The sequence below is a fragment of the Heptranchias perlo genome, unplaced genomic scaffold (genome assembly GCF_035084215.1).
Source record: "Heptranchias perlo isolate sHepPer1 unplaced genomic scaffold, sHepPer1.hap1 HAP1_SCAFFOLD_50, whole genome shotgun sequence".
NCBI lineage: Eukaryota > Metazoa > Chordata > Chondrichthyes > Hexanchiformes > Hexanchidae > Heptranchias > Heptranchias perlo.
This window is the reverse complement of record NW_027139516.1, coordinates 5,208,162-5,352,340: the sequence shown is the minus strand read 5'-3', so window position 1 is coordinate 5,352,340 and position 144,179 is coordinate 5,208,162. Positions and strand designations below refer to the sequence as shown.

The window sequence follows — 144,179 nt, the reverse complement described above, 5'->3', positions numbered from 1 at the left end:
CTTTTGATCTGGAGTCAGACCTTTGCACCACGCACTCTGAAGACAGGATCCAGGATGTTATTATACACATGAATGTTTCTCAAACACCGTTTCATTTATCCCACCTTGGTTGAATAGATAGGACTTATCAAATTTCTGCCAGGTCCCACCGGGTGTGGGACAGTATTGGAAGCAGCCTTCACCCCCAATATCACGGGTCTTTCATCGCCTGCTCTCAGCGGGCTGCAAGTTATGGACTTTGTTCACATTTAATCAGCAGTGTGAATCGTTAAATATTTATTCATTTTTAATGGGAACAAGGTTTCCGCCCGAAAGGAACTGGGGACCTTTCGCGTGTTAGGCGAACGTGATAACCACGACACTACGGAAACCTGAAGCTTGCAGTCCCGTGTTTGGGACATAACGCCTCAGCCAAGCTGATTTCACAGAGATACATTCACTGCGCTGGACTTCGGAAGGCTGCAGAGAAGGATCGGTGGCGATGGTCAGGCAGGGAATCCCAGAGCATCGCGCCCACACAAACATTTCACTGTTTTTCATGTGCCTGATATCCGACCGCAGTTTGAACTGTAGCGAATCAGGCATGCTCAGATGACATTGTTCACAGAGTGTTTTCTTGTCGCCAAATCACACATTCGAAAACTTGAAACGAGATTACGAGATCGGAGCCATTTAAAGTGCTCCCAGTTACTGCAGATCAGGAATTAAAACCTGGCACCGGCTTCAGGGCGATCAGAATGAGGCAATTAATCCGAAAGTGGGAAGAAAAAGGTGCAATTTTCGTCCATGGGTGGGCTCAAACCACCAAAGTTTTTGGTTAATAACCGAACGCGCTAACCGATTGCGCCACAGAGACCACCCAATGCATGTGTTTGCAAGATACACTAAAGCAGCGTGTCACCTAGCCAAAGTTACATGTTGCAGCCACAGAAATGCAATTGTCCACCATCAGTGTTACTTTTCCAGAAACAAAGGATGGGACATTGTTTGTGGAAACATGGAAACGGTCTGGTCTCGCTCACAGCATCGATATCACCGCCAACCAGCTCTCCTGCAACCGGCGCGCCCACCGGTGCTTTGTCTGTTACTCAGTCGCACTGTGGGAGAACCTTCACCACACTGACTGCAGCGGTTCAAGAAGGCGGCTCACCACCATCTTCTCAAGGGCAATTAGGGATGGGCAATGAATGCCGGCCTCGCCAGCGACGCGGCGCCCACATCCCATGAACAAATAAAGATGAAGTGTTGTGAGCGTTCTTGCGCTCATGTCAGGTTTTGATCCCTGATCTGCAGCAACTGGGAACGCTTTAAATGGCTCCGACCTCTTAATTTCAATTACAGCATCAGAGTAACTGTTCCAGGGGAACATGCCGACTCAGCTGCGTCTTGGCCGCCTGTCTGGTCAGTCCTTTATTTGTCTCCAATTCTGTTTCCCAAAGCGTATCGACAGATTCACAAAGCTTTTTGTCATTTCGGTTCCTTTCGATTTGTCCAGCTCCCGACTGGCAATAATTTGCAAACCTGGTTTCAACCCTCCGCCTTCCATCGTGTCCGGGGATGGGTTATGTGGAGAGACTGGACAAGCTGGGATTGTTCTCCTTCGAGCAAAAAGAGGTGAAGGGGAGATTTAATAGAGGTATTCAAATTATGAGGGGATTTTGATAGAATGGATGGGGAGTAGTTGTTTCCATTGGCAGGAGGGTCGATAACCAGAGGACACAACCTGCATTTATATAGCGCCTTTAACGTAGTAAAACGTCACAAGGTGCTTCACAGGAGCGTTATTAAACAAAACTTGACACTAAGCCACATAAGGAGATATTGGGACAGATGACCAAAAGCTGAGTCGGAGAGTTAGGTTTTAAGGTATGTGTTAAAGGAGAGAGAGGCGGAGAGGTTTAGGGAGGGAATTCCAGAGCTTCGGGCCTCGGCAGCTGAAGGCACGGCCGCCAATGTTGGAGCGATTAAAATCGGGGATGCGCAAGAGGCCAGAATTGGAGGAGCACAGATATTTTTTTTATTTGTTCATGGGATGTGGACGTCGTTGGCGAGGCCGGCATTTAGTGCCCATCCCGAATTGCCCTTTAGAAGGTGGTGTTGAGCCGCCTTCTTGAACCGATGCAGTCCATGTGCTGTTATGTAGTGAGTTCCAGCGACGATGAAGGAACGGCGATATATTTCCAAGTCAGGATGGTGTGTGACTTGGAGGGGAACGTGCAGGTGGTGTTGTTCCCATGTGCCTGCTGCCCTTGTCCTTCTAGGTGGTAGAGGTCGCGGGTTTGTGAGGTGCTGTCGAAGAAGCCTTGGTGAGTTGCTGCAGTGCATCCTGTGGATGGTACACACTGCAGCCACAGTGCGCCAGTGGTGAAGGGAGTCAATGTTTAGGGTGGTGGATGGGGTGCCAATCAAGCGGGCTACTTTGTCTTGGATGGTGTCGAGCTTCTTGAGTGTTGTTGGAGCTGCACTCATCCACTCCTGACTTGTGCCTTGTGAATGGTGGAAAGGCTTTGTGAAGTCAGGAGCTGAGTCACTCGACCCAGAATACCCATGCTCTGACCTGCCCTTGTCGCCACATGATCTGGGAGGGTTGTAGGTTACAGAGGTAGGGTGGGGCGAGGGCCATGGTGGGATTTCAAATCAAGAATGAGAATTTTAAAATCGAGGCGTTCCCGGACAGGAGGTTTGACTGGAACGTCACACCGTCCCCTCCCGTGTTTACTTCCACAAACGTACATTGGGACAGGGCTTGGGCGGATTTTTCTGTGGCTCAACCGGGGCCGCTGAGTCTCCTGCAGTCCCCCCGATCACCAACTCACCCAGTTTGTACATTTAAACCGGAAAAAGTGCCTTGCAAAGGGCAAGAGATGAAGGCAAGGCTGGAACCTTTGACAAAAACATTGATTATCCACCAGCGAGGTTTGTGTACCTGAATCGCTAACTCTTCTTTCAAAGCTTTGACATTCATTGGACGCCACGCGGTACCAACAGACTTGTCTCTTGCACTCACAGTGAAGAGGAGGGCCCTTTTCACTCGCACGCCAGCAATTGTGATATCAAGAAAAAGGTGGCCGAGAAATTCTCCATTTCAGCGAAAATGGAGCGCTGGGGTCCGCTCATGAGTGCAGCATAAAAGTTGAAACTAGCACCCACGATCCTGAGGTGAATGCCTCTACCGACTGAGCTAGCCAAGCCTGAGGAAACTGCTACTTTCTTGTCTGTCGGGCCCATCAATGTGTCAGAATCAAGCACCCGGACGTTTAAGCAACAACTAAGACGGTTCACTCACTTGTCCCAACACCTGCTGTGCCTTAACTTGCTCACCGCTACCAGTAGTTTATTTTGAAATGACGCTTCCCTCCCTGGCACCGCAGAACTAGTGACCAAAGTTCCGTTTATTGTTAAAAAGCATTAATTCCGAAATTATCCAGGCTCCTATGAATGGGAAGATAAATAATAACTTCGACGTGATTTGGACACGCAGCTTTCTGATTTGGCGTTAGATGCACTACCGTTTGCGCCACGAGGTTAACTGATGGCATAGATTATATATGTATCTATATTTATTACATACTTAAATATATATGATTGATGCAGTGTTCCCTTGTGGTTGGGAATAGTTCATTGCACAAAAATAATTCAAGTCTGTGAGACACTTATTGTTCTGTTTAATCACCATTCATACGTTCTGTTACACACTGAAGGAAATGCTAACTTGTTTGCTAACTGACAATTGAAACGTTAATAAATCTTTGTGCTTTGCATTTCATGAACTTTTATCCCTTCCCATTTTACATACTGTATTTTAGGAGTCTGCTTAAAAATGTTTAATGCTTATTATACCAGGAATCCGGTGCAGCCGCTGTTAAATTTAAAAAGGTTTGTATCCCCTTTCACACTTGAAGAAACTCGACCCTGGAGGTTTATGGGGAGCAAATGCCAACAAAATGCTTCCCTCCGAGATCAAATCGGGGACTTTCTGCATGTAACTGGTGAACACGATAACCGCTACACTATGAAAACGACAAACTTTTCGGTCTCAGGTCTGAAGGAAGTATCAAGGGAAAACATGAACTGCTGACTCTCTTTACACTGACTCTTTTCACGAACATTTCATCGATCGAAACTATACAAGTCACAGGGAAAAAATGTCAAAGTCATTAAACTCCCGAATTAGCCCCAAAATCTATCAATCTCAGTTTTGAAATTTTCAATTGACCCCCAACCTCAACAGCTTTTTAGGGGAGAGAGTTCCAGATTTCCACTCCCCTTTGTGTGAAGAAGTGCTTCCTGACATCACCCCTGAACGGCCAAGCTCTAATTTTAAGGTTACACCCCCTTGTTCTGGACTCTCCCCACCAGAGGAAATAGTCTCTATCTGCCCTGTCAAATCCTTAAATCATCTTAAACACCTCAATTAGATCACCCCTTAATATTCTATACTCAAGGGAATGCAAGTCTCGTCTTTGCAACCTGTCCTCAAAATTGCTTATCAAGGATAGCCACCAAAAAGTGTTTTACGATAGCTGGCTCTTGAGTGCATTGTTTTGTATCCGTGGGCTGGTTCATCCAGGGGTTGATTCTCGCTTTGTGGTTATTAATCCAAATATATAAGAGGTCCTGGTTCAAATCCCGGAGAAGCCCTTATTTTACTTTTGATCTTGAACTTCCAAAGACAGAAAAGTACCCAAATCACCCCACATGAGTGAAACAATTCCTATGTTTCATACTATTACCCAACACAACTGCCCAACTTGGTTCTGATGAAATGACATTGACCTGAAAGATTAACTCTGTTTCTCTCTACACAGATGCTGCCTGACCTGCTGAGGGTTTCCAGAATTTTCTCTGTTATCAGAGTATCACTTCCCTCATCACCTAACTTCACTCCTCCACTGGATGTCGCCTTGTGGTGCAAACAGGCTCCTTCCGCACAGCCAGGTGTTCTGCTTTAGACATTAATTATAACTATAACTTTTGAACTTGTTAGTTAAAACATATGGCCTTGCCCATTTACCAGAAAGCAGAATGGTGTTTATCTCTCACCAGTCCAGCCCTTTCCCGCTGCATCAGCTTGGAATGATACGTAGCAATCATACAGATGTCACACCTCTCCTGCTTCCCTGTGAAGCTGGTAAGATGAATCGCACACAATGCTGTCTGACACACATACACAACAGCTCTGACTGATTTAAAGGTCTTGTTATGATGGTCAGAGAATTGTTTATATCAAAATGAGAATTATACTTATGAGTATTATGATATCAGCTACAATCCAAGAGTTTCTGGATTTCAGAATCTACCGGTCTCTATATTAAACATATGCATGCATATAAAATGAAGTAAATCTGTCTTATGATTGTAGTTTCATTCTCCCAACAGAGATTTATACTTCCTTAATTAAGATGCAAAAGCAAAAGGTTAATATTACTTCAATATAAATACTAACACTTTCCTTACAATACAGGTACCCCAAACTAATAGAATACCTCAAACTGATAGAGCTTCTCAAACTAAAACAGTACCTCAAACTAATACAGTACCTCAAACTAATAAAGTACCTCAAACTAATACAGTACCTCAAACAAATACAACACATTCAACTAATACAGTATCTCAAACCGATACAGCACCTGAAACTAATACAATACCTCAAACTAATACAGCATCTCTATCTAATGCAGTACGTCAAACTAATACAGTACCTCAAACAAATACAAAACCTTAAACTATTACAGTACCTCAAGCTGATACAGCAACTGAAACTAATATAATACCTCAAACTAACACAGCATCTCAAAATAATATAGTATCTCTAACTAATACAGTCCCTCAAACTAATACAGCATCTCAAAATAATACAGTAACTCTAACTAATACAATACCTCAAACTAATACAGTACCTCAAACGAAGACAACAATTAATCTAAAATAGCACCTCAAACCGAAACAGAACCTGAAAATAATATAACACCACAAACTACTGCAACACCTCAAACTACTACAACACATCAAACTAATACAGTACCTCAAACGAACAGAGCATCTCAAACTAATAGAGCACCGCAAACTAATAGAGCACCTATAACGAATACAACACCTCAAACTAATACAGCACCTCAAACTAAGGCAGCAACTCAAACGAAGACAGCACCTCAAACTAATAGAGTTCCTCAAACAAATACAGCACCTCAAACTAATAGTGTTCCTCAAACAAATTCAGCACCTCAAACTAATAGTTTTCCTCAAACTGATACAGCACCTCAAACTAAGAGTGTTCCTCAAACTAATCCAGCACCTCAAACTAATAGTGTTCCTCAAACAAATTCAGCACCTCAAACTAATAGTGTTCCTCAAACAAATACAGCACCTCAAACTAATAGTGTTCCTCAAACAAATACAGCACCTCAAACTAATAGTGTTCCTCAAACTAATCCAGCACCTCAAACTAATAGTGTTCCTCAAACTAATCCAGCACCTCAAACGAATAGTGCTCCTCAAACAAATACAGCACCTCAAACTAATAGTGTTCCTCAAACAAATACAGCACCTCAAACTAATAGTGTTCCTCAAACTAATCCAGCATCTCAAACTAATAGTGCTCCTCAAACTAATCCAGCACCTCAAACTAATAGTGTTCCTCAAACAATACTGCACCTCAAACTAATAGTGCTCCTCAAACAAATACAGCATCTCAAACTAATAGTGTTCCTCAAACAAATACAGCACCTCAAACTAATAGTGTTCCTCAAACAAATACAGCACCTCAAACTAATAGTGTTCCTCAAACAAATACAGCACTTCAAACTAATAGTGTTCCTCAAACAAATACAGCACCTCAAACTAATAGTGTTCCTCAAACAAATACAGCACCTCAAACTAATAGTGTTCCTCAAACAAATACAGTACCTCAAACTAATACTGTACCTCAAACAAATACCGCACCTCAAACGAATAGTGTACCTCAAACAAATACAGCACCTCAAACTAATCGTGTTCCTCAAACAAATCCAGCACCTCAAACTAATAGTGTTCCTCAAACAAATACAGCACCTCAAACTAATAGTGTTCCTCAAACAAATACAGCACCTCAAACAAATAGTGTTCCTCAAACAAATACAGCACCTCAAACTAATAGTGTTCCTCAAACAAATACTGCACCTCAAACTAATTGTGTTCCTCAAACTAATACAGCACCTCAAACTAATAGTGTTCCTCAAACAAATACAGCACCTCAAACTAATAGTGTTCCTCAAACAAATACATCACCTCAAACTAATAGTGTTCCTCAAACAAATACAGCACCTCAAACTAATAGTGTTCCTCAAACAAATACAGCACCTCAAACTAATCGTGTTCCTCAAACTAATACAGCACCTCAAACTAATAGTGTTCCTCAAACAAATACAGCACTTCAAACTAATAGTGTTCCTCAAACTAATACAGCACATCAAACTAATAGTGTACCTCAAACAAATACAGCACCTCTAACTAATAGTGTTCCTGAAACAATTGCAGCACCTCAAACTAATAGTGTTCCTCAAACAAATAAAGCACTGCACTTCAAACTAATAGTGTTCCTCAAACAAATACAGCACCTCAAACAAATACTGCACCTCAAACTAATAGTGTTCCTCAAACAAATAAAGCACTTCAAACTAATAGTGTTCCTCAAACAAATACAGCACCTCAAACAAATACAGCACCTCAAACTAATAGTGTTCCTCAAACAAATACAGTACCTCAAACTAATACTGTACCTCAAACAAATACCGCACCTCAAACTAATAGTGTACCTCAAACAAATACAGCACCTCAAACTAATCGTGTTCCTCAAACAAATCCAGCACCTCAAACTAATAGTGTTCCTCAAACAAATACAGCACCTCAAACTAATAGTGTTCCTCAAACAAATACAGCACCTCAAACAAATAGTGTTCCTCAAACAAATACAGCACCTCAAACTAATAGTGTTCCTCAAACAAATACTGCACCTCAAATTAATTGTGTTCCTCAAACAAATACAGCACCTCAAACTAATAGTGTTCCTCAAACAAATACATCACCTCAAACTAATAGTGTTCCTCAAACAAATACAGCACCTCAAACTAATAGTGTTCCTCAAACTAATACAGCACATCAAACTAATTGTGTACCTCAAACAAATACAGCACCTCAAACTAATAGTGTTCCTCAAACAATTACAGCACCTCAAACTAATAGTGTTCCTCAAACAAATACAGCACCTCAAACTAATAGTGTTCCTCAAACAAATACAGCACCTCAAACTAATAGTGTTCCTAAAACAAATACAGCACCTCAAATTAGTAGTGTTCCTCAAACAAATACAGCACCTCAAACTAATAGTGTTCCTCAAACAAATACAGCACCTCAAACTAATAATCTTTCTCAAACAAATACAGCACAGCAAACTAATAGTGTTCCTCAAACAAATACAGCACCTCAAACTAATAGTGTTCCTAAAACAAATACAGCACCTCAAATTAATAGTGTTCCTCAAACAATTCCAGCACCTCAAACTAATACAGTACCCCAAAACTAACCATTAACTGAAATGTCAATGTCCGAACAGGAGAAGCAGGTTGACCTTGACAGGCGGCGGATCTGTTAAGAGGATATTAAGCTGCAGGAGAAAGTCCCGTTCAGGAACTGCAGTTGTATTCAATTAATTTCGAGTCTTTTCTCGACATTAGAGCAGAGAAACACGTGGTGCGTAATATCACCGCAGGACCTTCCATGGTCGGCCTAATTCAGTACAACATCCCCAGTACATTTCGTCTGAAGCTCATCACCAGATGCCTTTCAAGTAACCTTTGCTGATTTGTTGCAGTTCAGTTTGGGTTTGAATAGAGTTGTTTCTTTCCCAGCATAGCTTTATTGGGGCGAGGGGTATTTGAGTTTGTACCGGGCAATTTGTAGCTGTCCATTGCTAATTGATCTTCAATTGACACAATACATTTCAATTAAACTATCACAAAAAGACGGACTATTCCTGCACCCACTCGCCGCCGCCCCCCACTCCCCGCCCCCAATGTTCCAACTTACTCCATTTCTCCATCGCTGCTTCTACCAATCTCTAACTCTGTCTCTAATTATAAATCTGTCCATCGTGCTCTCTTTCTACTAATTTTATGTTTCTTTATCTCTTTCAACTTTATCCATTGTTATTTTGAACTTATTAAAAATCAATATCAATCTCCTTCGACCGATTCGAATGTATCGTTGTCTCTCCACTGCTTTAAATGTATTTTTTCTGTCTATCTATCTTTCTATCCATCTACCTCTCCATTCATCTATCTCTCTATCTATATATCTCTCTATCCATCTATCTCTCTATCCATCTGCCTATCTATCTATCTTTCTATCTATATATCTCTCTATCCATCTATCTCTCTATCCATCTGCCTATCTATCTATCTCTCTATCTATATATCTCTCTATCCATCTATCTATCCATCCATCTATTTAACTACCTACCTATCTATCTCTCTATCAATCTATCTATCCATCTATCTATCTATCCATCCATCAATCTATTCATCTATCTCACTGTCTATCTATCTTTCTATCTATATATCTCTCTGTCTATCCATCCATCTATTTAACTATCTATCTATCTATCTATCTATCTATCTATCTATCTATCTATCTATCTATCTATCTATCTCACTATCCATCTATCTATCCATCTATCTATCTATCTATATATCTCTCTATCCATCTATCTATCCATCCATCTATCTATCTATATATCTCTCTATCCATCTATCTATCCATCCGTCTATCTATATATCTCTCTATCCAACTCTCTCTATCTATACATCTCTCTAGCCATCTATCTATATATCTTCTTACCTATCTATCTATCTCTATCTGTCCATCTATCTATCTATATAGCTATCTATCTGTTTACCTTTATCTCCCTATGTCTCTATATCTGTTTCTCCCTCCACCTGTTTATTGCTCTGTTGTTGTTTCTCTATCGCTTTCTGTCTCTCCTTCTTCATTACTCAAGTTTATCAAATAGCTTTCTAATCTTTATCAAAAAAATGCAATATTAAAGCATGAGCATGAGGTAAATTAGCAAATTACAAGGTGGGGTGGACTCAGTATGTTGGTCTGTGAAGACGTCACCGAGCCCTCTTCCTTCTTCAGGCTGCTGATCACAGAAGTCTCCCTGAGCAGCTTCTGGAAGAAGAAGCGCGATCACTTCTCGTCCTGCTCCACGGAGCGGACTCTGGAACGAAAGATAATCTTTGAGGTCCCTTTAACTGGATGGATCACACCGTGAGATCACAAGGTGAGGCCCCTTTAACTGGACGGTTCACAGCATGAGATCACAGGATGAGGCCCCCTGAACTGGACGTTTCACACCGTGAGATCACAGCATGAGGCCCCTTTAACTGGACGGTTCTTCCCGTGAGATACGGTCTGTATTGCACTGTATTGCTTCGAAATTGTGAAATTTAGTTTTAACTCTGTGTATTCTTAAATTTTATGCAGTAATGTATGTTTTGTAATAAAAAAAATTCGCAGAAACTTTCGAATCAAACGGGAATCAAACCTCCACACGTTATCCATTGCTCCGTTGGCCCAGTTTTCAAAAAGCATGCAGTAACTCACACTCCCACAGCGCTGGAGAATGAGCAGTTACCGAGTCAGTCTCGGTCATGCCCACGCGATTCCACGAGTCCGGAAGTGTCAAAAGGTGCACGGTGAACAATCACCAAAGAGAGAGACATGAGCTGCTTCCTTTCGATCGCTCAGCTTGTCGAGCGGAGAACTATAGTACAATTAACAGATCAAAGTTTGCTGGTTCGAAGTAATAAACGTGCTTTTGGAGTAAGTAGCTCTAGGCCATTCTCTTAACTTTACAGGCAGCCGACAGCTTAACATGTTGGCGCTGAGGCACAGGAGACCACTTTTCCTTTGTCAAACCTTAAAGCTTTCTGTGTCTTTCAGAACACGGCTGTTTTGCTCGAGCATTTGCCTCTGCTCACCAGCAGGGAGTGCCTTTGAGCAACAACACGTCAAACCGCTTTCAGGCAAAAACGTCTTCGATCAGTCAGACAGACAGGGCTCTCGCTGCTCCCTCAAGCTCGGGGCCGCTGTTCCTTTCCTGAGATCTCGTCTACCTTCCGCAGGCTCGGGCTCTTCTCAGCATCATTCACGATTACTGTGGCTTTCCGTTCTGCTGTTGCTCACTTGCTGATGTCCGATACTTCCGATTGGAGCAAAGTATTGATTGTCGTCAGGGAGGGGGCCAACCCAAGGCGAGATTTCTCTGCTGATCGTGGAACTGCTTGGAGGCGAGTGCGAAACAACGACTGAGAAGGGCATTGAATAAAGGGGGCAGTAGCAACATGGATACAGAATCGGCTAAGGGTCAGGAAACAGAGTAGTGGTGAACGGTTGTTTTTCGGACTGGAGGGAGATGGACAGTGGTGTTCCCCAGTGGTCGGTGCTGGGACCACTGTTTATCTTGGTATATATTAATGACTTGAACTTGGGTGTACAGGGCACAACTTCAAAATTTGCAGATGACACCAAACTTGTAAGGGTAATGAACAGTGAGGAGGATAGTGATAGACTTCAGGAGAATATATACAGACTGGTTGCATGGGCGGACACATGGCAAATGGCACTTAACGAAGAAAAATGAGAATTGATGCATTTCGGTAGGAAGAACGAGGAGAGGCAATATAAAGAAGAGGCCACAACTCTAACAGTGATACAGGAACAGAGAAATCTAGGGGTACATGTGCAAATATCATTGAAAGAGGCAGGCCAGGTTGAGAAAGCGGTTAAAAAAGCATACGGGATCCTGGGCTTTATAAATAGAGGCAGAGAGTACTAAAGTATGGAAGTCATGATGAAGCTTTAGAAAACATTGGTTCAGCCACAACTGAAATATTGTGTCCACTTCTGGGCGCCGCACTTTCGGAAGGATATGAAGGCGTTAAAGAGGGTGCAGAAGAGATTTACTCAAATAATTCTAGGGATGAGGGACTTTAGTTACGTGGATAGACTGGAGAAGCTGGAGATTTGAGAGATATTTTCAAAACCATGAAGGGTTTAGACAGAGTATATAGAGAGAAATCGTTCCCATTTGCAGAAGGGTGAAGGACCAGAGTACATAGATTTAAGGTGATTGTGAAAAGCACCAAAGATGACATCAGGAAAACCGATGTGGCGGTGGAGTGGGACCAGCTGGATTGCTCTTGCATAGAGCTGGTGTGGTCTCGATGGGCAGAATGGCCTCCTTCCGTGATGTAATCTTTCTATGATTCAAGTCGAGTGCTCGTTGAACATGTGAAAGATAGCAGGATAGATTATTGCATTCTCCACTCACCTTTTGACTTGGGTCAATTGTCCAGAAACAAAAGTGGCGTCAGTTTTCAGCGAGCCCATGGTCCATGTACTTCTTAAGCTTCACTGCTTGCTATGGTACAGAGAGGTCAAGGGGCAGCAAATCTTTTTGTGTGCTGCAGGAAGCAAAAATTCTTGATTTTGGTCTTGAGCAAAGATGGGAAAAAAAAAGCATAAAGATGCCTTCTCTGAGGATTGAACTCAGGACCTTCAGATTATGAGACTGACGCGCTGCCTGCTGCGCTAAGAAGGCACTTGATGCATAAATCTCCAGGCAGCTCTATCAAGTAGGACAGTTTGCAAGGTGTAAAATCATAAACTAATCGGCAGTTTGCAAAAACTCTCATTCCAGGTGGAAATCGAACCAACAATCTTCTGAATTTTGGTCAGACACGTTCCCCATTGCTCGACTGGCCAAAGGTGTGTTGAGTAAATCGGAGCTCACACTCTCACAGCGCTGCGGTATGAGCAGGTACCGAGTCAGTCTCGGTCATGCCCACGCGACTCCCCGAGTCCGGGAGTGTCAAAAGGCACACGGTGAACAATCACCAAAGAGAGGGACCTTTGCTGCTTCCCTTCGACAGCTCAGCTGGTCGTGTGGAAAACTTGTAGAGATTAAAACTTGAAAGCAAAATCACTCTTAAATCGTTGGTTTAATTCTGGCTCAAAATAACGAACGTGCTTTCTGAGTAAGCGGTATTGAGCTCAAGGCCGCTTTCTTAACTTTACGGACTGCTCACTGCTTGAAATGTTGGCGCTTTTCCTTTCTCAAACCTTCAAGCTGTTTTGATCGAGCATTTGCCAATGCTCACCAGCAGGGAGCGCGTTTGAGCAACAACACGTCAAACCGGACTCACTTTCAGGCAAAAAATACTTTTGTCAGTCTTTCGGACAGGTCTCTCGCTGATCAAAGGAGTGCCGTTGAGCAGCATTTTTTTAATTTTCAAAATATACATTATTTCATAAAATTTAATGATACGTAAAGTTCAGGGTTAAAGTTCGCAATTTCAATTCAAAACAATACAAAACAGATCGCACACACTATGATCCCATTATTTCAATACAATACACAGTGTATGTCTTACAATACATTCTGTATAATAAAAGGTGCGATGGGTTTACACGGTGCTCTTTCCCCATAGAGCCCTTGTATAGGCCGCACCGTGCCTCAGTGCATCCCGCAGCACATTTCCCTGGACCTTGGAGTGTGTCAGTCGGCAACACTCGCTCGTGGACCGCTCCTTCAGCTGGGAGACCAGAAGGTTTCGGGAGGCCCAAAGGGCCTCCTTCACCGAGTTGATGGCCTTCCAGCAGCTGTTGATATCTGTCTCGGTGTCGGTCCCGGGGAACAGCCCGTAGAGCACAGCGTCTTGTGTTACCGAGGTGTTGGGGATGAATGGGGACAGAGGCCAATGCATCTCTCTCCACTTATTCTGCGTGAAGGACCAGTCCATCAGGAGACGGGCGATGGTCTCATCCCCGTTGCAGCCTTGAAGGCAGCTCGAGGTGGTGCTGAGAATTTGTCCATGTTGGAATGACCGCACTGGGAGCGCGGATCTCACCACCATCCAGACCACATCCTGGTGCCTGTCGGTCAGTTCCGGCGACGAGATGTTCTGCCAAATCGCATCGACCGTCTGGTCGGGGATCTGCCCGATCGGATTCACCCTCTCCTTTTCCTGCAGGACCCCCAGAACGTTCCTCGTCGACCACTGTCTGATGGCCTTGTGGTCGAAGTGGTTCCTCCTCAGGAAATTCTCCAGCTGGGACAGGTTATGGGGGCAGTCCAGCTGGACGGGACGTCCTCCGTCTCCTCAGACAGCATGACCAGACCCAGTTTTCTCAATGTTTTGGACAGGTAGAAACTCAGCACGTAGAGACACTTGGTGTTTGTGTACCGGGGCTCTGCACACATTCTGAGGCAGCCACACACAAAGGTGGCCATCATTATCAGGGCAGCATTGGAGACACTTCTGCCCCCTTTGTCTGGAGGTTTGTACATGGTGTCCCTGTGGGCGCGTTCTACCTTGGACCTCCAGAAAAAGTGGAAGATAGCTCGGGTGACTGTGGTGACGGAGTTGGGGGGAATGGGCCAGACCTGGGCCACGGAGAGCAAAACCGCGAGTACCTCACACCTTATCAACAGATTCCTGCCCGTTATTGAGAGAGACAGCGTCCCCCCAACATACCAAGCTTCTGTTTCGCCTTGGCGAACCGCTCCTCCCATTTCTTGGTGGAGGCCTGGGGCCCCCTGAACCAGCTCGCAAGTACCATCAGTTAGTCGGACCTGACGGTGAAGGGGACAAAGGATCGGGTCTCCCACCTGCCATAGAACATGGCCTCACCCTTACGATAGTTCACTCTGGACACCGAGGCCAGTTCGAAACGATCGCAGATGCCCATCAATCTGTGGACCGACTGCTGATCGGAGCAAAAGACAGTGACGTCATCCATGTACAGGGAGGCCGTAATCTGAGAGCCTCCGCTGCCTGGGATCGTCATCCCCCTGATACTTGTGTCCTTCCTGACGGACGGGGCAAACGGCTCGATACCACATATGAACAAGACCATGGAGAGAGGACAGCCCTGCCTGACTCCAAATCTGATCAGAAAACTCTCCGACTCCAGCCCATTGATTAGGACTGCGCTATGAATGTCCACATAGAGCAGTCAGGTCCAATTGGACATTTCCTCCCCAAAGCCCATTTTGGACAGCACATTCATCATGTATGTGTGGGATATTCTGTCAAAGGCCTTGTCCTAGTCCGGGCTGATGAGGCAGGTGTTCACCCCCCTTTCCTACATGTAGACGATCGTATACCTGGACAGTACCAGGCTATCAGAGACTTTCTGCCGGGTACAGTACAGGTCTGATCCGGGTGGATCACCTGCTCCAGAGCGGACTCGAGCCTGTTGGCGATGGCCTTCGACAGAATCTTGTAGTTGACATTTAGCAAGGAAATGGGTCGCCAATTTCTGATTTCCCCCTCTCCCTCTTCTGCTTGTAGATGACAGTGATGATGCCTTTCCTCATGGACTCTGAAATGCTGCCTGCCAGAAGCATACCCCCGTACACATCCAGTAGCTCTTGGCCAGTCCAATCACACAGAGCCGAGCACAACTCAACCGGTAAGCCATCGCTCCCCGGAGTTCTACTCTTCTCCAAAGACCGGACGGCCTTTGTCAGCTTCTCCAAGGTCAATTGCCGATCCAGGCGCTCCTGTTCGCTGTCCTCTAAGACCTCCGTAATAGACGACAGGAAGGATTGAGAGGCCTTGCTGTCTCTGGGCTTTGCGTCATACAGCCCGGCATATAAAGATTTGTTGATCCTCAGTATGTCGGTCTGTAAAGGCGTCACCGAGCCGTCTTCCTCCTTCAGGCTGCTGATCACCAGAGGTCTCTCTGTGCAGCTTCTGGACGAAGAAACGCGAACACTTCTCGCCCTGCTGCACGGAGTGGACTCTGGACCGAAAGGTGATCTTCGAGGCCTCGGAGGTGAAGATCGAGACTTGCTGGCCCTTCAACTCCCTGAGTCCTTTCCCGACATCGATCCCCATCGACTGCAGCTGGAGCAGATCCTGCATGCTTTTCTGGATCTGGGACAATTTCCTCTGTCTCTCTCTCGTCCCTTTAACTGGACGGGTCAAACCGTGAGATCAGAGGGTGAGGCCCCTTTAACTGGACATGTCAAACCGTGAGATCAGAGGGTGAGGCTCATTTAACTGGACGGGTCAAACCGTGAGATCAGAGGGTGAAGCCTCTTTAACTGGACGGCTCACACCGTGAGATCATAGCGTGCGGCCCCTTAAACTGGAGGTGTCACACCGTGAGATCACAGGGTGAAGCCTCTGGAACCGGACGGGTCACATGGTGAGATCTCAGGGTGAGACTGCTTTAACTGGACGAGTCACAACGTCAGATCTCAGGGTGAGGTCCATTAAACTGGACGAGTCACAACGTTAGATCTCAGGGTGAGGCCCCTTTAACTGAATGGGTCACACCGTGAGATCTCAGGGTGAGACCGCTTGAACTGGATGTGTCACACCGTGAGATCATGAGGTGAAGTCCCTTTAGCTGGATGTGTCACAACGTTAGATCTCAGGATGAGGCCCCTTTAACCGGACGGGTCACACCGTGAGATGACAGGGTGATGCCCCTTTAAATGGACAGGTCACACCGAGCGATATTAGGGAAAGGCTCTTTGATTCCAGGTGGCATTTCCTAGCTCGGCTAATTTAAATATGTGAGGTGGTGAGAGTGTTGGAGAAATGAAGGCTTGAGATGGCAGAATCACAGGGTCTCAGCAGCAGTGGGACCAGGAGTGTGCTTTTTAACTGGTGCAGGGAAACAGCAGTGGGAACGGAAATCACAAAATCACAAGAGACTTAGAGGTCCGTGTGTGTGGATCATCAACATATCATGGACAGGTACAGAAAAGAATCAATAAAGGCGAATGGAATGCTGGCCTTTATATCTAGAGGACCAGAGTACGATGGGGTCGAAGTTATGCTGCAACTATACAAAGCCCTCGTTAGACCACACCTGGAGTACTGTGTTCAGTTGTGGGTACCACACTTCAGGAAGGACATATTGCCTTTGCGAGTGCAACGCAGATTTCCTCGAATGTTACCTGGACACTGAGGGGGAAAATTGGATAGGAACTGTTTTTGGGCGGGTGCAGCACGATCCGCTATTACCCCGCGCCCAATGGTCCCTGCGCAGGCAGGACGAGATTTTCGTCAGCCCTGAGGACTCACCTGCAATCTGCGTTGGCAATCAGCGGTGAACGAGGATTCCATGCAATTCGCACTTTCCACCAGCAGGGGGAAGCTCCTATCTTTTAAAGGCAGGCTGTCTGTTGGAAATCTCTTAAAGGTAGCTGGTACCTTTTACTTGCTGAATATAACAGCCTGCTGTCTGCAAGGAGTATGAACGGAGATCAGACATCGCACACATAAAGCACAGATGCGGATCCCATCCCTATTTTTAAGTACTGATGAGTTAATTAAAAATAGTAAATAAAGGTTGCCCACCAGTAAATCCCACATCCTCCAATCTGCAGGCCAGACCTCACCAATCTGCCGACCTGAGACTCCGTGCACCAAGGTTCTCTGCTGATGCACCAGAGGCCTTGGTGTAAGAGGTGGACTGAAGGAGGGACATCCTATATCCGCAGTGGGCAAGAGGTCCTCCAGACATACACCCAAAAGGTAGTGGGAGGCAGTAGGGGATGAGGTCAATGCCAGGTGCACAGTATCATGAACATGGATGCAGTACAGGAAGAAGTTCAATACTTTGACATGAGTGGTCAAGATGAGTGAGGTCAACTGTCAAGTGGCGCCTCCTACCAACAACACCACGAGCCGCATCCATTGCTCCACGCACTACACCTCCCATCACCCACATACCAACTAACTCTTTCCTTCAGTACTCAACCATCTCACCCTTACACATTACCACCGTTGCAAGCAGCACACCCACAACTCACAGGCCACACACACTGGTAGCTATTCAACCATGATATGAACATCACCCAGGCACACGTCCCGCTTTCTTGCAGGAGAAGCTTTCACACATGAGGAGGCAGCAAGTGGCGGTGGCATTTTGCCCCTCAAGCCTTTTCCACCATTCGATCAGATCAGTGTGGACCTGTGACCTAATTCCATATCCCCGCGTTAGCCTCATATCCCTTAATACCCTTGGTTCACAGAAATCTATCAATCTCAGATTTAGAATTCTCGATTGAGCTCGCATCAACTGCCATTTACAAAAGAGCGTTGCAAACTTCTCCCACCCTTTGTGCGTAGAAGCATTTCCTAACTTCATTCCTGCAAGTCCTGGCTCTAAATGTTAGGCCAAGTCCCCGCGTCCTAGCTGAGGTACTAAATGAGTACTTTGCACCTGTCGTTACCAAGGAAGAAGAAAACTCACAGAAAAAAAGAGGTCGTTGTGATACTGGATAGACTAAAAATTGATAGAGGAACGACTAGAAAGGCTGGCTGTACTTAAATAAATATGTCACCCGGTCCGGCTGGGATGCATCCAAGATTGCTGAGGGAAGTAAGGGTGGAAATTGCAGAGGTTCTGGCCATAATCTTCCAATCATCCTTAGATATGGGGGTGGTGCCCGAGGGCCGGAGAATTGCAAATGTTACACCCTTATTCAAAAAAGGGTGGAAGGATACACCCGTCAACTACAGGCCAGTCAGTTTAACCTCGGTTGTGGGGAAGCTTTTAGAAACGATAATCCGGGACAAAATTAATAGTCCCTTACACAATTGTTGATTAATAAAGGAAAGCCAGCACGAATTTGTTAATGGCAAATCGAGTTTAACTAACTTGACTGAGTTTTTTGATGAGGTAACAGAGGGTTGATGAGCGCAATGCAGTTGATGTGTATATGGACTTTCAAAATTTGTTTGATAATGTTCCACATAATAGGCTTGTCAGCAGAATTGAAGCCCAAGGAATTAAAGGGGCAGTGGGAGCATGGATACGAAATTGGCTAAGTGACAGTAAACAGACAATTGTAGTGAACGGTTGTTTTTCTGACTGGAGGAATTGTTCCCCAGGGGTCAGTATTAAGACCATTGCATTTCTTGATATACATTAATGACTTGGACTTGAGTGTGCAGTGCACAATTTCAAAATTTGCAGATGGTTCAAAAATTGGAATTGTAGTGAACAGTGAGGAGGATAGTGGTGGACTTCAAGAGGACATAGACAGGCTGGTGGAATGGGCGGACACATGGCAGATTTAGATTACAGCTTAATTGTACGCGAACATCTATCCAATAGCGATCATAGCATGGTCGAGTTCAATGTAGTGTTTGAAAGGACAAAAAGTGAGTCAGCTGCTAAGATTCTTGACTTGGGTAAGGCCGACTTCAATGAGATGAGACAGAGACTGTCCACAGTAAACTGGGCAAATCTGCTAATGGGTAAAACGCCTGATGATCAGTGGGAAATGTTTAAAGAAACATTTAACGTGATTCAGAATCGGTTTATACCCCTGAACTCTACTTGCGAAAAAAAAACAGCCATGGACAAATAAAGAGGTAAGGGATAGTATTATACATAATGAAAGGGCATACAAAAAGGCAAAACATGGCACAGATCCTGGCGAATGGGAAAGATACAAAGATCAACAAAGGGTCACAAAACAGATAGTAAGAGCTACAAAAAGAGAGCATGAAAATAAACTTGCAAGGGACATCAAAACCAATACGAAGAACTTTTATCGTTATATTAGGAAAAAGAGGGTGGTCAGGAGCAGTGTTGACCCCTTAAAAACTGAAAGTGGGGATATCATCATTGACAATGGGGAAATGGCGGCATGTTGAACGATTACTTTGCGTCAGTATTTACAGTAGAAAAAGAGGATAGCATGCTGGAAATCCCAAGAAAACTAATATTGAATCGGGGACAGGGACTCGATAAAATTAACATAAGTAAAGCAACAGTAATGAAGAATATAATAGCACTAAAGAGTGACAAATCCCCAGGACCAGATGGTTTGCATCCCAGGGTTTTAAAGGAAGTAGGTGAGCACATTGCAGATGCCCTAAATATAATCTTTCAAAATTCTCTAGATTCAGAAACGGTCCCTCTAGATTGGAAAATTGCACATGTCACTCCGCTTTATAAGAAAGGAAAGAGAGGGAAACCGAGGAATTATAGACCAGTTAGCCTAACATCTGTTGTGGGGAAAATGCTGGAGTTTATAATTAAGGGTTAGGGTGACTGAACACCTCGATAATTTTCAGTTAATCAGCGAGAGCCAGCATGGATTTGTGAAAGGTAGTTCATGCCTGATAAACCTGTTTGAATTTTTTGAAGAGGTGACTAAAGTAGTGGACAGGGGAATGTCAATGGATGTTATGTATATGGACTTCCAGAAGGCATTTGATAAGGTCCCACATAAGAGACTGTTAGCTAAGATAGAAGACCATGGAATAGAGGGAAAAGTAGGGACTTGGTTAGAAAGTTGGCTGAGCTAAAGGCGACAGAGAGTAGGGATAATGGGAAGGTACTCACATTGGCAGGATGTGACTCGTGGAGTCCCGCAGGGATCTGTCTTGGGGCCTCAGTCATTCACAATATTTATTAACGACTTAGATCAAGGCATAGAAAGTCTCATATCTAAGTTTGCCGATGACACAAAGATTGGTGGCATTGTAAGCAGTGTAGATGAAAACATAAAATTACAAAGGGATATAGATAGATTAGGTGAATGGGCAAAACTGTGGAAAATGGAATTCAATGCTGACAAATGTGAGGTAATCCACTTTGGATCAAAAAAGGATAGAACAGAGTACATTCTAAATGGAAAACAGTTAAAAAGAGTGGACGTCCAAAGGGACCAAGGGGTTCAGATGAATAGCTCATTGAAGTGTCATGAACAGGTGCAGAAAATAATCAAGAAGGCTAATGGAATGCTGGCCTTAAAATCTAGAGGACGAGAGTACAAGGGGGCAGAAGTTATGCTGCAGCTATACAAAACCCTGGTTAGACTGCACGTGGAGTACAATGAGCAATTGTGGGCACCGCACCTTCAGAAGGACATATAGGCCTTGGAGGGAGTGCAGCGTAGGTTTACTAGAATGATACCCGGACTTGAAGGGTTAATTTACGAGGAGAACTTACACAAATTGGGGTTGTATTCTCTGGAGTTTCGAAGGTTAAGGGGTGATCTGATCGAAGATGACAAGATATTAAGGGGAACAGATAGGGTGGATAAAGAGAAACTATTTCCGCTGGTTGGGGATTGGAGGAGTAGGGGGCACAGTCTAAAAATTAGAGCCAGACCTTTCAGGAGAGAGATTATAAAACATTTCTGCACACAAAGCGTGTTAGAAATTTGAAACTCTCTTCCACAAACAACAATTGATACGAGCTCAATTGCTACATTTAAATCTGAGATAGATCGATTTTTGGCAACCAAAGGTATTAAGGGATATGGGCCAAAGGCAGGTACATGGAGTTAGATCACAGATCAGCCATGATCTTATCAAATGGCGGAGCAGGCAAGAGGGGCTGAATGTCCTACTCCTGTTCCTATGTTCCCATGAAATTAGCGCAGAGAAGTGCATTGTCGAATGGGCAGTATCGAGGAAGTTCTGCACTGTCGGAGTGTCAGGAGTGAAGGAGCGATGTACTGTCGAAGGCTTTATAAATACAGACATGGAGTACAAAAGAAAGGGATTTATGTGGAACCTTTATAAAACACTGGTTCGACAACAACTGGAGTATTGTGTCCAATTCTGGGCACCACACTTTAGGAAGGATGTGAAGAAGATGGAGAGGGTGCAGAAAAGATTTACTATAATGGTTCCAGGATGCGGGACTTCAGTTACGTGGAGAGTCTGGAGAAGCTGAGGTTGTTCTCCTTAGAGCAGAGAAGATTAAGAGGTGATTTGATAGAAGCGTTCAAAATCATTTCAGGTGATTGACAAAATAACAAAAGGTGACATGAGGAAAATCTTTTTTACGCAGCGAGTGGTTATGATCTGGAATGCGCTGATTGAAAGGGTGGTGGAAGCAGATTCAATCATGGCTTTCAAAAAGGAATTGGATATAAACTTGAAGTGAAAATCTTTACAGCGCTATGGGGTAAAGCGGGGGATTGGGACTATCTGGATTGCTCTTACAAAGAGCAGGCACGGGCTCGAGAGGCCGAATTGCCTCCTCCTGTGTTGTAACAATTCTATGATTCTCTGATTTTGAAGTGTAGTCATTGTGGTAATGTTGGAAATGCTGCAGCCAATGTGTACACAGCAAGATCCCACATACTGCAATGAGATGAATGACTAGAAAATCGGTTTTCGGATGTTCTTTGAGGGATACATATTTCCCAGTACAACGGGAAGAACTCGCCTGCACTTTATCGAATTGTGCCGTGGGAACTTTTACATCTACCTGGGAAGGCAAATGGGGCTTCGGTTTAACGTCTCGTCTGCAAGGTGGCATCCACAACAGTGCAGCACTTCCTCAATACTACCCGTTCGACAGTACAGCGCTCCTTCACTACTGACCCTCCGACAGTGCAGAACTTCCTCGATACTGCCCATTCGACAATGCAGCGCTGCCTCACTACTGACCATCTGACAGTGCTGCGTTGCCTCATTACTGCCCCTCCGACAGCGCAGCACACCCTCCGTACTGCCCCTCCGACAGCGCAGCACACCCTCCGTACTGCCCCTCTGACAGTGCAGCACTCCCTCCGTACTGCCCCTCTGACAGTGCAGCACTCCCTCCGTACTGCCCCTCTGACAGTGCAGCACACCCTCCGTACTGCCCCTCTGACAGTGCAGCACTCCCTCCGTACTGTCCCTCTGACAGTGCAGCACTCCCTCCGTACTGCCCCTTCGACAGTGCAGCACTCCCTCCGTACTGCCCCTCTGACAGTGAAGCACACCCTCCGTACTGCCCCTCCGGCAGTGCAGCACTCCCTCACTACTGACCCTACGACAGTGTAGCATTCCTGCAGTACTGACCCTCTGACAGTGCAGCACTCCATCCATACAGCCCCTCCGACAATGCACCTCCCTTAGTACTGACCCTGCGACAGTGCAACACTCCCACAGTCCTGACACTCCGAGAGCACTGCGCTCCCTCAGTACTAATCTTCCACCAGTACTGTGTTCCCTTAGTCCAGCACTCCATCAATACTGCCCCTCCGACAGTGCAGCACTCCCTCAGTACTGACACTCCGACAGTACAGTACTCCCTCACTACTGGCCCCCCGACAGTGCAGCACTCCCTCATTACTGACCCTCCGACAGTACAGAGCTCCCTCAGAATGGCACTGTAGTGTCTGCCCGGATTATGTGTTCAAGTCTCTGGAGTTGGACTTGAATTCATAACCTTCTAACTCAGAGGCGAGACTGCGACCACTGAGCCACGTCTGACACCTGAAAGGGGGAGAGGCAGATGGAGGTGCTCAGGTTGTGTTTTCTGAAATGTGGATATGGCTGAAGGCACGGCTGTCAAAAGTTTGGCAATAGACTGCGGATGCACAAGCGACCACAGGTTGAGGAGCAGAGTGTTTGGGAGGGGCTGTCAGACTAGAGGGGTTACAGAGATAGGGAGGGGTGAAGCCCTGATGAATTTAAATGACGGTGTGCGGATATATCACAGTGTGCTGAGAGTTCGGTAAGTGTGGGAGTTTAAGGGTTAATCTCTTTAAATCTAGTGCATATTGCTTCAACTGTTTAAGGTCAATTTAAAAGTTTAAATTTCTAAGTTTCTGTCAGGCTTCAGCAGAGAGCTGCTGTAGCAAGTTAATTGGTTAGCTAGATTCAACTGGTACCTGTAGGTGGGGCAGGCCTGACTCATCTGAGTCTCAACTGTAGAAATACAGGGGCCTGTCAGTGCGGACAGCACGGTGTGCGGATATATCACAGTGTGCTGAGAGTTCGGTAAGTGTGGGAGTTTGGTGAAGTGGGGGAAGGAGGTGCTGCTTTGCCTTGCTTTTCCAAACTATTCCTGCAGAGCGGTAGTGGACCTGAGAGTAGAAGACTGAGATTGTGGAATAAAAGCAGCAGCAGACCTGCACCAAGAGACAACTACTGTGCGACATCACAGGGACTTAACTCCTGGACCTAAGATAAATAAGAAGCAAAAATTAATCCAAGTGGGACGTCACCAAGGAAGAGGTAAGTGATTGGCTGGTGAGTATTTTCCTGCTGAATTTGTCTCAGGTTAGAGTTTGTGGATTCTCGGGTCTCTGTTGTGTAGTGGGGGACTGCTGTTCAGCAAGGGCCCTTGAGTATACATTTTAATTGAAGTGAAATTGGTGGGATTCATTTAATTTGAATTAATTAGTTAAAGGGTAAGTCATGTCAGGACAGCCCAGCCCCGTGTTATGCTCTTCCTGCTCTATGTGGGAAATCAGGGACCCTTCCGGTGTCCCTGACGACCATGTGTGCGGGAAATGAGTCCAGCTGCAGCTACTGACAAACCGCATTGCGGCACTGGAGCTGCGGATGGATTCATTATGGAGCATTCGCGATGCTGAGAACGTCGTGGATAGCACGTTTAGTGAGATGGTCACACCGCAGGTAAAGGTTGTACAGGCAGGAAGTAATTGGGTGACCACCAGGCAGAGTAAGAGGAGCAGGCAGGCAGTGCAGGGGTCCCTGTGGCCGTCCCCCTCTCAAACAAATATACCGCTTCGGGTATTGTTGAGTGGGATGACTTATCAGGGGAAGGCAGCAGCAGCCAACTTCCTGGCACCAGGGGTAGCTCTGCTGCACAGGCTGGGAGGAAAAAGAGTGGAAGAGCGATATTGGTAGGGGATTCTATCGTAAGGGGAACAGACAGGCGTTTCTGTGGCCGTAAACGTGACTCCAGGATGGTTTGTTGCCTCCCTGGTGCCAGGATCATGGATGTCACTGAGCGGCTACAGGGCATTCTCAAGGGGGAGGGTGAGCAGGCAGAGGTCGTGGTCCACATTGGGACCAACGACATAGGTAGGAAGGGAGATGAGGTCCTGCATCAAGAATTTAGGGAGCTAGGTAGCAGATTAAAGAGCAGGACCTCAAAGGTTGTAATCTCTGGATTACTCCCAGTGCCACGGGCTAGTGAGTATAGAAATAAGAGGATAGAACAGATGAATGCGTGGCTAAAGAGTAAGTGCAGGAGGGAGGGTTTCAGTTTCCTTGATCACTGGGCCTGCTTCTGGGGAAGGTTGGACTTGTACAAGTCGGACGGGTTGCACCTGAACCAGAGCGGGACAAGTATCCTTGCGGGGAGGTTTGCTAGCACTGTTGGGGGTTTAAACTAACTTGGCAGCGGGATGGGATACAGAGTGGAGCTACAATAGGGGGTGATGTGCAGCCAAATATAGAGAAAAAAACAAGTCAGCTTGGAAGACAGGGCAAATATGTGAGGGCAAGGCTGGATGGCATCTATTTTAATGCAAGGAGTCTTGCGAATAAGGTGGATGAACTGAAGGTGTTGATAAACACATGGTAGTATGATATTGTTGCTGTCACAGAGACATGGTTGAGGGAGGGGCAAGACTGGAAGCTCAATGTTCCGGGGTACAGAATCTTCAGGCGAGACAGAGGGGGAGGTATAAGAGGAGGGGGGGGTTTGCAATATTAATTAAAGAATCAATTACTGCCATAAGGAGGGATGATATATTAGCAGGTTCCTCTAATGAGGCCATATGGGTGGAGCTTAAAAACAAAAAGTGGGCAAGCACTTTGATGGGAGTGTACTTTAGGCCCCCAAACAGTCAGGGGGAGATAGAGGAACAGATATGTAGGCAAATCTCAGAAAATTGTGCAAATAATAGGGTAATAATAGTGGGGGATTTCAACTTCCCCAATATTAACTGGGATACGCAGAGTGTAAAAGGCTTAGAGGGTATAAAATTCTTAACGTGCATCCAGGAGAGCTTTTTGAGCCAGCATGTAGAAAGTCCTACAAGAGAGGGGGCGGCACTGGACCTAATTCTGGGGAATGTGGCCGGCCAAGTGGAAGAAGTGCTAGTAGGTGAGCACTTTGGTGACAGTGACCATAATTCGGTGAGATTTAAGGTGGTCATGGAAAAAGATAGGGAGGGGCCGGAAATAAAGGTTCTAAATTGGGGGAAGGCCGATTTTAATAGGATAAGGCAGGATCTGGCCAAAATGGACTGGGATCAGCTGCTTGTAGGAAAATCCGCATCGGAGCAATGGGAGTCATTCAGAAGTGAGATTGAGACCATACAATAGCAACATGTTCCCGTAAAGGTCAAGGGTGGTTCCAAGAACTCCAGGGAACCTTGGATGTCAGGGGATATACGAGAATGGATTTGGAAAAAAAAGGAGGGCTTTTGGCAGATACAAAAGGCTAAAGACGGAGGAAGCCCCAGAGGAGTACAAAAAGTGCAGGGGGATACTTAAAAAGGAAATTAGGAGATCAAGGAGGGGCCATGAAATAACACTGGCGAGCAAAATAAAGGAAAATCCTAAGATGTTTTATAAGTATATTAAGGGTAAGAGGATGACTAGGGAAAAAATAGGGCCCATTAGGGACAAAAATGGCAATCTGTGTGTGGAGCCGGCAGATGTAGGAGGGGTTCTAAATGAATTTTTTGCATCTGTTTTCACTATGGAGAAGGACGATGTAGACATAGAAATACGGCAGGGGGACTGTGATATACTCGAACATATTAACATCGATCGGGAGGAGGTATTGGCGGTTTTAGCAGGCCTATAAATGGATAAATCCCCAGGCCCGGACGAAATGTATCCCATGCTACTGTGTGAGGCAAAGGAGGAGATTGCGGGGGCTCTAACACATATATTCAGAACCTCTCTGGCCACAGGGGATGTGCCAGAGGACTGGAGAACCGCTACTGTAGTACCATTATTCAAGAAGGGGAGTAGGGAAAAACCGGGGAACTACAGGCCAGTGAGCCTAACATCAGTGGTAGGAAAATTATTGGAAAAAATTCTGAAGGACAAAATTAGTCTCCACTTGGAGAAGCAAGGATTAATCAGGGATAGTCAACATGGCTTTGTCAAGGGAAGATCATGTCTGACTAATTTGATTGAAATTTTTGAGGGGGTGACGAGGCGTGTGGATGAGGGTAACGCAGTGGATGTGGTATACATGGATTTCAGTAAGGCCTTCGATAAAGTCCCGCACAGGAGACTGGTCAAGAAGGTACGAGCCCATGGAATCCAAGGTGCCTTGGCACTTTGGATACAAAACTGGCTTAGTGGCAGAAGGCAGAGGGTGATGGTCGAAGGTTGTTTTTGTGACTGGAAGCCTGTGGCCAGTGGGGTACCACAGGGATCGGTGCTGGGTCCCTTGCTGTTTGTGGTCCACATTAATGACTTGGATATGAATGTAAAAGGTATGATCAGTAAGTTCACTGATGATACAAAAATTGGTAAGGTGGTAAATAGCGAGGAGGATAGCCTCAGTCTGCAGGACGATATGGATGGGTTGGTCAGATGCGCGGAACAGTGGCAAATGGAATTTAACCCGGAAAAGTGCGAGGTGATGCACTTTGGAGGGACTAACAAGGCAAGGGAATACACAATGAATGGGAGGATCCTAGGCAAAACAGAGGTTCAGAGGGATCTTGGTGTGCAAGTTCACAGATCCCTGAAGGCGGCGGAACAGGTAGATAACGTGGTAAAGAAGGCATATGGGATACTTGCCTTTATTAGCCGAGGCATAGAATATAAGAGCAAGGAGGTTATGATGGAGCTGTACAAAACACTGGTTAGGCCACAGCTGGAGTACTGTGTGCAGTTCTGGTCACCACACTACAGGAAGGATGTGATCACTTTGGAGAGGGTGCAGAGGAGATTCACCAGGATGTTACCAGGGCTTGAGCGCTTCAGCTATGAAGAGAGACTGGGAAGATTGGGTTTGTTTTCCTTGGAGCAGAGGAGGCTGAGGGGGGACATGATTGAGGTGTACAAAATTATGAGGGGCACAGATAGGATGGATACTAAGGAGCTTTTTCCCTTCGTTGAGGGTTCTATAACAAGGGGACATAGATTCAAGGTAAAAGGCGGGAGGTTTTGAGCGGATTTGAGAAAGAACTTTTTCACCCAGAGGGTGGTTGGAGTCTGGAACTCACTGTCTGAAAGGGTTGTGGAGGCAGGAACCCTCACAACATTCAAGAAGCATTTGGATGAGCACTTGAAATGCCATAGCATACAAGGCTACGGACCAAATGCTGGAATATGGGATTAGAGTAGACAGGGCTTGATGGCCGGCGCGGACACGATGGGCCGAAGGGCCTCTATCCGTGCTGTATAACTCTATGACAAATAAAAATAAACTACAGGCTTCGGAGATTGGAATCCAATGCAGGTCAGTAAGGGCTTTGGTGATTGGTTAGCCGCTCACCAATCAAAAAGCCAGGGGTAGGGATGGAATCCGTGGCTAGGATGTGGAGATTTTGGGGCCAAAGATCATGAGTTCCCAATTTTTACCTGGAGGAAATTGTGGCTCATCAAAAACAGAAAGTGGGTCTGACAACACAAAGACATTGGAAGGGTCAAGAGAGGCGGTGGTTCAGTCAGCGTCCATCTGAAAGCTGGTCCATGTCGGCGGACTGTGTCACCAAAGGGCAGCATGTCGATGAGGAAGAGGAGGGAGCCAGGGATTGAACCTTCAGAGACATCAGAGATAACTGTGATAGGGTGGGAAGAGAAGCTTCTCCTGGCTCTGATCAGATAGGTGAGTGGAACCAAGTGAGGGGAGTCCCAGCAAAAGAGGCCAGTGTCCGATGAATGAGGAGGTGGTGGGTGGGTTGTCTGTAGATATGGAGATGGTGAGGCGTGGGCCATGGGGTTTTTTAACCCAAGGATGAGAACTTTAAATTTAAGGGATATGGAACTGGGAGCCAGTGAGGGTCAGTGAGGCCGATCAGGACCTGGTGCTGGTTGGACACGGACAACACAGTTTTGGACGAGCTTGCGTTTATGGAAGATGGAGGTTGGGTGGCCAGCTTAGAGTGCATTGGAGGAATGGAGTCTGGAGGGGACAGATGCATTGATGAGGGTTTCAATGGCAATGGGCTGAGGAAGGAATGGAGGCGGGTGAGGGAATCACGGGGCCTTTGTGATGGAGGTCAAATCGGGTCATGAGCTCAGCTCGGTTTTACACGGGACCAATTTTACTGGAGCCGTTTACCAATGTAGAATAAACGGGTAAACATCTGCAGTAATATAGCGGAGAGAGGAATGTCAATGGGACACGTTCAGTGCCCGTCCCCTAATATCACCCACAGTCATTTCTTGGCTGCAATCCTCAACCTGCCCTTTAACTGTCCTCGTGTCAGAGACTCACAATTCATATTTTAACTGGGAAACTGCAGGAACAGAGTGAAACGGGTCTGCTCGTGTCCCTGGGTTCAGTGCACACTGCGGAGACAGCTGTCTAAATTATAAATGAATCACCAGGTGTGAACATGGTCAATATAGTTATATAAAAGCTGTAAATGAAGCCGTTTATTATTGTTGGATCAGTCCTGTATGAGAACAGATTTAAACTTTATTCCTGAGAGAGGTCTGATTAAGTAATATCGTGGACTTTGAGATGTTTGTGTTTTATTCACCACATTATTTACTTCGGAGTCAAAGCTGCAGATATAATGTGTTTGTTAAACTGACTGTTACTAATAGCAATGGTCAGGAGTATAACCGTGTCAGTGGAGACTTATCCCCTGTATAAATCAGGGCTTGTTGGAATGGATCAGCTCAGAGTGTCTGCCGAAGCTTTGTTTTCCTGGTCAACTGAAGTCAGTGCTTCTCACAGAAATGGGATATCCAGTAATATTTCTGGTACAAGACCTTTATTTTCCTGTTCTTGCAGCGGTTGGAGTTCCAGGTAAGCCGTTATCCCAGCTGTTAATGACGTAAATCAGTGTTGACTCTGCTGCTGTACTTGGCATATGATTTTTTCTCCTACCATGTTTAACACAGTCACCTGTTCTGTTCTATCGGTTGAATGATCGAATATGTTAAGCTTCTGCTCTTTCGGTCTTGTAGGAGCTGCATTATATCCATTATTACCCTTTTATATCCAACCCTGGCATTGTTACTGGATTATTCTCTGTCCTGAATGTTGTGTTCAATAATGGTATGTCCTTAGCTTCCAAATGTTCGATATTGTAGGAGTTACATTATATCTGTAATGACTTTATATATACAAAGCTGACATTGTAACTGGATTATTCTCTGTACTGAATGTATTGGAATCACGTGTCTGGGCTAAGAGCTGGTATCAGACCATCAGGAGCTCTTAACAGTTTCATGTTGTGGAACTAATCTGTCCTGGAATATGTTTTCATCAATGTGTTTTCAGTAATTGATAATGAGACAGCTCACGGTCTCAGTGTTACAAGGAGGCAGTGCAGTGTCCTCCCTCCCCAATAATATGCTTCAGTTTAACTGGGACTTCAATGTATTTATTGGTGATCACTGTTATGAAATATTATTTCATTATGTGTGTATCTGACGCCGCTTCAGATGTCTGGTTACTGAACTGAGTTTGCTGCTGACTCTTTCACAGCTCCTTCTCTGCTTCACTGTGGATGAATTCATTGACTGTCACTGGACTTCATTGTAAAATGAAATGTTTGGTTCTTATGTTGTCTCAATTTGTTGGAATCAGGAGCCCTTCTATGTATCTGTAGAATATAAGTGTGATTTTGGCGTTTTGTTAATGGAACAATCCCGCCATCTATCCCTTTACTTCACAATTATAGGAAAAGGAATCTCAATTATTGTGAGGTCTCCCTGGGAGAGGCATTCGATTCTGTTTATTCCATGATTTGTAGATGAAGTGAACAGTGTAGGTGAACAAGTGGAGAATTGAATGAGCTGTCGAAATATTAAACTATTCCACAGAGGCTTCACTATTTAACAAACTAACACTGAGAATAGGATCGGTGGAACACGGGGCTGGTGAACAGAATGCAGGCACAGGATGATAGGATTTAATTGGATATGAAAATCTACTTGAGAAAGAGAGTAGAGTGAGTGATAGAGAGGGCGACTGAGAGGGAAAGCGAGAGGCTGTGGTGTGAATAATTCATCAGAATGAACTGCTGAAACTTCCAGTACAATTAAAAATAGAAAATGTGATTTGAAGGTGTTATTATGATGTGGTGAGATTGGGTGAGTTTTTATTGTTGGACTCGCTCCTCATGTTTATATCCCTGTCAGGTCCGCAGTCTCTTTTTGTGAATGTTCCTTGTTTTCCAAATTAGCACTAAATATAATTGAAATTTACTTCAAGAGTAGAATCAGTAATTTATTTATCGTGATGAATTATGAGGATGCTGTGTTTTCAAAGCGAGGCTGAATTCAATAAACAACAAGTTTGATATAATTAATACCCAACAAAGGTTGCCTGACATCAATAACCACAGAAATGAACAGCTGATTGTAATAGTTGGATTGTGTTAGTAGGACCTATAGATTAGATTTCCTCTAACAATCTGCTGCAGTCTCTCCCTGTGAATCCCAGCCTCTCTCACTGCATTGAATCCTCTGTCTCCTCATCCCTTACTTCAGTTCGTGCAAGTTCCCAAATTATCTGCTCCTGACTCCGCACCAGCTCCGACATGTCCTTTTCCTTGTCGACCTCCCACTCTGACTCACTGGGACGGTCCTCAGCCGCCTTTCCCGTTTAGTGCCAGCTCCTGTCAGCTCTCTTAAACCAGAGCAACAAACTAGATGTACCTCCATATGTCCACTCACCTTCCCGACCCTTCCCTCTCTTTCCCGTCAGTCTGGAGCCCAAATCCGGCTTTAATCCGCTGGATTCCTGGTGTGTAAAACCCCTTCTCCCTTCCCCACCGGCACTGCGCCCTCACTTAGCCCTTCCAGTGGATCCGCTGCTCACTTTATTCACTTTCTGTATCCATCTTCCAATTCATTATTGGTCATTGTGTTTAAAAACATCTCTCTGCCCGAAAGCGCTGCCCAGGTCAATCAATCACTTTCCACCCTTCGATGCAGCAACAAAGCTGGAAATTTCACCCCAGATCCTCTCAAACTGCTGCTTTGGCTCCAGGTCTGATCAGTAATTTCTCTGCTTCCTTTTCTCTCTCTTACAGTTAACTTGGTGGCGATTGTGATCCTGTCCCGTGGAAAGTGCGGTCTCTCCAAATGTATCAGCGTCTACCTGGTGTGAATGGCAGTGGCCGATCTCCTGGTCGTTATCATTGGTGTGATATTGAATTGGATTGGTATGATTTATTTCACAAGTTCATTCCTGGACATTACTCCCGTGTGTAGTTTTCTTGCCTCCTTGGGTGGTGCAGCCACGAATGTTTCTGTTTGGTTCACAGTCACGTTCACCTTTGATCGATTTGTGGCCATTTGTTGTGAGAAGCTGAAAACTAAATATTGCACTGAGAAATCAGCGGCTGTGGTTCTGGGAACAGTGAGTGTGCTGGGCTGTTTCGTGAATATCCCCTGGTATTTTACATTTGAACCTTATCATATAATTGATAATGTTCCCTGGGGTTGTGAGGTTAAACCGAGCTTCCGTACTTCCCCCGCATGGTCCGCATTTGACATGTTTCACCTCATTTTAGCTCCTTGTGTCCCAGTCTGTCTGATTTTACTGCTCAATGTTCTGACGGTCAGGTGTATTTTAGCGTCCAGTCGAGTCCGCAGGGGACTCCGGGGCCGCAGCAATGGAGAGCATCAGAGTGATCCAGAGATGGAGAACCGAAAGAAATACATCATTTTACTCTTCAGTATATCGTTATACTGTTGTGGCTGACATTGGTTGTATTTTACATTTATGTGCGAATTGCAGACATTCGGTCTTATTACTCCACCGCTGACCCTGTTTATCTCACAGATCACACAGCAAAGATGCTGCAGCTTCTCAGTTCCTGCACAAACACATGTATTTATGTCCTGACACAGACTAAATTCAGAGAGGAGCTGAGGAACGCGGTGAAATACCCATTCAATCTAATTGTTAAATTAATGAAATCATAGAAAGAGCTGAAGGGTTTCAAGCACTTGAACTAAATCCCATTTCATACTCCATCTCCTACACTTCCCGGGGGATGGAAAGTACATTTTATATTAACAGCACAGAAATATGAAATGATCTTAAATCTGATTCTGAGATTATATTTTATTGATAATCTGACCTATTGAGGCAGCATTTGCTTTGCAGATGATCCGTGAATTGTTGCTCAAAATGGCATCACTAAAGAGCTCAGCTGGACTTTAATTAACTGACCACAAGGCAAAATGGGCAAAGCTGGAAACCAAATTCACTTCTGTGGACCTGATCAGGATGTGTGTACTTCACATAAATGGTGAGAGAGTCGGAGAGAGGAAGGGAGAGAGGGGAGACGGAGAGAGGGACAGAGAGAGAGAGAGAGGAGGGGGAGAACGGGAAACAGAGAGAGAGAGTGAGAAAGAGGGAGTGAGGGAGCGAGAAAGAGGGAGAGAAAGGGAGAGACAGAGACAGAGAGGGCGAGACAGAGAGAATGAGAGAGGGAGAGGCAGAGACAGAGAGTTGGAGAGAGACAGAGAGAGAGACAGAGAAAGAGAGACAAGGGGGAAGAGAGAGGGAGAGGGCGAGAGAGGGAGAGAAAGTGGGAGAGAGAGAGGGAGAGAAAGAAGGAGAGGCAGAGATACAGAGAGGGAGATATAGAGAGAGGATAGCGAGGGAAAGAGAGAGACAGAGAGAGAGAGAGAGAGAGTGACACAGAGAGAGGCCGAGAGAGAGACAGAGGGAGAGACCAGGAGAAAGCAAAGAGAGAGGCATGGAGAGAGGGACACAGAGAGATTGAGAGACGGAGAGGGCAGAGAAAGGGAGATAAACAGATAGATAGAGAGGCAGAGGGAGAGAGACGAGAGACAGAGAGAGGGACAGACAGAGAGAGAACACAAGGAGAACATAAATGTGCCAATTCGAAAAGTGCAGAAATAAAGAGAGGCAGAGACAGAGTTATTCAGAGACGGAGAGATATTAAGACGAGAGAGAAAAATAAATACTTTCTTTCTCCATATATAATGAGAGAGAGAGACACTGACAAATAATTACAAAGGAGAGGAGAGGTTAATAGACAGAAGAAATCAATTCAAAATAACTAGAGACTGAGGGAGATTCAGAGCAGGAGAGTGTCAGACATAAAACGACAAAGAGAAAGAGGAAAAGAGGTACAGAACGCAGGGAGAAAATAGAAAACAGGAGAGAGGAGGAGAAATACAAATATTAAAACAGAGACTGAGAGAGATGGAATGAAATACAGAAACAGATGCAAAGAGTTCGAGAATTCAAATAGAAACAGAGAGAAAGAAGTAAACAGAAGCAGTGCTGGAGAGAGTGAGAAGCAAACAGAATGAAATAAAGACAGATGGAAAGGGATTGAGGAAGAGACTGATAGAGAGAAGGAAAAGGGAAAAGGAGATCCACAGAGAGAAACAAAGAGAGAGGTGATGCCAGGAGGCTGCACAATAAAGTCACTCAGTCTTGTGTACCTGACCCTGACCATTACTTACTGCAGGAGTTTCCCAGCTGCTCTGTGTCGTAAACATTAATCTGATAAACGAAAGCCTGAGGCTAAATCGGCTTCAGCATGTCTGAAGGAAAGGGACGATTAAAAGGAGGAAGGGCTGTTAGAAGGATTGTTAATGACACGTTGTGAAAGACCACACAGCAGAGGATATATCACCCGAGCAATAATAACGATTCCAGGAGGGCGAGAGGTGGTTTGAACTCCTGCTGGCTTGACTTGGTTACGTTGTGGACACTGAGAGAAAACAAGTGAAGTGTCAATCAATCGTGGGTTGTATTTGTAGGCACCTATTTTTGATAAGGTACTGTCCCCAGAGGTGTGGTTCTATGTTACAAAGAAGCTGGGCAGAAGTTGAGTGGGGAGAGACACAGATCCACCACTGCCGCTCAAAACTCACCTTCCGCTTCCTGGCAGCACCACCTCACCTGGAATCTTCCTGACTGCTCGCTACCTCCCAGCTTGATGCCTCGGTGCTGGTTTACAGATTGCCTGTGAAGCAGATGACCTGGATACAAGAGAAAGACAGGCTACACTACAACGGTATCCATCAAAACGCCTGGAATCCAGGCAAGTTTGAGTCAACCATGAGGATATAACTTTCCTTATCAGCTTAGTCGAAGATTTCCAACCGGTTATTCATTTTGGGAATTCAGAATGTGTTGTTTTACTGGTGTTTAAGCAATTCTAAGTCGGGTATATTCCCAAAATGTTGATAAAATTCTAATGTAAATTTTTCCAGTGTATTAAGAATAATAAATGATTGTTTTGTTCATAAAGCCATGTTTTGTGCCTAAAGTTTCTTTAGGATAAAGAGCCCATTATTTAAACATAAATTTTAACCTTTTGGAGATAAAAATGCACTGTCCCAAATTAAAGTGTGAAATCACTTTGCAACTTTTGGCTCCTCCATCTGTCCCATGTGTATCCTTCCCAGTGAGCTGCTGGATTCTGTAATAAATCACAATGTACTCATCCCCCTTCTGCTGTGTTACTAAACTGGACAGGGTCCTGCAGCACTCTCCTGCTCTGTTACTGTTACAAATACTGTTATTGTTTCAGATTAAAGAAAAATATGATTAATGGAGAAATGAACCAAATCCGAGTTCAGAATTGCATTCAGATTGAATCCAATTTTACTCTGATTTATTTAATAGAAGCTGGAATTGCAATCTCCACAAAAAATGGCTCATTTGACCTTTCCTCTGAATGTCTGGTCTTTCCTTCTCCAGAAGCATTACGTCCAAATAATCAAATATTAATCCATTTTTTTGCAGAAGTTCACATTTTGGTCCATGATTTCCTCACTGCTCCGCTGTCTTTGTGTTCAACACCAGCTAGTGCCAGTCTCACTCCGTTTGTATCTTTAACTATAGTTCAACGGTGATTTAACAGGAACAGCAAATGAACCCTCTCCGTATCTCACACCACAATAAGCTTCATCTTGCCCCTCAGTAAGATGGCTGCCTCATTGGTGGCCATTGGGTTTCAGGATCAAGGCGGCCATTTTGTTTAAGCTTCATGGCGGCCAATTTGTCCAACATGACCATCTTGTCCCCCAGTAAGTTGGCCGCCTTGCCCCTCAGTTAAATGGCAGCCTTGCCCCTCAGTTAAATGGTAGCCTTGCCCCTCAGTATGATGTCCAGCTTGCCCCTCAGTTAAATGGCTGCCTTGCCACTCAATAAGATGACTGCCTTACTGGTGTCCATTTTGTTTCAGGTTCATGACATTGAAGTTGCTTTTCATAGATTTAAGGTTTCATGGTAAATACGGCACAAGAGGAGGCCTTTCGCCCCACTGTGCCTGTGCCAGCTCTTTGAAAGCGCTGTCGAATTAGTCCCATTTCCCCCTTTGCTTTTTCCTCACATCTTTATGGAGGCTTTGTAACAGTAGTTGTATTATGCAAATACATATACATGTAATAATGCAAATTGATGTTGTAGTAGTTGCTGTAAGATATAAATACAAGTTGTTGTCGATAAAGATTGTCTCTCAATCTTTTACTACTTAGATTCTTCTCCTTTATAAACTGGGCTTTGTTTCTGTGTAATTGAATGTTGCTGAGAGATTGTCCCTGTAACTGAGTGAGGGATCATGCTGTGTGTTAGGTTTTTTAAAAAACGTTTTGCTTTGGCTCTTTTAAATGTCATGAATTTGTTTGAAATCTTTCGCTGATTGGATAAAACCACAAACTGTAAGTTGACCACAAACTACAGGCTTTCTCTCCACAGGGCACTGACCGAGGCCTTCACCACAGGCTGCACCCAATGAGACTCACGTGAGATTTGTCTGGGTCACTGTGGGATCAATGGGAGCACTGTGGGGTCACAGGTTGCTGTGGGTTCACTGGGACACTGCAGGTTCACTGGGGTATTTTAGGACCACTGGGACACTGTGGGATCACTGGGGTATTTTGGGATCACTGGGACACTGTGGGATCACTGGGGTATTTTGGGATCACTGGGACACTGTGGGATAAGTGGGACACTGTGGATCAATGGGGCACTATCACTGGGTGCACTGTGGGATCACTTGGTCACTGTGCGAACACTGTGGGATATTTAATTACCGAGATGGGCCGAATGGCCTGTTTCTGTGACGTGCTGAATTCTATGTAATATTTATATAAAGATATCTTGTATTGTATTTTATATAAAAGAAGTAGCTGTGGTAAAACAGAAAGAGTAGTCGGGCCGAATGGACACTGTACTGTGCTGTACTGTACATTCGATGTTAAATATATATACATATAATATTTGATTATATATTGTATTATATTTTCTACTCCAGAAGTTGTTGTCAAATAAGAAATTCAGGGGAACTTCTTTACCCAGATGGGCCGAATGGCCTGCTTCTGTGCCGTGCTGTATTCTATGTAAAATATATATAAAGAAATGTACGGGGTTAAATTCGATATCCCCCGAATCCGGGCGCGGGGGTCGGTTAACCCCTACGTGATTAACCTGCACCCGGTCGTTGAGATGCAGACAGTCCGTGAGATTGGTGCTGCCTGGTGATTTTCCTGATTCCTGTGAGCAGTCAGGCCTGGCTGCGCTGTTGAGCGGCTTCTCACCAGCAGGGGGGCCCCCGATATTTCGTCAGTGGTGAGCACCTCTTCAAGGCAGCCTTCACCTCTTAAAGGCAGGTTGCACCTCGCAAAGTCAAACATTTGATTCAGATACAAACCTTCGGGGTCATTTCGTCTCGTACAGTTTTGATTGGTAGCTTCTTTTGAATTAAACAGGCCATTGCTTAAAATGACTGGATCCCAGTCACTGTTTTGCAGCCATTTTCCAGCCTGTCTTTTTCAAACTGGTGAGTCTGTTTGGAATCTCTGAGAATGTTAATCAAGTCGACAGTTTCCATAGTTTGTGAGAAAAAGACAACACAGAACCAGGATGTTCGAAAGTTCGGTCACAGTTTCGTATAGTATTTGTGAATTATTTATTATTTTCTTTTCCAGTAAGGATCTGGTTGAGCTTTACAGTAAAACTGTTGCCTTGCTGCTACTATTTGTTTGTCCTCTTAGTGTTTCATCAATTTTTTTGTCAGTTAAAGTCGAAAACAAGGTCCAGTGTAGTGTGAATCTGTCACCCTCTGAAGAGCAGGCACTATCAGGCACTGGATAGAACGAGTGGGCTGATATAATCTGAAGGGGTTTCACTGTTCATTACCTGGAGCCCTTCAAATGTTACATTGATATCAGGACAAGCAGAAACACTGAGACATTGGGAGTGAAGCCTCACCTAACAGAGGAGCTGCTTTTTCAAGCTTACAAATACAGCTGATTTTAAATCAGCAAAATGAAATTTCATTAACGGAGGCAAAAAGGCAACTATCTCTGAACTGTCACCACTATCTGAAAAACACGGACATTATACTGATTGGGGAATAATGATTTTGTTCAAAACATACAAATTACAAATCAATACTATTTTTAAAAAAAATAACGATCTGATATAAAGCATTCTCCAACCAAACAAAAGCACCAAGCATTCCCAGGACGTTGAGAGATTATGTGAGTGGGCAAAACTGTGGCAAATGGAGTTCAATGTGGGAAAATGCGAGGTCATCCACTTCGGATCTAAGAAAGATAGATCAGAGAGTTTTCTAAATGGTGAGGAGCTCGGAACTGTGGAGGAGCAGAGAGATTTAGGCGTCCAAGTACAAAAATCATTAAAAGCTAGTGGACAGTTATAAAAATAATTTAAAAGGCTAATGGAATGTCGGCCTTTATTTCAAGAGGGCTGGAATATAAAGGGGTGGAAGTTATGTTCCAGCTGTACAGAGCTCTGGTTAGAGCCCACCTGGAAGACTGCATTCAGTTCTGGGCACTGCACCTCAGGAAGGATATATTGCCCTTGGAAGGGCTGCAGCGCAGATTCACCAGAATGATATCGGGGCTAAAAGGGTTAAATTATGAGGCCAGGTTGAATGGACTAGGCTTGTATTCCCCCGAATATAGAAGATTAAGGCGTGATTTAATTGAGGTGTTTAAGATGATGAAAGGAGTTGATAGGGTAGATAGAGAGAAACTACTTCCTCTGTTGGGGCAGTCTAGAACAAAGGGGCACAACCTTAAAATTAGAGCTAGGCCGTCCAGGGGTGATGTCAGGAAGCACTTCTTCATAAAAAGGTAGTGGAAATCTGGAACTCTCTCCCACAAAAGTCTGTTGAGGCTTGGGGTCAATCCGAATTTTCAAAACGGAGATTGATAGACTTTTGTTAGGCAAGGGTATAAAGGATTCTGGAACCAAGGCGGGTAGATGGAGTTAAGGTACAGATCAGCCATGATCTACGTGAATGGCGTAACAGGTTGAGGAGCTGAATTGTCAACTCCTGTTCCTATGTAACAGGCTCGTGTGGCTGAATGGACTTCTCTTGTTCCCATGTAACATGCTCGAGGGGCTGAATGGACTCCTCTTGTTCCTATGTAACATGCGCGAACGGCTGAATGCCGTCCAGATCCTGTATAACAGTCTCGAAGGGCTGAATGGCCTCCTCCTGTTCCAGTTCAACAAGCTCGAGGGGCTTAATGGCCGAGTCCTATTCCAGTGTAATAGGATCGAGGTGTTGAATGGCCTTCAGTTCCAGTATAACGCGCTCAAGGGGCTGAGTGGCCTCCCCCTGTTCCTATGTAACAGGCTTGAGGGGCTGATTGGCCACCAGATCTGGTGTAGAGGGCTCGAGGGGTTGAATGGCCTCCTCCTGTTGCTATCTGACAGGCTTTAAGGGTTGATTGGCGTCTAGTTCCTGTATAACAGGCTCGAAGGGCTCAATGGCCTTCAGTTCCCAGATAACAGGCTCGAGGGGTTGAATGGCCTCCTCATTTTGATATTTGACAGGCTTGAGGGGTTGATTGGCCTCAAGTTCCTGTATAATAGGCTCGAAGGGCTGAATGGCCTCCTCCTGATTCTATGTAACAGGCTTGAGGGGATGATCGGCCTCCAGTAACGATGTCACGGGCTTGAGGGGCTGAATGACCACCTCCTTTTCCTGTGTAACAGCATTCAGAGGCTGAATGGCCTTCAGTTCCCATACCAGAGGCTTGAGGATCTCAATGGCCTCCTTCTGTTCCCGTCGAACATCCGTGAAGGACTTGCCGCCATTTTGTCCAAGATGGCCGGCGAACTTTCCACCGTGTTGTCTAAAAATTAGAGCCGGACCATTCAGGAGCGAGATTAGAAAACATTTCTGCACACAAAGGGTGGTAGAAATTTGGAACTCTCTTCCACAAACGGCAATTGATACTAGCTCAATTGCTAAATTTAGATCTGAGATAGATAGCTTTTTGGCAATCAAACGTATTAAGGGATATGGGCCAAAGGCGGGTATGTGGAGTTAGATCACAGATCAGCCATGATCTTATCAAATGGCGGAGCAGGAAGGAGGGGCTGAATGGCTTACTCCTGTTCCTATGTTCCTATGATATTATTTATATGGAATTCCGACAGGCATTTGATAAGGTTCCACACAAGAGACTGTTGACAAAAATGAAAGCGCATGGAACTTGAGGCAATGTATTGACATGGGGAGAGAATTGGTTCGGAGATAGGAGGCCGAGAGTCGGGATCATGGGTACATACTCCAATTGGCAGGATGCGACTAGTGGTGTCCCCCAGGGATCTGTAACTGGGGTCTCAGCTTGTCATCATATTTATCAATGACTCAGATGAAGGAACAGAGAGTCGTATATCCAAGTTTGCTGATGACACTAAGTTAGGTGGTACAGTAAGTAGTGTGGAATGAGATTGGAAAGTTGCAAAGGGACATTAATAGATTAAGTGAGTGGGCAAAACTATGGCAGATGGAGTTCAATGTGAGGTAATCCACTTTGGGCCTATGGTCAGGGTATTTTCCAAATGGTAAGAAACTAGGAACTGTGGAGAAGCAGAGAGAATTAACGGTTCATTTACATAAATCAGTAAAAGCTAACGGACGGGTCAAAAATAATTTAAAAGGCTAACGGAATGTTAGCCTTTATCTCAGGGGGCTGGAATATAAAGTAGTGGAAGTTATGTTCCAGTTATATAAAGCTCTGGTGAGACTGCGTCTGGAGTAACTGCGTTCAGTTTTGGACACTGCACCTCAGGAAGGATAGATTGGCCTTGGAGGGGGTGCAGAGCAGATTCACCAGAATGTTATCGGGGCTAAAAAGGTTAAATTATGAGGACAGGCTGCATAGACTAGGCTCGTATTCCCTCGAGTATTGAAGATTGAGGGGCGATCTGAGCGAGCTGTTTAACATGTTTAAATGATTCGATAGAATAGAGAGAGAGAATCAATTTCCTCTGGGGAATCAAGAACGAGGGGGACAGAACCTTAAAATTAGAACCATGCAACTCAGGTTCGAAACCAGGAAGCACTATTTTACACAATGGGCAGTAGAAGTCTGGAACTCTGTCCCCCAAAAGGCTGTGGATGCTGGGGGTCAATTGAAGCTTTCAAGACTGAGATCGATAGATTTTTGTTGGGTAAGGGTATCGAGGGATCGGGAGTAAAGGCGGGGAAATGGATTTGAGGTACAGATCATCTATGATCTAATTGAAGGGCGGAACAGGTTCAAGGGGCTAAATGGCCTCCTCCTGTTCCCAATGGAAATGTTGACAATTTGCTTTGTTGAGTCTGTGACGTCAGGGTCAACCCCTGACCAAACAAGGCAGGTCACATTTGGGAGTTTAATAACTTTGAAATGAACATTTTTCTTTTGTGACTTGTGCAACTTCGATCAATTCAATAGTTGTGAAAGAGAGTCAATGCAGTCATTCGAACTTCTGGCTGATGATCAAAGCAGAGGTTTGTGTAGCGTCGCGTTTATCACGTTCACTTTATCTGCAGAAAGGTTCCCGGGCAGGAAGACAAATTTATTTTTTCTCTGTGAAATAGCCGGTCCTGTCAAATTTAACACAAATTCGTGGTCTCACGAGCATTGAACATTTTAAACTAAGCCCTTAAAAATACAGTGTGTAAAATGAGAAGGGATAAAAAGTTCATCGCACAAAAGAAATTATTAAAGTTTTCCAACTTCCTTCAGTAGCCTTTCATTCTGCAAAATAACGTTATCGTTTAATTAATGGTGATGAAAACAATGATTGTTTTTTTTTTCTTCCCACAGACTTTGAGTCAGTTCATGCGATGAATATAACAAGTGTTCAAAAGTTGCTTCTCTGACCGGGAATCGAACCCGGGCCGCGACGTGAAAGCGCCGAATCCTAACGTGCTGGATCACCAGGGAGCTCTGTTCGCTGCCTTATCAGATGGAATATGGATTTCCCTTTCTCTGTGATTCAGCTTTTAATTATTTTTAGCTCCTGATTGCGGATATTCCGGTGATTAAATAGGAATAAAGTACAATAGGCTCAGGAAAACCCGGGGAGGTGGCATCCCGCTCACCGAGCCTTTCCAGCAGCATTTATCTCACCAAGCACTAGAGTGAATGAATCTTTCTCCGGTGTGGTCTCAATGTGGAAAGGGTGGCGAGTGCATGAGTCATTTGTCAGTCAGGATGGCCGAGCGGTTTCCTTTGGAGGTGTGGGTTCGAATCCGACTTCTGACATCGATTATTTTGACTCCAATTTTATTTGTAGCTTGAGCTGCAGTTGATTTTTCGGCCCAGTTGATTTGCTGTTCCCGCAGTCAGCAACCCGGTCTCGATCCACGGCACGTTTTGACGCCCAGCGGCTCATCCCAAAACCGAGCTTTAAACGAAAATATGCTCGAAGCACAAGGCGGTCATTCAACAACTATGGAGAGTTCGCACACTTGGGGAAATGTAACAAAGGAACAGGAGTGGGCCATTCAGCCCCTCGAGCCCACTCCGCCATTTGATGAGATCATGGCTGATCTGTGATCTAACTCAATATACCTGCCTTTGGCCCATACCCCTTAATACCTTTGGTTGGCAAAAAGCTATCTATCTCAGATTTAAAATTAGCAATTAAGCTAGCATCATTTGCCGTTTGCGGAAGCGAGTTCCAAACTTCTACCCCCCGTTGTGTCTCGAAGTGTTTTCTAATCTCACTCCTGAAAGTTCTGGCTCTAATTTTTTGACTGTTTCCCGAGTCCTAGAATCCCCAACCAGCGGAAATAGTTTCTCTATATCCAGAAAATGTCAATGACACAGTCAATGAAAGGTGCAGTTCACGACGGCGATTCACCAGCACCTTCTCAAGAGCAATTAGGGATGGGCAATAAATGCTGACCTTGCCATTGACACCCACATCCCATGAATGAAGACAAAAAAAAGTCGCCTGCATGGCCGAGTAATTTCCTGCTGATAAACGACGGGAATAATGAAACCATCGGCTTCAGTCCTTTGAACGAACTGTATACACTTGCCGTCGAGCTCAAACCCCACTTGGTCCTCTGCCCCGAATATCCACTGCATCAGAAAATCCTCCATAGCATCGAATCACAGCATGGAAACATCACAGAAGGAGGCCATTTGGCCCATCGTGCCTGTGCCAACTCTTTGAAAGAGCTACCCAATTAGACCCACTCCCCCTCCATTACCCCATAGCCCTGCAAAACTTTCCCCTTCAAGTATTTATCCAGTTCCCCTTTGAATGTTATTATTGAATCTGTTTCCATCACCCTTTCAGGCAGCGCATTCCAGATCATGACAACTCGCTGCGTAAAAAAAATCTCCTCATCTCACCTCTGTTGCCAATTACCTTAAATCCGGGTCCTCTGGTTACCATCCTTTCTGGCACTGGAAATAGTTTCTCCTGATTTATTCTATCAAAACCGTTCATGATTTTAAACACCTCTGTTAAATCTCCCCTTAACCTTCTCTGCTCTAAGGAGAACAACCACAGCTTCTCCAGTCTCTCCACCTCACTGAAGTCCCTTATCCCTGGTACCATTCTAGTAAATCACCTCTGCACCCTCTCCAAGGCCTTGACCTCCTTCCGAAATTGTGGTGGGCAGAATTGTGTGATGGCCAGCTGGGGCCTAACCAGTGATTTATAAAGGTTTAACACAAGTTCCTTGCTTCTGTGCTCTATGCCTCTATTAATAAAGTCAACGATTCCGAATACTTATTTTTAACAATCTATTCAATTTGTCCTACCACCTTCAAAGATTTGTGTCCGTATACCCCCAGGTCTCTCTTTTCCTGCAGCCGCTTTAAAATTGCACCATTTAGTTCAAAGAGCTGGCACAGGCACGATGGGCCGAATGGCCTCCTGTGTTTCTGTGATTCTATGTTTTTGATGACACCTCGATGAAGCTCTTTGGGATATCCCCCACAAGTGTGAGTCGGCAGTTCACTTTCTCCATTAACACTTCCATCTGACCTGGACTGGATTCAATAGACATTTTCACGGTGTAATAGTTATCATGTTGGCCTCACACGCGAAAAACTCCCGCTTTAATCCCGGGTCAGAAACAATTTGCTGAAACTTTCTCCTCACAAACTTCCAGGCGAGAGCTTTCTCTCGTGTAAATTGGGCTGCAATCTTTCACATTCAACAACGGCTGCACCAGATTCCTGGTCTCATAAACACTGAACAGTTTCAAGCAGACTCCTAAAATAATGTGCGTAAAATGTGAAGGGGTGAAAGTCAGAAAAGTGAGCGCAGTTTCGACAATCACTCGGCAAACTTGTTCGCATTTCGTTCAGTGAGAAACAGAAAGTTGTGGGTTTATTATTGGTAATTAAAAGAATCATCTCAGAGACTTGAATTATTTTTTGTAATTAAGTGTACTGTTTCGTAAAAACAAGTTCGTTGATAGGTAATCGAACCCGGCCCGCGGCGTTAAGAGCGCCGAAACGGAACCACAAGATAACCAGGAAGCAGGATAGCACATTTTTGCCATAGTTATAAATATATTGGGCTGCAGCCGTGTTATGTTAAAAATATATTTCTGATTTGTTGGATGTAAATGCATTTCATTACTGCTGCTTACAAATTTATTTACGTGCATCTGTATTATTTTTTCATTTATTGGAGTGCACCTTTTAAAAGTTTTGACATTCACTGTCCAGGACGCGGCACCGAGAGACTCGTCTCTTCCACTCACAGTGATGCGAAGGACCGTTTTCACTCGTAAAACAGCGATTGTGATATTGTCTTAGACTCCCTCACCAGCGGAAAGGGTTTGTCTATCCACCTTTCAAAACACTCAAAGGCCTTTTATATTCCAGGGAATACAAGTATGTAACCGCTCCTCATAATTCAACCCTTCGAGCCCTGCTAACATTCTGGTAAATCTGGGCTGCGCTCTTTCCAAGACCAATATACCCTTTTAGAGTAAAAGGGAATAAAACCTGAAATGAGCGTCACGAAGGATCAGATTTCTCTCACTCAAAGTTATCTGTTTAGTTAAGTAAACAATGCAGCTTTTCAAGAATAAGGGGGCAGCCACTGTCGCCCTTTTTAGCAGGAGAAAAAATTCCTTCCTGGATGTTTATCTAACTGCAAATCACGTCGGGGTCACAGTTTTTTCCCTGAGAGCTGGTTTGTCTAATTCTGCAATTAATGATTTCTTTGCGTCTTCACAATGAACAGAACCCTGCTCTTAAGTATGCCTCGAGTTCCCCAGTGTCAGGGAGGGAAACACCTGATGACCTCATTTATTGAATGTAACGAACAGAAGACAAACACACGTCTTCGTTCAAAAACCACCCTGCAGGTGGACACATAGTGAGATAAACACAGGGCAGAGATGCAGACAGTATCCGGAAACATAGGGAAATAGACAAGAGAATTAGATTGAGCGCTTTGTTATCAGAAAATTGTCTGAACCTCCACGGTCAATGAAAGGGCTTTTGTTGGTCGGTTTCCCATTGAACCGGAGAATTCGGGAGAACTTGGTAGATGGTTGGTTCGGTTCCCTTGTCCCCCACCAGCAGAAAAGGTTTGTCGATCCCACCCAACGAACTCCTTTCAAAAGCCACTCTGTCCAAAGCCAATACATCCTTCCAGATTAAAAGGGAATAAAACTTGAAAAGAGCATCACTGTGGATCAGTTTTCTCTCACTCAAAAATATCTGTTCAATGAAGTAAAAGATGCAGCTTACAAAGAATAAGGGAACAGCCACTGTCTCCCCTTTTGGCAGGAAAAGAAAACCGATCTGGATGTTTATTGAGACCAAGTTCCAGCATAACTTTTCTGCCTGGGATTGAACCGGGGCCGTTTCGCGGATAAAGCAAACGTGACAACCGCTACACTGCGGCAACCGTTGGCATTTTATTCAACACAACGGGCAACTGAATGGTGTCCTCTCTCTGCTCGTACTTGGAATGTGTTGTTTCAAGTGCAGCAAGAGATACAGACGGTGGCTGCTCCCCCTTTTCTTTAAAAACACTCAGGGTAGTGGGGTTGAGACCAACGTTGTGCGAGTACCGTTTCAAAATTTATGCTTTTTCCACCGGTGAGCCCCAGCTCTGACACTTCCCCCACTCCCCGTTCCGTTTCACCGCGCACGATGGAGCCATGCCAGGGCTGAATATCTCCAATTAGGTTTCCGCCCCTGTCGCAGCATGAAATGGTCCTTATCAAAGTCACAATTGATATCCTATGTGACTACCACCATGATAAACTATCCCTCCTCATCCTTCTCAAATACAATATCTCACCGTGTTGTTATGCTGTTCGACGAGTTTCCTCTCTCTGCTCTTATTTGGAATGTGTTGCTTTTCCGTCTGACAACACTTAGTATCATGGTATTATGTTAGTCCACAAGAGGAGATCATTCAGCCCATCGTGCCTGTTCTGGGTCAAACACACTTATTCGTTCACAATAACTTCAGAGATAGATTGAGTGTTTTTTTATCAGAAAATTGACTCAACCCCGACAGTCTACAGCTTTCCTCATCGTTATCAACCACACGGCCTATTTTTGTGTCAACCGCAAATTTCTTCATCATGCCCCCTACGTTAAAATCCAAATCGTTAATGTATACCACAAAAAGCAAAGGACCAAGTACCGAGCCCTGGGGCACCCCACTGGAAACAGCCATCCAGCTGCAAAAACACCCTTCGACCATTACCCTTTGCTTCCTGCCACTGAGCCAATTTTGCATCCAACAAGTCACATTCCCTTGGATCCCATGGGCCTTCACTTTTTTGACCAATCTGCCATGTGGGAACTTTTCAAAAGCCTTGCTAAAATCCATGCAGATGACATCAATTGCGCTACCCTCATCGATCCTTCTTGTCACCTCCTCGAAAAATTCAATCAGGTCAGTCAGACACGACCTTCCCTGAACGCTCAGAATACTTTTTTGTTTTTCGTTCATGGGATTTGGGCTTCGCTGGCGAGGCCAGCATTTATTGCCCATCCCGAATTGTCCTTGAGAAGGTGATGGTGAGCCGCCTTCTTGAACAGCTGCAGTCCGTGTGGTGAAGGTTCTCCCACAGTGCAACTCAGGAACAGACAAAGCACCGGTGGGCGCGCCGGTTGCAGGAGAGCTGGTTGGCGGTGATATCGATGCTGTGAGCGAGACCAGACCGTTTCCATGTTTCCACAAACAATGTCCCATTCTTTATTTCTGGAAAAGTATCACTGATAGTGGTCAATTGCATTCCTGTGGCTGCAACATGTAACTTTGGCTCGGTGACACGCTGCTTTATTGTATCTTGCAAGAAAAAGCACCGGACGGGCTCTGTGACGCAATCAGTTATCGCGTTCGGCTATTAATCGAAAAGTTGGTGATTTGAGCCCACCCAGAGACGAAAATTACTTTCGGATTCATTGCCTCATTCTGATAGCACTGAAGCCGGTGCCAGGTTTTAATTCCTGATCTGCAGTAACTGGGAGCACTTTAAATGACTCCGATCTCTTACTCTCATTTCAAGTTTTCGAATGTGCGATTTGGCTGCAAGAAAACACTCTGTGAACAATGTCATCTGAGTATTCCTGATTCGCCATAATTTACACTGCGGTCGGATATCAGGCACATGAAAAAAAACAGTGAAATGTCTGTGTGAGCGCGATGCTCTGGGATTCCCTGCCTGACCATCGCCACCTGTCCTTCTCTGCAGCCTTCCGAAATACAGCGCAGGAAATGTATCCCTGGGAAATGAGCTCCTGGACAGTAATACGGAAATTAGTTTGGCTGAGGGGTTATATCCCTATCACGAGGTTGGAGGTGTCAGGTTTCCGTAGTATAGTGGTTATCACGTTCGCCTAACATGCGAAAGATCTCCGGTTCGAAACCGGGCGGAAACATTTTGAAACCTTGTCCCCATTAAAAATGATTAAATATTGAACGATTCACATTGCTGAAGAATGTGAAAAAAGTCCATTTCTCCCAGCCCTGTTGTTGCAGTCCGCTGAGAGCAGGCGATGAAAGCCAGCGTGATATTGGGGGTGAAGGCTGCTTACAATACTGTCTCATTACCGGTGGGATCTGGCGGAGATTTGATAAGCCCGATCTATTCAACCAATATAAGAAAAGGTGTTTGAGAAACATTCATATCTCTAATAACATCGAGGATCCTGTCTTCAGAGTGCGTGGTGCAAAGGTCTGACTCAAAAGGCTGCGTGTTCACATCACATCGGGGTCATTATTTCTTTCACCGCTCACATGAGACTGGATAATTCCCGAATGAAGGTTTTCATTGCTTTTTCACAAAAAAAACAGATGTTTGGTCGAAATCCTGACTCAGTACCTACCCAGTGGCAGGGAGCGGAGCGCCTGATACCCTCATTCATTTCATGCAACAAACTGACACGAATACTGGTATTGATTCAAAATCGACCTGCAGATGGACACACACAGAAAAAAGACAACCACAGAAACAGACAGCAACTACTAACATATATATATATATATATATATATATATAGCGCCTTTAACGTGGTCAGACGATTAAAGCTCGGTGAACTTGCTTCAGTTTTCTGTAATGTACTTGTCCATCCTTCAGAGGTCACGGGAAATATATTCTTTGACTTTCGAAAAAAGACACGAAAAGCAGAGACATGTTTTGTTTTCAACACGGCTGGTGAAATGACAATACTATCATAAATTAGGGGTCGCCTTTCAAACATTTAAGGCGACTATCTACAAATCACTGAGTGCAAATTTGAAATCACGGTTCCTATTTATTTCGGTCTGAAAGAAATAACAATAAACGTGTCAGTCAGCGCCCGCGGTGAGACGGTGATGAACTTGTTTGCTGCGAAGTTCACCGCTGGGCGAAAGTTGACGCCGTTTCAAGGACGCGAACACACTCAATGCAAAGGATGAGCTCATAACCAACAGGTCCCGTCAACGTCCAACACCTCCTTTCTTGTTTAATAGAGGGGGCAGAGGCGTGTACATCATCAGACACCAGCAACTTTAAGAAATGGAACAGATAAAGGCATAGATGCAAGTTCCAAATCTTTTCAATGCAAAGTTATTTCACTTTATTTGAAGTGCCGTGAGGCTAAAAACGGGTCCGAGATGATTTGCGTTCACTCGTGACTTGTTTTCCAGTGTTTGTCCGTCAGGTTTGCAATTCAATTTGTATTGGATATTGAAGATATTTCAGGATGATTGCACAACATACCATGTGTAAAGCAACCATCTTGATAACTTCAATCATCACACTCTCTACATCGACGCTGCAGAGGCCCCAGCACCCCTTTCAATATTGTTTTTTCTTAACACACAGTTTTCAAAAGGGAATTGGATCAACGCTTGGATGGAAACATTTTCAGGGCTATGGGGAAACAGCAGGCGAGTGGGACAAACTGGACAGCTCTTTCAGAGAGCTGGCACAGGCACGATGGGCCGAATGGCATCCGAATGGCGCTGTCCTATTCTATGATTCTATTAATAGGTCAATTTCCACCTGTCACTAAGCCTCTCTAAATGGAGCGCACTAATCGTGTCCCTGTGAACTGAGCTCCTAAACAGTAATACGGAAATTAGCGTGGCTGAGCGGTTTGAAACTCTGGTTAGGCTCCTAACAGGAAATTTCCTCTCTAAGTTTGATCAGTTTATCAATTATCTCCCCCCTTTCCATCTTAAATGTCTTTACATATTTTTTTGATCTCTTCTTCTACTGTCATGCCCACAATACTAGTCTCCCTGGGAAATACTGAAGCAAAGTGATTATTTAATATTTCTGCCATTTCGCTGTCATTGCCTGTGAGTTTGTCGTGTGTATCCCTTCGTGGCCCTATTCCTATCCTAAACTTTCTTTGGCTGTTGATGTGTCTTGAATACTTTGCTTTTTTGATATTCCTTTTTGCCTTTCTAATAGTTCTTTGGACTTCTTTCCCAGTCTTTTCACATTCCCCTCTCTCCTTTATTGTCCAGTGTGGGCCTTTTTCTTCAGTTTCAATTTTGCCCTTGTTTCTTTATTCATCCCTGGTGTGTCATTTCTAGCTGGTTTGTTCTTGCTTTTTAGTGGGATATATTTCTCCTGGACTCTATTGATCACCGTTTTAAATGTTTCCCGCTGCTGTTCTATTTCTTTGCCCAGGTCATTAATATGTCAAACATTTCACGGTTTGAAACTTCTCAAGTCACATTTCCATCACAAAGCCAGTTGCTTTTGTGGGAGGAGCAAATCAACTTGGTCGAAAAATCAGCTGCAGGCCAATCCACAAATAATATACTCCCACGTCTTAGTAAAAAATAAGCAATGTCAGAAGTGGGATACGAACCCACGCCTCCAGAAGAGACTGCGACCTGAACGCAGCGCCTCAGACCGCTCGGCCATCCTGACTACAAATTTAACGTTTCATTCTGCATCAATTCTGCATCGTTGGCCAGTGAACGCATCATAAAACTTTAAAATGATACTCGCCCAACGTGGGGCTCGAACCCACGACCCTGAGACTAAGAGTCTCATGCGCTACCGACTGAGCTAGCCCGGCCTGAATACACATAACCGCCTTATCTTTAATTGCAGCAAGCAGGCGAAAGACTCCATTTCAAATTATTGGAATCAGTTCTGAGGGACAGGATGAACTGTCACTTCGAAAGGCACGGACTAATCAAGAACAGTCAGCATGGATTTGTTAAGGGGAAGTTGTGTCTGACGAACCTGATTGAATTTTTCGAGGAGGTGATAAGAAGGATCGATGAGGGTAGCGCAATTGATGTCGTCTCCATGGATTTTAGCAAGGCTTTTGAAAAGTTCCCACATGGTAGATTGGTCAAAAAAGGAAAGGACCATGGGATCCAAGGGAATGTGGCTTATTGGATCCAAAATTAGCTCGGTGGCAGGAAGGAAAGTGTCATGGTCGACGGGTGTTTTTGTGGCTGGAAGGCTATTTCCAGTAGGGTGCCGCAGGGCTCGGTACTTGGTCTTTTGCTTTTTGTGCTCCACATTAACGATTTGGACCGAAACTTAGGGGACATGATTAAGAAATTTGCGGGTGACACAAAAATAGGCCATGTGGTTGACAGCGAGGAGGAAAGCTGCAGACTGTGGGGGTACAGGCAATTTTCTGATAACAAGGCACTCAATCCATCTCTGAACGAATTTTGAACGAATACGTGTGTTTGACCCAGCACAGGCACGATGGGCCGAATGATCTCCTCTTGTGGACTAACATAATACGATGATACTAAGTATTATCATTCGGAAAAGCAACACATTGCAAATAAGAGCAGAGAGGGGAAACTCGTCTAACAGCATAACAGCACGGTGAGATATTGTATTTGAGAAGGATGAGGAGGGATAGTTTGTCATGGTGGTAGTCACATGGAGTATCATTTGTGACATTGATAAGGACCATTTCATGCTGCGACTGGGGCGGAAACCTAATTGGAGATATTCATCCCGCGCGCGGCCCCATCGTGCGCGGTGAGACGGAGGAGGTGGGGGAAGTGTCAGAGCTGGGGCTCACCGGTGGAAGCAGCACAAAAGTTTAAAACGGTACTCGCCCAACGTGGGGCTCAAACCCACTACCCTGAGAGTTTTTAAAGAAAAGGTGGAGCAGCCACTGTCTGAATCTCTTGCTGTACTTGAAAGAACACATTCCAAGTACGAGCAGAGAGAGGACACCATTCAGTTGCCCATTTTGTTGAGCAAAATGCCATCGGTTTTTGTAGTGTTGTGGTTATCAGATTTGCTTTGCACGCGAAAGTTCCCCGGTTCGATCCCGGGCGGAAACATTATGTTGGAACTTGGTCTCCATAAACATCCAGGTTGATTTTCTTCTCCTGCCAAAAAGGGAGACAGTGGCTGCTCCCTTATTCTTTGTAAGCTGCATCTTTTACTTCATTAAGCAGATAACTTTGAGTGATAGAAAACTGATCCTCAGTGACGCTCATTTAAAATTTTATTCCCTTTTACTCCAAAAGGGTATATTGGCCTTGGAAGGAGCGCAGCCCAGAATTACCAGAATGTTAGCAGGGCTCGAAGGGTTAAATTATGAGTAGCGGTTACATGCTTGTATTCCCTGGAATATCGAAGGCTTTTTAGGATTTTGAAAGGGAGATAGGCAAACCCTTTCCGCTGGTGAGGGAGTCAAAGACAATATCACAATATCACAAAAGCTGTTTTACGAGTGAAAACAGCCCAACGCATCACTGTGAGTGTCAGAGACGAGTCTCAAGTTGCCGCGTCCTGTGCAGTGAATGTCAAAACTTATAAAAGTTGCAGAAAGTGTTTAGGATTCAATTTCACAAACCTTTAATGGGAATGAGATTTTGTCAGAGGTTGCAGCCTTCCCTACTTCTCTTGCCCTTTGCGAGACACCTGTTCCGGTTTAAATTCACAAACTGGGTGAGTTGGTGATCACGGTACATCAGACTCAGCGGTCCCGGGTGAGAGAGAGAAATCAGCCCGGGCGCGGCAACAATGTGCGCGGTGACACTGCACGGGAGGTCGGGTGGAGTCAGAGCTTGGGTTCACCCCTGAAAGCAACATAAAAAGTTTAAATCAGAATACGCCAACATGAGGCTTGAGCCCACGCCCCTGAAATTTGCCGTTTCACACTCTAACGACTGAGCTAACCGGGCCGGAAAAGCTCAGCCGCTCTTGTCTATCATTGCAGTAAACTCGCCCCTGGGTATGCATGTGCAGCAATCCCAACATAACGACCATATCATTGGCTGTGTTTATCTCTGTGTGTGTGTCCACCTTCAGGTTGATTTTGAACGAATACGATTGTTTGTCTTCTGTTTGTAACATCAAATAAAAGAGGGCATCAGACACTTCCCTCCCTGACACTGGGGAACCAGTGAGACAGACCTGTTATTGTCAAAACGCAAATGAAACATTAATTGCGGAATTATATGGACTCTTATCAGCGCCAGAAGTAGATTTACAGTATATACACCCCAATAAATAAATAAATAATACAGATTCATGTAAATACATTTGCAACTAACAGAGTCACTAAACCATAAATATTATTTGTACCTAATCGCAATTTTCAACGTTTTCCCTGGTGGTCCAGTGGTTCGGATTCGGCGCTCTCACCGCCACGGCCCGGGTTCGATTCCCGGTTAGGGAATTTGCTCTTGCAAAAAACACGAGCCACTTTTGCAGAATCATCGCAAATTGACGGCACAGAAGGAGGCCATTCGGCCCATCGCGTCCGGGCCGGCCGAAAATGAGCCACCCAGCCTCATCCCACTTTCCAGCAATCGGTCCGTCGGCTTGCAGGTTACACCACTTCAGGTGCAAATCCAAGTATTTTAAAAAAAAATGTAACGAGGGATTCTGCCTATACCACCCTTTCAGGCAGTGAGTTCCAGACCCCAAACACCCTCTGGGTGAAAAAATTCTCCTCAGCTCCCCTCTAATCCTTCTACCAATCACTTTAAATCTATGCCCCCTGGTTATTGACCTCCCTGCTATGGTAAATAGGTCCTTCCCATCCACTCTATCTAGGCCCTTCATAATTTTGTACACCTCAATTAAATCACTCCTCAGATTCCTCTGTTCCAAAGAAAACAACCCCATCCTCTCCAATCTTTCCTCACAGCCAAAAATCTCCAGCCCTGGCAACCTCCACGTAAATCTCCTCTGTACCCTCTCTAGTGCAATCACATCTTTTTTGACCAGTCTGCCAATTGGGACCTTGTCAAAAGCCTTGCTAAAATCCAAGTGGACTACATCAAAGGACTCCAGGTGTGTTCTCACCAAAGCCCTATTTAATTGCAGCAAGACTTCCTTACTCTTATACTCCAACCTCCTTTCAAAAAGGCCAACATACCATTTTTCTTCCTAATAGCTTACTGTACCTGCATGTTAACTTTCTGTGATTTGTTTACAAGTACACCCAACTCCCTCTGAATATCAACATTTATTGGACTCTCACCTCATAAAAACTATTCTGCTTTTCTATTCTTCCTACCAAAGTGGACAATTTCACATTTTCCCACCTTATACTCCAACTGCCACCTTCTTACCCAATCAATTAACCTGTCCACCTCCCTTTGCGTCCTCCTCACGGCTTACTTTCCCACCTACCTTTGTATCATCAGCAAACTTGGATACATTACACTCGGTCCCCTCATCCATGTCATTAATATAGAATGTAAACAGCAATTGCAACATAAATTGTCCGCCCAGGATCGAAAGCAGGGCCGTTCGCGTGTCAAACGAACTGGTAACCACTACAACACAAAAAACCGCTGGTGACTTATACTGGGCAGAGGGGAACCGACCAGTCACCTCTGTCTGCTCTGATTGGGACAGTTTTACCTCTCTTTAAACAACATCTCTCCTGTCCCACACTTAAATCATGGAATTGCATCATAGAATATTACAGCACAGAAGGAGGCCATTCGGCCGTGTTGCCCTGCCTACTCTTTGAAAGAGCTGTCCAATTTAGTCCAAAAAACCCAGCCTTTTCCCCGTAACCTTGCAAATCAGTCCTCTTCAAGTACCTGTCCAATTGCCTTTTGAAAGTTCCTATGAAAGCTGCTTCCACCACCCTTTCAGGGAGTGGCCACCAGATCGGAACAACCCTCTGTATGAAAAAAATCTCCTCATTTCCCCTCTAGTCCTAAAAGCTCTCAATCCTTCTCCAAGGATGCCTTTTTACAAACATTTCATTCATCAAAAACCACACGAGTTACACCGGAGAAAGTCTTCATTTTCAAGTAATGAACGTTCCGAAGGAGCTCCCTAATTTCCCTCCCCTAACATTATGAATCAGATCATTCTCGTCCGGATCCTTTTCCACTTGAACCGGCCACGCCCACCCCCGTCAGGAAATAGCCATTCTGATTCTGTGACTGTGGCCAGCTTTGTTCGGGCAGTTGGTTTGACAGGGACCTCACACCATACCCTCCTCCCGTGTTTTCTTCCACATCCGCAGATTGGGGCCGGGCCTGGACTAATTTTTTTTCTCTATCTCACCCGGGGCCGCTGAGTTTCCTGCTCAGATCACAAACCAGCTCTCCTACACCCGATCAACAATTCACCCAGTTTGTAAATTGAAACCGGAGCAAGTCCCTCGTCAGAGGGCAAGAGATGTAGGGGAGGCAGCAACCTCTGACTAAATCTCAGGCTCATCAGAGAGGTTTGTGTCTCTGAACCCCGAATAACCTTCTGCTCCTTTTATAGTTTTGATCATTGCGCACGAGGCGGCACTGACAGAATCGTCTCTTGCACTGACAGTCAAGCAAGCAGAGGGTTCACTTGCAAAAGCAGCGTCAAAGTTTAAAACAGAATTTGCCCAACGTGGAGCTCGAACCGACGACCACAAGATTAAGAGTCTTATGCTCCACCGACTGAGCTAGCCGGGCCCACTAAAATCTCTCCATTTGATCTGTTATTGCAGTGAGGCATCTGGTGGCTCCCCCCGAGGGGCTGAGTTTCGAATCGGAGAAGGAGACAGCTCAGAAGCAGACCATTCGGGCCATCGCGCCCGTGCCTTGTCCTACAAACCATGTACCAGATTCTCCTGAATTCCAAGGTGTGGAACGAAAGCGAACAACAAAAGCCCTTACATTCGACCGTGGAGGGACAGGCAATTCTCTGAGAAACCGTTTTTTCTATTTCCCGGTGTTTGCCTGTCTCTCTGGCTGTGTTTATCTCTGTGCGTGTGGAGCTGCAGGCTGATTTTGAATTAATAAGTGCGTTTGTGTATGTTTCTTGCAATAAATAAATGAGGGAATCAGAAGCTTCTCTCCCTGACACTGGGGAACTAGTGAGGCAGAATTCAGAGCAGGGTTCTGTTTATTGTGAAAAAGGGATCTCAATATGTATTATTCAGTCTCTTACCAGCGCGAAGAACAAGTGCGACCCAGACGTGATTTAAACACTGAGCTATCTCATCTGGAGTCAGTACGCGCTACCATTGCGCCACGAAGTGAGATAGTAGAGAGTTGGGTTTTACCTTTATGAACGTTTCTCATTTACTGTTTCATTTATTTCAGATTCCCAAATCCCCGCCAACTCCCACCGGGTGTCAGGCAGCCTCAGAAGCAGCTTTCACCTGTCCGCGGCAGCTTGTCTGCAGCAAACCCAATGGCACACACCCGGCACCCAGAATCATCACATCACAGGAAAGGAACTGCTCAAAATGCAGAAGAGGACGGGCAGCATCTGAAAAAACGCGGAGACTTTCGGTGTGTGGAATTTGTTCAAGACTGCTCAGAAGACGGTGTTAAAATGTAAACTATGGATTTGTATAAATGGATGTCATGCTTCTTTATAAAGTGAGTGTTTATGTTCTGTGCGCCATTGAAAAATTTATTTTGATTATTTTTAAAATATGATATATCTTGTCATAAATATGTATGATTGCATCTGTGACATTTATAAATACATTTGGGTGTAACTGTGTGGTGGTTATCATTATATCTCTGTGTATCTGTGTTATGTATTTGTGTGCAATGACAAATAAGACAAAGAGGACTGAAGCCGATGGTTTTATTCTTCCCGTCGTTTAGCAGCAGGAAATTACTCGGCCATGCAGGCGACTTTTTTGTCTTCATTCATGGGATGTGGGTGTCAATGGCAAGGTCAGCATTTATTGCCCATCCCAAATAGCTCTTGAGAAGGTGCTGGGGAGCCTCCTTCGTGAACTGCAGCTTTCATTGACTGTGTTATTGACATTTTCTGGATTTGCAGAAACTATTTCCGCTGGTTGCGAATTCTAGGACGAGGGGGCACAGTCCAAAAATTAAATCTGAGATAGATAGCTTTTTGCCAGCCGAAGGTATTAAGGGATATGGGCCAAAGGCAGGTATATGCAGTTGGATCACAGATCAGCCATGATCTTATCAAATGGCGGAGTGGGCTCGAGGGGCTGAATGACATCCTCCTGTTCCTATGTTACATTTCCCCATGTTGCATTTCCCCAAGTGTCTGTTTTCTCCATAGTTTTCACAGAGGAAAAAAAAACCTGCCCCAACATAATGCTCCCGCCCATGATCGAAACGGGGACTTTCTGCATATCAGGACAAGGTGATAACCGCTACACTGCAGAAACCTCTGTTCTGATTAATAGCCAGAAGTTCGAATGACTGCATTGATTCTCTTTCATAACTATTCAATTGATCGAAGTTGCACAAGTCACAAAAGAAAAATGTTCATTTCAAAGTTATTAAACTCCCAAATGTGACCTGCCTTGTTTGGACAGGGGTTGACCCGGACGTCACAGCCTCAACAAAGCATATTCTCAACATTTCCATTGGGAACAGGAGGAGGCCATTGAGCCCCTTGAACCTGTTCCGCCCTTCAATTAGATCATTGATGATCTGCACCTCAAATCTATTTACCCTCCTTTGCTCCCGATCCCTCGATACCCTCACCCAACAAAACTCTCTCGATCTCAGTCTTGAAAGCTTCAATTGCCCCCCAGCATCCACAGCCTTTTGGGGGACAGAGCTCCAGATTTCTATTGCCCTTTGTGTAAAAAAGTGCTTCCTGATTTCGAACCTGAGTTGCATGGTTCTAATTTTAAGCTTATGTCCCCCTCGTTCTTGATTCCCCAGAGGAAATTGATTCTCTCTCTCTCTCGATTCTATCGAATCATTTAAACATGTTAAACATCTCGCTCAGACCGCCCCTCAATCTTCTATACTCGAGGGTATACGCAGCCTGTCGTCATAATTTAACCTTTTTAGCCCCGATAACATTCTGGTCAATCTGCTCTGCACCCCCTCAAAGGTCAATCTATCCTTCCTGAGGTGCAGTGTCCAAAACTGAACGCAGTTACTCCAGACGCAGGCTAACCAGAGCTTTATATAACTGCAACATACATTCCACTTCTTTATATTCCAGCCCCCTGAGACAAAGGTTAACACTCCGTTAGTCATTTAAATTATTTTTGGACCCGTCCGTTAGCTTTTACTGATTTATGTAAATGAACCGTTAATTCTCTCTGCTTCTCCACAGTTCCGAGCTTCTTACCATTTGGAAAATACCCTGACCATAGGTCCAAAGTGGATTACCCCACATTGAACTCCATCTGCCATAGTTTTGCCCACTCACTTAATCTATCAATGTCCCTTTGTAACTTTCAACTCGCATTCCACACTACTTACTGTACCACCTAACTTAGTGTCATCAGCAAACTTGGATATACGACTCTCTGTTCCTTCATCTCAGTCATTGATAAATATAATGACAAGCTGAGACCCCAGTTACAGATCCCTGGGGGACACCACAAGTCGCATCCTGCCAATTGGAGTATGTACCCATTATCCCTACTCTCTGTCTCCTATCTGCGAACCAATTCTCTCCCCATGTCAATAATTTGACTCAAGTTTCATGCGCTTTCATTTTTGCGAACAGTCTCTTGTGTGGAATCTTATCAAATGCCTGTCGGAATTCTATATTAATAATATCATAGGAACATAGGAACATGGGAACATACCCTTTGTGTATAGAAGTGTTTTCTAATCTCACTCCTGAAAGGTCTGGCCCCTCGTCCGAGAATCCCCAACCAGCGGAAATAGTTTCTCTCCATCCAGAAAATGTCAATGACACAGTCAATGAAAGGCGCAGTTCACGAAGGCGACTCACCAGCACCTTCTCAAGAGCAATTAGGGATGGGCAATAAATGCTGATCTTGCCATTGACACCCACATCCCATGAATGAAGACAAAAAAAGTCGCCTGCATGGCCGAGTAATTTCCTGCTGCTAAACGACGGAAAGAATGAAACCATCGGCTTCAGTCCTTTGAACGAACTGTATACACTTGCCGTCGAGCTCAATCCCCACTTGGTCCTCTGCCCCGAATATCCACTGCATCAGAAAATCCTCCATAACATAGAATCTCAGCATGGAAACATCATAGAAGGAGGCCATTCGGCACATCGTGCATGTGCCAACTCTTTGAATGAGCTATCCAATTAGACCCACTCCCCTTCCCTTTCTCCATAGCCCTGCAAAATTTTCCCCATCAAGTTTTTACCCAGTTCCTCTTTGAATGTTATTATTGAATCTGTTTCCACCACCCTTTCAGGCAGTGCATTCCAGATCATGACAACTCGCTGCGTAAAAACATTCTCCTCATCTCACCTCTGTTGCCAATTACCTTAAATCTATGTCCTCTGGTTACCATCCTTTCTGGCACTGGAAATAGTTTCTCCTGATTTATTCTATCAAAACCTTTCATGATTTTGAACACCTCTGTTAAATCTCCCCTTAACCTTCTCTGCTCAAAGGAGAACAACCCCAGCTTCTGCAGTCTCTCCACCTCACTGAAGTCCCTCATCCCTGGCACCATTCTAGTAAAACACCTCTGCACCCTCTCCAAGGCCTTGACATCCTTCCTAAAGTGTGGTGGGCAGAATTGTGTGGTAGCCAGCTGGGGCCTAAACAGTGCTTTATAAAGGTTTAGCATAAGTTCCTTGCTTTTGTACTCTAGGCCTCTATTAATAAAGTCACCGATTCTGAATACTTTTTTTTTACAATCTATTCAACTTGTCCTGCCACCTTCAAAGATTTGTGTACGTATACCCCCAGGTCTCTCTGTTCCTGCACCCCCTTTAAAATTGCACCATTTAGTTTAAAGAGCTGGCACAGACACGATGGGCCGAATGGCCTCCTGTGATTCTATGATTCTATGTTTTTGATTACACCTCTTTGAAGCGCTTTGGGATATCCCCCAGAAGTGGGAGTCAGCAGTTCACTTTCTCCCTTAACTCTTCCATCTGACCTGGGCTGAACTAAATAGATGTTTTCGTGGTGTAATGGTTATCATGTTGGCCTCACACGAAAAACTCCCGGTTTAATCCCGGGTCAGAAACAATTTGCTGGAACTTGCTCCTCACAAACTTCCAGCCGCGAGCTTTGTCTCGTGTAAATTGGGCTGCAATCCTTTCAAATTCAACAACGGCTGCATCAGATTCCTGGTCTCATAACCACTGAAAACTTCGAAGCAGTCTCCTAAAATAAAGTGAGTAAAATGAGAAGGGAAGAAAGTCAGAAAAGTTAGCGTAGTTTCGACAGTCATTCATCAAACTTGTTAGCATTTCGTTGAGTGCGAAACAGAAAGTTGTGTGTGTATTAATGGTAATTAAGAGAATCATCTCAGAGACTTGAAACAGTTTCTCCTTATTTGCTCTATCAAAACCTTTCATAATTTTGAACACCTCTATCAAATCTCCCCTTAACCTTCTCTGCTCTAAGGGGATAATCCCAGCTTCTCCAATCTCGCCACATAACTGAAGTCCCTCCTCCCTGTTACCATTCTAGTAAATCTCCTCTGCACCCTCTCCAAGGCCTTGACATCTTTCGTACAGTGTGGTGCCCAGAATTGAACACAATACTCCAGCTGTAGCCTAACCAGTGTTTTATAAACGTTTTGCATAACTTTGTTGCTTTTGTACTCTATGCCTCTATTAATAAAGCCCATTTCAAAAGGCTGTCTATGTCCTCCTGAAGTCTGATACTATCCACCACATCGTTTACGACATTCTCGAGTTTCGTGTCATCTGCAAACTTTGAAATTATACCCTGTATACCCAAGCCCAGGTCATTAAAGTATGTATCAAAAATGAAAAGTTCTTGCAGTTTGACTTGTGTGATTTTAAGCCTAGTTTATATAACATCTTGTCATAATTTAACGCATTGCACCCTGGTAACAATCTGGTGAATCTGTGCAGCACTCCTTCCAAGGGCAATATATCCTTTCAGATTAAAAGGTATAAACTTGAAATCAGCGTCACTGTGGATCAGTTTTCGCTCACTCAAAGTTATCTGTTGAGTGAAATAAAAGAAAGCGCTTTTAAAAAATAAGGAAGCAGCCACTATCGCCCCTTTTGACAAGTCTATTTTGTGGCACTTTATCAAACGCCTTTTGAAAGGCCACAAACACAAAATCAACCACATTGCCCTCATCAGCCCTCTTGGTTAACTCATCACAAAACTCAATCACGATTTGCCTTTAACAAATCCACAGTGGCGTTCTATTATCAATCCACACTTGTCCAAGTGACTATTAATTTTGTCCCAGATTATCGTTTCTAAAAGCTTCCCACCACCGTGGTTAAACTGACTGGCCTGTAATTGCTGGGTTTATCCTTACACCCTTTTTTGATCAAGGGTGTAACATCTGCAATTCTCCAGTTCTCTGGCACCAAACCCTGTATCTAAGGAGGATTGAAAGATTATGGTCGGGACCTCTGCAATTTACACCCTTACTTCCCTCAGCAACCTAGGATGCATCCCATTCGGACCAGGTAACTTGAAGTACAGCCAGCCTTTCTAGTATCTCCTCTTTAGCAATTTTCACCCCATTCAGTATCTCAACTACCTCCCCATTTACTGTGATTTCGGCAGCATTTTCTTCCTCGGTGAAGACAGATGCAAAATACTCATTTCGTACCTCGGCCATGCTCTATGCCTTCATGCGTCGATCTCCTTTTTGGTCCCTATTCGGTCTTACCCCTCCTCTTACTACCCGTTTACTATTTATATGCCTATGGACGACTTTTAATCACTTGATGAAGGGATCGAGTGTAATGTATCCAAGTTTGCTGATGATACAATGTTAGGTGGGAAAGTAAGCTGTGAGGAGGACACAAAGATTCTGCAAAGGGATATGGACAGTTTAAGTGTGTGGGCAAGAAGGTGGCAGATGGAGTATAATGTGGGGAAATGTGAGGTTATTCACTTTGGTCGGAAGAAAAGAAAAACAGAATATTTCTTAAATGGTGAGAAATTATGAAATGTTGATGTCCAGAGAATCTTGAGTGTCCTGGACACCTGAACTCCAGGTTGTGGTAACCTGGTATAAGCATCCAAAACCTGATGACGGAGAAAGGCTAAATAAACACGAAGACACGAAACAATCCTTGGTGGTTTCTGAGAGTCAGCAAAGTGGGATGGTTTACGACCATGAGTTAAGATCAGTGGTGCTTACGTACAGAACAATGCAGCCGAATCGTCTAAAGATAGGGCATGCTCCCTTCTCAAATGTTAGAGCTCTCAATAGGGGACAGTCAGAAGTCCATTGCCACAGGCAGTCCGCAAACGTCAGGTCCGATATACCTGGATTCGAAGACAGGTCAGGTTGTGTTGATTGCTTGTCATTAATGTAACCTGTAGACAGTAATATTAAAATAATAATACTGTTGAATGTAATGTTGAAGACTGCTGTCGTGCAACTCTGTTGTAAGTCAACCTATTAAACTTGCTATTTTGTAACCACTCGGGCTAAAATCAAGCGGAAGTTATTGTTGATGGATTAACAACCCATAGCTGCGAGAGTAACGGGAAAAATCCGCCAAGAAACATTCAATTTACATATAAACATCACACCCATAGTTTATATTTTCACACGTTCTTTTTTGTAGTTCTAACCAAAGTACAAACATTCGGAAGTCCACGTGTTTTTCAGAAGTTTCCCCTCCTGTTATGTATTTTGAGCAGTTTCCAACATATATAAACATCACACCCATAGTTTATATTTTCACACGTTCTTTTTTGCAGTTCGAATCGAAGTCGAAACACCGAAAGTCTCAGTGTTTTTCAGAAGTTTCCCCTCCTGTTATGTATCTTGAGCAGTTTCCCACATCCTTTTCCTGTGATGTGACAATTCTGGGTGCAGGATGAATGTAATTGGATTTGCTGCAGTCCGCTGACAGCAGGCGATGGAAGCGAGCGCCATGCTGCCGCTGACAGGTGAAGGAGACTTCTGATGCTGCCTGACATCCGGTGGGGGTGGGCGGGGATTTGAAAGCCAACCCATTCCACCAATCTCGGATCTCTAAAGCGGTGCTTGACAAACATTGATAGAAACAAACACGCAGTGTTGCATCCAGGCCTCGTGGCGCAACGGTAGCGCGTCTGACTCCAGATCAGAAGGTTGCGTGTTCAAATCACGTCAGGGTCACAGTTTTTTCCCTTAAGGCTGGTTTGTATAATTCTGCAATTCATGTTTTCTTTGCGTCTTCACAATTAACAGAACCCAACTCTGAAGTCTGCCACTGGCTCCCCAATGTCAGGGAGTGAAGCACCTGATGCCCTCATTTATTTCATGCAACGAACAGAAGACAAACACACGTCTTCGTTCAAAAACCAACCTGCAGGTGGACACATCGTGAGATGAACACAGGGCAGAGATGCAGACAGTATCGCGAAACAGACAAGAGAAATAGATTGAGCGCTTCGTCATCAGAAATTTGTCTGAACCTCCACGGGCAATGAAAGGGCTTTTGTTGGTCGGTTTCCCATTGCACTGGAGAATTCAGGAGAACTTGGTCGATGATTGGTTCGGTTCCCTTGTCCACCACTGGCGGAAAAGGTTTGTCGATCCTACGCTACGAACTCCTTTCCAAAGCCAATATATCTTTCCAGATTAAAAGGGAATAAAACTTGAAGTGAGCGTCACTGTCGATCAGTTTTCTATCACTCAAAGTTATCTGTTTAATGAAGTAAAAGATACAGCTTACAAAGAATAAGGGAGCAGCCACTGTCTCCCTTTTTGGCAAGAGAAGAAAATCGATCGGGATGTATTTGGAGACCAAATTCCAACATAACGTTTCTGCCCAGGATCGAGCCGGGAACTTCCCCCTTTTAAAACAAACCTGATAACCGCTACACTACGGAAACCAACAGCATTTTATTCAACACAACGGACAACTGAATGGTGTCCTCTCTCTGCTCGGACTTGGAATGTGTTGTTTCAAGTGCAGCGAGAGACACAGACAGTGGCTGCTCCCCCTTTTCTTTAAAAACTCTCAGAGTAGTGGGTTTGAGCCCCACGTTGGGCGAGGACCGTTTTAAACTTTTATACGGCTTCCACCGGTGAGCCCCAGCTCTGACATTTACACGCACCCCCCCTCCCCCCCGCCTCTTCCCTCTTTCCGCGCACGATGGGGCCGCACTCGGGCTGAATCTCTCCAATTAGGTTTCCGCCCCTGTCGCAGCATGAAATGGTCCTTATCAAAGTCACAAATGATACCCTATGTGACTACCACCATGATAAACAATCCCTCCTCTTCTTCACAAATACAATATCTCACCGTGTTGTTATGCTGTTAGACTGCTTTCCTCTCTCTGCTCTTATTTGGAATGTGTTGCTTTTCCGTCAGACAACACTTAGTATCATCGTATTATGTTAGTCCACAAAAGGAGATCATTCGGCCCATCGTGCCTGTGCCAGATCAAACCCACGTATTCGTTCGAAATTTTATCAGAGATAGATTGAGTGCTTTGTTATCAGAAAATTACGTGAACCCCCACAGTCTACAGCTTTCCTCCTCGCTATCAACCACACGGCCTATTTTTGGGTCACCCGCAAATTTCTTAATCAGACACCCTATGTTTAAGTCCAAATCGTTAATGTATACCAGAAAAAGCAAAGGACCAAGTACCGTGGCCTGCGGCACCTCACTGGAAACAGCCTTCCAGCCACAAATACACCCGTCGACCATTACCCTTTGCTGCCTGCCACTGAGCCAATTTTGGATCCAACAAGCCACATTCCCTTGGATCCCATGGGCCTTTACTTTTTTGACCAATCTGCCATGTGGGAATTTTTCAAAAGCCTTGCTAAAATCCATGTAGACGACATCAATTGCGCTACCCTCATCGATCCTCCTTGTCACCTCCTCGAAAAATTCAATCAGGCTAGTCAGATACGATCTCCCCATAACAAATCCATGCTGACTGTCCTTGATGAGTCCGTGCCTTTCTAAGTGACAGTTTATCCTGTCCCTCAGAATTAATTCCAATAATTTGAAATGGAGTCTTTCTCCGGCTTGCTGCAATAACAGATAAGGCGGTTAGGAAAGCTTAGGCCCGGCTAGCTCAGTCGGTCGAGCATGAGACTCTTAATCTCAGGGTCTCTCCAAGGCGCTGATTTCTGCGACCGGCGGCCCTTGACGCGCATGCCCGCTGCGCCCCTTCGAATGGAGATAGACCGTATTCTACCTCGCGCGGCATTCTGGGTAATGTCATCCGCCATTGTAAGCCCCTCTTGCTGATTATTCTGTGATGGGGTTTAGAAGGGCGAGGTTTATCCAATCAAAAGCAAAATAATGCGAATGCTGGAAATGTGAATTATAAAGAGAAAATGCTGGAAATCATCAGCAAGTGAGGCAGCATCCGTGGAGAAAGTCATCCTTAGGTTTCTGGTTGGAACTAGCGAGCGTGCTTTTGGAGGAAGCAGCAATGAGCTCAAGGCCGTTCTCTTAACTTTACAGGCAGCCGACTGATTAACATGTTGGTGCTGAGGGAGAGAAGGCCTCTTTTCATTTCGCAAACCTAAAAGCTTTTTGTGTCTGCCCGAACACTGCTGATTTGCTCGAGCATTTGCCTCTGCTCACCAGCAGGGAGTGCCTTTGAGTAACAACACGTCAAACCGCACTCAAGGGCAATTAGGGATGGGCAATAAAGGCCGGCCTCGCCAGCGACGCCCACATCCCACGAACGAATAAATAAAAAAAAAACGCTTTCAGGACAAAAAGTCTTCTATCAGTCAAACAGGGCTCTGGCTGCTCCCTCAAGCGGGGAGCGGCTGTTCCTTCCCGGTAACCTCGTCTGCCTTCCGCAGGCTCGGGCTCTTCTCAGCATCATTCACCATTACTGTGGCTTCCCGTTCTGCTGTTGCTCACTTGCTGATGTACGATATCGCCGATTGGAGCAAAGTATTGATTGTATTCAGGGAGGGGCTAACCCAAGGCAAGATTTCTCTGCTGGTCATGGAGCTGCTTGGAGGCGAGTTCAAAGCAGCGACTGTGAAGGGCAGGGACCGAGTAAATCTCCGTCAGGCCCACGTGACTGCACGAGTCGGGGTGATTAAAACGGTGAACAATCAAGAAACATAAGGATCTTTGCTGCTTCCCTTCGATCGCTCAGCTGGTAGAACAGAGGACTATAGTGGAAAACAATGGAGAATCACCCTTAGGTTGCTGGTTGATTTCCGTCTCCAAGTAGCGAATGTGATTTTGGAATAAGCAGCATTTTGATCAAGGCCGCTTCCTGTGGCTTCCCGTTCTGCTGTTGCTCAATACCGTGGATTGGAGCAAAGTATTGAATATATTCAGGGAGGGGGCAATTCGTGGCGCTGCCTGGAGGCGAGTGTGAAGTGATTATTGTGAAGCGTAATTTAGCGCCCGGAGTTAGCTGAAATGGTAGAACGCTCACTTAGCATGTGAGAAGCAATGGAATCGATTATCGTATTCTCCACTCAATTATTTACCTCAGGTAATTGTCCCGAAACAAAAATGGTGCCAGTTTTCAGCAAATCCAGAACCCACATGAATCCTCAGCTTCGATAAAGAGAGGTCAATAGCCAGGAAAACTTTTGGTGTGCTGCAGTGAGCAAAAGTTTTTGATTTTGTTGTTTCGCAAAGATGGAAAGATGAAGTGAGACATGGAAAAAAGCTTCACAGGTCCTGATATCTTTTCTGTGGATTGAACTCAGGATTTACAAAGTTAATAAATCTAATGCACTCCATGCTGTGTGAAGAGCGCACGAATGGTGGAGACTGCCAAGCAGCACTGCCAATTAGTTCAGTTTGCAAGCTATCTTAAGTCATAAAGTAATGGACTCGCTAAGTAGGGGAATTAGCTCAAATGGTAGAGCGCTCGCTTTGCATGCGAGAAGTAGCGGGATCGATGCCCGCATTCTCCACTCACTTTTTTACCTCAGGTAATTGTCCCGAAACAAAAATGGTGTCAGTTTTCAGCAAATCCAGAACGCACGTCAATCCTCAGCTTCGATAAATCGAGATCAATGAGCAGCAAATCTTTAGGTGTGCTGCAGTCAGCAAAAGATTTTGATTTTGGTGTTTAGCAAAGATGGAAAGATGAAGTGAGACATGGAAAAAAGCTTCACAAGTCCTGATATCTTTTCTGTGGATTGAACTCAGGATTTACAAAGTTAATAAAACTAATGCACTCCTTCCTGTGTGAAAAGCGCACGAACGGTGGAGACTGCCAGGCAGCATTACCAATAAGGTAAGTTGGCAAGCTATCTATAGTCATAAAGTAATGGACAGTTGGCAAAAACAATCCAGTCAGGGAGGAGTTGTCCACACAATCTTCTGATTTGTCATTAGACACGAAATCCACTGCTCCACTGGTCTCGGGTGTGCAGAGAAAGTAGCAGCTCATACTGCCACAGCGCTGCGGTCTGAGCAGGAAATGAGTCAGTCTCGGTCATGCACACGTGACTCCACGAGTCCGGGAGTGTCAAAAGGCGCACAGTGAATATTTACCAAAGAGAGCAATCCTGGCTGCTTCCCTTCGTACAGCGGAGGACTGCAATACAATTATCAGGTAAAAGTCATCCTTAGGTTTTTGGTTGGAACTAGCGAACGTGCTTTTGGAGTAAGCAGAAATTAGCTCAAGGCCGTTTTCTTTACTTTACAGACAGCCGACAGCTTAACATGTTGGCGCTGAAGCACAGGAGACCTCCTTTCCTTTCTTAAACCTGAAAGCTTTTTGTGTCTGCCCGAAAACGGCTGTTTTGCTCTAGCATTTGCCTCTGCTCACCAGCAAGGAGTGCCTTTGAGTAACAACACGTCAAACCGCACTCACTTTCAGGCAAATCAGCCTTCGATCGGTCAGTCAGACAGACAGACAGACAGAGCTCTCGCTGTTTCCTCAAGCTCGGGCTGCTGTTCTTTTCCGATGACCTCGTCTCCCTTCCGCAGGCTCGGGCTCTTCTCGGCATCATTCACGATTACTGTGCTTTCCCGTTCTGCGGTTGCTCACTTGCGAATACTCGATACCGCGGATTGGAACAAAGTATTGAAAAAATTCAGGGAGGTGGCAATTCGTGGCGCTGTTTGGAGGCGAGTGTTAAGCGACTATTGTGAAGGGCAAGTGGACTCGTTAAGCAGGGGAATTAGCTCAAATAGTAGAGCGCTCGCTTTGCATGCGAGAAGTAGCGGGATCGATGCCCGCATTCTCCACTCACTTCTTTTCCTTGGGGAATTGTCCCGAAACAAAAATGGTGTCAGTTTTCAGCAAATCCAGAACCCACGTCAATCCTCAGCTTCGATAAATCGAGATCAATGAGCAGCAAATCTTTAGGTGTGCTGCAGTCAGCAAAAGGTTTTGATTTTGGTGTTTAGCAAAGATGGAAAGATGAAGTGTGACATGGAAAAAAGCTTCACAGGTCCTGATATCTTTTCTGTGGATTGAACTCAGGATTTACAAAGTTAATAAAACTAATGCACTCCCTGCTGTGTGAAAAGCGCACGAACGGTGGAGACTGCCAGGCAGCATTACCAATAAGGTAAGTTTGCAAGCTATCTATAGTCATAAAGTAATGGACAGTTGGCAAAAACAATCCAGTCAGGTAGGAGTTGTCCAGACAATCTTCTGATTTGTCATTAGACACGAAATCCAATGCTCCACTGGTCTCGGGTGTGCAGAGAAAGTAGCAGCTCATACTGCCACAGCGCTGCGGTCTGAGCAGGAAATGAGTCAGTCTCGGTCATGCACACGTGACCCCACGAGTCCGGGAGTGTCAAAAGGCGCACAGTGAATATTGACCAAAGAGAGCAATCTTGGCTGCTTCCCTTCGATCGTTCAGCAATTACAGCGGAGGACTGCAATACAATTAACAGAGAAAAGTCATCCTTAGGTTTCTGGTTGGAACTAGCGAACGTGCTTTTGGAGTAAGCAGAAATTAGCTCAAGGCCGTTTTCTTTACTTTACAGACAGCCAAAAGCTTAACATGTTGGCGCTGAGGCACAGGAGACCTCCTTTCCTTTCTTAAACCTGAAAGCTTTTTGTGTCTGCCCGAAAACGGCTGTTTTGCTCGAGCACTTGCCTCTGCTCACCAGCAGGGCGTACCTTTGAATAACAACACGTCAAACCGCACTCACTTTCAGGCAAATCAGCCTTCCATCAGTCAGACAGACCGACAGACAGACAGAGCTCTCGCTGTTTCCTCAAGCTCGGGCTGCTGTTCTTTTCCGATGACCTCGTCTGCTTTCCGCAGGCTCGGGCTCTTCTCGGCATCATTCACGATTACTGTGCCTTCCCGTTTTGCGGTTGCTCACTTGCGAATACTCGATACCACGGATTGGAACAAAGCATTGAAAAATTTCAGGGAGGTGGCAATTCGTGGCGCTGTTTGGAGGCGGGTGTGAAGCGACTATTGTGAAGGGCAATTGGTCTCGCTAAGCAGCGGAATTAGCTCAAATGGTAGAGCGCTCGCTTAGCATGCGAGAAGTAGCGGGATCGATGCCCGCATTCTCCACTCAATTTTTTACCTTGGGGAATTGTCCAGCAACAAAAATGGTGTCAGTTTTCAGCAAATCCAGAACCCACGTCAATCCTCAGCTTCGATGAATAGAGGTCAAGGAGCAGTAAATCTTTTGGTGTGCTGCAGTCAGCAAAAGTTTTTGATTTTAGTGTTTAGCAAAGATGGAAAGCTGAAGTGAGACATGGAAAAAAGCTTCACAGGTCCTGCTATCTTTTCTGTGGATTGAACTCAGGATTTACAAAGTTAATAAAACTAATATACTCCCTGCTGTGTGAAAAGCGCACGAACGGTGGAAACTGCCAGGCAGCACTGCCAATTAGGTTAGTTTGCAAGCTATCTAAAGTCATAAAGTGATGGACAGTTGGCAAAAAAAGAATCCAGTCAGCTCGGAGTTGTCCAGACAATCTTCTGATTTGTCATTAGACACGATATCCACTGCTGCACGGTGTGCAGAGAAAGTAGCAGCTCACACTGCCACAGCGCTGCGGTCTGAGCAGGAAATGAGTCAGTCTCGGTCATGCACACGTGAATCCACGAGTCCGGGAGTGTCAAAAGGCGCACAGTGAATATTTACCAAAGAGAGCAATCCTGGCTGCTTCCCTTCGTACAGCGGAGGACTGCAATACAATTATCAGATAAAAGTCATCCTTAGGTTTTTGGTTGGAACTAGCGAACGTGCTTTTGGAGTAAGCAGAAATTAGCTCAAGGCCGTTTGCTTTACTTTACAGACAGCCTACAGCTTAACATGTTGGCGCTGAGGCACAGGAGACCTCCTTTCCTTTCTTAAACCTGAAAGCTTTTTGTGTCTGCCCGAAAACGGCTGTTTTGCTCTAGCATTTGCCTCTGCTCACCAGCAGGGAGTGCCTTTGAGTAACAACACGTCAAACCGCACTCACTTTCAGGCAAATCAGCCTTCGATCGGTCAGTCAGACCAACAGACAGACAGAGGTCTCGCTGTTTCCTCAAGCTCGGGCTGCTGTTCTTTTCCGATGACCTCGTCTGCCTTCCGCAGGCTCGGGCTCTTCTCGGCATCATTCACGATTAATGTGCCTTCCCGTTCTGCGGTTGCTCACTTGCGAATACTCGATACCGCGGATTGGAACAAAGTATTGAAAAAATTCAGGGAGGTGGCAATTCGCGGCGCTGTTTGTAGGCGAGTGTTCAGCGACTATTGTGAAGGGCAAGTTGACTCGCTAAGTAGGCGAATTAGCTCAAATGGTAGAGCGTTCGCTTTGCATGCGAGAAATAGCGGGATCGATGCCCGCATTTTCCACTCACTTTTTTACCTTGGGGAATTGTCCCGAAACAAAAATGGTTGTCAGTTTTCAGCAAATCCAGAACCCACGTCAATCCTCAGCTTCGATAAATCGAGATCAATGAGCAGCAAATCTTTAGTTGTGCTGCAGTCAGCAAAAGTTTTTTATTTTGGTGTTTAGCAAAGATGGAAAGATGAAGTGTGACATGGAAAAAAGCTTCACAGGTCCTGATATCTTTTCTGTGGATTGAACTCAGGATTTACAAAGTTAATAAAACTAATGCACTCCCTGCTGTGTGAAAAGCGCACGAACGGTGGAGACTGCCAGGCAGCATTACCAATAAGGTAAGTTTGCAAGCTATCTATAGTCATAAAGTAATGGACAGTTGGCAAAAACAATCCAGTCAGGTAGGAGTTGTCCAGACAATCTTCTGATTTGTCATTAGACACGAAATCCACTGCTCCACTGGTCTCGGGTGTGCAGAGAAAGTAGCAGCTCATACTGCCACAGCGCTGCGGTCTGAGCAGGAAATGAGTCAGTCTCGGTCATGCACACGTGACTCCACGAGTCCGGGAGTGTCAAAAGGCGCACAGTGAATATTGACCAAAGAGAGCAATCTTGGCTGCTTCCCTTCGATCGTTCAGCTAGTACAGCGGAGGACTGCAATACAATTAACAGAGAAAAGTCATCCTTAGGTTTCTGGTTGGAACTAGCGAACATGCTTTTGGAGTAAGCAGAAATTAGCTCAAGGCCGTTTTCTTTACTTTACATACAGCCAAAAGCTTAACATGTTGGCGCTGAGGCACAGGAGACCTCCTTTCCTTTCTCAAACCTGAAAGCTTTTTGTGTCTGCCCGAAAACGGCTGTTTTGCTCGAGCACTTGCCTCTGCTCACCAGCAGGGCGTACCTTTGAATAACAACACGTCAAACCGCACTCATTTTCAGGCAAATCAGCCTTCCATCAGTCAGTCAGACCGACAGACAGACAGAGCTCTCGCTGTTTCCTCAAGCTCCGGCTGCTGTTCTTTTCCGATGACCTCGTCTGCGTTCCGCAGGCTCGGGCTTTTCTCGGCATCATTCACGATTACTGTGCCTTCCCGTTCTGCGGTTGCTCACTTGCGAATACTCGATACCGCAGATTGGAAGAAAGCATTGAAAAAATTCAGGGAGGTGGCAATTCGTGGCGCTGTTTGGAGGCGAGTGTGAAGCGACTATTGTGAAGGGCAATTGGTCTCGCTAAGCAGGGGAATTAGCTCAAATGGTAGAGCGCTCGCTTAGCATGCAAGAAGTCGCGGGATCGATGCCCGCGTTCTCCACTCACTTATTTACCTTGGGGAATTGTCCCGCAACAAAAATGGTGTCAGTTTTCAGCAAATCCATAACCCACGTCAATCCTCAGCTTCGATGAATAGAGGTCAAGGAGCAGTAAATCTTTTGGTGTGCTGCAGTCAGCAAAAGTTTTTTATTTTAGTGTTTAGCAAAGATGGAATGATGAAGTGAGACATGGAAAAAAGCTTCACAGGCCCTGATATCTTTTCTGTGGATTGAACTCAGGATTTACAAAGTTAATAAAGCTAATATACTCCCTGCTGTGTGAAAAGCGCACGAACGGTGGAGACTGCCAGGCAGCATTGCCAATTAAGTTAGTTTGCAAGCTTTCTAAAGTCATAAAGTGATGGACAGTTGGCAAAAAACAATCCAGTCAGCTCGGAGTTGTCCAGACAATCTTCTGATTTGTCATTAGACACGATATCCACTGCTCCACGGTGTGCAGAGAAAGTAGCAGCTCACACTGCCACAGCGCTGCGGTCTGAGCAGGAAATGAGTCAGTCTCGGTCATGCACACGTGACTCCACGAGTCCGGGAGTGTCAAAAGGCGCACAGTGAATATTTACCAAAGAGAGCAATCTTGGCTGCTTCCCTTCGTACAGCGGAGGACTGCAATACAATTATCAGATAAAAGTCATCCTTAGGTTTTTGGTTGGAACTAGCGAACGTGCTTTTGGAGTAAGCAGAAATTAGCTCAAGGCCGTTTTCTTTACTTTACAGACAGCCTACAGCTTAACATGTTGGCGCTGAGGCACAGGAGACCTCCTTTCCTTTCTTCAACCTGAAAGCTTTTTGTGTCTGCCCGAAAACGGCTGTTTTGCTCTAGCATTTGCCTCTGCTCACCAGCAGGGAGTGCCTTTGAGTAACAACACGTCAAACCGCACTCACTTTCAGGCAAATCAGCCTTCGATCGGTCAGTCAGACCAACAGACAGACAGAGGTCTCGCTGTTTCCTCAAGCTCGGGCTGCTGTTCTTTTCCGATGACCTCGTCTGCCTTCCGCAGGCTCGGGCTCTTCTCGGCATCAATCACGATTAATGTGCCTTCCCGTTCTGCGGTTGCTCACTTGCGAATACTCGATACCGCGGATTGGAACAAAGTATTGAAAAAATTCAGGGAGGTGGCAATTCGCGGCGCTGTTTGTAGGCGAGTGTTCAGCGACTATTGTGAAGGGCAAGTTGACTCGCTAAGTAGGCGAATTAGCTCAAATGGTAGAGCGTTCGCTTTGCATGCGAGAAATAGCGGGATCGATTCCCGCATTTTCCACTCACTTTTTTACCTTGGGGAATTGTCCCGAAACAAAAATGGTTGTCAGTTTTCAGCAAATCCAGAACCCACGTCAATCCTCAGCTTCGATAAATCGAGATCAATGAGCAGCAAATCTTTCGGTGTGCTGCAGTCAGCAAAAGTTTTTGATTTTGGTGTTTAGCAAAGATGGAAAGATGAAGTGAGACATGGAAAAAAGCTTCACAAGTCCTGATATCTTTTCTGTGGATTGAACTCAGGATTTACAAAGTTAATAAAACTAATGCACTCCCTGCTGTGTGAAAAGCGCACGAACGGCGGAGACTGCCAGGCAGCATTACCAATAAGGTAAGTTTGCAAGCTATCTATAGTCATAAAGTAATTGACAGTTGGCAAAAACAATCCAGTCAGGTAGGAGTTGTCCAGACAATCTTCTGATTTGTCATTAGACACGAAATCCACTGCTCCACTGGTCTCGGGTGTGCAGAGAAAGTAGCAGCTCATACTGCCACAGCGCTGCGGTCTGAGCAGGAAATGAGTCAGTCTCGGTCATGCACACGTGACTCCACGAGTCCGGGAGTGTCAAAAGGCGCACAGTGAACATTTACCAAAGAGAGCAATCCTGGCTGCTTCCCTTCGTAAAGCGGAGGACTGCAATACAATTAACAGATAAAAGTCATCCTTAGGTTTCTGGTTGGAACTAGCGAACGTGCTTTTGGAGCAAGCAGAAATTAGCTCAAGGCCGTTTTCTTTACTTTACAGACAGCCGACAGCTTAACATGTTGGCGCTGAGGCACAGGAGACCTCCTTTCGTTTCTTGAACCAGAAAGCTTTTTGTGTCTGCCCGAAAACGGCTGTTTTGCTCGAGCACTTGCCTCTGCTCACCAGCAGGGCGTACCTTTGAGTAACAACACGTCAAACCGCACTCACTTTCAGGCAAATAAGCCTTCCATCAGTCAGTCAGACCGACAGGCAGACAGAGCTCTCGCTGTTCCCTCAAGCTCGGGCGGCTGTTCTTTTCAGATGACCTCGTCTGCGTTCCGCAGGCTCGGGCTCTTCTCGACATCATTCACGATTACTGTGCCTTCCCGTTCAGAGGTTGCTCACTTGCGAATACTCGATACCGCGGATTGGAGCACAGTCGTGAAAAAATTCAGGGAGGTGGCAATCCGTGGCGCTGCTTGCAGGCGAGTGTCAAGTGACTATTGTGAAGGGAAATTGAGCCCACCAAGCAGGGGAATTAGCTCAAATGGTAGAGCGCTCGCTTAGCATGCGAGAAGTAGCGGGATCGATGCCCGCATTCTCCACCCAATTTTTACCTTGGGGAATTGTCCCGAAACAAAAATGGTGTCAGTTTTCAGCAAATCCAGAACCCACGTCAATCCTCAGCTTCGACAAAGAGAGATCAAGGAGCAACAAATCTTTTGGTGTGCTGCAGTAAGCAAAAGTTTTTGATTTTGGTGTTTAGCAAAGATGGAAAGATGAAGTGAGACATGGAAAAAAGCTTCATGGGTCCTGGTCTCTTTTTTGTGGATTGAACTCAGGATTTACAAAGTGAATAAACCTTATGCATTTCCTGCTGTGTTAAAAGCGCACGAACGGTGGAGACTGCCAGGCAGCACTTCCAATTAGGTCAGTTTGCAAGCTATCAAAAGTCATCAGGTCATGGACAGTTCGCAAAAACAATGCAGTCAGGTTGGAGTTGACCAGACAATGTTCTGAATTGTCATTAGACACTGTATCCACTGCTGCATTCGCCTCGGGTGTGCAGAGAAAGTAACAGCTCACACTGCCACAACGATGCGCTGTGAGCAGGAACCGAGTCAGTCTCGGTCATGCACACGTGACTCCACGAGTCCTGGAGTGTCAAAAGGCGCACAGTGAACATTTACCAAAGAGAGCAATCTTTGCTGCTTCCCTTCGATCGTTCAGCTGGTGCAGCGTAGGACTGTAATAGTATTAACAGATAAAAGTCATCCTTAGCTTTCTGGTTGGAACGAGCGAACGTGCTTTTGGAGTAAGCAGAAATTAGCTCAAGGCCGTTTTCTTTATTTTACAGACAGCCAAAAGCTTAACATGTTGGCGCTGAGGCACAGGAGACCTCCTTTCCTTTCTGAAACCAAAAGCTTTTTGTGCCTGCCCGAAAACGGCTGTGTTGCTCGAGCACTTGCCTCTGCTCATCAGCAGGGCGTACCTTTGAATAACAACACGTCAAACCGCACTCACTTGCAGGCAAATTAGCCTTCCATCAGTCAGTCAGACCGACAGACAGACAGAGCTCTCGCTGTTTCCTCAAGCTCGGGTTGCTGTTCCGCAGGCTCGGGCTCTTCTCTGCATCATTCACGATTACTGTGCCTTCCCGTTCTGCTGTTGCTCACTTGCTAATACTCGATGCCGCGGATTGGAGCAAAGTGTTGAAAAAATTCAGGGAGGTGGCAATTCGTGGCGCTGTCTGGAGGCGAGTGTGAAGCGACTATTGTGAAGGGCAATTGGACTCGTCAAGCAGTGGAATTAGCTCAAATGGTAGAGCGCTCGCTTAGCATGCGAGAAGTAGCGGGATCGATGCCCGCGTTCTCCACTCACTTTTTTACCTTGGGGAATTGTCCCGAAACAAAAATGGTGTCAGTTTTCAGCAAATCCAGAACCCACGTCAATCCTCAGCTTCGATAAAGAGAGGTCAAGGAGCAGCAAATCTTATGGCGTGCTGCAGTCAGCAAAAGTTTTTGATTTTCGTGTTTCGCAAAGATGGAAAGATGAAGTGAGACATGGAAAAAAGCTTCACAGGTCCTCGTCTCTTTTTTGTGGATTGAACTCAGGATTTACAAAGTTAATAAAACTAATGCACTCCCTGCTGTGTGAAAAGCACACGAACGGTGGAGACTGCCAGGCAGCACTGCTAATTAGGTTAGTTTGCAAGCTATCTAAAGTCATAAAGTAATGGACAGTTGGCAAAAACAATCCAGTCAGGTCGGAGTTGTCCAGACAATCTTCTGATTTGTCATTAGACACGATATCCACTGCTCCACGGTGTGCAGAGAAAGTAGCAGCTCACACTGCCACAGCGCTGCGGTCTGAGCAGTGAATGAGTCAATCTCGGTCATGCACACGTGACTCCACGAGTCCGGGAGTGTCAAAAGGCGCACAGTGAATATTGACCAAAGAGAGCAATCCTGGCTGCTTCCCTTCGATCGTTCATCTGGTACAGCGGAGGACTGCAATACAATTAACAGATAAAAGTCATCCTTAGGTTTCTGGTTGGAACTAGCGAACGTGCTTTTGGAGTAAGCAGAAATTAGCTCAAGGCCGTTTTCTTTATTTTACAGACAGCCAAATGCTTAACATGTTGGCGCTGAGGCACAGGAGGCCTCCTTTCCTTTCTTCAACCTGAAAGTTTTTTGTGTCTGTCCGAAAACGGCTGTTTTGCTCGAGCACTTGCTTCTGCTCACCAGCAGGGCGTACCTTTGAATAACAACACGTCAAACCGCACTCACTTTCAGGCAAATAAGCCTTCCATCAGTCAGTCAGACCGACAAACAGAGCTATCTCTGTTTCCTCAAGCTCGGGCTGCTGTTCTTGTCCGATGATCTCGTCTGCGTTCCGCAGGCTCGGGATCTTCTCGGCATCATTCACGATTACTGTGCCTTTCCATTCTGCGGTTGCTCACTTGCGAATACTCGATGCCGCGGATTGGAGCAAAGTGTTGAGAAAATTCAGGAAGGTGGCAATTCGTGGCGCTGTTTGGAGGCGAGTGTGAAGCGACTATTGTGAAGGACAATTGATTTCGCTAAGCAGGGGAATTAGCTCAAATGGTAGAGCGCGCGCTTAGCATGCGAGAAGTAGCGGGATCGATGCCCGCATTCTCCACTCAATTTTTACCTTGGGGAATTGTCCCGAAACAAAAATGGTGTCAGTTTTCAGCAAATCCAGAACCCACGTCAATCCTCAGCTTCGATAATGAGAGATCAAAGAGCAGCAAATCTTTTGGTGTGCTGCAGTAAGCAAAAGTTTTTGATTCTGGCATTTAGCAAAGATGGAAAGATGAAGTGAGACATGGAAAAAAGCTTCACAGGTCCTGATATCTTTTCTATGGATTGAACTCAGGATTTACAAAGTTAATAAAACTAATGCACTCCCTGCTGTATGAAAAGCACACGAACGGTGGAGACTGCCAGGCAGCACCAACAATTTGGTAAGTTTTCAAGCTATCTAAAGTCATAAAGTAATGGACAGTTGGCAAAAACAATCCAGTCAGGTAGGAGTTGTCCAGACAATCTTCTGATTTGTCATTAGACACTATATCCACTGCTCCTCGGTGTGCAGAGAAAGTAGCAGCTCACACTGCCACAGCGCTGCGGTCTGAGCAGGAAATTAGTCAGTCTCGGTCATGCACACGTGACTCCACGAGTCCGGGAGTGTCAAAAGGCGCACAGTGAATATTGACCAAAGAGAGCAATCTTGGCTGCTTCCCTTCGATCGTTCAGCTAGCGCAGCGGAGGACTGCAATACAATTAACAGAGAAAAGTCATCCTTAGGTTTCTGGTTGGAACTAGCGAACGTGCTTTTGGAGTAAGCAGAAATTAGCTCAAGGCCGTTTTCTTTACTTTACAGACAGCCAAAAGCTTAACATGTTGGCGCTGAGGCACAGGAGACCTTCTTTCCTTTCTCAAACCTGAAAGCTTTTTGTGTCTGTCCGAAAACGGCTGTTTTGATCGAGCACTTGCCTCTGCTCACCAGCAGGGCGTACCTTTGAATAACAACACGTCAAACCGCACTGACTTTCAGGCAAATCAGCCTTCCATCAGTCAGTCAGACCAACAGACAGACAGAGCTCACGCTGTTTCCTCAAGCTCGGGCTGTTGTTCTTTTCCGATGACCTCGTCTGCGTTCCGCAGTCTCGGGCTCTTCTCGGCATCATTCACGATTACTGTGCCTTCCCGTTCAAAGGCTGCTCACTTGCGAATACTCGATCCCGCGGATTGGAGCACAGTCGTGAAAAAATTCAGGGAGGTGGCAATCCGTGGCGCTGATTGCAGGCGAGTGTGCGGATATTACACAGTGTGCTGAGAGTTCGGTACGTGTGGGAGTTGAAGGGTTGATCTCTTTAAATCTAGTGCATATTGCTTCAACTGTTTAAGGTCAATTTAAAAGTTTAAATTTCTAAGTTTCTGTCAGGTGTGGGAGTTGAAGGGTTAATCTCTTTAAATCTAGTGCATATTGCTTCAACTGTTTGAGGTCAATTTAAAAGTTTAAATTTCTAAGTTTCTGTCAGGCTTCAGCAGAGAGCTGCTGTAGCAAGTTAATTGGTTAGCTAGATTCAATTGGTCCCTGAAGGTGGGGCAGGCCTGACTCATCTGAGTCTCAACTGTCGAAATACAGGGGCTTGTCAGTGCGGACTGCACGGTGTGCGGATATTACACAGTGTGCTGAGAGTTCGGTACGTGTGGGAGTTAGGTGAAGTGGGGGAAGGAGGTGCTGCTTTGCCTTGCTTTTCTTGCAGAGCGGTAGTGGACCTGAGAGCGGTGAGCGGCGGGAGAGAGCGAGACCAGAGCGGAGATATAAACAGCGCGGAGAGAGCGAGACCAGAGCGGGGATATAAACAGCGCGGAGAGAGCGAGACCAGAGCGGGGATATAAACAGTGCGGAGAGAGCGAGACCAGAGCGGGGATATAAACAGTGCGGAGAGAGCGAGACCAGAGCGGGGATATAAACAGCGCGGAGAGAGCGAGACCAGAGCGGGGATATAAACAGCGCGGAGAGAGCGAGAGTCCAGTCGGTGAGCGGCGGGAGAGAGTGAGACCAGAGCGGGGATATAAACAGTGCGGAGAGAGCGAGACCAGAGCGGGGATATAAACAGCGCGGAGAGAGTGAGACCAGAGCGGGGATATAAACAGCGCGGAGGGAGTGAGACCAGAGCGGGGATATAAACAGTGCGGAGAGAGCGAGACCAGAGCGGGGATATAAACAGCGCGGAGAGAGCGAGACCAGAGCGGAGATATAAACAGTGCGGAGAGAGCGAGACCAGAGCGGAGATATAAACAGCGCGGAGAGAGCGAGACCAGAGCGGAGATATAAACAGTGCGGAGAGAGCGAGACCAGAGCGGGGATATAAACAGCGCGGAGAGAGCGAGACCAGATCTTACTCTGAGAGCGAGACTCTGAGACCAGCGGCAGTTCGGGGTGACGTCACCAGTCAGAAAGTGACGCGGCACAGGGGAGGCAGCTGATTGGTGAGTAGGTTCAGGTGAGTATTTCTACCATTTTACTGTAAGTAAAGTAATAAGAAAGGGAAGATCTGCAGGTTTTATAGCAGATAGTGTTTTTTTTTAGTGAACCTAGGTCCCTAGTATAGTTAACATTTTCTAATTTCAACGTAATTTAAAAGGGGTAACTCAGCTAAGGCAAGTCATGGCAGCAGACCTCGCACCCGTGATATGCTCCTCCTGCAAGATGTGGGAAGTCATGGACACTACCAGTGTCCCTGCCGACCATGTGTGCGGGAAGTGTGTCCACCTGCAGCTACTGACCGATCGTATCTCGGAGCTGGAGCTGCGGGTGGACTCACTGTGGAGCATCCGCGATGCAGAGAAACTCGTGGATAGCACGTTTAGCGAGTTGGTCACACCGCAGGTAAAGGGTATACAGGCAGGAAGTGAATGGGTTACCACCAGGAAGAGTAAGAGATGCAGGCAGGTAGTGCAGGGGTCCCCTGTGTCCATCCCCCTCTCAAACAGATATGCCACTTTGGATGCTGTTGGGGGGGATGACTTATCAGGGGAAGGCAGCAGCAGCCAACTTCCTGGCACCACGGGTAGCTCTGCTGCACAGGCTGGGAGGAAAAAGAGTGGCAGATCTATAGTGATAGGGGACTCAATTGTAAGGGGAATAGACAGGCGTTTCTGCGGCCGCAACCGAGACTCCTGGATGGTGTGTTGCCTCCCTGGTGCAAGGATCAAGGATGTCTCGGAGCGGCTACAGAACATTTTGGACGGGGAGGGCGAACAGCCAGCTGTCGTGGTGCACATAGGCACCAACGATATCGGTAAAAAAGGGGATGAGGTCCTAAAAGCAGAATATAGGGAGTTAGGAGGTAAATTAAAAAATAGGACCTCAAAGGTAGTAATCTCAGGATTGCTGCCAGTGCCACGTGCTAGTCAGAGTAGAAATAGGAGGATATTTCAAATGAATACGTGGCTAGAGGAATGGTGCAAGGGGGAGGGATTCAAATTCCTGGAACACTGGAAACGGTTCTGGGGGAGGTGGGACCAGTACAAACCGGACGGTCTGCACCTGGGCAGGGCCGGGACCGCTGTCCTAGGAGGAGTGTTTGCTAGTGCTGTTGGGGAGGGTTTAAACTAAAGTGGCAGGGGGTTGGGAACCTGAGCAGGGAGAGAGAGGAAAGCGTAACAGGAAGGGACAGAAGGTATGGAGTAATAGGTAAAGTGTTAAAAAAGGAAAAAGCAGGAACTAAGCGTCACAAAACAGATTTGAAAGTTCTTTATCTGAATGCACGTAGCATTCGTAATAAAATGGACGAGTTAACGGCACAAATAACTACGTATGGGTATGATCTTGTGGCCATTACAGAAACATGGCTGCAGGGTGACAACGACTGGGAATTAAATATGCCAGGTTATTTAACAATCAGGAAGGACAGGCAGGAAGGAAGGGGAGGTGGGGTGGCTATGTTAATAAAGGAAGGAATCACTGTAATACAGAGAAATGATATTGGGACAAAGCATCAAGATAATGAAACAGTTTGGGTGGAGATAAGGAATAATAAGGGAAAAAAAACATTAGTGGGCGTAGTATATAGGCCTCCTAATAGTTGCAACTCTGCTGGAAGAAGTATTAATCAGGAGATAGTCGGGGCATGTAATAAGGGAACAGCCATAATTATGGGGGATTTTAATTATCATATTAACTGGACAAATCAAATTGGGCAGAGCAGCCTTGAGGACGAGTTCATTGAGTGCATCAGGGATGGATTTCTTGAGCAGTATGTAACTGATCCTACAAGGGGGCAGGCAACCTTGGACCTGGTCCTGTGTAATGAGTCAGGATTAATTAATAATGTCCTAGTTAAGGATCCCCTTGGAACGAGCGACCACAACATGGTTGAATTCCATATCCAATTAGAGGGTGAGAAGGTTGATTCTCAAACAAGCGTACTGAGCTTGAATAAAGGAGACTATGATGGTATGAGAGCGGAATTGATTAAAGTGGACTGGGAAAATAGATTAAAGGGTAAGACGGTACATAGCAGTGGTGTTCATTTAGGGAGTTATTTTACAACTTTAAAAATAAATATATTCCACTGAGGAAAAAAGGGTGTAAAAGAAATGACAGCCACCCGTGGCTAAGTAAAGAAATCAAGGATAGTATCCGACTAAAAACAAGGACATATAAGGTAGCCAAACTTAGTGGGAGGATAGAAGATTGGGAATTCTTCAAAAGACAGCAAAAAGTAACTAAAGGATTGATTAAGAAAGGGAAGTTAGATTATGAAAAGAAATTAGCAAAAAATATAAAAACAGATAGCAAGAGTTTCTATAGTTATATAAAAAGAAAAAGGGTGGCTAAGGCAAACATAGGTCCCTTAGAGGATGAGACCGGGAAATTAATGGTGGGAAACATGGAGATGGCAAAAATGCTGAACAAATATTTTGTTTCAGTCTTTACAGTAGAGGACACTAAGAATATCCCAACACTGGACAAACAGGGGACTCTCGGGGGGGAGGAGCTAAATACGATTAAAATCACTCAGGAGATGGTACTCAGTAAAATAATGGGACTCAAGGCGGATAAATCCCCTGGACCTGATGGCTTCCATCCTCGGGTCTTGAGGGAAGTGGCAGTAGGGATTGTGGATGCTTTGGTGATAGTTTTCCAAAATTCCCTGGACTCAGGAGAGGTCCCGGCAGATTGGAAAACTGCTAATGTAACACCGTTATTTAAAAAGGGTAGTAGGCAGAAGGCTGGAAATTATAGGCCAGTTAGCTTAACATCTGTGGTGGGTAAAATTTTGGAGTCTATTATTAAGGAGACAGTAACGGAACATTTAGATAAGCATAATTTAATAGGACAAAGTCAGCATGGCTTCATGAAGGGGAAGTCATGTCTGACAAATTTGCTTGAGTTCTTCGAGGATATAACGTATAGGGTGGATAAAGGGGAACCAGTGGACGTAGTGTATTTAGACTTCCAGAAGGCATTCGACAAGGTGCCACATAAAAGATTATTACTTAAGATAAAAAATCACGGGATTGGGGGTAATATTCTGGCATGGGTGGAGGATTGGTTATCAAACAGGAAGCAGAAAGTTGGGATAAATGGTTCATTTTCGGACTGGCAACCAGTAACCATTGGTGTTCCACAGGGGTCGGTGCTGGGTCCCCAACTCTTTACAATCTATATTAACGATTTGGAGGAGGGGACCGAGTGCAACATATCAAAATTTGCAGATGATACAAAGATGGGAGGGAAAGTAGAGAGTGAGGAGGACATAAAAAACCTGCAAGGGGATATAGACAGGCTGGGTGAGTGGGCGGAGATTTGGCAGATGCAATATAATATTGGAAAATGTGAGGTTATGCACTTTGGCAGGAAAAATCAGAGAGCAAGTTATTTTCTTAATGGCGAGAGACTGGAAAGTACTGCAGTACAAAGGGATCTGGGGGTCCTGGTGCAAGAAAATCAAAAAGTTGGTATGCAGGTGCAGCAGGTGATCAAGAAAGCCAACGGAATGTTGGCTTTTATTGCTAGGGGGATAGAATATAAAAACAAGGAGGTATTGCTGCAGTTATATAAGGTATTGGTGAGACCGCACCTGGAATACTGCATACAGTTTTGGTCTCCATACTTAAGAAAAGACATACTTGCTCTCGAGGCAGTACAAAGAAGGTTCACTCGGTTAATCCCGGGGATGAGGGGGCGGACATATGAGGAGAGGTTGAGTAGATTGGGACTCTACTCATTGGAGTTCAGAAGAATGAGAGGCGATCTTATTGAAACATATAAGATTGTGAAGGGTCTTGATCGGGTGGATGCAGTAAGGATGTTCCCAAAGATGGGTGAAACTAGAACTAGGGGGCATAATCTTAGAATAAGGGGCTGCTCTTTCAAAACTGAGATGAGGAGAAACTTCTTCACTCAGAGGGTGGTAGGTCTGTGGAATATGCTGCCCCAGGAAGCTGTGGAAGCTACATCATTAGATAAATTTAAAACAGAAATAGACAGTTTCCTAGAAGTAAAGGGAATTAGGGGTTATGGGGAGCGGGCAGGAAATTGGACATGAAGCTGAGTTCGGATCGGTCAATGCCCTGTGGGTGGCGGAGAGGGCCCAGGGGCTATGTGGCCGGGTCCTGCTCCGACTTCTTGTGTTCTTTAGATTTGTGGTTGGGATCAGATCAGCCATGATCTTATTGAATGGCGGAGCAGGCTCGAGGGGCCGATTGGCCTACTCCTGCTCCAATTTCTTATGTTCTTATGTTCTTATGACAGAGAATCGGCCAAAAATGTTCATATAATAAGACCAGGAATGGTTATAAATTGAAATGTTCACACTTTCACACTCAGTCCGGGTCTGGATTCCCTCAGCGACTTCAGGAGTCTCTTTCCGTTTGAACTGAACTGATTACACCTGAGCCTGTAACAGATTAAAGATTATGTAGGAAATAAACAGATTGAACAACAGTGTAAATAACAGGGAGACTGGGGTTAATATTTCAATAATAATTACAGACAAATATTACCCGTAAAAGGGACTGAATCCCATTGATATTGTATTTATTACATTAAACATTAACACAAACACTCACCAGATCGACTCCAGACTCCTGCAGGTCAGTATGAGGGAGCAGAGAGCGGGGACAGATCGGTCTGTGAAGGAGTTTGATCCCAGGGACAGATCCGTCAGTGACCGGTTTGTACTGAGAGCGGAGACGAGATCCTCGGTACAAGAATCTGTGAGACCGACACCATCCAGACTGGGGATCAGAGAGAGAGAAATAACAGGAATCAGAGAAAATCCCCAGTGTTTATTATTAACACTATTGCTGATACTAATAATAATTCACAGTGTTTATTATTAACATTATTTCTGATACTATTAATAATGTACAATGCTTATTAATAACACTATTACTGATACTAATAATAATGTACATTGTTTATTAATAACACTATTACTGATAATAATAATGTACAATTTTTATTAATAGCATTACTGATACTAATAGTAATGTACAGTATTTATCAATAACACTATTACTTATACTAATGTAGGTTGATTCGGGTAAGCCACCCCGAATTTGTTCAAGGCAAATCGTGTTTATCTAACCTGATAGCGTTTTTTGATGAGGCAACAGAGAGGGTAGATGAGGGCAATGCTGTTGCTGTGGTGTATGTGGATTTTCAAAAGGCGTTTGATAAAGTGCCACCTGGTAGGCTTGTCATCAAGATTGTGGCCCATGGAATAAATGGGGCAGTAGCAGCATGGATACTAAATTGGCTAAATGACAGGAAACATAGAGTAGTGGTGGACGGTTGTTTTTTGGACTGGAGGGAGGTGTACAGTGGTGTTCCCCACGGGTCGGTGCTGGGCCCACTGCTTTTCTTGATATATATTAATGACTTGGACTTGGGTTTTCAGGGCACAATTTCAAAATTGCAGATGACACAAAACTTGGCAGGGTAATGATCAGTGAGGAGGGTAGTGATAGACTTCACGAGGATATAGACAGGCTGGTGGCACGGGCGGACACGTGGCAGATGAAATTTAACGCAGAAAATAAAGAGGTGCTGCATTTCGGTAGGAAAAATGAGGAAACGCAATATAAACTAAAGGGCAAAATTCTAAAAGGTGTAAAGGAACAGAGATATCTGGGGGTATATGTCCACAAATCGTTGAAGGTAGCAGGGCAGGTTGAGAAAGCGGTTGAAAAAGCATATGGGATCCTGGGCTTTAGAAATCGAGGCATGGAGTACAAAAGTATGGAAGTCATGATGAACCTTTATAAAATACTGGTTCGGCCACAGCTGGAATATTGTGTCCAGTTCTGGGCACCACACGTTACAAACGATGTGAATGTTAGAAAGGAGGAATTTCTCATTCAGTATGTGGATGGCCCGACTGGAGAGGGGGCAAAACTTGACCTCCTCTTGGGAAATAAGGAAGGGCAGGTGACAGAAGTGTTAGTGAGGGATCACTTTGGGACCAGTGATCATAATTCCATTAGTTTTAAGATAGCTATGGAGAAGGATAGGTCTGGCCCAAAAGTTAAAATTCTAAATTGGGGAAAGGCCAATTTTCATGGTATTGGACAGGAACTTTCAGAAGTTGATTGGGAGAGTCTGTTGGCAGGCAAAGGGACGTCTGGTAAGTGGGAGGCTTTCAAAAGTGTGTTAACCAGGGTTCAGGGTAAGCACATTCCTTATAAAGTGATGGGCAAGGCTGGTAGAAGTAGGGAACCTTGGATGACTCGGGAGATTGAGGCACTAGTCAAAAGGAAGAAGGAGGCATATGACATGCATAGGCAGCTGGGATCAAGTGGATCCCTTGAAGAGTATAGAGATTGCCGGAGTAGAGTTAAGAGAGAAATCAGGAGGGCAAAAAGGGGATATGAGATAGCTTTGGCAGATCAGGCAAAGGTGAATCCAAAGAGCTTCTACAAATACATAAAGGGCAAAAGGGTAACTAGGGAGAGAGTAGGGCCTCTTAAGGATCAACAAGGTCATCTATGTGCGGAACCACAAGAGATGGGTGAGATCCTGAATGAATATTTCACATCGGTATTTACGGTTGAGAAAGGCATGGATGTTAGGGAACTTGGGGAAATAAATAGTGATGTCTTGAGGAGTGTACATATTACAGAGAGGGAGGTGCTGGAAGTCTTAACGCGCATCAAGGTAGATAAATCTCCGGGACCTGATGAAATGTATCCCAGGACGTTATGGGAGGTTAGGGAGGAAATTGCGGGTCCCCTAGCAGAGATATTTGAATCATCCACCGCTACAGGTGAGGTGCCTGAAGATTGGAGGGTAGCAAATGTTGTGCCTTTGTTTAAGAAGGGCGACAAGGAAAAGCCTGGGAATTACAGACCAGTGAGCCTGACATCTGTAGTGGGTAAGTTGTTAGACGGTATTCTGAGAGACAGGATCTACAGACATTTGGAGAGGCAGGGACTAATTAGGAACAGTCAGCATGGTTTTGTGAGAGGAAAATCATGTCTCACGAATTTGATTGAGTTTTTTGAAGGGGTAACCAAGAAGATAGATGAGGGCTGTGCAGTAGACGTGGTCTACATGGACTTCAGCAAAGCATTTGACAAGGTACCGCATGGTAGGTTGTTACATAAGGTTAAATCTCATGGGATCCAAGGTGAGGTAGCCAATTGGATACAAAATTGGCTTGACGACAGAAGACAGAGGGTGGTTGTCGAGGGTTGTTTTTCAAACTGGATGCCTGTGTCCAGCGGTGTGCCTCAGGGATCGGTGCTGGGTCCGCTGTTATTTGTTATTTATATTAATGATTTGGATGAGAATTTAGGAGGCATGGTTAGTAAGTTTGCAGATGACACCAAGATTGGTGGCATTGTGGACAGTGAAGAAGGTTATCTAGGATTGCAACGGGATCTTGATAAATTGGGCCAGTGGGCCGATGAATGGCAGATGGAGTTTAATTTAGATAAATGTGAGGTGATGCATTTTGGTAGATCGAATCGGGCCAGGACCTACTCCGTTAATGGTAGGGCGTTGGGGAGAGTTATATAACAAAGAGATCTGGGAGTACAGATTCATAGCTCCTTGAAAGTGGAGTCACAGGTGGATAGGGTAGTGAAGAAGGCATTCAGCATGCTTGGTTTCATTGGTCAGAACATTGAATGCAGGAGTTGGGATGTCTTGTTGAAGTTGTACAGGGCATTGGTGAGGCCACACTTGGAGTACTGTGTACAGTTCTGGTCACCCTATTATAGAAAGGATATTATTAAACTAGAAAGAGTGCAGAAAAGATTTACTAGGATGCTACCGGGACTTGATGGTTTGACTTACAGGGAGAGGTTAGACAGACTGGGACTTTTTTCCCTGGAGAGCAGGAGGTTAAGGGGTGATCTTATCGAAGTCTATAAAATAATGAGGGGCATAGATAAGGTCGATAGTCAAAATCTTTTCCCAAAGGTAGGGGAGTCTATAACGAGGGGGCATAGATTTAAGGTGAGAGGGGAGAGATACAAAAGGGTCCAGAGGGGCAATTTTTTCACTCAAAGGGCCGTGAGTGTCTGGAACGAGCTGCCAGAGGCAGTAGTAGAGGCGGGTACAATTTTGTCTTTTAAAAAGCATTTGGACAGTTACATGGGTAAGATGGGTATGGAGGGATATGGGCCAAGTGCAGGCAATTGGGACTAGCTTAGTGGTATGAACTGGGCGACATGGACTTGTTGGGCCGAAGGGCCTGTTTCCATGTTGTAACTTCTATGATTCTATGATTCTATAAGAGATTTATTCGAATGATTCCAGGGATGAGGGACTTTAGTTACGTGGATAGACTGGAGGAGCTGTGGTTGTTCTCCTTGGTACTGGTCAAGGTTGCGAGGCGATTTGATAGGGGTATTAAAAATCATGAAGGGTCTGCACAGGGTAGATAGAGAGAAAATGTTCCCATTGGCGGAAAGGTCAAGAACCAGAGGGCATAGATTTAAGGTGATTGGCAAAAGAACCAAAGGTGATATGAGAAAAATCTCTTTTACACAGCGAGCGGTTAGGATCTTGCAAAGATCCGGCATGGACTCGATGGGCTGAATGGCTTCCTTCCATGCTGTACCTTTCTTTGATTCTCTGATTCTAATGGTAATCTACAATGTTTATTAATAATACTGTTATCGACATTAACAATAATTTACACTGCTCATTAATAACACTATTACTGATACTAATAATAATGTAGAGTGTTTATTAATAACACTATTACTGTTACTAATAATAATGTACAGTGTTTATTAATATCACTTCTACTGACACTAATAATAAGTGTGTATCAATAACACTATTACTGTTACTAATAATAATGTACAGTGTTTATTAATAACACTATTACTGTTACTAATAATAATGTACAGTGTTTATTAATAACACCATTACTGACGCTAATAATAATGTACAGTGTTTATTAATAACACTATTACTGATACTTATAATAATGTACAGTGTTTATTAATAACACTATTATTGACAGTAATAATAATGTACAGTGTTTATTAATAACACTATTACTGACACTAATAATAATGTACAGTATTTATTAATAACACTATTACTGATATTAATAATCCACAGTGTTTATTAATAATACTATTTCTGTTACTAATAACAATGTACAGTGTTTATTAATAACACTATTACTAATACTAATAATAATGTACAGTGTTTATTAATAACACTATTACTGTTACTAATAATAATGTACAGTGTTTATTAATAACACCATTACTGACGCTAATAATAATGTACAGTGTTTATTAATAACACTATTACTGATACTTATAATAATGTACAGTGTTTATTAATAACACTATTATTGACAGTAATAATAATGTACAGTGTTTATTAATAACACTATTACTGACACTAATAATAATGTAGTGTTTATTAATAACACTATTACTGATACTAATAATAATGTACAGTGTTTATTAATAACACTATTACTGATATTAATAATTCAGTATTTATTAATAACACTATTACTGATACTTATAATAATGCACAGTGTATATTAATAACACTATTATTGACAGTAATATAATGTACACTGTTTATTAATAACACTATTACTGACACTAATAATAATGTAGTGTTTATTAATAACACTATTACTGATACTAATAATAGTGGGCAGTGTTTATTAATAACACTACTACTGACACTACGAAGACGATACAGTGTGAAACATTCAGGAACGACAACAGCTTGTAATTATACAACGTGTTTAAAGCTGTCAAACATCCCCAGGTACGTAACAGGAGAGTTATCAGGCAAAATTTGTCACCGAGCCACAGAAGCAGATTTTAGGACAAGTGGTGGGTTTAAAGTAGCGTCTTAAAGAAGGAGAGAGAGGTAGAGAGGTTTAGGGAGAGAATTCCAGAGTTTATGGTCGGGACTGCTGAAGGCACGGCCTCCAATGGTGGAGGTGAGGTAATTAGGGATGCATAAGTGGCAAGAACTGGAGGAACGCAGAGATCTCGGAGGATTCTACAATACAGAGATAGGGAGGGGCGAGATCATGCAATGGTGGACGCAGCAGGAAGTGTGGTTTGGGAGAGGGGAGGGGATGTGAGTGATGAGGCAAACAAGGAGGTGATCAGAGATGGCTAAATCTTTATAAAACACTGGTAGGCCTCAGCTGGAGTATTGTGTTCAATTCTGGGCACCACACATTAGGAAGGATGTGAAAGCCTTAGCGATGGTGCAGAAGAGTGACACTAGAATGGTACCAGGTGTGAGGAACTTCAGCTATGTGGAGATATTGGAGAAGCTGGGGTTGTTCTTCTTAGAACAGAAAAGGTTAAGGGGAGATCATGAACGGGTTTGACAGAGTGAATAAGGAGAAACTTTATCCAGTGGTCGAAGGGTCGGTAAGCAGAGGACACAGATTTAATGGGATCGGCAAAAGAGCCAAAAGCGACATGAGGAAAGATATTTTATGTAGCGAGTTGTAATAATATGCAATGCACTGTCTGAAAGAGAGGTGGAAGCAGATTGAATATTAAATTTAAAAGGGAATTGGGCAAATACTTGAAGGGAAACAATTACAGGGCTAGGGGGAAAGAGCGAGAGAATGGGTCGAATTGCATAGCTCTTTCAAAGAGCTGGCACAGGCATGATGGGCCGAATGGACTCCTCCCGTGCTGTCCCTACTATGACACTATAGCCTTCTCTGTGATTGAGGCGATGGGAATAGAGAGGCCACGTGAGATGGGAAGGTCAAGGGGGTGGCTATGAATAGGGGTATAAAACTTTATATGAAGGGAGAGGTTACATCAGACAGGAAGGCAGAGAACTCAGATGAGATCCATTTATTATAAAGAGAATCTGATATAGTCTGGCACTTACCGCAGTTTCTGTATTTTACAGTCCGGGTTCCTCAGAGCCGCAGACAGTAGTTTCACTCCTGAATCTCCCAGTTTATTATTACCCAGATTCAAACCCGTCAGTGACCGGTTTGTACTGAGAGTCGAAACGAGATCCTCGGTACAAGAATCTGTGAGATCGGCACGATCCAGACTGGGGATCAGAGAGAAAGAAGTAGCAGGAATCAGTCTATTAATAACATTATTACCGACACTAATAATATACAATGTTTATTAAAAACTCTGTTGCTGATACTGATAATCTACAGTGTTAATTAATAGCACTATTACTGATACTAATAATAATCTACAGTGTTTATTAATAACATTACTGATAATGTAGTGTTTATTAATAACACTATTACTGATACTAATAATAATGTACAGTGTTTATTAATAACATTACTAATACTGATAATGTCTTGTTTATTAATAACACTACTACTGACACTAAATATTATGTACAGAGTTTATAATAACACTATTAATGACACAAATAATGTATAGTGATAATTAATAACATTGTTACTGACACTAATAATATACCGTGTTTATTCATAACACTATTACCGATGCTATTAATGAACAGTGTTTATTAATAACACGACTACTGTTACTAACAATAATTTACAGTGTTTATTAATAACACTCTTACTAATACTGATAATCATGTAGTGTTGATTAATAACACTAATAATAATGCGCAGTGTTTATCAATAACACTACTACTGACAATACTAATAATGCACAGGGTGAAACATTCAGGAACGACGCAGCTTGTAATTATGCAACGCGTTTAAAGTAGTGAAACATCCCCAGGTGCGTCACAGGAGAGTTATCAGGCAAAAGTTGTCACAGAGCCACTTAAGACGATATTATGAGAAGCGGTAAGTTTTAAGAAGCATCTTTAAGGAGGAGAGAGAGGTAGCGAGGGTTCGGCAGGGAATCCAGAGCTTAGGACCTGGACTACTGAACGCACGGCCGCTGATGGTGTAGGTGAGGTAATTGGGGATGCACAAGAGGCAAGAATTGGAGGAATGCAGAGATCTCTGAGAATTCTACACTTGGAGGAGGTTACAGAGATAGGGAGGGACGAGATCATGCAATGGTGGACGCAGCAGGAAGTGTGGTTTGGGAGAGGGGAGGGGATGTGAGTGATGAGGCAAACAACGAGGTGATCAAAGATGGCTAAACCTTTATAAAATACTGGTAGGCCTCAGCTGGAGTATTTTGTTCAATTCTTGGCACCACACTTCAGGAAGGATTTGAAGGCCTTAGATAGGGTGCAGAAGAGATTTAATAGGGTGGTACCAGAGATGAGGGACTTCAGTCATGTGGAGAGATTGGAGAAGCTGGGGTTGTTTTCCTTAGAACAGAGAAGGTTAAGGGGAGATTTGCTACAGGTGTTCAAAATCATGAACGGGTGTGACACAGAAAATAGGGATAAACCCTTTCCAGTGGGAGAAGGATCGTTAACCAAACGTCACAGGTTTAGAGTGATCAGCAAAAGAACCAGAGGGTACATGAGGAACCTTTTTTTTAAGCAGCGAGTAGTGATGATCTGGAATGCACTGTCTGAAAGGGTGGTGGAAGTAGATTCAATAGTGACTTTCAAAAGGGAATTGGACAAATACTTGAATGGAAACAATCACAGGGCTATGGGAAAGAGCAGTGGAATGGGTCTAATTGGAGAGCGCTTTCAAAGAGGCACGGGCACAGGCACGATGCGGCGAATGCTCCTCCTGTACCTCCTATGATACAATGACCTTAATTGCGATTGAGGCGATGGGAATAGAGAAGCCACGCATAATGGGAAGGTAGAGGGGTTGGCCGTGAATTGGGGTAGGAGGGTTTATATGGAGTCAGACAGGAGGGCAGAGAACTCAGATGATATCCAGTTATTATAAACACAATCTCACAGTCTGGTACTTACCGCAGTTCCTGTATTTTACAGTCCGGGTTCCTCAGAGCCGCAAACAGTAGTTTCACTCCTGAATCTCCCAGTTTATTATTACCCAGGTTCAGATCCGTCAATGACCGGTTTGTACTGAGAGCGGAGACGAGATCATCGATGCAAGAAGCTGTGAGATCGTTAAAATCCAGCCTCGGGATTCGAGAGAGAGAAATAACAGGAATATGGGTAAATCCCAAATGTTTACTAATAACACTATTACTGATACTAATAATAAAGTAGTGTTTATTTATAACACTATTACTGATATTAATACACATTGTACATTATTAATAACACTGTTACTGATACTAATAATGTACAGTGTATATTAATAACATTATTAATGATACTAATAATAATGATACTGATAATATTCTGCAGTGTTTAATAATATCAGTATTACTGATAATAACGTAGATTTTTTAAAATCACACTATTGCTGATATTGATAATCATGTACAGCGTTTATTAAGAACACTATTACTGACACTAATAATTTTGTGCAATGTTCATTAATAACACTATTACTGACACTAATAATTGTGTACAATATTTATTAATAACACTGTTACTGACACTGGTACTGTACAGTGTTTATTAATAAAATTATAACAGATACTGATAATAATGTACAGTGTTTATTCATAACAATATTACTGATTCTAATAATATACAGATTTGATTAATAACACTATTACTGAAGCTGATAATAATGTACAATGTTTTAATAACTGTTACTGACACTAATAATTATGTACAGTATATATTAGTAACACTATTAATGACACTGGTAGTAATGTACAGTGTTCATTAATAACACTATTTGTGATACTAATAATGTACAGTGTTTATTAGTAACACGATCACTGATACTGATAATGTACAGTGTTTATCAATAACACTATTACTGATGCCGATAATACAGTGTTTATTAATAACACTTACTGACACTAATAATGATGTACAGTGTTTAATAATAACACTATTGCTGATAATATTCTGCAGTGTTTAATAATATCAGTGTTACTGATAATAATATAGAATTTTTTTTAATAACACTATTGCTGATATTGATAATAATGTGAAGTGTTTATAAATAACACTATTACTGATACTGGTAGTAATGTACAGTGTTTATTAATAACACTATTACTGACACTGGTAATAATGTACAGTGTTTATTAATAAAACTAGAACAGATACTGATAATAATGTACAGTGCTTATTAATAACACTATTACTGACACTAATAATAAAGAGAAGTGTTACATATCCGGTTATTATAAACCCAATCTCACAGAGTCTGATACTTACCACAGTTCCTGTATTTTACAGTTTGGGTTCCTCAGAGCCGCAGACAGTCGTTTCACTCCGGAATCTCGCAATTTATTATTACTCAGGTTCAGAACCGTCAGTGACCGATTTGTACTGAGAGCGGAGACGAGATCCTCGGTACAAGAATCTGTGAGACCGACATTATTCAGCCTGAGGATCAGAGAGAGAGAAATAACAGGAATCAGGCAAATCCCCAGTGATTATTGATAACTTTATTACTGAAACTAACAAGAGTGTACATTGTTTTTAATAACACTATTACTAATACTAATCATGTACAGTGTTTATTAATAACACTATTACTGAAAGTGATAATGATGTACAGTGTTTATTAATAGCACTATTACTGATACTAATAATAATGTACATTGTTTACTAATTACTCTATTACTGCTACTGATAATGTACAGTATGTATTAATAATACTATTACGGACAGTAATAATAATGTACAATATTCATTGACAACAATATTACTGATGATAATATGCAGTGTTTATTAATAACTCTATTATTGATTCTAATAATAATGTACAGATTATTTGATAACACTATTAGTGATAATAATATACTCTGTTTATTAATAACACCGTTACTGACACTAATGATGATGTGCACTGTTTAATAATAACACTATTACTGAAGCTGATAATAATGCAGTGTTTTTAATATCTATTACTGACACTAATAATTATGTACAGTGTTTATTAGTAACACTATTAATGACAGTGATAGTAATGTACAGTGTTCATTAATAACATCATTACTGATACTAATAAGGTACAGTGTTTATCAATAACACGATTACTGATGCCAATAATGCAGTGTTTATTAATAACACTTATTGACACTAAAAATGATGTTCAGTGTTTAATAATAACACCATTACTGATAATATTCTGCAATGTTTAATAATATCAGTATTACTGATAATAATGTAGAATTTGTTAAATAACACTACTGCTGATATTGATAATGTACAGCGTTTATTAATAACACTATTACTGACACTAAGAATTGTGTGCAGTGTTTATTAATAACACTATTTCTGATAGCTGATAGTGGTAGCAATGTACAGTGTTTATTAGTAACACTATTACCAATACTGATAATGTACAGTGATTATTAATATGACTCTTGCTGATACTGATGTACAGTGTTTATTGGTAACACTATTACTGGCACTAGTAATAATATACAGTGTTAGACATCCCATTATTCTAAAGACAATCTCACACAGTCTGATACTTACCGCATTTTCTGTATTTTACAGTATGGGTTCCTCAGAGCCGCAGACAGTGGTTTCATTCCTGAGTCTCCCAGGTTATTGTACCCCAGTCTAAACACAAAGAAATAAAGTGAGAAACAAATTGGGGTAAATTTTAATTAGGAGCCGTGGAAGGAGGTGCGTAGGCGGGGGGGGGGGGGGGGGGGCGTGGGGGATGGTGGCGCGGAGGAGAATTCCTGATGGGGAACCCGGAATTACGGTTTCCCCAGATGCCCGTACGATTTTGACGTCAGGACATCTTTCATTTTTGGCAGCAACATCCTTGAACTGCGAGATCAAATAACATCAGTGTTCTTTTCCGGGCTGTGTGAGCGGGTAAAAGATCTCTACGGCCCATCAACCAATCAGTTTGAAGCAAGCCAGGCTGTGAGATCCCTGAAGTGCAGTTCATTCCCAAACAGCGCAAACTAAAAACCAGGAAGTCCCCGATAAGGTTTTATAAAATGAAGGAGAGAGCGAAATAAAGAGAGGATAAGATTAAAAGACTGAGAGAAAGGAGACAGAAGGAAAAAGTAACAACAAAAATTCATTACATTTTTTTAAATGTCCAAAACTAGTAAATTCAGGAGTAACGGGATTCCACGTTTTGAAAAGTTAATATTGAGTGCCAGAGATATTATTTGGCAGTCATTAAGACTTACCACGCTGTTAAAAATGATTTTGTCCTTTAAAAACCGAGCGTATCTGTTGTATGGCGATATTTGTTAGTTTCCTGCTGGGCAGAAGAGCAATTTGCCGCTGATCTATTGATTACAGCCGGCAATATCCCTTTAATGTGAAGGTCACATTCCCGGCGAACCAGGAAGAGTAAATTCTGGATATCCGCCTTTAACTGCGCATGAGCGGTCGCTGCAACTTGCTCTTCGATTTCACCACTAATAACGGTGAGCGCTGTTAGGATCACGGTGACTTTAAAACGAATTTCCAGACCAATGGCGAAATACATCAGGCGAAATACATTAGGCTAAGAGTTGGCTAACATTACCTATTGTTCCAGCTCCTACAATTTGCAGTCCAGCACAAAATTAACCATAGTCTCCGAACGAGGATGCAAGATAACAGATGTTACCAGAACAGAGAACTCTGCAAGGACGACTCATAACCTGGTTAACCTTCATACCTCGCAAAAAGGGCCCTCGTGATACCCTCGGCAACTAAGATATATAAGGGTCAGTAGAGCTATGGGTAGAAGGACAGCTTGGAGCTACCAGACCACTCACCAGGAACACCCAGGGACCCTGGATCTGATCAACACATGACCTATGATAGAAGCGCATTAATCATCTGTCCCATTCTGTAACGTACAATTAGCTACTGATTTGTGCCATGTTGGAGTATCAATAAACTCTCATACCTCAAAAGGAAGCTCGTTGTCCGAATCAGTAAATCTGCTGCAGATGTAAACTGGCTGGGAGTGAAATTGGACATTGACGATGACGCAAAATAAGCGGAATCGCATTGATGGCCTATTAAAGCACACGTCTGGTAATCGGTTCTATTGGAGTGAACGAGACTGAATATTGAACAGAGTGTATCACAAGTGACTAAAGGGATATCGTCTGTTCTGCTCCACGTTCCACCCATTTACAATGTTATCCCCGCAAACAATTCACTATCACTGGTGCCACGCCTGGAGTGAAGACCAATCTCACCCCTCTCGCTATTTATTAAATAAAGTGCTTTCTGTGTGAAACCTTTAAATGTCCCTCAGTTCGGTCTCATTCCCTAATGATCAGAATTACCCTCCTGCAGATCAGTGACCAGTCCCATGATATTTGGTCCTCGCACACGGATTACCGGGAAATCCCTTGTCCATTACCGGCGGTTTTACCGGAACCCGTCTACTGTATGCGAAATCCAACTGGTGATGCAGATTGTAAGAAAAAGTCCGCTGTGAGTCTGTGTCCTGTGATACAATTGGGCAACGGGGGAGTTTTGGAGCCTTTAAAACAGCAGGTTTCGTTATTTAAAGAACAGAATTGGGAAAAATTTTAAACAATTATCAGCCGAAAACGTCCATTTACCTCATTTTCTCAATCTAACACATTTTTGGCCCCTCTGCAGAAGCCATTTTATTATATATCATGATATGGGAAATTATTGGTACATTTTAAATTATTTTGATTTGCATTGGTGTTAGGGAATTACTAACCAATCCTCTTATCATTTGTCATATTTGTGTTGAATCTGCTTCTCTCTGGTTTAATTGAACTGTTTACTTCCCTTCATTACGGAGCAACAACACAATCCGTGACTGTTCTATAATTGACCTAACAGTTAGAGACAAATAAACAGTTACCTCAACACCTGACATTTGTGTAGTGCGGGTCCCAGCCGCTGGAGTCCTTCACACTGAATGGAGCAGTTCCACAGATCGAGGTGTTTTATTGTATCACAGAGTCCAATGACATGAGACAGAACTGCACAGTCTATGGGGGTCAGTCGCAATGCTTCCCCTGAGTTCAAGTGTCCAAATGCAAGTGTTTCCAGAGATCCCAATGTGGTCCGAGCTAGTGTTTTATTCTGAGACTCAAACAGGTAGTGAAATGTATTCAGGAGGTCCCTTTTACCAGTTTGACTCTCTGTTTTTCCAATCTGTCCTTCAACCTTCTCCTTCACCCAGTCAAGCACTCCGCAGATTGTGCGATGAAGAAATGGACCCAGAAACTCCTCCAGGGGTCTAGCTGACTGTGAGGAGGAGAGACCAACAACAAAACGGAGAAATATCTCAAATCGCCCATCTTCCTTGCTGTGGGCTTCACTGAGGAGTTTCCTGATGTCCCCTGGATCTGGAGTCAGGAATTGTGCGAGTGCGGCTACAAACTCTTGGATGGTGAGGTGCGGGAATGTGTAAACCACACTCTGGGCAGAATCATCTCTCTCCAAAAGTTCCATCATGAACCCAGACAGGAACTGGGAAGGTTGCAGATTGTACTTGATCAAATCTCCATTTCTAAACACAATCTTCTTCTCGGAGACTCCTGTGAAGGCCATCTCACCGATCTTCAGTAACACATCACGGGGGGATTCAATCTCTCGGCCATGGTTTTTCAGAATGTTGTAAATATAGTAGGAATATAGTTGGGTGATGGTCTTGGGAACTCGCTTTTGTTTCCTGTCTCTTTGTGTGAAGAAGGGACCCAGTGACAGACCGAGGATCCAGCAGTAGGAAGGGTTGTAACACATGGTGTACAGGAGCTCGTTCTCGTCCACATGTTTGAAAACAGCTGCTGCCACCACCTGATCTTCAAAAAACTTGTTGAAATATTCCTTCCGTTCTTCACCAACAAATCCCAGGATTTCAGCCCAGACACTGATCTCAGCCTTTTCCAATAAATGTAATGCAGTGGGTCGGCTGGTCACGAGCACTGAACATCCTGGGAGCAGCTTGTGCTGTATTAAACTGTACACAATGTCAGACAATTTACACCGCCATTCGGGATCTGTGCACATGTACTGAGGTTCTGTATTTCTCCGATTCTCAGTAAAATCGATACTGTCCTTGAATTCATCTAAACCATCGAATATAAACAGTAATCTCTCTGGGTTCTTCCAGAGCTCTCCCAGAATATTCCTCAAATAAGGATAGAAAATAAGTATCAGATTCCACAGGTTTATGCTGCAGTTAACAGCGTTTAACTCACGGAATTTAAAACTGAAAACAAATTGAAAGTGTGGGTATATTTTCCCAGTGGCCCAGTCAGAAACAATCTTTTGTACCATTGTTGTTTTTCCAATCCCCGCGACTCCACTCACTGCTGCTGAACTCCCAGATTTAGATTTTCTCTGGGAAAAACTGCTCTGGAACAATTGATCAGTTCGGATTTTTTCCAGTTCTCTCCGGAGATGTTTCTCTCTCCACTCCTCATGGTCTCGGCCTCTTGCCAGCAGTTCATGTTCTACAAGTGTCCGATCTCGAACAGTAGAAATGACCGTTAACTCAGTGTATAGAGTGACCAGCTGGAAAATCTTAACCTTCTCCCTTATTAGGATCGTGTTCACTCTCAGTGTTTCAGTTTGGACCCGGAGTGTTTCCTTGTGTTTCTGTTGAACATCTTCAATTAGAACAGACAAAATGTGGTTCTCAATGTTAGTTGTATTGATATAAAAACAAATTGTCAATCTCACTTTACTATTCAGTAAAATGTTCCGAGATTGAATTCACAGCTTCAATAGAGGTGCGAGCAGGAAATTAAACTCAGTTACTGAGAACATCTCTTGAAAGTGAATAATGGCGGAGAAAAGTTTCAAATCCTCACTTGATTCTTATACTTAATGAACATGGAGATTTCTATGAAGGTGATATTTTCCCTCTGATGTTTAATACTATCAGCCTTGCCCTGTACCATGGACATCTCATTTCAAATCCACACATGATCATGGTTATGCGACAGAAGTTCTCGTGGATCAGTCTATGAAATTGTCAGTGGTGCTGACCTTCAGCGGAAATGTGAAATCGGGTATTGGGTATCAGTGGAAGAGGGACAGACTGTGAATGGACAGAAATTCCACTCGGTGTCCTAATTGACCGTGATAAGATTCCGACCCCTTACCCTCTCCATCACATAGGCCACCTTCTTCCACCTCCGTGATATTACCCGTCTCCTCTACTCCCTCAGCTCATTTGCTGCTGAAACCCCCATCAATGCCTTTATTACATCCAGACTCGCCTATTCAAATGCTCCCCTGGCCAGCCTCCCACCTTCTGTAAACTTGAGCTCATCCGAAACTCTGCTGCCCGTGTCTGAACTCACGCCAAGTCCCGTTCACCCATCACCCCTGTGCTCACTGACTTACATTGACTCCCGGTGTGGAAAAGCCTCGATTTTTAAATTTTCATTCTTATTTCTACATCCCTCCGTGGTCCTCGCCCTTCCCTGTCTCTGTAACCTCCGCCAGCACTACGCTTCTCCAATTGTTGTGCATCACCCGAATTCCATCACTCGATTGGCGGCCTTGCCTTCAAATGCATAGGCACTAAATTCTGGAATTCCCTCCCTTAACCTCTCCACCTCTTAACAGAAGCCCCACTGTTATTGTATCAGACCTCGGGCAGGTTATCTGGGATATTGTGGGCACTGGGAGAGGGACAGACTGGGAATGAACAGAAGTTCCACTGTTATTGTATCAGACCTCGGGCAGGTTATCTGGGATATTGTGGGCACTCGGAGAGGGACAGACTGTGAATGGACAGAAGTTCCACTGTCATTGTATCAGACCTCGGGCAGGTTATCTGGGATATTGTGTGCACTGGGAGAGGGACAGACTGTGAATGGACAGAGGTTCCACTGTTATTGTATCAGACCTCGGGCAGGTTATCTGGGATATTGTGGGCACTGGGAGAGGGACAGACTGTGAATGGACAGAGGTTCCACTGTTATTGTATCAGACCTCGGGCAGGTTATCTAGGATATTGTGGGCACTGGGAGAGGGACAGACTGTGAATGGACAGAAGTCCCACTGATATTATATCAGGCCTCGGGCAGGTTATCTGGGATATTGTGGGCACTGGGAGAGGGACAGACTGTGAATGGACAGAAGTTCCACTGTTCAACCTCGGCGGTGAGGAAGCTTATAGAAACGGGACTCGGATATTTTATCTGGGGTATTACTTGTACTTTTATAGTCACCTGATCACAGGTAAAGATTATTGCCATTCTTAAGGTACAGAGAGGAATAAGAAAGATGATTTAAGGTATTGGAGTATTGGTCGAGGGAAGGGTTTGATGTATTTTGTTTGGGCAAGAGACTTCGGTATTGAAATGTTTTAATGGAATTCAGAACATTCGTGCAGGAAACAGGCTCACAATCATCAAAATAATTCATAACGGGGAAAATTGAAAGCCAGAAATACGAAGGGAAATCAGGGTAATTTTCTCACCCAAAGGATAAGAGAGCGTGGACCAGTTACCAGGGAAGGACACTAAAGGGGCAGAGTAAGTGGGGTGAAGAGACAATCGGACGTGTTTTTGTGGATACACTGACAGGAGGGGTAGTGGGGTCATTTCTCTAACAGGGACAGACTTATTTGGGCCAAATGGCCTTTTCCTGTCTCGAATCATTCTCCTGCTAGATTGTGTTTCAGAAATTGTGAACAATTTTTCAGCAGTTTTTCACTTACATTGAACGTGTTTTCCGAACAGTCCTGTCATATCACCGATTGGTATTAGAATTTGAACTACTGCCCACATCACTCGGTGTAATGTTAGAGCAGAAAACATTCACAGTTCATTTCAACTGTTCTCCCAATAATTATACTCCGTTTCATTTTGGTCTGAATTTCCTATAATGCAGGTTTGGGAATTTACAAATCTGCTTCCATCAGTCATTCCATTGGGTCTAAAAAGACCCTGAGTTAAAGGACTATTCTTTCAGTCGAATAAGTTCTCTCTTTCACTGCCATTAGGAAGCCAGCCCAAAACTTCCCAATAACCCTGAGCATTGTCTTTCCCTCACAATTCGCCATTGGACTGCTCTTTACTTGTGAGCGCAGAAAATCTGGGCAGCACGTAGGAGGTGTGTTTGAAGGCTCGAAGTGTCGGGATCCTGCCAGGTGTGTATGGGGACTCACAGTTTATCAGGATCCTGCCAGGTGTGTGTGGGGATTCACAGTGTATCAGGATCCTGGCAGGTGTGTGTGGGGATTTAGAGTGTATCAGGATCCTGCCAGGTGTGTATGGGGACTCACAGTGTATCAGGATCCTGCCAGGTGTGTGTGGGGATTTACAGTGTATCAGGATCCTGCCAGGTGTGTATGGGGACTCACAGTGTATCAGGATCCTGCCAGGTGTGTGTGGGGATTCACAGTGTATCAGGATCCTGCCAGGTGTGTGTGGGGATTCACAGTGTATCAGGATCCTGTCAGGTGTGTATGGGGATTCACAATGTATCAGGATCCTGCCAGGTGTGTATGGGGATTCGCAGTGTATCAGGATCCTGCCAGGTGTGTATGGGGACTCACAGTGTATCAGGATCCTGCCAGGTGTGTGTGGGGATTCACAGTGTATCAGGATCCTGCCAGGTGTGTGTGGGGATTCACAGTGTATCAGGATCCTGCCAGGTGTGTATGGGGATTCACAGTGTATCAGGATCCTGCCAGGTGTGTGTGGGGATTCACAGTGTATCAGGATCCTGCCAGGTGTGTGTGGGGATTCACAGTGTATCAGGATCCTGTCAGGTGTGTATGGGGATTCACAATGTATCAGGATCCTGCCAGGTGTGTATGGGGATTCGCAGTGTATCAGGATCCTGCCAGGTGTGTATGGGGACTCACAGTGTATCAGGATCCTGCCAGGTGTGTATGGGGACTCACAGTGTATCAGGATCCTGCCAGGTGTGTATGGGGACTCACAGTGTATCAGGATCCTGTCAGGTGTGTATGGGGATTCACAGTGTATCAGGATCCTGTCAGGTGTGTTTGGGGATTCACAGTGTATCAGGATCCTGCCAGGTCTGAATGGGATTCACAGTGTATCAGGATCCTGCCAGGTGAATATGGGGATTCACAGTGTATCAGGATCCTGCCAGGTATGAACGTTTTTTCACAACTTTTAGCGCCTGGATTAGCTGGAGCAATAAAACATCTGCAAATTTAGAAATAATTGAGAACCACGAATGGTAACGGATCGCGCAAACGATTTAAAGATTATTAACAAATTAAAATCTAAATTTATTCTGTTTCCTCCACCCTTTGAACTTGATTCCCAAATTGTGACAATCTCTAAATAAACGGCTACAGTAAAACATTCTGATTTTCAGAAGTGAAATAAACGGTTTGAAATCTCCAGGTCATCACTTACCTTTCAGGTGACTGGGTATTTCAGATAAACCTCGTCCGATGTTCATATAATCAAATGGATCAGGACCTGTTTAAATCAATGAGCTTTCATGAAATCTGATCTGTGTAATATTAAAGTAAATTCTGCAGTGTTTCAATCTGAAATTGAATTCAGTGTGAGATTTTACTGTACCAAGTTCCTGAATCTCTTTCAGTATTTTGACCAACTTTGGTATTCTGTGCATTTTCACAAAGGATTCCCACATCACCCTTCGGGCCCGAGAGCCTTTCTCCATCACCAGATTTAGGAGAAGTTTGGAACTGTCCGCCCGGTTTCCCTTCTCCGCGAGCTCAGTGACTATCTGTAAAGAATAATAATTAATATATTGAGGAGTGGAGTGAATGACAAAGATTGAGAATGAGAAGGAAAGGAGCTGCTCCGTGATGGGATCTCCCAGTTTATATTGAGGAGTGGAGTGAAAGACAAAGACTGAGAATGAGAAGGAAAGGAGCTGCTCCGTGATGGGATCTCCCAGTTTATATTGAGGAGCGGAGTGAAATACAAAGACTGAGAATGAGAAGGAAAGGAGCTGCTCCGTGATGGGATCTCCCAGTTTATATTGAGTGGAGTGAAAGACAAAGACTGAGAATGAGAAGGAAAGGAGCTGCTCCGTGATGTGATCTCCCAGTTTATATTGAGGAGTGGAGTGAAAGACAAAGACTGAGAATGAGAAGGAAAGGAGCTGCTCCGTGATGTGATCTCCCAGTTTATTTTGAGTGGAGTGGAGTGAAAGACAAAGACTGAGAATGAGAAGGAAAGGAGCTGCTCCGTGATGGTATCTCCCAGTTTATATTGAGGAGTGGAGTGAAAGACAAAGACTGAGAATGAGAAGGAAAGGAGCTGCTCCGCGATGGGATCTCCCAGTTTATATTGAGGAGTGGAGTGAAAGACAAAGACTGAGAATGAGAAGGAAAGGAGCTGCTCCGTGATGTGATCTCCCAGTTTATATTGAGGAGTGGAGTGAAAGACAAAGACTGAGAATGAGAAGGAAAGGAGCTGCTCCGTGATGGGATCTCCCAGTTTATATTGAGGAGTGGAGTGAAAGACAAAGACTGAGAATGAGAAGGAAAGAAGCTGCTCCGTGATGGGATCTCCCAATTTGTATTGAGGAGTGGAGTGAAAGACAGACTGAGAATGAGAAGGAAAGGAGCTGCTCCGTGATGGGATCGCCCAGTTTATATTGAACACAGAAAGTAATCACTGGGCTGGGTATTGATCCATTCTGAACATGGGCAGAATATTCTGTTAATACTTTGATTCAGTCATTAACGGGAATGAAATGTGATGAAACTATAATGGAAACGAGAAATATCGTTCCAGGAGAGTGAGGGATCACTGAGAATCTGCAGTAATTTTAATGGGACTAGTTTTCTCCCTCCTTCAGTGTCCAACATGACATCAGATTACTGATTGACAATATGATACTTTTGTTTCTCACACTTACTTCCTGCTCTCACAATTTGTTGATTTGTCTAAAAATTAAACAGTAGCGAATCAGAACTGAAGTTAAAGGGAAGGGACGATTCTCAAGTTAGGGAATCAGCTGGGAAACTGGCTGAGGAATTACCACTCCTGCTTCATCACTGAGGAGAGCCGACCAATAATAATAACCGTGCTAAATATCCATCACTTTTCAGTTCGTAATTAAATGTCTGACATCCAGGTTTCTGCACATCTGCTATTGGTATGAAACCTCGGGAACCGGGAGCACTTATCCAGCAATGGGGCTCATGTAGTCAGGACTGTCATCAGCAACAACGTACATTTATATAATGCCTTTAATGCAGAAAAACGTCCCAACACTGGACCACTACTGCTAGGGTGATGATGAGATGTACAAGATGCTAGAGCCAGAGCAATAGAGAACTCTTGGGACGCAGGAAGGTCGTATGACTGGAGGAGGTTACAGAGATAGGGAGGGGCGAGGCCATGGTGTGGCTTAAACAGGAGGATGGGAATTGAAAAGTGAAGGCATTCGAAAACTGTGAGGCAATAGGTGAGTGAGCACTGGAGTGAGAGGTGAGTGGGACCTTGAGAGGGGTAGGGTACAGACAGCAACGTTTTGGATGAGCTGAAGTTTACCGAAGGCAGAGGATGGGAAGCCGGCCAGGAGAGCATTGGAATAGTTGAGTCCAGAGTAAATTTCCTCCAATGAATTATTGGAAAGACCAAACCCATCCCTTTGTCACCTACAGACTCCACTGTTCCAATGCTTCCCTGGCCGGCATCCCATCTTTCACCCTCCATAAACTTGAGCTCACCCAAAACTCTGTTGCCTGTATCCTAACTCGCACCAAGCCCCATCACCCATCACCCTCTGTGCTTGCTGACCTGCATTGGCTCCCGGTCCGACAAAGCCTCGATTTTAAAATGCTCACCGTTGTTTTCAAATCCCTCCTTGGCCCTCGCTGCTCCCTATCTCTGGAACCTCCTCCAGCCCTACAACCCTCTGAAATCTCTCCACTCCTCTAATTTTTGCCTTTTGCGCATCTCCGACGGCAATCGCTCCACCATTGGCCGCCGTGCCTTCAGCTCCCTCGGCCCTGAACTCTGGAATTCCCTCGCTAAATCTCTCCACCTCGATACCTCTCCTTTCCTTTAAAGACACTCCTTATAACCTACCTCTTTGACCAAGCTCTCCTAATATCTCTTCATCTGGCTCAGTGTCAAAATGTGTTTGATAATCGCTCATGTGAAGGGCCAAAGGACGTTTTACTATGTAAAAGGCGCTATATCAATGCAAGTTGATGTTACCCTGTCTTTTCTCCGGATAGATAATGAACGATCCGCTGGATATTTCCATCTCATCGTATCATTGTTTCAGATTCAGAATATTTGTAGTTTCATCCATTTCTCCTCTATTTGGCCTGTTTCTGTTCTGTAACATTCTATGATTCTAAGATGTGATAGTCTGTCAGTTCTGTTTTGTTATGTTTAAATAATCCAAACTCATTCTGTATCCAACGCACTTACGTGGTACTCCTGTCCACTGAAATGTTTCTCATGCGTTAATACGAAACTAACGCCCTCCACCCCCTCTTCAATCGCCTGTTCTAGTCTGTCCCGGTAGAATTTCGTCAACTGGAACAGTTGGTAATCGTCGCACTTTGTCAGGAACTCACTGATTGCAGTGTTCGGATCTGTGAACAAAAATGGAGAAAACTAAACACATTATCGACTTTCTATCCGGGCGGTTACATTTCCTCTTATACCAAGCGGCTGAAGCCTCCTGTCACATCATCAAACACCTTCTGAAAACCCATATACACCGCATGTGCTACATTCCATTGATCTGCAAAGTCAATTCCTAAAAAATAATGTTAAAAAATGTCAAACACGACTTGAATACAGGTAATCAGTTCCAGCCTCCCCTGACCATCCCCTGTATCTCGAAATGTTCACTAATTCGACCTGGAATTACAGATTCGAGGAGTTTGCCCACTACTGACGGAGACTAATTGGTTTCCAGTTACCCGGTTTATCTTCTCTCTCTCTTGAAAAGAGACATTACTTTGGCTCTTTCTATTCCATCAGCACAGTTTTTTTTATCCAGAGCCTCCTCCCTGACCTCATTAAACCGCATTAGTTGTTGGTCCAGAGGCTTCTCCAATTTGGCTATTTTTGTCAGATCCAAATCCTTCACTAGTTATCTCTAACTCTGGTCCCACATGCTCTTCCAATGCACCTATATTCCCACTAACAACATCAATGTTAGAATATTCATTAATCGCCCATCAAAATGTTATAAACAGGAAGATTTTGTTCTGAGTCCATCGTAAACCTAAACCATATGGTCTCATAGATCCGGAACCATATGTCTTAAGCTTCTGAATTTCCAAATGTGTTTGGAATTATTTGCACATTCTCAGACACAACATTTAATCCCACCTCCGATTTTGTCCGAATTTTAAACATTATTCTCGTTCATTTCGACAACCAATTACGATCACTCACTACTTCAAAATAATAACTTTCTCTTTCACGACTTCAAAATAATAACTTTATCTCTCACTACTTCAAAACAATAAATTTTTCTCTCACTACTTCAAAGCAATAACTTCATCTCACACAACTTCAAAAAAATAACTTTATGGCTCACGACTTCAAAACAATAACTTTAACTCTCAATACTTCAAAACAATAACTTTATCTCTCAATACTTCAAAACAATAACTTTATCTCTCAATACTTCAAAACAATAACTTTATCTCTCAATACTTCAAAACAACAACTTTATCTTTCAATACTTCAAAACAATAACTTTATCTCTCAATACTTCGAAACAATAACTTTATCTCTCAATACTTCAAAATAATAACTTTATCTCTCACTACTTCAAAACAATAACTTAATCTTTCAATAATTCAAAACAACAACTATATCTCGCAATACTTCAAAAAAATAACGTCATCACACAATACTTCAAAACAATAACTTTAACTATCAATAATTCAAAACAATAACTTTATCTATCAGTACTTCAAAACAATAACTTTAACTCTCAGTACTTCAAAACAATAACTTTATCTCTCACTGTGTCAAAACTTTTATTTTATTTTTCAATACTTCAAATCAATAACTTTATCTCTCACTACTTCAAAACAATAACATCATCACTCACGACTTCGAAACAAAGCTTTATCTCTCAATACTTCAAAACAATAACTTTATCTCTCAATACTTCAAAACAATAACTTTATCTCTCAATACTTAAAACAATAACTTTATCTCTCAACACTTCAAAACAATAACTTTATCTCTCAATACTTCGAAACAATAACTTTATTTCACACAACTTCAAAACAAAAACTTTATCTCTCACTACTTCAAAACAATAACTTTATTTCACACAACTTCAAAACAATAACTCTATCTCTCACTACTTTAAAACAATAACTTTATCTCTCAATACTTCAAAACAATAACTTTATCTCTCAATACTTCAAAACAATAACTTTATCTCTCAATTATTCAAAATAATAACTTTAGCTCTCAATACTTCAAAACAATAACCTTATCTCTCACTACTTCAAAACAATAACTTTATGTCTCAATACTTCCAGACAATAACTTTATCTCTCACTGCTTCAAATCAATAACTTTATCTCTCACTACTTCAAAACAATAACTTTATCTCTCAATACTTCAAAACAATAACTTTATCTCTCACTACTTCAAAACAATAACTTTATCTCTCAACACTTCAAATCAATAACTTTATCGCTCACTGCTTCAAATCAATAACTTTATTTCTCACTACTTCAAATCAATAACTTTATCTCTCACTGCTTCAAATCAAGAACTTTATCTCTCACTACTTCAAAACAATAACTTTATCTCTGAATACTTCAAATCAATAACTCTATCTCTCACTACTGTGAAACAATAACTTTATCTCTCACTATTTCAAAACAATAACTTTATCTCTCACTATTTCAAAACATTAACTTTATCTCTCACTATTTCAAAACAACAACTTTATCTCTGACTACTTCAAAACAATAACTTTATCTCTGACTACTTCAAAACAACAACTTTATCTCTGACTACTTCAAAACAATAACTTTATCTCTCACTATTTCAAAACAAGAACTTTATCTCTCACTATTTCAAAACTATAACTTTATCTCTCAATACTTCAAAACAAAGCTTTAACTCTCACGACTTCAAAACAATAAAATTATCTCTCAATTCTTCAAAACAATAACTTTATCTCTCACTACTTCGAAACACAGCTTTATCTCTCACTATTTCAAAACAATAACTTTATCTCTCACTACTTCAAAACAATCACTTTATCTCTCACTATTCCAAAGCAATAACTCAATCTCTCACTGCTTCAAAACAATAACCTTATCTCTCAATGCTTCAAAACAATAACTTTATCTCTCACTACTTCAAAACAATAACTTTATCTCTCAATACTTCAAAACAATAACTTTATCTCTCAATACTTCAAAACAATAACTTTATCTCTCACTACTTCAAAACAATCACTTTATCTCTCACTATTCCAAAGCAATAACTCAATCTCTCACTACTTCACAACAATAACCTTATCTCTCAATGCTTCAAAACAATAACTTTATCTCTCAATACTTCAAAACAATCACTTTATCTCTCACTACTTCAAAACAATCACTTTATCTCTCACTATTCCAAAGCAATAACTCAATCTCTCACTGCTTCAAAACAATAACCTTATCTCTCAATGCTTCAAAACAATAACTTTATCTCTCACTACTTCAAAACAATAACTTTATCTCTCCATACTTCAAAACAATAACTTTATCTCTCAATACTTCAAAACCATAAGTTTATCTCTCAATACTTCAAAACAATAACTTTATCTCTCAATACTTCAAAACATTAACTTTATCTCTCACTATTTCAAAACAATATCTCGATCTCTCACTACTCCAAAACAATAACTCTATCTCTCACCACTTCAAAACAATAACTTTATCTCTCAATACTTCAAAACAATAACTTTATCTCTCAATACTTCAAAACAATAACTTTATCTCTCAGTACTTCAAAACAATAACTTTATCTCTCAATACGTCAAAACATTAACTTTATCTCTCACTATTTCAAAACAATATCTCGATCTCTCACTACTCCAAAACAATAACTCTATCTCTCACCACGTCAAAACAATAACTTTATCTCTCAATACTTCAAAACAATAACTTTATCTCTCAATTCTTCAAAACAATAACTTTATCTCTCACTACTTCGAAACACAGCTTTATCTCTCACTATTTCAAAACAATAACTTCATCTCTCAATACTTCGAAACAATAATTTTATCTCTCAATACTTCAAAACAATCACTTTACCTCTCACGACTTCAAAACAATCACTTTATCTCTCACTATTCCAAAGCAATAACTCAATCTCTCACTGCTTCAAAACAATAACCTTATCTCTCAATGCTTCAAAACAATAACTTTATCTCTCAATACTACAAAACAATAACTTTATCTCTCAATACTTCGAAACAACAACTTTATCTCTCAATACTTCAAAACAATAACTTTATCTCTCACAACTTCAAAACAATAACTCTATCTCTCACTACTTCAAAACAATAACTTTAACTCTCAGTACTTCAAAACAATAACTTTATCTCTCCCTGTGTCAAAACTTTTATTTCATTTTTCAATACTTCAAAACAATGACTTTATCTCTCAATACGTCAAAACAATCACTTTATCTCTCACTATTTCAAAACAATAACTGTATCTCTCAATACTTCAAAACAATAACTCTATCTCTCACTACTTGAAATCAATAACTTTATCTCTCAATACTTCAAAACAATAACTTCATCTCTCAATCCTTCAAAACAATAACTTTATTACTCAATACTTCAAAACAATAACTTTATCTCTCACTGTTTCAAAACAATAACTGTATCTCTCAATAATTCAAAACAATCACTTTATCTCTCACTCTTTCAAAACAATAACTTTATCTCTCAATACTTCAAAATAATAACTTTATCTCTCACTACTTCCAAACAATAACTTTATCTCTCACTACTTCAAAACAATAACTTTATCTCTCAATACTTCAAAACAATCACTTTATCTCTCAATACTTCAAAACAATAACTTTATCTCTCAATACTTCAAAACAATGACTTTATCTCTCAATACTTCAAAACAATGACTTTATCTCTCAATACTTCAAAACAATAACTTTATCTCTCAATACTTCAAAACAATAAATTTATCTCTCAGTGCTTCAAAACAATAACTTTATCTCTCAACACTTTAAAACAATAACTTTATCTCTCACTACTTCCAAACAATAACTTTATCTCTCACTACTTCAAAACAATAACTTTATCTCTCAATACTTCAAAACAATAACTTTATCTCTCACTACTTCAAAACAATAACTTTATCTCTCAATACTTCAAAACAATAACTTTAACTCTCACTACTTCAAAACAATAACTTTATCTCTCAATACTTCAAAACAATAACTTAATCTCTCACTACTTGAAATCAATAACTTTATCTCTCACAACTTGAAATCAATAACTTAATCTCTCAATACTTCAAAACAATCACTTTATCTCTCACTATTTCAATACAATAACTTTATCACTCAATTCATCAAAACAATAATTTATCTCTCACTACTTCAAAACAATAACTTTATCTCTCACGACTTCGAAACAATGAATTTATCTCCCAATACTACAAAATAATAACTTTATCTCTCAATACTTCAAAACAATAACTTTATCTCTCAATCCTTCAAAACAATAACTTTATCTCTCAACACTTCAAAACAATAACTTTATCTCTCACTATTTCAAAACAATATCTTTATCTCTCAATACTTCAAAATAATAACTTTATCTCTCAATACTTCAAAACAATAACTTTATCTCTCAACACTTCAAAACAATAACTTTATGTCTCACTACTTCCAAACAATAACTTTATCTCTCAACACTTCAAAACAATAACTTTATGTCTCACTACTTCCAAACAATAACTTTATCTCTCAATACTTCAAAATAATAACTTTATCTCTCAATACTTCAAAACAATAACTTTATCTCTCAACACTTCAAAACAATAACTTTATGTCTCACTACTTCCAAACAATAACTTTATCTCTCAATACTTCAAAACAATAACTTTATCTCTCAATACTTCAAAACAACAACTTTATCTCTCAATACTTCCAAACAATAACTTTATCTCTCAATACTTCAAAACAACAACTTTATCTCTCAATACTTCAAAACAATAACTTTATCTCTCAATACTTCAAAACAACAACTTTATCTCTCAATACTTCAAAACAATAACTTTATCTCTCAATACTTCAAAACAATAACTTTATCTCTCAATACTTCAAAACATTAACTTTATCTCTCACTATTTCAAAACAATAACTTTATCTCTCAATACTTCAAAACAATAACTTTATCTCTCACTACTTCAAAACAATAACTTTATCTCTCAATACTTCAAAACAATAACTTTAACTCTCACTACTTCAAAACAATAACATTATCTCTCAATACTTCAAAACAATAACTTAATCTCTCACTACTTGAAATCAATAACTTTATCTCTCAATACTTCAAAACAATCACTTTTTTTCTCACTATTTCAAAACAATAACTTCATCTCTCAATACTTCAATACAATAACTTTATCACTCAATTCATCAAAACAATAACTTTATCTCTCACTATTTCAAAACAATAACTTTATCTCTCAATACTTCGAAACAATAACTTTATCTCTCAATACTTCAAAACAATAACTTTATCTCTCACTATTTCAAAACAATAACTTTATCTCTCAATACTTCAAAATAATAACTTTATCTCTCAATACTTCAAAACAATAACTTTATCTCTCAACACTTCAAAACAATAACTTTATCTCTCACTACTTCCAAACAATAACTTTATCTCTCACTGCTTCAAAACAATAAATTTATCTCTCAGTGCTTCAAAACAATCACTTTATCTCTCAATACTTCAAAACAATAACTTTATCTCTCACAACTTGAAATCAATAACTTTATCACTCAATTCATCAAAACAATAAATTTATCTCTCACTACTTCGAAACAATAACTTTATCTCTCACGACTTCGAAACAACAACTTTATCTCTCACTACTTCAAAACAATAACTTTATCTCTCAACACTTCAAAACAATAACTTTATCTCTCACTACTTCAAAACAATAACTTTATCTCTCAATACTTCGAAACAATAACTTTATCTCTCAATACTTCAAAACAATAACTTTATCTCTCAATTCTTCAAAACAATAACTTTATCTCTCACTACTTCGAAACACAGCTTTATCTCTCACTATTTCAAAACAATAACTTCATCTCTCAATACTTCGAAACAATAATTTTATCTCTCAATACTTCAAAACAATCACTTTATCTCTCACGACTTCAAAACAATCACTTTATCTCTCACTATTCCAAAGCAATAACTCAATCTCTCACTGCTTCAAAACAATAACCTTATCTCTCAATGCTTCAAAACAATAACTTTATCTCTCAATACTTCAAAACAATAACTTTATCTCTCAATACTTCGAAACAACAACTTTATCTCTCAATACTTCAAAACAATAACTTTATCTCTCACAACTTCAAAACAATAACTCTATCTCTCACTACTTCAAAACAATAACTTTAACTCTCAGTACTTCAAAACAATAACTTTATCTCTCCCTGTGTCAAAACTTTTATTTCATTTTTCAATACTTCAAAACAATGACTTTATCTCTCAATACGTCAAAACAATCACTTTATCTCTCACTATTTCAAAACAATAACTGTATCTCTCAATACTTCAAAACAATAACTCTATCTCTCACTACTTGAAATCAATAACTTTATCTCTCAATACTTCAAAACAATAACTTCATCTCTCAATCCTTCAAAACAATAACTTTATTACTCAATACTTCAAAACAATAACTTTATCTCTCACTGTTTCAAAACAATAACTGTATCTCTCAATAATTCAAAACAATCACTTTATCTCTCACTCTTTCAAAACAATAACTTTATCTCTCAATACTTCAAAATAATAACTTTATCTCTCACTACTTCCAAACAATAACTTTATCTCTCACTACTTCAAAACAATAACTTTATCTCTCAATACTTCAAAACAATCACTTTATCTCTCAATACTTCAAAACAATAACTTTATCTCTCAATACTTCAAAACAATGACTTTATCTCTCAATACTTCAAAACAATGACTTTATCTCTCAATACTTCAAAACAATAACTTTATCTCTCAATACTTCAAAACAATAAATTTATCTCTCAGTGCTTCAAAACAATAACTTTATCTCTCAACACTTTAAAACAATAACTTTATCTCTCACTACTTCCAAACAATAACTTTATCTCTCACTACTTCAAAACAATAACTTTATCTCTCAATACTTCAAAACAATAACTTTATCTCTCACTACTTCAAAACAATAACTTTATCTCTCAATACTTCAAAACAATAACTTTAACTCTCACTACTTCAAAACAATAACTTTATCTCTCAATACTTCAAAACAATCACTTTATCTCTCACTATTTCAATACAATAACTTTATCACTCAATTCATCAAAACAATAATTTATCTCTCACTACTTCAAAACAATAACTTTATCTCTCACGACTTCGAAACAATGAATTTATCTCCCAATACTACAAAATAATAACTTTATCTCTCAATACTTCAAAACAATAACTTTATCTCTCAATCCTTCAAAACAATAACTTTATCTCTCAACACTTCAAAACAATAACTTTATCTCTCACTATTTCAAAACAATATCTTTATCTCTCAATACTTCAAAATAATAACTTTATCTCTCAATACTTCAAAACAATAACTTTATCTCTCAACACTTCAAAACAATAACTTTATGTCTCACTACTTCCAAACAATAACTTTATCTCTCAACACTTCAAAACAATAACTTTATGTCTCACTACTTCCAAACAATAACTTTATCTCTCAATACTTCAAAATAATAACTTTATCTCTCAATACTTCAAAACAATAACTTTATCTCTCAACACTTCAAAACAATAACTTTATGTCTCACTACTTCCAAACAATAACTTTATCTCTCAATACTTCAAAACAATAACTTTATCTCTCAATACTTCAAAACAACAACTTTATCTCTCAATACTTCAAAACAATAACTTTATCTCTCAATACTTCAAAACAATAACTTTATCTCTCAATACTTCAAAACAATAACTTTATCTCTCACTACTTCCAAACAATAACTTTATCTCTCAATACTTCAAAACAACAACTTTATCTCTCAATACTTCAAAACAATAACTTTATCTCTCAATACTTCAAAACAACAACTTTATCTCTCAATACTTCAAAACAATAACTTTATCTCTCAATACTTCAAAACAATAACTTTATCTCTCAATACTTCAAAACATTAACTTTATCTCTCACTATTTCAAAACAATAACTTTATCTCTCAATACTTCAAAACAATAACTTTATCTCTCACTACTTCAAAACAATAACTTTATCTCTCAATACTTCAAAACAATAACTTTAGCTCTCACTACTTCAAAACAATAACTTTATCTCTCAATACTTCAAAACAATAACTTAATCTCTCACTACTTGAAATCAATAACTTTATCTCTCAATACTTCAAAACAATCACTTTTTTTCTCACTATTTCAAAACAATAACTTCATCTCTCAATATTTCAATACAATAACTTTATCACTCAATTCATCAAAACAATAACTTTATCTCTCACTATTTCAAAACAATAACTTTATCTCTCAATACTTCGAAACAATAACTTTATCTCTCAATACTTCAAAACAATAACTTTATCTCTCACTATTTCAAAACAATAACTTTATCTCTCAATACTTCAAAATAATAACTTTATCTCTCAATACTTCAAAACAATAACTTTATCTCTCAACACTTCAAAACAATAACTTTATCTCTCACTACTTCCAAACAATAACTTTATCTCTCACTGCTTCAAAACAATAAATTTATCTCTCAGTGCTTCAAAACAATCACTTTATCTCTCAATACTTCAAAACAATAACTTTATCTCTCACAACTTGAAATCAATAACTTCATCACTCAATTCATCAAAACAATAAATTTATCTCTCACTACTTCGAAACAATAACTTTATCTCTCACGACTTCGAAACAACAACTTTATCTCTCACTACTTCAAAACAATAACTTTATCTCTCAACACTTCAAAACAATAACTTTATCTCTCACTACTTCAAAACAATAACTTTATCTCTCAATACTTCGAAACAATAACTTTATCTCTCACTACTTCAAAACAATAACTTTATCTCTCAATACTTCAAAACAATAACTTTATCTCTCAATACTTCAATACAATGACTTTATCTCTCAATACTTCAAAACAATAAATTTATCTCTCAGTGCTTCAAAACAATAACTTTATCTCTCAACACTTCAAAACATTAACTTTATCTCTCACTATTTCAAATCAATAACTTTAACTCTCACTACTTCAAAACAATAACTTTATCTCTCAATACTTCAAAACAATCACTTTATCTCTCACTACTTCAAAACAATAACTTTATCTCTCACAACTTGAAATAAATAACTCTATCTCTCAATACTTCAAAACAATAACTTTATCTCTCAATACTTCGAAAAAATAACTTTATCTCTCACAACTTCAAAACAATAACTCTATCTCTCACTACTTCAAAACAATAACTTTAACTCTCAGTACTTCAAAACAATAACTTTATCTCTCACTGTGTCAAAACTTTTATTTCATTTTTCAATACTTCAAAACAATGACTTTATCTCTCAATACTTCAAAACAATAACTTTATCTCTCACTATTTCAAAACAATAACTGTATCTCTCAATACTTCAAAACAATAACTTTATCTCTCACTACTTCAAAACAATAACTTTAACTCTCAGTACTTCAAAACAATAACTTTATCTCTCACTGTGTCAAAACTTTTATTTCATTTTTCAATACTTCAAAACAATGACTTTATCTCTCAATACTTGAAATCAATAACTTTATCTCTCAATACTTCAAAACAATAACTTTATCTCTCAATCCTTCAAAACAATAACTTCATCTCTCAATACTTCAAAATAATAAATATATCTCTCAATACTTCAAAACAATAACTTTATCTCTAAACACTTCAAAACAATAACTTTATCTCTCACTACAACCAAACAATAACTTTATCTCTCACTACTTCAAAACAATAACTTTATCTCTCAATACTTCAAAACAATAACTTTATCTCTCAATACTTCAAAACAATAACTTTATCTCTCAATACTTCAAAACAATGACTTTATCTCTCAATACTTCAAAACAATAACTTTATCTCTCAATACTTCAAAACAATTAATTTATCTCTCAGTGCTTCAAAACAATAACTTTATCTCTCAATACTTCAAAACAATAACTTAGTCTCTCACTACTTGAAATCAATAACTTTATCTCTCAATACTTCAAAACAATCACTTTATCTCTCACAACTTGAAATCAATAACTTTATCTCTCAATACTTCAAAACAATCACTTTATCTCTCACTATTTCAATACATTAACTTTATTACTCAATTCTTCAAAACAATAACTTTATCTCTCAATACTTCAAAACAATAACTTTATCTCTCACTATTTCAAAACAATAACTTTATCTCTCAATACTTCGAAACAATAACTTTATCACTCACTACTTCAAAACAATAACTTTATCTCTCACGACTTCGAAACAATAACTTTATCTCTCAATACTTCAAAACAATAACTTTATCTCTCAACACTTCAAAACAATAACTTTATCTCTCACTACTTCCAAACAATAACTTTATCTCTCACTACTTCAAAACAATAACTTTATCTCTCAATACTTCAAAACAATAACTTTATCTCTCAATACTTCAAAACAATAACTTTATCTCTCAATACTTCAAAACAATAACTTTATCTCTCAATACTTCAAAACAATAACTTTATCTCTCAATACTTCAAAACAATCAATTTATCTCTCAGTGCTTCTACACAATAACTTTATCTCTCAATACTTCAAAACATTAACTTTATCTCTCACTATTTCAAAACAATAACTTTATCTCTCAATACTTCAAAACAATAACTTTATCTCTCACTACTTCAAAACAATAACTTTATCTCTCACTACTTCAAAACAATAACTTTATCTCTCAATACTTCAAAACAATTACTTTATCGCTCACTGCTTCAAATCAAGAACTTTATTTCTCACTACTTCAAATCAATAACTTTATCTCTCACTGCTTCAAATCAAGAACTTTATCTCTCACTACTTCAAAACAATAACTTTATCTCTGAATACTTCAAATCAATAACTCTATCTCTCACTACTGTGAAACAATAACTTTATCTCTCACTATTTCAAAACAATAACTTTATCTCTCACTATTTCAAAACAACAACTTTATCTCTCACTACTTCAAAACAATAACTTTATCTCTCACTATTTCAAAACTATAACTTTATCTCTCAATACTTCAAAACAATAACTTTATCTCTCACTACTTCAAAACAATAACTTTATCTCTCAATTCTTCAAAACAATAAATTTAACTCTCACGACTTCAAAACAATAACTTTATCTCTCAATTCTTCAAAACAATAACTTTATCTCTCACTACTTCGAAACACAGCTTTATCTCTCACTGCTTCACAACAATAAATTTATCTCTCAATACTTCAAAACAATCACTTTATCTCTCACTGCTTCAAAACAATAACCTTATCTCTCAATGCTTCAAAACAATAACTTTATCTCTCACTACTTCAAAACAATAACTTTATCTCTCCATACTTCAAAACAATAACTTTATCTCTCAAGACTTCAAAACAATCACTTTACCTCTCACTATTCCAAAGCAATAACTCAATCTCTCACTGCTTCAAAACAATAACCTTATCTCTCAATGCTTCAAAACAATAACTTTATCTCTCAATACTTCAAAACAGTAACTTTATCTCTCAATACTTCAAAACAATAACTTTATCTCTCACAACTTCAAAACAATAACTCTAACTCTCACTACTTCAAAACAATAACATTAACTCTCAGTACTTCAAAACAATAACTTTATCTCTCACTGTGTCAAAACTTTTATTTCATTTTTCAATACTTCAAAACAATAAATTTATCTCTCAGTGCTTCAAAACAATAACTTTATCTCTCAATACTTCAAAACATTAACTTTATCTCTCACTATTTCAAAACAATATCTCGATCTCTCACTACTTCAAAACAATAACTTTATCTTTCAATACTTCAAAACAATAACTTTAACTCTCACTACTTCAAAACAATAACTTTATCTCTCAATACTTCAAAACAATAACTTAATCTCTCACTACTTGAAATCAATAACTTTATCTCTCAATACTTCAAAACAATCACTTTATCTCTCACTACTTCAAAACAATAACTTTATCTCTCACTACTTGACATCAATAACTTTATCTCTCAATACTTCAAAACAATAACTTTATCTCTCAATACTTCAAAACAATAACCTTATCTCTCAATGCTTCAAAACAATAACTTTATCTCTCAGTACTTTAAAACAATAACTTTATCCCTCACTGTGTCAAAACTTTTATTTCATTTTTCAATCCTTCAAAACAATAACTTTATCTCTCAATACTTCAAAACAATAACTTTATCTCTCACGACCTGAAATCAATAACTTTATTTCTCAATATTTCAAAACAATCACTTTATCTCACTATTTCAAAACAATAACTTAATCTCTCAATACTTCAAAACAATCACTTTATCTCTCACTATTTCAATACAATAACTTTATCTCTCAATACTTCAAAACAATAACTTTATCTCTCAATACTTCAAAACAATAACTTTAACTCTCAGTACTTTAAAACAATAACTTTATCTCTCACTGTGTCAAAATTTTTATTTCATTTTTCAATACTTCAATACAATAACTTTATCTCTCAATACTTCCAAACAATAACTTTATCTCTCAGTCCTTCAAAACAATAACTTTATCTCTCAATACATCAAAACATTAACTCTATCTCTCACTATTTCAAAACAATATCTCTATCACTCACTACTTCAAAACAATAACTTTATCTCTCACGACTTCAAAACAATAACTTTATTTCTCAATCCTTCAAAACAATAACTTTATCTCTCACTACTTGAAATCAATAACTTTATCTCTCAATACTTCGAAACAATCACTTTATCTCTCACTATTTCAAAACAATAACTTTATCTCTCAATACTTCAAATCAATAACTTTATCTCTCAATACTTCGAAACAATCACTTTATCTCTCACTATTTCAAAACAATAACTTTATCTCTCAATACTTCAAAACAATCACTTTACCTCTCACTATTTCAAAACAATAACTTTATCTCTCACTACTTCAAAACAATAACTTTATCTCTCACTACTTCAAATCAATAACTTTATCTCTCAATACTTCAAAACAATAACTTTATCTCTCACTACTTCAAAACAATAACTTTATCTCTCACTGCTTCAAAACAATAACTTTATCTCTCACGACTTGAAATCAATAACTTTATTTCTCAATACTTCAAAACAATCACTTTATCTCACTATTTCAAAACAATAACTTAATCTCTCAATACTTCAAAACAATCACTTTATCTCTCACTATTTCAAAACAATAACTTTATCTCTCAATACTTCAAAACAATAACTTTATCTCTCACTACTTCAAAACAATAACTTTCTCTCTCAATACTTCAAAACAATAACTTTATCTCTCACTACTTCAAAACAATAACTTTATCTCTCAATACTTCAAAACAATAACTTTATCTCTCAATACTTCAAAACCTCCTTCCTTTCTTGCTGCCCATAACTTTTCATTGTTTCATAAATCTTCTGTTTCTGCTCCAACAATTTTATTAATTCCACTCTCGCGGATATTTCCCACCCTCCAGTCATATCAGCTGAAACCCTCCCACTGCTCCATTCACCCAGTCTGTAAAACAATTGTTGGTCGGTTCAGATTGTTACCATCCCTTCCTTTCTTCCTGAACTGACTGGAGTGTCCCAAGACCGTGAACCCTTTCCTCCTGCTCCATTCACCCAGTCTGTAAAACCATTGTTGGTCAGTTCAGAACGTGACCGTCCCTTCCCTTCTCACTGACCTCACTCAAGTGCCCCAAGACCGTGAACCCTTCCCTCCTGCTCCAGCCCTGCAGCCACACATTGACCTGTCTCATATTTCCCTCCTTAAGCGGCCCAGTGTAAATCAATCCAAAGATCACAACCTGGAGGCCTTGTTTTTTAATCTACTGCCTCAGTCTTAATATTCACTCGAAAATCGTATTTCTATCCGTGTTATTGGTTCCGACCATGGCTATTCTCTGTTTTCCTTTCCTTCCCAGAGATGGTCCCACCCGTTCCTGGAAATTCTTCCCTCTGGCACAAGGGATGCAACTTGGCATTCGGGACCTGCTCAGGGCTGCAGAAGTGTCTCTCTATTTCCCTGACTGTGGAATCTCCCACAACTATCGCTCTCCTATTCCTGTGTCCCAACTGCCTCTCACCCCCGCCCCACTCGGGGTGTCCCCCTGCTCCCCGGTCTCACACTGTTACTCAGGAAGACCATCCTCTGAGTCACTGTCTCTATCCTGCTTATAGTCCCCAACACCAGGTATCTATTGGACAGTTCCAGTACTCAGGAGATCCCGCTACCTGTGACTGCACTGTCACTCCAGATGTTCACTCACTTCCCTCTATGAACACAGTATCTGTGCTGTTACCTCTTCCTGTGTGAGCTGAAGGTTCCTGTTCGTAATCTGGACCATTTGTCAGGACAGAAAGTCAATTTTGAAGAATTTTCTGAACCTACCTGACACCATTATCATTCTTGTTGAAGATGTTGGATCTTCTCCCCTGTTTGAACCTTCAGCCATGGCGGTGACAGACGTTCCCAGATTCTGATGCTCTGTAATAAATATAATATTAATAGGAGGGTTAGACAGAAATATTAAAATGAGCAGGAGAACGTTGCCTTGTTAAACATGATACCAAGTCCATCCTCTCCCATCAGGACAACAGCTGTTAGTTCTGGGATCGAGCATTTCCCGAGTGTTATGATCAACACTCGACATCAGGTGTGAGACAGAGAGCTGCCCAGTGAAACCCAGTGAGTCCCGGTGATCTCCACAATCCAGTTCCAGTCGGGCTCCCGTCGGTCGAGACTCCGCACTGGGAGTGCCCATTGGTAAGATTTACTCACACAGTACAGGCCAGAACCAGCCTTATTCTTGAGGTAGTGAATATTCTGGAGGGAATTTTGGAGCGGGTTGATCATTGATTAATTAAATGACCCTCACTCGGTTTTACGCAGTCGGGGGCAATTGCATTATTTTTATTCACAAAATTGTGGTGAATATTTTTGATTTGTTGATTTTCGTTATTAAATACAGATACTTTATGAATATGATATCTATCAACAAACACAATATATAGCGGGGTGTGATTCCGCTGCTCTCTCTGGGCAGTGACTTTCTCCGTGTGTTCATGGAGATATGTCCTGGCTGCTGCTTTTATTAGAATATATTTACCACATCACTCATGGTGTCAGCATCTGACTAATGAGCACTGTTGGAGGTGAGGAGATTTACCACTGTTCTAATATTAAAACTAATGAGCACTGTAGGAGGTGAGGAGATTTACCACTGTTCTAATATTAACAATAATGAGCACTGTAGGAGGTGAGGAGATTTACCACTGTTCTAATATTAACAATAATGAGCACTGTAGGAGGTGAGGAGATTTACCAATGGTCCAATATTAATACTAATGAGCACTGTAGGAGGTGAGGAGATTTACCACTGTTCCAATATTAACACTAATGAGCACTGCAGGAGGTGAGGAGATTTACCACTGATCTGATATTAACACGAATGACCACTGTAGGAGGTGAGGAGATTTACCACTGATCTAATATTAACACTAATGAGCACTGTAGGAGGTGAGGAGATTTACCACTGTTCTAATATTAACACTAACGAGCACTGTAGGAGGTGAGGAGATTTACCACTGTTCTAATATTAACACTAACGAGCACTGTAGGAGGTGAGGAGATTTACCACTGATCTAATTTTAACACTGATGAGCACTGTAGGAGGTGAGGATATTTACCACTGTTCTAATATTAACACTAATGAGCACTGTAGGAGGTGAGGAGATTTACCACTGTTCGAATATTAACACTGATGAGCACTGTAGGCGGTGAGGTGATTTCCCACTGTTCTAATATTAACACTAATGAGCACTGTAGGAGGTGAGGAGATTTACCACTGTTCTAATATTAACACTAATGAGCACTGTAGGAGTTGCGGCGATTTACCACTGTTCTATTATTAACACTAATGAGCACTGTAGGAGTTGCGGCGATTTACCACTGTTCTATTATTAACACTAATGAGCACTGTAGGAGTTGAGGAGATTTACCACTGTTCTAATATTAACACTATTGAGCACTGTCGGAGGTGAGGAGTGTTGTCAGTGTACATGTGAAAGCTGACCCCTTGTCTTCGAATAATGTCTCCAAGGGGCAGCATGTGGATGAGAAATAGACGGGCGAGGTTAGATCCATGGGGAAATCCAGAGGTAACAGTGCGGGGGTGGGAAGAGAAGCCATTGATGATGATTCTCCTGATACGACTGGACAGGTAAAAGTGGAACCAAGTGAGGGCAGTCCTACTGAGCTGGACAATGGAGGAGAGGCGTCGGAGGGGGATATTATGATCGACCGTGTCAAATACTGCAGAGGTGGAGAATGAGGAGGGATAGTTCACCGCGGTCACAGTCATAGAAGGTGTTACTTGTGACATTGAATATTGCCATTTCAGTGCTGTGACAGGAGGGGGAACCTGATTGGAGAGAGTCAAACATGATGTTTTGAGAAAGATGAGCAGAGATTCTGGAGGCGACAAAAGATTGAGAGGAAAGGGAGGCTGGAGATGGAGATACTCGTGTCTAACTATTCACCCGCGGGTCAAACTGGGCGCCTCTCTTTGGCCAAACCCTCTCCTCTGTGATACACAAGTCTCATTTATGGTTTCATGTTATAGAACAAGTTAAACTCAGTCCACTTTTACATAACATTCCATGCTCTGGCTGAGAAACTGGAATCTCCCAGTTCCACCGGAGAAGTTCACTTATTGAAGGATAGAGAATTAGACAAAAGATTCCGATATTCTCATTTTACAAAACTGATTCATAAAATCGAGCCTCGTCACTTCCCTTTTCTACATAGAATTACACAGAATGTACAGCACAGAAATAGGCCACTCGGCCCGTCTGGTCCATGTGGAGTTGATGGTCCACTTGAGTCTCCTTCAAACCCTCTTCATCTAATCAGGATACCAGTCTATTCCTTACTCGCTCATGTGTTTATCTAGTTCCGCTTAAATACATCTTTTTTTTTGTTATGAGGGTCTGTAACCTGCAGATTGCCGTCTCACCGACGTGTTGTTGTTCCTCCGTCCCACAAACACAATTCCGCGCCGACATCACACCGACCCTGCACTGCGCCCACACCCCACCGACCCGACCCCAGCGCCGACAACCCAACCAACCCGGCCCCGCGCCGACACCCCACCAACCCGGCCCCGCGCCGACACCCCACCGACCCGGTCCCACACCGACACCCCACCGACCCGGCCCCAGCGTCGACACCCCACCGACACAGTTCCAACCGACACCCCACTGACCCAGTCCCACGCCGAAACCCCACTGACCCAGTCCTACGGACACCCCACTGACCCAGTCCTACAGACACCCCACTGACCCAGTCCGACAGACACCCCACTGACCCAGTCCCACGCCGAAACCCCACCGACCCAGTCCTACAGACACCCCACTGACCCAGTCCGACAGACACCCCACTGACCCAGTCCCACGCCGAAACACCACCGACCCAGTCCTACAGACACCCCACTGACCCAGTCCGACAGACACCCCACTGACCCAGTCCCACGCCGAAACCCCACCGACCCAGTCCTACAGACACCCCACTGACCCAGTCCTACAGACACCCTACTGACCCAGTCCGACAGACACCCCACTGACCCAGTCCCACGCCGAAACCCCACCGACCCAGTCCTACAGACACCCCACTGACCCAGTCCGACAGACACCCCACTGACCCAGTTCCACGCCGAAACCCCACCGACCCAGTCCTACAGACACCCCACTGACCCAGTCCTACAGACACCCCACTGACCCAGTCCTACAGACACCCCACTGACCCAGACCCACGCCGAAACCCCACCGACCCAGTCCTACAGACCCCCACTGACCCAGTCCTACACACACCCCACTGACCCAGTCCCACGCCGAAACCCCACCGACCCAGTCCCAACCGACACCCCACTGACGCTTCCAACCACTACATTAATGAACAAAGGCTCCCTACAGGCGGCGTTTTCAATTGACCACATTCCTTACATAGATGTTCTTTCCTCCCGGTCTTATCGCTATTACAGGTGCCTGTCTGCAGCCAATTCGGTTCACACCACGTGTGAATGAACAGGAGAAAGTGAATACCATTGGCCCTGACTGCATCCCACCATCGTGCTGAAGAAAGAGCTGTCGCCCAGACAAACTGTAGCAGTGCACCAATTATACTGGCTCTACCCGCCAATTTACAAGGTGGAACTGCTGTGTCCAGTGCACAGAATCAAGGACTAATTGGACCCGGACAATCAGCTCCCTTTCAGTCACCTCTCAATCATCAGCAAAGTGATGGAGGGAGTTGGTCCATCAAGTAACCCTCGCTCGTCAATAATCTGCCCGCCAGCGCTCAGAACCGATTCCGGTAGAACGACTCGGTTTCAGACTTCTTTATCGTGTCAATCCACAAATGGATGCCAGAGTGGAGAACCATAGGAGAAGTGAGCAGAACTGATCCCGTCAACAAGCAGCGTTTGACAGGGTGCGGCACCAAAGAGCTCCAGCAAACTGAGGTCAACGGGAGTCAAAGGGAAAACCTCCAGTGGCTGGAAGGATACGGGCCACCACATTAGGTTATGTTGGTGGTTGGGGGCTGTGTTGTATGTTGCAAAGTGTCAACCTCCAACTGCTTGTTCATAAGAGATGTAATAATTCAGAAATATCTTCCAATAATATTATAAACAATAGCATTTTAGCGAGAATGAATAGATTGAAGTTTTAGCCTCTTAAATGACGCTGCCACGAATGTTAATTTCAAGAACTAAACAACCCTTACAATCTGATCAGTGAGTAACTCCCCGACTTTCAATATAATTGATTGACTTCACAAGTAAACGGCGAAAGCCCCATTGGTCTACTTTAAAACACTTTAATTGTGCTCAGTATATTCGGGGCCCTAACCTTGTGCTGCGGCTCCTGATTCTGGTTCCACAGTGTCCGGGTAAGTTCGGGATGTGGGGTCTGCAGGTTGATGAACACACCCTGGGTAAAGATGAGTTCCACATCACCGTCATAAACACGATCTTCAGCCTGATCAGTACAATCCCTCCCCGCCCTGTTCTCTGGTGCGGGGCTCGGTCTGAATCACACACCGTCTCATTCAAATTGAAATGGTCTTATAAATCACTGATATATTAACCAAAGCCATTACTTCTTTGTGTGGCAAAAATATCAACCCCCCCCCCCCCGGCCCCCATCTCCTCCATCTACGGTTCAGAAGACCCCGCGGTGAAACTGTGTTCTGTAGCCCGATGCAGTTCCCTGTCCTCAATTCGATTTTAATACTCACCATAAAACCTGTTTATTATCGAACCATAAAAGGACACAGATGGCAAGGGGCAAAGATCGCTGTTAGTTTATTGGGGTCAAACACCAGAGGGAAGGAATAAGTGAACTCTCTGAGTTGAAACGTTATGTGTTTGGAATTATCTCCCCTTTCGATAATTGACTGTTTCATTGCCCCGATTCTAACTCTGTGTAAATGTAACACATTCCGATCCCGGCTCTATTAATCTCAGTATTGGGTCTATTATAATGTTAATCTGATTCTTATTGCCCTGAATTTGTACAATTCCTGTCACATGACTGGTTACAGTTTATCTTCCAATCATGGCCATTTGTAAACAACAGAGCAATGATTATAATCTCCGGCAGATAGTCTCCAGTTAATGAGTAACAGTCTCGGCCTTGATCAGGATATTCACACCCTTCAGTATCAGGATCCAGGTTTCACTTACTGGAACTGAATCAGCAAATGTGTGCGGAAAACAAGTGACTTTTCAGTTCATCGGCCTGTTAATCTTTATTGGGGGTGATGGAATTTCACCCTTTCATTTAATCTTTGTTTTAAAAGTTTAATTGTAAACAATTTTACAACACCAAGTTATAGTCCAGCAATTTTATTTTAAATTCACAAGCTTGTGAATTTAAAATAAAATTGCTGGACTATAACTTGGTGTTGTAAAATTGTTTACAATTGTCAACCCCAGTCCATCACCGGCATCTCCACATTTTAAAAGTTTAGCAGCGAGTTCGATTTATTGTGAGGCTTAGAAACTCTGAACATTAAATTCACTTCCAAATTAGTGTTTGTATTTAACGGAAATATTAAAAGTCCATGCAACGCATTGCGAGTCCTCCATGTCCGATTCCATTTCCTGCTTCTCTGTCATCCCACTCCGTTTACAGCTCCCTTGCTTCGTGTCTGAAATCTCTGCCTTTCACCTGTCCACTTTCCCCAACCAATTCTGTACGTGACCGCAAATGTTTGTTTCCCCCCTCACACAGACCGGTTCCATATCTGTTTCTCCCCTTGTTTCCATTCCCTCAGCTCTCTGTCTGATTCTGTACTAACTTGCCTTCCCCAGATGCACTTTCCATCCCACCTGCTCCGTGACTGAATATCCCACTGCACCTGCAACCGCCTCCAGTTGAACGGCCTTTCCTCCACTCCTATCTCTCCCCGAACTCTTTATTCGATCCCCACCTGCAGCAATCCTAATTCTCCCCTTGCCCTTCCTTTCCTCCTGTTCCCGGCCTGATCTTACCCAAATCCTTTCGCCTTCCTGCTCCATATCTGATTCTACCCCTCCTTTCCATTCCACCTGCCCCATGCCTGATTACCTTCCCTGCTTCCTTCCCCATCCTGCTGCATGTCCGATTTCCCACACACAACAAAGGAAGAACCAAAGCTATTCTAAGTACTTCAGCTTCACACCAAGTACGGGCAGAATCCAACATTGGCTGCACAGCCCATCCCGTTTTATTTTCACAAATGCAGTTAACGTCTCGAGAAATAATCCCTACAATAATCAACCAGCATCAGGCTAATGTTTTTACATGGGAACATAGGACCACAAGTAGGCCATTCAGCCCCTCGAGCCCGCTCCGCCATTTGATAAGATCTTCAATATTCTTTTCTGTTTGGTCACACATCTCCATGTAAAAAATTCCACTTGCGGTATTTTGCCTATTTTATAGACTCACTGGATTAAGGACTCTTTCTAAGGTCCAATTATATCAATCTGAGTACATACCATTTATCGCCACTGTCTCCCAACTCCCTAACCTGTCAATCTGACAACTTACCATTTATCCCCGCTGTCTCCCAACTCCCTAACCTGTCAATCTGAGTAAATATCATTTATACCCACTCTCTCCCAACTCCCTATCCTGTCAATCTGAGGACATATCATTTATCCCCACTGTCTCCCAACTCACTAACCTGTCAATCTGAGCACATACCATTTATCCCCACTGTCTCCCAACTCACTAACCTGTCAATCTGAGTACATAACATTTCTCCCCATTGTCTCCCAAGTCACTAACCTATCAATCTGAGTACATATCATTTATTCCCTCTGTCTCCCAACTCCCTAACCTGTAAATCTGAGTACATACCATTTATTCCCACTGTCTCCCAACTGCCTAACATATCATTCTGAGGACATACCATTTAGACCCACTGAATCCCAACTCCCTAACCAGTCAATCTGAGGACATACCATTTCCCCGACTGTCTCCCTACTCCCTAACCTATCGCTCTGAGGACATACCATTTATCCTCACTGTCTCGCAACTCCTTAACCTGTCAATCTGAGTACATACCATTTATCCCCACTGTCTCCGAACCACCTAACCTGTCATTCTGAGTACATACCATTTATCCCCACTGTCTCCCAACATGCTAAACTGTCAATCTGAGGAAATAACATTTATCCCCACAGTCTCATCACTCCCTCACCTGTCATTCGGAGTACAAACCATTTATTCCCACTCTCTCCCAAATCCCTAACCTGTCAGTCTGAGAACATACATTTTCCCCACTGTCTCCCAACTCTCTTACCTGTCAATCTGAGTACATACCATTTATTCCCAAAGTCTCATCACTCCCTCACCTGTCAATCTGAGTGCAAACCTTTTATAGCCAATGTCTCCCAACTTTCTAACCTGTCAATCTGAGTACGTACCATTTATTCCCAAAGTCTCATCACTCACTCATCTGTCAATCTGAGTACAAACCATTAATCTCCACTGCCTCCCAACTCCCTAACCTGTCAATCTGAGATCATACCATTTATCCCCACTGCCTCCCAACTCCCTAACCTGTCAATCTGAGATCATACCATTTATCTCCACTGCCTCCCAACTCCCTGACCTGTCAATCTGTGTACATTCCATTTATTCCCTCTGTCTCATAAATCCATAACCTGTCAATCTGAGTACATAACATTTATCTCCTCTGTCTCCCAAATCCCAAACCTGTCAATCTGAGTATGCACCATTCATCCCCACTGTCTCCTAACTCCCTAAACTGTCAGTCTAAAGTACATACCATTCATCCTCACTGACTCGCAACTCCACAAACTGTCAGTCTGCGCACATACCATTTATCCTCACTGTCTCGCAAATCCTTAACCTGCCAATCTGAGTACATACAATTTATACCCACTGTCTCCCAACATGCTAACCTGTCAATCTGAGGACATAACATTTATCCCCACAGGCTCATCACTCCCTCACCTGTCAATCTGAGTACAAACCATTCATCCCCACTGTTTCCCAAATCCCTAACCTGTCAGTCGGAGAACATACATTTTCCCACTGTCTCCCAACTCCCTTACCTGTCAATCTGAGTACAAACCATTTATTCCCAAAGTCTCATCACTCCCTCTCCTGTCAATCTGAGTGCAAACCATTTATCTCCACTGCCTCCCAACTCCCTAACCCGCCAATCTGAGTACATACCATTTATCCCCTTTGTCTCCCAAATCCTAAACCTTTCGATCTGAGCACATATCATTTATCCCCACTGTCTCCCAACTCCCGAACCCGCCAATCTGAGTACATACCATTTATCCCCTTTGTCTCCCAAATCCCAAACCTTTCCATCTGAGCACATACCATTTATCCCCACTGTCTCCCAACTCCCTAACCTGTCAATCTGAGTACATACCATTTATCTCACAGTCTCGCAACTCCCTGACCTGTCAATCTGGTTAGCTACCATTTTCCACAATGTCTCACAACTCCCGAACCTGTCAATCTGAGGACATACCGTTTATCCCCACTGTCTCAAAACTCCCCAATCTATCAATTTGAGTGCATACCATATTTCCAGTCTCCCAACTCCATAACCAGTCAATCTGAGTACATACAAATATACCCACTGTCTCCAAATTCCTAACCGGTCAATCTGAGTACATACCATTTTTCCACACTGTCTCCCAACTCCCTAACCTGTAAGTCTGAGTACATACCATTTATCCCCACTGTCTACCAACTCCCACCAATTTCGAACACAAGTCAAAATACTGCCTCCAATTCCATGTCCGTTCGTTTTTGCCAATTATCTTTTGTATGGAATCTTATCGAATGCCTTCTGGAAGTCCACCTAGATAACATCTGCAGACATTCTTTTTCTACCTTGTTAGTGATCTCCTCAAAAAATTCAACTGGATCAGTCAGACATGAGTTCGCTTTAACAAATCCTTGCTGGCTCCCTATCTTCAACTCATATTTGTTCAAGTGCTCAGTCACTCGATCCGTAATCACCAATTCTGTTTCCGTATTTCTCCCAGTCCTCTAGATTACCTATTTACTTGGCATTTGTGTAAGTCATTTCCTTTAGCTTTACACTGCCTCTTACCTCACACGTTGACCATGGTTGCTTGACTGTACATGTGGAATATTTTGCCCTTTCTGGATATGTTTTGGATGAAAGTCTCTGTTCTATCCACAAAACAAAAGGACTGACTGAATCCAGCCAATTATCGCCCTCCCAGCCTCCTCTCAATGATCAGTAACCTGATGGACGGAATCATCAATGGCGCCATCAAGAAACATTCACTCATCAATAATCTGTACAGCGACGCTCATTTCGCGTGGTGCCTCAAATCCCCAGATCCCCACTTGTTCACAGATACAAGAGTTCAATGCCAGAGAAGAGATGACTGTAACTCGCTTCGACAAAAAGGCAGCGTTTGTCTGGATTTGGCACCATGGAGCCCCAGCATCTGAGGTCAATGTGGGTCAAAGGGTGAACACCCCGTTGCTGGAAACATTGGATTTCGGTGACGGTTAGCGGCTGTAATTTACTATGAAAAGTCTCAACGTCTAACCGTGTCATAAACGAAGATAATCTTTGAATATTTTTTACAACAGCAGAATTTTAGTGAGGTGTTTACATTTTGAAATTTTATTCTGTTAACTGTCGCTTCTTCCAGTAAGTTAACTTATGTAAAAAAAACAATCCTTTCTTATCAGATCCAGTATGGATACAACTTTTCAATCTCATTGCACGAATACACAAATCCACGGCGATGGATCAGTTCTGCTGCGTTAAAACACTCTGATCTTGCTCAGTAAATTCAGGGTCCTTATCTTGTGCTGCGGTCCTGAATATGATTCCAAAGTGTCCGGTAAGTGTACGTTATAGGTTCTGCAGGTTAATGAACACACCCTGGGGAAAGATCAGTTACACATCACAGTCATAAACACGACCTTCAGCCTGATCAGTACAATCCCTCCCCGCCCTGTTCTCTGGTGTGGGGCTCGATCTGAACCACACACGGTCTCATTCAAATTGAAATGGACTGATAAATTACTGATATTTTGACTAAAGTCATTAATTCTTTGTTTGAAAACAATTACTAAATACCCCCCAGCTCTTCCTCTCTGGCTCAGAAGACCCCGCTTTGAAACTGTATTCTGCAGCCGGATTAATTTCCGTGTCCGCAATTCGATTTTATTGCTCATCATAAAACTTCTTTATTATCGGAATATAAAAGGGTAGAGACAACAAGGGGCAAACATCATTGTTAGTTTATTGGGATCAAACACCAGAGGGAAGGACACAGTGAACTCTCTGAGTTGAAACATAATGTTGACTGACCCAGTCCCACACCCCACTGACCCAGTCACATACCCCACTGACCCAATCCCACACCCACACCCCACTGACCGAGCCCCTAACACCGCACTGAAACAATACTGCGATGTGAGAATTCCAAAGTTCCATATCACGACCTCAATGAATCAGCTGCTTCTCTTGTCCCTTATCATTGACATTCGTTTTAAAGATTATAATTCCCCAATCTGTAGTTATAGCTTCACCTTGACTGAACTGTCCATCAAATCGTTCAACTGGTGACAGTCCCAGAGAGATTAATGAACAATGGCCGCCTTCAGGCGGCGTTATTACTTCACCACTTTCCTTACACAGATGTTCTTTCCTCCCGGGCTTACCGATATCACAGGTGCCTGTCTGCAGCCAATTCTGTTCACACCACGTATGAATGGACAGGAGACAGTGGATACCATTGGCCGTCACTGCATCCCACCATCGTGCTGAAGAACGAGCTGTCGCCCAGACAAACTATAGCAGTGCACCAATTATACTGGCTCTACCCGCCAATGTACAAGGTGGACCTGCTGTGTCCAGTGCACAGAATCAAAGACTAATTGGACCCGGACAATCAGCGCCCTATCAGTCACCTCTCAATCATCAGCAAAGTGATTGAGGGAGTTGATCCATCAAGTAATACTCGCTCGTCAATAATCTGCTCGCCAACGCTCAGAACCGATTCCGGTAGAACCACTCGGTTTCAGACTTCTTTATCGTGTCAATTCACAAATGGATGCGAGAGTGGAGAACCAGGGGAGAAGTGAGGGGAACTCACCCCGTCAACAAGCAGCGTTTGACAGGGTGCGGCACCAAAGAGCTCCAGCAAACTGAGGTCAACGGGAGTCAAAGGGAAAACCTCCAGTGGCTGGAATCAGACGGGCCACCACACTGGGTTATGTTGATGGTTGGGGGCTGTGTTGTAAGTTGCAAAGTGTCAACCTCCAACTTTTTATTCATAAGAGATGTGATAATTCAGAAATACCTTCCAATAATATTTTAAACAATAGGATTTTAGCGGGAGAGAACAGATTTGGAGGTTTTAATCTCTTAAATGACGCTGCCACGAATGTTAACTTCAGGAAAGAAACAACCTTTACACTCTGATCCGTGAGTAACTCCCCGACTTTCAATATAATTGAATTACTTCATAAATAAACGGTGAAAGCCCCATTGGTCTACGTTAAAACACAATCATAGTGCTCAGTATATTCGGGGCACTAACCTTGTGCTGCGGCTCCTGATTCTGGTTCCACAGTGTCCGGGTAAGTTCGGGATGTGGGGTCTTCAGGTTAATGAAAACACCCTGGGTAAAGATCAGTTACACATCACCGTCATAAACACGACCTTCAGCCTGATCAGTACAATCCCTCCCCGTCATGTTCTCTGGTGTGGGGCTCAGTCTGAATCACACACGGTCTCATTCAAATTGAAATGGTCTGATAAATTACTGATATTTTAACCAAAGTCATCAATTCTTTGTGTGGGAAAAATACCAAATCCCCCCCCCCCCCATCTCCTCTATCTGCTGTTCAGAAGACCCCGCGGTGAAACTGTGTTCTGTAGCCGGATTCAGTTCCGTGTCCTCAATTCGATTTTAATACTCACCATAAAACCAATTTATTATCGGGATATAAAAGGGCACAGATGGCGAGGGGCAAAGCTCGCTGTTAGTTTAATGAGATCAAACACCAGAAGGAAGGACACAGTGAACTCTCTGCGTTGAAACGTTAAGTGTTTGAAATTATCCTCCCTTTCGATAAATGGCTGTTTCTTTGTCCCGATTCTAACTCTGTATAAAAGTAACACATTCTGATCCGGGCTCCATTAATCTCAGTATTGGGTCTTTTGTAATGTTAACCTTATAGTTATTGCCCTGAATTTGTACAATTCCAGTCACATGACTGGTTACAGGTTATTTTCCAATTGTTATTTATTACCAACAGAGCAATGATTATAATCTCCTGCAGTTAATGAGTAACAGTCTCGGCTTTGATCAGGATATTCACACTCTTCAGTATCAGGAGCCAAGTTTCACTTACTGGAACTAAATCAACAAATGTGTGCGGGAAACAAGTGACTTTTCTGCCTCATCGGTCTGTTAATCTTTATCGGTGATGCTTCAATTTCACCTTTTCATTTAATCTTTGTTTCAACAGTTTGACAGCGGAAATTTATTGTGAGGATGAGAAACTCAACATTAGCATTTGTATTTAATATTAATGTTAAAAGTTCATGTAACCTCGTTGCTCCTCTGTACCTTATCCCCCTTCCTTCGTCGATGTGCTGCCATTCCCAGTTTGTTTATGGCTCCCTTGTTTTGTGTCTGACATCCCTGCCTTTTACCTGTTTACTTCCTCCACTGATTCTGTGCCTGGCCGTTATTGTTTCTTAAACTTAATATATATTTATACACATTTATCCAATTAGTCTTTTATTACTTGCACTTTTTCATATTCCCTTTTTGCAGCTCTTAATATTTCCTTTGCCTTCCTTTGTTGTTTTCTATATCTCTCCCAGTCCTCTGGATTACCAATTTATTTGGCATTTGTGTAAGTCACTTCCTTTAGCTTCATACTGCCTCTTACCTCACACGTTTACCATGGTTGCTTGACTGTACAATTGGAACAATTTGCTCTTTAGGGATATATTTGGATGAACAGCTCTGTTCTATCCACAAATTAAAAGGACAGACTGAATCCAGCCAATTCCCGCCCTCCCAGCCGCCTCTCAATGATCAGTAACCTGATGGACGGACTCATCAATGGCGCCATCAAGAAACATTCACTCATCAATAATCTGTACAGCGACGCTCAGTTCGGGCGGTGCCTCAAATCCCCGGATCCTCACTTGTTCACAGATACAAGAGTTGAGAAGAGCTGACTGTAACTCGCCTGGCAACAAGGCAGCGTTTGTCTGGGTTTAGCACCAAGGTGCCCCAGCATCCTGAGGTCAATGTGGGTCACAGGGTAAACACCCCGTGGCTGGAAACATTGGATTTCGGTGACGATTAGAGGCTGTGATTTACATTGAAAAGTCTCTACCTCTAACCGTGTCATAAACGAAGATTATCTTTGAATACTATTTAGAGCAGCGGAATGTTAGTGCCCGAGTTTACATTTGGAAATTTTATTCTGTTGAATATCGCTTCTTCCAGTAAGTTAACTTATGTAAAAAAAAGTCCTTTCTTACCTGATCCAATATGGATACAACTTTTCAATCTCATTGAAATAATACACAAATAAACTGCGATGGGTCAGTTCTGCTGCATTAAAACACTAATTGTGCTCAGTATATTCGGGGTCTTTACCTTGTGCTACGGCTCCTGATTCTGGTTCCAGAGTGTCCGGGTAAGATAGGGTTGTGGGGTCTGCAGGTTAATGAATACACCCTGGAGTAAAGATCAGTTACACATCACCGTCATAAACACGACCTTCAGCCTGATCAGTACAATCCCTCCCCGCCCTGTTCTCTGGTGTGGGGCTCGGTCTGAATCACACACCGTCTCATTCAAATTGAAATGGTCTGATAAATTACTGATATTTTAACTAAAGTCATTAATTCTTTACGTGGAAACATAAACTAAATACCCCGCACCCCCCCAGCTCTTCCATCCGTGGTTCAGTAGAACCCGCGGTGAAACTGTGTTCTGTAGCCGGATTCAGTTCCGTGTCCTCAATTTGAATTTAATACTCACCATAAAACTTGTTTATTATCGGACTTTAATAGGTTACAGATAACAAGGGGCAAAGCTCGCTGTTAGTTTATTGGGATCAAACAGCAGAGGGAAGGACACAGTGAACTCTCTGCCTTGAAACGTTAAGTGTGTGGAATTATCCTCCCTTTCGATAATTGGCTATTTCTTTGTCCCGATTCTAACTCTGTATAAATGTAACACATTCTGATCCGGGCTCTCTTAGTCTCAGTATTGGGTCCATTATAATGTTAATCTGATCTTTATTGCCCCGAATTTGTATAATTCCTGACACATGACTGGTTAGATGTTATTTTCCAATTGTTATTTATTAACAACAGAGCAATGATTATAATCTCCTGTAGAAAGTCTCCAGTTAATGAGTAACAGTCTCGGCCTTGATCAGGATATTCACACCCTTCTGTATCAGGACCCAGGTTTCACTTACTGGAACTGAACCAGCAAATGTGTGCAGGAAACAAGTGAAATTTCTGCTACATCAGCCTGTTAATCTTTATTGGGGATGATGGAATTTCACCTTTTCATTTAATCTTTGTTTTGAAAGTTTAGCAGCGGATTCAATTTATTGTGAGGCTGAGAAACTCTGAACATGAAATTCACTTCCAAATTAGTATTTGTATTTAATAGAAATATTAAAAGTTCATGCGACCCATTGAGACTCCTCCATGTCTTATTCCCATTCCTGCTTCTCTGTCCTCCAACTCCGTTTACGGCTCCGTCTACTTCGTGTCTGACATCCCTGTTTTTTTACCTGTCTACTCCCCCCACCGATTATGTGCCTGACCTGTAATGTTTGTTCCCCCCACCCCACCGGTTCCATATCTGTTTCTCCCCTTGTTTCCACTCCCTCAGCACTATGTCTGTTTCTGTTCTAACTCGCCTTCCCCAGATGCACTTTCCATCCCACCTGCTCTATGCCTGAATGTCCCTCTGCACCTGTATTTATTCTGAGGCTGGGAAACTCAACATTAGCATTTGTATTTAATATTAACATTAAAAGTCCATGTTACCTCGTGCGACTCCTCCGTACCTTATTCCCCGTCCTGTTTCTCTGTGCTGCCGCTGCCAATTTGTCCCTGCTTAGTGTCTGAAATTCCTGCCTTTTACCTGTCTACATCCCCACCGATTCTGTGCCCGGCCGTTAAAGTTTCTTACACTTAATGTATATTTATACACATTTTTCCAATTAGCCTTTCTATTACTTGCACTTTTTTTCGTATTTTCTTTTTGCAGCTCTTAATATTTCCTTTGCCTTCCTTTGTTGTTTTCTGTATTCCTCCCAGTCCTCTGGATTACCAATTTATTTGGCATTTGTGTAAGTCACTTCCTTTAGCTTCATACTGCCTCTTACCTCACACGTTTACCATGGTTGCTTGACTGTACAATTGGAACAATTTGCTCTTTACGGATATGTTTTGAATGAACAGCTCTGTTCCATCCACAAAACAAAAGGACAGACTGAATCCAGCCAATTATCGCCCTCCCAACCACCTCTCAATGATCAGTAACCTGATGGACGGACTCATCAATGGCGCCATCAAGAAACATTCACTCATCAATTACCTGTTCAGCGACGCTCAGTTCGGGCGGTGCCTCAAATTGCCGGATCCCCACGTGTTCACAGATACAAGAGTTGAATGCCAGAGAAGAGCTGACTGTAACTCGCCTGGACAACAAGGCAGCGTTTGTCTGGGTTTGGTACCAAGGAGCCCCAGCATCCTGAGGTCAATGTGGGTCAAATGGTAAACCGTCCCGTTGCCGGAAACATTGGACTTCGGTGACGGTTCGAGGATGTGATTTGCATTCAAAAGTCTCAACCTCTAACCGTGTCGTAAACGAACATTATCTTTGAATACTATTTACAAATGCAGAATATTATTGCGCGAGTTTACATTTGAAAATTTTATTCTGTTAAATGGCGCTTCTTCCAGTAAGTTAACTTATGTAAAGAAAAAGTCCTTTCTTATCTGATGCAACATGGATACAACTTTTCAATCTGATTGAACTAATACACAAATACGCGGCGATGGATCAGTTCTGCTGCATTAAAACACTGTTATTGTGCTCAGTATATTCGGGGTCCTTACCTTGTGCTGCGGCTCCTGATTCTGGTTCCAGAGTGTCTGGTTAAGTTCGGGTTGTGGGTACTGCAGGTTAATGAACACACCCTGGGTAAAGATTAGTTACATGTTACATTCACAAACACGACCTTCAGCCTGATCAGTATAATCCCTCCCCGCCCTGTTCTCTGTGTGGGGCTCGGTCAGTATACACACGGTCTCATTCAAATTGAAATGGTCTGATAAATTGCTGATATTTTAATCAATGTCATTAAATCTTTGTGTGCAAACAATGATTAAGTTGTCCCCCAATTCTTCCATCTCTGGTTCAGGAGATCCCACAGAGAATCTATGTTCCGTAGCCGGATTCAATTCCGTGTCCTCAATTCGATGTTGTTGCGCATCATAAAACGTCTTTATTATCGGAATATAAAAGGGCAGAGATAGCAATGGTCAAAGCTCGCTGTTAGTTTATTGGGACCAAACACCAGAAGGAAGGACACAGTGAACTCTCTGAGTTGAAACGTTAAGTGTTTGGAATTTTCTTCCCTTTCGATCAGTAGCTGTTTCTTTATCTCGATTCTAACTCTGTGTAAATGAATTACATTCGGACTCCGCCTCTATTAATCTCAGTATTAGGCCAATTAGAAAGCTAATCTGATCCTTATTGCCCTGAATTTGTCCAATTTCCGTCACAGGTTATTTTCCTATTAACAACAGAGCAATGATTATGATCTCCTGCAGAAAGTCTCCAGTTAATGAGTAACAGTCTCGGCCTTGATTAGGATATTCACACCCTTCAGTATCAGGATCCAGGTTTCACTTACTGGAAATGAATCAACAAAGGTGTGCGGGAAACAAGTGACATTTCTGTGATATTGTTCTTTATTGGCTTTTGGCGGTGCTGTAATTTCACCTTTTCTTTTAACCTTTTAACAGTTTTCAGCAGATTCAACTTATTGTGAGACTGGGAAACTCTGAAAATTAAATTAATTGGCTCCTCGGTTCGTGATACCTAACTACTGAAAACAGCCTATCCTGTCCCATCCGTTCATAATTTTAAACATATAAATCACATCCCTCCATAATATGTGTTGTTCTAATGGAAAACACGGCGTTTGTCAAAATCTTTCTTTGTATCTGTTTCTCCTGATACCAGGAAGCATCCTCGTGAATCTGGTTTGTTCACTCTCAAGAGGCTCAATATCCTTCCTCCAGCGTGGAGGTGATACTATACTCTAATGGAGGTCATATTAAGGTTTTATGTATGTTCATTATTACCTCTTAACTTCTTTATTCTATACCCCTTGGAATTAAACCTAGACATCCATTAACTTTCCTCCGGCCTCATCAACCTGAGGTGCTCCCTTTAATGTCCCTTGGACCTGTAGCCTCCAAATCGCTCAACTCCATCACAGCACCGAATCTATTTCCATTCAATGTACAATTAGAGCTGATATTTTACCAGTATGTATCACCTGACACTAACAATGATTCCATCTGTCCATTTTTAGCGCATCCCCCCATCTTTTCAATATCCCTTTGTACTTTCCTCCGATCTTCTAAGTAACAACATCCCCCATTTCTGCAGCATCTGTAAATTTAGACCAGGATCAATATTCCAATCAGTAATAGAGACAGAAGTGGCCCCAGAATGGAATCCTGTGAGACACCATTTCACACCTCCAACCACTTGTTTGCTGTACAAAACATGCACGTTTAAGGTAACCTCAATGTAATATTCAAATCGGAGCAAGTGTGTCCAATGTGTAATATTGCACCAATTCATCCCTTTAAAATCTGTACAAAAATCCGCTACAGGCACAATCTGGTGAACCTCATTGGAAATTGAATCATTAAAGGAGATTTCCGGGTCACGGGGGTCACAAAGAACAATGCTTTTTTTGATTCGGGACTATTTTGGTGAAGAAGTGAGCGAAGTGCTGCAAACCCGCTCAATTCTTTCCCTCGAACGTATCAATAACTGTTTCTTTACCGTGCTCTCCCCAGATTCTCTGTTCAAATCCCTTCATTCTGGCTTCATCCCCAATGACAAACCTTATAATTCCCATATTTAAGGGGACCTTGATGCTTACAAAGAATCATAGACTTATAGGAAGGATACAGCACGGAAGGAGGCCATTCGACCCATTGAGTCCGCACCGACTCTATGCAAGAGCTATCCAGCTCGTCCCACTCCCCCGCCCCATCCCCGCAGCCCTTCATTCTTTTCCTTTCAAGTACTTATTCAGTCAGTTCCCTTTTGACGGCCATGATTGAATCTACCTCCACCATCCCCTCGAGCAGTGCATTCCAAATCCTAACCACACGCTGTAAGAAAGTTTTTCCTCATGACACCTTTGGTTCTTTTGCCAAACACCTTCAATCTATGTCCTCTGGTTCTTGACCCTTCCTCCAATGGGAACAGTTTCTCTCTATCAATGCTGTCTAGACCCTTCATGATTTTGAACACCTCTATCAAATCTCCTCGCAACTTGCTCTGTTCCAAAGAGAGCAACTCCTGTATCTCCAGTATATCCACATAACTAAAATCCCTCTTTTCTAGTAAATCTCTTCTGCACCCTCTTTAAGGCCTTCACATCTTTCCTAAAGTGCGGTGCCCAGAACTAGGCACAATTCTCCAGTTGTGGTTAAACGAGTGTTTTATAAAGGTTTATGATGGCTTCCATACTTTTGTACTCTATGCCTCTATTTATAAAGCCCAGGAACCCGTATGCTTTTTTCACCGCTTTCTCAACCTGTCCTGCCACCTTCAACGATTTGTGCACATATACCCCCAGATCTCTCTGTTCCTGTATCCCTTTTAGAATTGTGCCCTCTAGTTTATATTGTCTCTCCTCGTTCTTCCTACCTAAATGTATCACTCCGCATTTTTCTGCGTTAAACTTCATGCCACCAACCTGTCTATATCCCCTTGAAGTCTATCACTATCCTCCTCACTGTTTACTACCCTTCCAAGTTTTGAGTGATCTGCAAATTTTGAAATTGTGCCCTGTACACCCAAGCCCAAGTCGTTAATATATATCTGAAAAAGCAGTGGTCCCAGCACTGACCCCTGGGGAACACCACGATACACCTCTCTCCAATACGAAAAACAAACGTTTACCACTACTCTGTTTCCTGTCTCTTAGCCAATGCTGTATTAATGTTGCTACTGCCCCTTTTGTTCCATGGGCCGCAATCTTGATGATGAGGCTACCGTATGGCACTTCATCAAAGGCTTTTCGAAAGTCCATATACACCACATCACTGCATTGCCCTCATCTACCCTCTCTGTTACCTCATCAAAAAACTCTCTCATGTTAGTTAAACACGATTTGTCTTTAACAAATCCACGCTGGCTTTCCCTCATCAATGCACACTCGTCCAAGTGACTGTTAATTCTGTCCCGGATTATCGTGTCGAACAGTTTCCTCACCACTGAGGTCAAACTTACTGGTCTATAATTGCTGGGTTTATTCTTACACTCCTTTTTGAACAGGGGTGATACATTTGGAATTCTCCAGTCCTTTGGCACCACCCCCGTATCTACGGATGTTTGGAAGATTATGGCCAGTACCTCCGCATTTTCCACCCATGAGGGAGAAGGGAATAGAGAGATACATGGAATCAATGGGAAGAGGTAATAAAAATGTGAGGAAGCTCCTGTGGAAAACAGCATAGACCACTTGGACCGAACGCCCTGTTCCTGTGCAGCAGATTTTATACAATTCTAATTTGCCCTGACCAAAGTTCAACGCGTGACGTCCACATGCGCCGGGCCACCCGATGACATCACTCTCAGCGCATGTTAAAAAGCTACGGCTCCGTCAGTGACACCTCTTCCAATGAATTCACTCTCACCCGTTCTCGTTGAACGGAATGCGCTCTCAGTAAACCAACCTTACAGCTCAAATTATGTAAAATAGTCAATGCTGTAGATTTATCAAATGCAGCCTCAGACAAATAGTTATAGCTCCCTGCATGAACTTGCAGTTCCCGTTCATGGGGCCACATGAGCACACAATTCAATTGCTGGGTTGGCCTGGCTTGGAGTGTTTCCAGAGTCAAAGCGAGCTGGGAGGCTGCTCAATGTGGAGGCCTCACTCCCCCAGCAGATGGGAGTTTGGTGGGAGCTTTTACAGATCATGCTGATAACATTCGACAAGGTTCCACAAAAGGGACTGTTAAATGAGAGCACATGGAATGGGAGGGAACCTATTGGCTTGAATGGGGAATTGATTCGTAAGTAGGAGACAGAGAATAGGAATAAAGGATATGTACTCAAATTGTCAGGATGTGGCGAGTGGTGCCCCCCTCTGATCTGTACTGGAATCACGGCTTTTCACTATATTTATAAATGACTTGAATGAAGGAATAGCTGAAAATCTAAGTTGCTGATGATATTAAGTTAGGAGGCACAGTAAATAGCGTAGATGGGAGCAGAAAGTTCTAAAGGGACGTAGATAGATTAAGTGAGTGGGCAAAACTGTGGCAGATGGAGTTCAATGTGGGAAAGTGTGAGGTCATCCCCTTTGGACCTAAGAAAGATAGATCAGAGAATGTTCTAAATGGCGAGAAGCTCGGAACTGTGGGTGAGCAGGGAGATTTAGGGTCCAAGTACAGAAATCACTAAAAGCTAATGGACAGGTACAAAAAATAACTTAAAAGTCTAAAGGAATGTTGGCCTTTATCTCGAGAGGGCTGGAATGCAAAGGGGTTGAAGTTATGTGACAGCTGTACAGAGCTCTAGTTAAACACCATCTGGAATATTGTCTTCAGTTCTGGGCACCGCACCTCAGGAAGGATATATTGGTCTTGGAGTGGGTGCCGCACAGATTCACCAGAATGATACCGGGACTTAAAGGTTTAAATTATAAGGACAGGTTGCACAGACTAGTCTTGTATTCCCATGAGATTAGAAGATTAAGGGGTGCTCTAATTGACATGTTTAAGATGATTAAAGGATTTAATTAGGGCGGATGGAGAGCCCAGAACAAGGGGTTATGACCTTAAAATTGGAGCTGAGGCATTCCAGGTGATGTCAGGAAGTATTTCTTCACACAAAGGGTGGTGGGAATCTGTGACTCTCTCCGCCCTAAAAAGCTGTTGAGGCTGGGGTTCAACTGACAATTTCAACACTGAGACTGATAGATTTTTGTTCGGCAAGGGTATTAAAGGGTCTGGAACCAAGGCAGGTAGATCGAGTTAAGATACAGATTAACCATGATCAACAACAACAACAACTTGCATTTATATCGCGCCTTTAACGGAGTAAAACGTCCCAAGGTGCTTCATAGAGCGAATTTCAAACAATATTTGTCACCGAGTCACATAAGGAGAAATTAGGACAGGTGACCAAAAGCTTGTTCAAAGAGGTAGATTCTAAGGAGCGTCTCAAAGGAGGAGAGAGAGGTAGACAGGCGGAGAAGTTTAGAGAGGGAATTCCAGAGCTTGGGGCCTAGGCAGCTGAATGCAAGCCCTGCAATGTTGGAGTGATTTAAATCGGGGATGCAAAAGAGGCCAGAAATGGAGGAGCACAGAGATCACGGAGGGTTGTAAGGCTGGAGGAGGTTACAGGGATATGGAGGTGGGAAGGCCATGGAGGGATTTGAAAACAAGGACGAGAATTTTAAAATCGAGGCGATCCCCGACCGGGAGCCAATGTAGGTCAGCAAGCATAGGGTGTTGGGTGAACGGGACTTGTTGCGAGTTCGGATATGGGCAGCAGGGTTTTGGATGAGGTCAAGAATATGGAGGGTGGAAGATGAGAGACCGGCCTGGAGAACGTTGGAATAGTCAAATCTAGAGGTAACAAGGTCATGGATGAGGGTTTAAGGAGCTGATGAGCTGAGGCAGGAGCGGAGACAGGTGATATTACGGAGGTGGAAACAGGCGGTCTTGGTGATGGAGCAGAAATGTGGTCAGTAACTCATCTCATGTCGCCAAGGTTGTGAACGGTCTGGTTCATCCTCAGACAGTGGCCAGGGAGAAGGATGGAGTCAGTTGCTCGGGAATGGAGTTTGCAGCGGGGACCAAAGACAATGGATTCAGTCTTCCCAATATTTAGTTGGAGGATTTTTTTGCTCATCCAGTACTGGATGCCGGACAAGCAATGTGACAAATGAGAGACAGTGGAGGGGTCGAGGAAGGTGGTTGTGAGGTAGAGCTGGGTGTCGTCAGTGTACATGTGGAATCTGACGTTGTGTTTTCGGATGATGTCGCCGCGGGGCAGCATGTAGATGAGGAATAGGAGGGGTCCAAGGATAGATCCTTGGGAGACTCCAGAGGTAACGTTGCGGGAGCGGGTAGAGAAATCATTGCAGGTGATTCGCTGGCTATCAATGGATAGATAAGAATGTAACCAGGCGAACAGAGTCCCACCCAGCTGGACGATGCAGGAGAGGTGTTGGAGGAGGATGGTGTGGTGAACCGTGTCAAAGGCTGGAGACATGTTGAGAAGGATGAGGAGGGAAAGTTTACCATCGTCACAGTCACATAGGATGTCATTTGTGACTTTGATAAGGGCCGTTTCAGAACTGTGGCAGGGACGGAAACCTGATTGGAGGAATTCAAACATGGA

The 144,179-nt window shown here is 42.8% G+C and overlaps 1 protein-coding gene and 7 non-coding genes across 12 annotated transcripts; 3 read left to right on the top strand and 5 right to left on the bottom strand.

Moving 5' to 3' along the window:
* Window positions 1–12,567: 12,567 nt before the first annotated feature.
* On the bottom strand, window positions 12,568–12,640 carry trnam-cau (transfer RNA methionine (anticodon CAU)). The gene has a single exon. It is a non-coding gene; the product is annotated as a tRNA-Met (tRNA).
* A 35,370-nt stretch (window positions 12,641–48,010) lies between these two features.
* trnav-aac (transfer RNA valine (anticodon AAC)) lies at window positions 48,011–48,083 on the top strand. The gene has a single exon. It is a non-coding gene; the product is annotated as a tRNA-Val (tRNA).
* A 2,409-nt stretch (window positions 48,084–50,492) lies between these two features.
* On the bottom strand, window positions 50,493–50,575 carry trnal-cag (transfer RNA leucine (anticodon CAG)). The gene has a single exon. It is a non-coding gene; the product is annotated as a tRNA-Leu (tRNA).
* A 78-nt stretch (window positions 50,576–50,653) lies between these two features.
* Window positions 50,654–50,726, bottom strand: trnak-cuu (transfer RNA lysine (anticodon CUU)). The gene has a single exon. It is a non-coding gene; the product is annotated as a tRNA-Lys (tRNA).
* Window positions 50,727–53,246: 2,520 nt separating this feature from the next.
* trnae-cuc (transfer RNA glutamic acid (anticodon CUC)) lies at window positions 53,247–53,318 on the top strand. The gene has a single exon. It is a non-coding gene; the product is annotated as a tRNA-Glu (tRNA).
* A 2,172-nt stretch (window positions 53,319–55,490) lies between these two features.
* On the bottom strand, window positions 55,491–55,563 carry trnak-cuu (transfer RNA lysine (anticodon CUU)). Its single transcript has one exon. It is a non-coding gene; the product is annotated as a tRNA-Lys (tRNA).
* A 7,476-nt stretch (window positions 55,564–63,039) lies between these two features.
* On the top strand, window positions 63,040–63,111 carry trnaw-cca (transfer RNA tryptophan (anticodon CCA)). Its single transcript has one exon. It is a non-coding gene; the product is annotated as a tRNA-Trp (tRNA).
* Window positions 63,112–83,386: 20,275 nt separating this feature from the next.
* LOC137314024 (NACHT, LRR and PYD domains-containing protein 3-like) lies at window positions 83,387–137,685 on the bottom strand. 5 transcript variants are annotated; one of them, XM_067979721.1, is made up of 16 exons: window positions 135,519–135,556; window positions 135,132–135,212; window positions 133,047–133,127; window positions 130,568–131,380; window positions 125,821–125,901; window positions 121,304–121,399; window positions 105,787–105,953; window positions 102,946–103,114; window positions 102,775–102,840; window positions 97,275–99,030; window positions 94,940–95,026; window positions 93,668–93,838; window positions 92,333–92,503; window positions 90,383–90,553; window positions 84,094–84,261; window positions 83,387–83,921 (listed from the first exon to the last, which is right to left on the bottom strand). In XM_067979721.1, the coding sequence occupies exons 6-16, from the start codon at window positions 121,365–121,367 to the stop codon at window positions 83,834–83,836; spliced, it is 3,078 nt and encodes a 1,025-aa protein (XP_067835822.1). In that variant the 5' UTR covers window positions 121,368–121,399; window positions 125,821–125,901; window positions 130,568–131,380; window positions 133,047–133,127; window positions 135,132–135,212; window positions 135,519–135,556; the 3' UTR covers window positions 83,387–83,833. The 5 variants fall into 5 exon arrangements, with proteins under 5 accessions (XP_067835822.1, XP_067835819.1, XP_067835820.1 ...); XM_067979718.1 differs by lacking the exons at window positions 125,821–125,901; window positions 135,519–135,556 and adding an exon at window positions 137,624–137,685; XM_067979719.1 differs by lacking the exons at window positions 125,821–125,901; window positions 135,519–135,556 and adding an exon at window positions 137,100–137,473.
* Between the last annotated feature and the right edge of the window lie 6,494 nt (window positions 137,686–144,179).

Excerpts from the sequence above, each read along its gene's own strand:
- LOC137314024 (XM_067979718.1), bottom strand. The coding sequence starts at position 121,367 with ATGGCTGAAGGTTCAAACAGGGGAGAAGATCCAACATCTTCAACAAGA. Across the intron at positions 90,554-92,332 it reads TGTAAAATACAGGAACTGCG|TCTGGATCGTGCCGATCTCA; the intron begins GTAAGTACCAGA and ends TCTGATCCCCAG. Across the intron at positions 84,262-90,382 it reads TGTAAAATACAGAAACTGCG|TCTGGATGGTGTCGGTCTCA; the intron begins GTAAGTGCCAGA and ends TCTGATCCCCAG.